At 40.4% G+C, this 144,179-nt stretch overlaps 2 protein-coding genes, 1 long non-coding RNA gene and 1 pseudogene across 4 annotated transcripts; 1 reads left to right on the top strand and 3 right to left on the bottom strand.

The window, feature by feature from the left end:
* Positions 1-10,320: 10,320 nt before the first annotated feature.
* On the bottom strand, positions 10,321-33,609 carry IL22RA2 (interleukin 22 receptor subunit alpha 2). Its single transcript, XM_060616763.2, has 5 exons — positions 33,335-33,609; positions 27,545-27,680; positions 24,770-24,948; positions 12,202-12,371; positions 10,321-11,154 (listed from the first exon to the last, which is right to left on the bottom strand). The coding sequence occupies exons 1-5, from the start codon at positions 33,546-33,548 to the stop codon at positions 11,005-11,007; spliced, it is 849 nt and encodes a 282-aa protein (XP_060472746.1). The 5' UTR covers positions 33,549-33,609; the 3' UTR covers positions 10,321-11,004.
* On the bottom strand, positions 13,584-13,737 carry LOC132668152 (U1 spliceosomal RNA; annotated as a pseudogene).
* Positions 33,610-41,792: 8,183 nt separating the features above from the next.
* On the bottom strand, positions 41,793-63,897 carry IFNGR1 (interferon gamma receptor 1). The gene is made up of 7 exons (XM_078447372.2): positions 63,702-63,897; positions 53,160-53,274; positions 52,294-52,457; positions 50,326-50,495; positions 48,005-48,191; positions 45,107-45,234; positions 41,793-42,929 (listed from the first exon to the last, which is right to left on the bottom strand). Exons 1-7 carry the CDS (start codon positions 63,784-63,786, stop codon positions 42,369-42,371), a joined length of 1,410 nt encoding a protein of 469 aa, XP_078303498.1. The 5' UTR covers positions 63,787-63,897; the 3' UTR covers positions 41,793-42,368.
* Positions 63,898-64,040: 143 nt separating this feature from the next.
* Positions 64,041-81,819, top strand: LOC132667685 (uncharacterized). 2 transcript variants are annotated; one of them, XR_009605301.3, is made up of 3 exons: positions 64,041-69,027; positions 71,096-71,157; positions 71,302-81,819. It is a non-coding gene; the product is annotated as an uncharacterized LOC132667685 (long non-coding RNA). The 2 variants fall into 2 exon arrangements; XR_009605306.3 differs by having other exon boundaries at positions 72,343-81,819.
* The last annotated feature ends 62,360 nt before the right edge of the window (positions 81,820-144,179 follow it).

Genomic DNA, 144,179 nt, shown 5'->3' on the forward strand with positions numbered 1-144,179 from the left:
GCTCTTTGTCATTTGTTATGAGACTTTTTAGAAAGTGGTGAACCTAGGTAAGAATTGGCAAGTTTGTGAACACAGATGGAATAGCCTCCAGAAAAAGGGAGGCTCATAAGGTTTGAAAAGCCAACTCATTCTACATCCCAAACCGGAGGAGATAAACCAATGATCAGAGACTTTCTCAAAGGCCTGTCAAGACTCCTCAAACAAAGAGAAGTCTTTGACAAACAGCACAGAGTGCTGCCTTCCTACCCAAGCTGATTTTTTTTTTTCAGGTGACTTCAAGGTACCTGCCCTTCAAAGGAGGAACAGTGTGTCCGCCTCCAAGGCAGGAACTATGTCAGTCTAAAACCCTGTGTCCAGACAAGAACTTTGCTCTGAAGTCTGAAATCAAGGCCCTGGGAGGGCATACTCTCTCTGAAGGTACTTGGGGAGGATCCTTCCTTGTCCATTCCAGCTTCTGGTGATTTCTGGCAACCCTAGGCAATCCCTGTTTCATGCCTTCGTAACTCCAGACTCTGCTTCCATCTTTACACAGCTGCCTTTCCACTGTGTCCTCGTTTTTTTTTTTTAATTTTTTTTTTAACGTTTATTTTTATTTTTGAGACAGAGAGAGACAGAGCATGAACAGGGGAGGGTCAGAGAGAGGGAGACACAGAATCTGAAACAGGCTCCAGGCTCTGAGCTGTCAGCACAGAGCCCGACGCGGGGCCCGAACTCACGGACCGCGAGATCATGACCTGAGCTGAAGTCAGCCGCTTAACCGACTGAGCCACCCAGGTGCCCCTGTGTCCTCGTTTTTTAAGGCCATCAGTCCTAAAGTTACTTCTGGATGAGTTAGAATGTCTCACAATTATGTCACCTTTTGCAAAGCTGATTTTTAAATGCTGTCTGATCACTCTTACCAATAGGTGGCTGGACTACCTACTATGGTCGTTCTCTGGTCACTGATCACACGCATCCGTGTTACTGAGCTAAATGACCATCCTTCTATGTCAATTCTATTGGATTTGTCTTCCAAAGGTCAGATCTTGGATGCATGCAAAGAATGTTTCAAGATGTTTTACAAATAACCTATGACAAACTGTCGTTCCCTGGAGGTCCTCCAGGCAAAAGATGTATGTATGTATGTATGTTTGTATGTATGTATGAATTTAACTTTATAAAAAGAAGAGGCTAAAAATAATTAGGTTTGGTATGGTCCATATTTTTTTAGTTAGTTCAACACTATTGTAAGAGCTGCATGGGAAAAGCTGTCAAAGGAGAGGCTGAGCCTTTTGTAGATTAATTCTGTCTTGGTACAATATTACTGATAAATGTGTTTCAGAGCATGGATAACTTTACAGGATAGATTAGAAGGTTCTGGAAATTTGTGAATGCCCTGACTGTCCATAGGCCATTTTTACCTTTACCTTCAGGGGAAATACTGATCAAAGGTAGTTATATATTAGTATATATAGTATACTATATATATATGTATATATATACATATATATGTATATATATGTATATATATACATATATATGTATATATATACATATATATGTATATATATGTATATATATACATATATATGTATATGTATGTATATGAATGTATATGAATGTATATGTATGTATATATGTATATGTATGTATATGTATGTATATGTATGTATATATGTATATATATGTATATGTATGTATATGTATATGTATATATATACACATATACACATATACGTATATATGTATATATATACACACATACCTATATATGTATATATGTATATATATGTATATATGTATGTATATATGTATATATATGTATATATATGTATATATGTACATGTATATATGTATATATATACACGTATATATGTATATACATATATATATATGTTAGTGTATATATAAGGTAGTTATGTGTTATACCCTGATAGAAAATTTTAGTTTCCTCCATTCTGTATTGGCAGCAATTATAGCAAATTAACTGCAGCCAGTCTGTCTTCTCATAGCCAAATGGTTTCGATCTTCCTCCCATATTTGCCTGAAGGCTCTACCATAAGCTATAATTCTAGAAACGGACCTTTAATAATAATAATAATAATAAAGACAGTTTCAGAGACTTAGTGGAAAGGACTCTACCAGATACTTCTGCATCTATTGTTACTTCAAAGACTAGACTCAGAATAGCGTAGCTTCTGAGTGGATAGTGCTTAGATGGCCGTCAGATTATACTATGGGTCTGAGTTGGGATTTCTAGAACTCTCTTCAGTCCAGAAACAGATGCACTCAGGAACACAAACTACTCACCCCCAATATCTGATGATGCAAGAATTCACCAAATAAACACAATGAACTTGTGAAAAATATATAAGTGATTTTTTTTGGATTAATGTTAGTATCAGTTGCAGTGTTATATTTTGATAGATCTATGATAGAAATTGCTACTGTTTAAAAAAAAGAAAAAAGGGGGCGCCTGGGTGGCTTGGTCGGTTAAGCGTCCGACTTCGGCTCAGGTCATGATCTCGCGGCCCTTGAGTTCGAGCCCCACGTCGGGCTCTGTGCTGACCGCTCAGAGCCCAGAGCCTGTTTCAGATTCTGTGTCTCCCTCTGTCTCTGCCCCTCCCCTGTTCATGCTCTGTCTCTCTCTGTCTCAAAAATAAATAAACGTTAAAAAAAAAAATTTAATAAAAAAAAATGTTTAAAAAAAAAAAAGAAATTGCTACTTAATCTATCTTGAACCTTTCTATGTCTAATACTACCTAAGTGGAACATTCTTGAAAAGTTCTCATTCTCATTGAGTTCTTGGAATTCAGACATAATTAATGCTAGAGAAACTTTCCCCCTTTAGTGCATAGAGTCAACAATAGCCTTTTTTAACCAGAAATAATTTGATGAATTGATCACACAACCTAACTGATTTTATTGAGAGTTTCAATAAGTTTTTAAAAATAGATATGGCAAACTCACCACTTTGGGACAAAAGTTGTACTTCACTCATAGAACCAATGACTACAAATCTCCCTGGTAAAACGGTCTGGTACCTGCTTTGATTTACAGAGATACAGTCTTATGTAGTAAGGAAGGTCAATCTCTGACAGGCTTGGTGTTTGCTTCTTTGTTTGTTTTTAAGTAGAGTCTACACCCAATGTCCAACGTGTAACTTGAACTCATGATCCTGAGATCAAAAGTCGCGTGTTCTACTGACTGAGCAGCCAGGAGCCCCAGGCTTCATGTTTTAGAAGACTTTGGGGACCTTGAAGAGAGAGGAGATCATCCATATTTATCCATGCATTTATAAATATGCATTTACCTGCATATTTAATTGCAGGTAAAAGTTGGTGGAGATGAATTTCTGGGTTTAGTTTTTTGATCTTGGAATAGAAGAACAATTAAAAAACATTTTTGGGGGCACCTGGGTGGCTCAGTCGGTTAAGCGTCCGACTTCGGCTCAGGTCATGATCTCGCAGTTCGTGGGTTTGGGCCCCGCGTCGGGCTCTGTGCTGACAGCTCAGAACCTGGAGCCTGTTTCAGATTCTGTGTCTCCCTCTCTCTCTCTGACCCTCCCCCGTTCATGCTCTGTCTCTCTCTGTCTCAAAAATAAATAAACGTTAAAAAAAAAATAAATAAAAAGTTTAAAAAAATTTAAAAAAAATTAAAAAAAAAAAACATTTTTGGAGGGACACCTGGGTAACTCAGTTGGTTAAGTATCTGATTCTTGGTTTCAGCTCAGGTCATGATCTCACAACTCGAGTTTAAGTCCTGCATCAGGACTGTGCTGGTAGTGTAGAGCCTGCTTGGGATTCTCTCTCTCCCTCTCTCTCTGCCCCTCCCCAACTCATGTTCTCTCTCTGTCACCCTCTCTCTCAAAAATAAATAAATTAATTAAAATTTATAAATAAATAAATAAATAAATAAATAAATAAATAAAAACATTTCTAGAAAGATGGAGACTATTGAAAATACAATTTCTACAAAATTTTGAGAAAAGTTAATCGTCTGGTCTTAGTAAATGCTTAAATGGGTCCAGCTGGAGATTTGCTGATTATACCACAAGTTGGCTTCTATATATTAAATAATGGTTCTTGTTGCATCTATGTAAGTGCATCAGGCTGAAATACCTGATTATTGATGATAACAACGAAGGAACCACTAATAAAATATATCTATAACTTATAAAGGGAAAGGGATGACAGCAATCCTTTCGTTGTAAAACAGGCTTATCTTTGACCCACTAATTACTATTTATTAGGACATTTTACAACTTCAGATGGATGTTAACTTTTAGAAAATCAAATGGCATGTAAATTATTGTCTCTATAGCAATGCAAATGCTTTTTCTTCCTATAGAGACGTATATGATTTTCAGAAGATAACCCTAAAGGTTATAGTTTCACTGACCTGTAGGACATCAACTAGGTTTGTCTCTAAATTAACATTCTTTCTTCAATGACTGTAAATACTTCTCTCTCTCCTGTAGTCCTTTGAATAAGCCTTACCATTCTTCTGGTACTCTCATTCATGAGTTAAATCTTTATTATACACTCACTTAAAGACACACACACACATACACACCACTGAAATATAACTAAATACCCACCAATATAGCTAAAATTTAAAATATTAACAATACCAAATATTTACAAGGATATAGAACAACTCAAATTCTCTTGTATTGCTGGTGTGAATATAAATTAAAATAACTACTTTGAAAAAATGGGTTTGTTAGTACTAAAGCTAAACATACTTAAACCTAATGACCTACTCCTGGGTAGATATCCAATAGAAATCCATGAGTATGGATACCAAAAATATATGTAAGAAAATTTGTAAAAACCTGATTTGTGACTGCCCCAAACTGGAAGCAACCCAATGTCCATGAATGGAATAGATAAATTGTGTTTTAAATATACAATGGAGCCTACGCATTGATTTCAAAAGATGCACAGTTGATATAAGCTACAACATAGATGGACTTAACAGACCTAACATTAAATGAAAGCAGACAGATGCAGAATACTACACACTGTATGATTTTATTTACATGAAGTTCAAAAACAGTAAAAGCTTGTCTCTGAGATAGAAATCAGGATGTGGTTACCCCTTGGGAATAGTAAATAGGAGGGCTATGCAAAGAAGCCTTCAGCACGTTGGAAATATTCTATATCTTGACCTGAAATACATACAGAATACATATGTAAAAAAGCATCGACCTATATTCTTAATTCTTGCATCCGTTTTGGGATATAAGTTATAGCTTAATTTTAACAGAAAGAAATAAATGCATTTTGGATAACTCACAGGCTCTCTGGGGGGTGGGAGTGGGGCAGGGGAGAGAATCTGATTTGGAACCTGCAGGGTGGGAACAATGTGCCAGTGTGTTGTAGACTGGCCCATTAAAGACTCCTGTGCTGTGGCGGGTGTAGCCAGTGCAACTTACACCTTAAAGTTCAAACACTAGCCATCGGAGGCTGCCACCGAAATCAAAGCCGCAGCTGTCTCTGTGCCATTCTCTCACCACTCTGGCTAGAATGGATTTTGCACAAGACTGCTCATGTGCAACCTGTCTTGGGACAGCCCGGGGCAGGGCTATCAGATTGGCCGAGCCTCCGTACTTGCCCCTTAGTTGAAGGGAAGGATGGAGAGAAAGTACCTGTTACTATTTCATAAACTGGAGGGATTCCTCAAACATAAGATGGTGGTTCCAATATGAAGCATCCTGAAAGAATAACAAATGTCGGCACAGGGGGGGTAATTCAATTAGTCAACAAGTACTTAAAGTGTGTTTATGTTGTACTAGCCATTATGCTAGTGAAGGAAATCCTTAGGCTGCTTTCCTATGAGACTATTTCTCCTCGCTTATTTGCAGGAAAGGAAAGGAATTTGCGTCCATTTAGTGTTAAGGTGATGAGAGATAAGGCTCAGATCTTGGCAGTAGGCCTTTTCCTTCCAGAGCAGTGTGAGTTCACTTTTCTTTTTATAGGTTTTTGAAAAGCAAGAGTAATGATCTCGACTACCTTTTCCTTGAAAGAATGGAACACTACTTTTAATAGTGAACTTGAACCAATGAAACACTATATACATTAATGGCAATGGGTCCCAACCTGTAGACATCTTGGCAAACTGCCAGCAGCTTGCCTCCACAGCCCCATTCTTGCCACTGTGGCAAAAACTATTGATGGCCTAGGATCTGTGCCCTGGAGTGAAGTACAACATCCAAATATAAGAACAGAAATACACTTATAGGCTGGTGTTCTGTTAAGGAGTTGACAAACAATGTTTCTGGAAACATTCCTCTTTGCTAAAGTTATTTTAAGAAAACAAGAAATAACAGATTAACTTAAAAATTTTTTTTTGATGTTTATTTATTTTTGAAGAAGAGAGAGACAGAGCGCAAGGGGGGAGGGGCAGAGAGAGAGGGAGACACAGAATCCGAAGCAGGCACCAGGCTCTGAGCTGTCAGCACAGAGCCCGATGTGGGGCTCGAACCCGTAAACCACGAGATCATGACCTGAGCCGAAGTCGGAGGCTTAACCGACTGAGCCACCCAGGCACCCCCCAGATTAACTTTAAGCAATGAAAAATATTGTTCTCTATGCAAATATGGAAGCTAGAGGTGAAGTCAGGTATTGGCTAGAATTTAGACAAAGTTTACAAACTCCTGTTCTCAAATCAGTAGAGATGACACCCTAGGAGCCTATAATGGCAACTTCTGTGTGTGTGTGTGTGTGTGTGTGTGTGTGTGTGTGTGAGGAAGAGAGAGAACAAGAGAGCTGTAAGCATTTGAAACAAGTACTGAAGACATAGTCAGTGTGGTACATGAAATGGAGTCATTAGCACTGTACTGAGCATATACTAGGACATCAATGAATATTTGTGACCTAAACGTGGAGCATTCTAAAAGGACTTTTTGGCCTGGAAGATTATATTAATAGAGCAAGTGGGAGATACTGGCCCTTTGGTTACAGTATTCACATAGCTATGTGATTTCTAAAGAATATCACATGGGACCTTGATTTGCTGTTATAAAAATGGGTAGAAATGAAATTGCACATGTATTTAGTGCCAAGGTAGCTGAAAAATGAACCAAGTGATATCACTAAGTTGAGAATTTGCTGAACACAAGACAGTGGCTGACTCTGTCTCTAAAAAAGCCTTGAGCAGGACAACACATGCACTTGTAGGGTTTTCCTGAGTTCAAATTGCATTAATTTTATCATCTGTAGAAAGGTACGCTCTCTAGCAATGTTCCTCTCGGTATTTAAAAGTTATAGGGGACATGGACAAAGTTTACTTTTGTTAATATAGCACACAAGTCATGCCATACGCACTTGTTACTTTATTCTATTAGTGCAGGATCTCTGGGTTGAAAGTGACAGAAGTTTAGTGAAAGTTAAAGTAAGGGGGAAAGGCAAATTATTTGCTTGCTCCAAGCCAGAGTTCAGCAGGTTGACTAATACTTAGTGCCACCAGATTTACTCACATACCATCAGAAATCTCTTTCTCCACCTCTGCTCTGCTTTTTTTACATTCACTGTATTCACGAATGGGCTTTCTCTATCTGGTGGGAAAGTTGGCCTGTGTGGCAGCTCCATATTTAGCTGATCCTTACCGTTCACCATCCCAGAGGAGACAGCAGGCTTCTCTATCCCACTCTCGATATTTGAAAAGAACTCTGATTGACCCATCTAAGATAAATCCCACCAGGGGAAGATACCGTGCACGTGTGCGGGAGACCCCTTTGATAAGGTGACAAACAGGGGCAACGGAAGAAGAACAGAGCTATGGGGGCTGTCTTGCGGCAATCTTGGGGTCAGTGGATGAAATGAGGGGTGACTGCAAAGACGGACCAGCTATGCAGTGTCCACCTTAGCTGCTGTATGCCTCTTCTCACCATCACCCACCTTCCTAGACCTCTCACAGGATCATCAGCCTTGGGTACTGTATGATTTCAAGGGCAGGGAAAATTCTTGATATTAGTCTGCAGAGCAACTTGGAAATGGAATTTACCAACAAGTGAAGTTTGCCAATCGCTGTATAGACCTAAGAGATCTTTCCAGTGATTACATACCTTCCAACTGAAAGTAGAGACAGTATGTTCCAGCTGCACAGTATGTCTGGAATTAGTTTTACTCAAGGCCAAGTATAATGCTCCAGATTAATTTTTTATAGATAAAAAGCCCCAACCCAAGTATCTGGCAGAACTGGCTCGTGGTTGCTTTCTGTCACCAATGGGGGGGGGGGGCTCAGAAAGGAGGAAGGCTTAGACAGGGGAATTGGGGCATTCCATGGGAATGCCCGATGGACCAGTCCCTGCCCACATCAGGCCCAGGAGGTAAGAGAGGCTAGCTATCACTGAAGTGGCGAAAGGGACTGAGGTCTTGGCTTTAAAAAATTTGACACTTTGGGGGCATTGGGGTCAAGCTCCCTCCCCCTGGATCACCCTCATTCTGTAGAGATCAATTTTGGTTGTTCAGTCTGGGCAACACCAAGCACTGAGTTTTGTAGTCAGTTCTGTTACTGTTTAGAGACAGAGGCCCACTTTCCTTTCAGGGGCATGTGGTCCCAACCAGCACGATAAAATAGACAAAAGAAAATCCACTGAAACAATGAAAAAATATTCTCTTCTCTTCTCCAAGTTCACTTATGTCCCTGGGTAAATGGCAGATAAGTAAAGGGAATCACAGAGTCTGGTGTGAGAATTTCCGTGGTTACAATTCTAAAAGACTTGTCTAGACTTCATTCTAAATCAGCTCTTTAAGTCATAAGGTTGTTTTGTTGCTGTCGTTGTTGTTGATTTTGGTTCTGGGTTTTTGATTTATTTGTTTTTTGCCTTGAAAACATTGGGTCTTCTGTTACAAAATAAATTTCTGAATTTTTTCTTGAAAATCAAGATACCATACAAATTATAGAGACTAGCCTTAGAAGCAACTTGGAGATGGAATTTTCCAACTAGTGACAGTTTGCCAATACCCGTATAGACTTAGATCTTTCCAGTGGATACATACCTTCCAACCATGCATGACAAATAGGTGCTATATTGGTGCTGCTCTGAGAGCAGATGGCTACCCACCAGCTGCCCAGCTGTCCCATTAGATCTTCTGGCCCCCACTGCTCTCTTGTCCTAAAGACCAATACTTGCCCTTCCATATACTGACTGACATTACAGAAAAAAAAAAAAAGTCCTGAAGTTCAACAGAGCAAAACTGACATTTTAAAAAAGGTATTTTAACTAGAAAACTAAAGGGATATCTGTATGTACCAAATCCCAGAGGAAGTTCTAGAGGGTCTGATAAAAAGCGCTTAAGCTACGGAGTAGATAGATGTGGTCTCTTGACCTTATCAAATCACAACCTCTCAGAGGTTCGCCTATAAGGTGAGTGACCATCTATTTCATGATAATCATGACTGCCTTGTGGGCAAGTGTGAGGGCTAAAGATACAGTGTGGACTGCAAATGTGGACAGACTGAAGCCTGGACCTGCTGAGGGATGTGCCTGGAGAAATGACCATCCCTTCATCCAGTTTTATGGTTAGTTCTTGGTATTGGGCTGAGATTGTCTCTAGATCTGTGCTCAAACTCATTTTTTTCTGACCATATGGGAGAGCAATGAAACTAATTCCCTAGCTCCTATTCTGTCTCTTATTCTCTCCCTCCATGCAATTCTGGCAATTTTTAATCCACCTATTATTGTGTGCAATTGTATATAACCCGAAGCAATTACTGTATTGTTATCACGTTTAGGAGCAGTTTTCATCAGGAACTGTACAAATATTCTATGATATGTATCTCTTCACAAGAAAGACAGCCTTAAACACACGTACAAGACTGAACCCAAAGTGGAGAAGGCAGCTTTTTGTTGCCTAACCTGAGCGTTAGGCCAGACCTTTGCTCAGGGGGCAGTGGAGCTTCTGGGAGGTCACTGGTGGGTTTTCTTTGGCCCTACAATCTCCACTCACACCAGTCCCTCTTCCAAATAAACCTACCACCCACTGTATGATTTCAGCTTCAAGCCAACTTCTCTACCTGGTCCCCAACCACCCTCCATACCCCCCCACTCAAACTGTCATTCATAACATCCTTGTGCAGAGAGAAGGCGATGGTGCCACCAGCAAGGACCCTTTGCCAGGAGGGTTGAGTGGTAACTGTGGTATAAATTGGAGTCAAAATTTCTTTTCACTTTGTTGCTGAAAGGTATTTACTTGATTTTGAGAATAAGGATGAATAATTTTAGGGTAATATTAAGAAACAAAACAAAACAAACACAGAAAAGAAACCTTTAATGTGAGTATGTATTAAATGAGGGAAATTGTATTGCATAGGATTCCTTTGGTATTTAGATGTTGTTGTCAATATTAATCTAGATACTAATCCAGAGATCATGAGAAGTCTTTTTTTCAAATGCTATTTGTATTTACATGGAATAGAAGTTGAAAGAAAATATTGGCTCATTAAGTGGAAATACTTTATAACAGAAAATGAATGTATGAAAAAGTACATTCATATAAAATAGGAAATGCATGGAAAATATTCATTCATGTAAAAGTTCCATTTATGTAAAAATTGGCATATCTATGTCAAGTGAACTGTCTCAATAGCGAGTGAAAAAGGATTGCTTCAAGATTGCTTTTGTCTGTAGCACTCTCTTAAAAAAAATTAATCCAACTCTCTTTTGTTAAATGTCTACTATTACCTTGTCTCTTAAATGTTTATTCAGCTGTCTTAGAACAATGCAGGCTGTGGTTGGGATGTTACATTCAGAGACAAAGTTCCGCATTCCGAGAGGACTTTATTCTTTGCCTCCTCTTTAAATTCTAATGTTTTGAGCCATGTTGCTTAAATTAGTTTACCAGTAAAATGTAAAGGAAGAAAGAATGGGTAAACAAAGAGTTCCCCAAGGTGTAATTAATGGTGAACACCGCCTCAAGAAAATATAAGCACAACTTTCAGTGAGATCCTTCAAACATGAGCCATCCCGCTCTCAGAGAGTTTTGATTTCCATATTGTGGAGCACTCCAGAACCCTTCAAGGAAGTTCCACACATTTCTCTTCACTTCTCCGACTTCTTTTGTCCAGCATGGGCTGGTACGTTTCAGCCACTACACAGTAAGCAGTGTGAGGTGCCAGAACTCCAATTTCAACAACTCTGTGAGCTCCTTCATATACCTTTTGTTCCTGTACATAAGGGGAAAAGTGAGATGACAAATGGCTTTCAGTTAGTCACTGATTTGCTCTATTATTAAGAAGTTGTCCATGGTCTCGGTAGTGGTTGGATTATAGGGTTTCTTCCCAGACACATCCTCTTTCTCCAGAGTCCTAGTTCAGAGCCTGATAAAGGGACAGGTCATGGCTGTGTACATGCGACATAAGGGCTGTTGACTGGCTGACTCAATGGCCAGAATCCCTTTTCCAAGAATTTATGCTGTGCAGTGAGGAAAATGGAGGAGACTTGGAGACCACTGTAGACATGCAACATGTGGCCAGAGACACGGATTGGGGTCCTTTAAGACTCTCTTCTCTATCCGTCCTTCCCTGTCCCTTCAAAGCCCAGCAGCACTTTATTTCCTGTTTCTTCCTGTCCCTAAGATTACTTGTTTATTGGGAGTTTTATTAAGCTCCTCCCTTCCCCCTCCCCTTTTCTATTTGAACCAGTTTGAGTGAGTTTCTGTTCCTTACAACCATAGGAACCTTGTCTTAGATGGACACCAAAAAGGAACATTCAATTAACTATCAAACAAGATAAAGGCACAGATGGTGGATTAAAATACTATAACAAAATTGGCCTAAATATATAATGCTGTGATCCAAAAGCCACTTAAAGAGTGTGTAAAATCCATAAAAATTAGTATTTGTGGTCATCAAAGGGAATTAAATATTGTTAACACCAATCTTTATATATGCACCAATCTTTAGATAGTCACTTTAATTTCTCCAGATTAACTAGGCAGGATGAAGTGGAGACCAGCTGAGCAAAGGCACAAACACACACACACACACACACACACACACACACACACACACACACACACATCTGATGGTGATGCCAGTCACAAATTGCTTATCAATGAGGGTGGAAGTGAGAAGGAATTGAAAAAAAAAAAAAAAAAGGTAAAGAAAAGTAAAAGGAATTGAGTGGCAAAAGAATGGACATACTTTAGAGCTAAAATGTTACTTAAATGAACAAAAGAAAAATACCAAACTTACCTATTCACCTGAACTTACCTTTCCTATTGAATTGTTAATTATAAAGACTCGATATACTAGCTCATAGTAATTTTCTATTGATACATTTTTTCCTTTTTGGTCTCTATATGGTAAACCTGGAGCATGAAGAATCACCAACAAAGATCCATTGACTTGAGTTATATTCATGACTGGAGGATCAATTTTTGCTGGAGAAAGAATGGGAAAATTTGACAAATCATTAAAATAATGTAATATTTCACATGGACACATTATACATAATAACAAGTCACTACTAAGTTCAGAGATCTGGCAAAAATCATTATGAAGAGATACTCTGACACCTAAAATATGAATGTCTGAGAATTCTCTTTAAAGATAATTTTTTATTTGCAAAGACTGGTACCTCCTGATTCAGCTTTAAGAGGACATTTATCAATCATTTCCCCAACTCATAGTGATTGTTTTGTAAAATGAGGTGTAAAAAGTTATTTGGGTGGAGATTTCAAATATTTTGTAGGTTCTTAAAGATGCGTAATTTCAAAGCAGCGTTAAAACCATTTGAAGACTTGTTGTTACAAAATTAATTCAACAGGGTTATGTTATGTACTATGGAAGAGCATGGGAAGGATCCAGAGAGAGAATTTTCGGTCCTTGCATTTTGATATGATTAACCAGATCATTATGAACTAGGAAAGAAAATTGGATAAATTAACACTTTAATTTTCTTCAGATTAACTAATGGCAATTCTAGGAAGAATTAATTCTATGATGGATTTGTTGTTGTCTTCCTTTTTGGTATTCGTTACATATTTTCAGTTTGTAAATTCATATCTTCTATAATTCTTGAAAATCAACCATTCTTGATAGATAAGAATGATGATAGCTAGACAGCTAGACAGACAGACAAGTGCATAAAGAGCTATATATGCTTTTCTTCTGGAATTTCAGTTCAACACCTGTTAGAATTTCTTACTTGATTCTCTATATATCTTAACTTTGGCTTTTCCATCTGTTTTCCTCAGCAGAGTATTCTGAATGGCTTTTTCAGACCTGTCTTTCCAATCTACCAATTTACTATTTGGCCATGTCTGAAGTGTATCAATGATTTTTTTTTTCATTTTGATGAGCTCTGGGTCTTTTTCAATCTATCTGGTCCTAAAAAATAATATTTTGCCTTTGATTATGCTTTTATTTTCTCTGTTATATCTTTAAACTTATTTATTTTGCTATATGCTTCCACGATTATAAGTACTTGAAGTGCTAGTAAGGTAGATGACTGTTTCTTCCAAACTTGCTTATATTGATCTACTCCCTTGTGTTTTTGTTGTTGAGCACATGTTTAAAGTTGATACTTTCTTTTTTTGCTGCTTTGGTTTGGATTTTTTTAATCTAATTTAACTTAATTTTTTTTTTAAATCGGGGGACAGTGCGAAATTCCCCACGAACAGAAATTGTGCAGCTGAGTTCCCCTGCTTGAGGAAATTGCAGGTGTCAGAAAGACCTGAGTGCTTTGGATGACCTGTGCCTTGAGAGAACCATGTGATCATGGTATCTCCTCTGCCATGTAAGTATGAATTTTTAAATTAAAAAAAAAATTAATGTCTATTTATTTATTTATTTTGAGAGAGAGAGAGAGAGAGAGAGAGAGCACAGCAGGGGAGGGGCAGACACACACACACACACACACACACACACACACACACACACAGAATCCGAAGCAGGCTCCAGGCTCTGAGCTGTCAGCACAGAGCCCGATGTGGGGCTCGAACCCACAAACCATGAGATCATGACCTGAGCCAAAGTTGGACACTCAACCAACTAAGCCACCCAGACATCCCTGAATTTTTAAATTTTAAATAAACTTTCATTAGCCTATAAGATAGATACTGACAAATAAGTAAATCATATGGCTCAACAAATCTTTACAAATAAACACTCCTGAATAGCCATCATCCAGATTAAGAAACATTACTAGCACCCTAGAAACCTCCTTCATGTTTTCTCCAATTACTTAACCCCAGAAGATAACTACAATTGTACTGATTTCTATGACCGCATATATCAGTTTTTGAAATCATGCAATATACACTTTTTTGTGACTGGTTTCTTTCTCTCTCTCTCTCTCTCTATATCTAGATCTAGGTCTATAGAGAGATATAGATATAGATAGATATAGGTATATAGATATATAGTTATATAGATATATAGATATAGTAATAGGTATGCATATAGATATAGGTAGATACAGACACAGATACTTAAATTACGGGCTGAATTGTGTCCCCTGCAAATTCATAGGATGAAGTCCTAAGCCCCCTGTACCTCGGAATATGACCCTGTTTGGAGACAGGGACTTGGAAGCGGTTAATTAAAGTACAATGAAGCCATATTGACTTCATGGGTGGTATTGGTGGGCTTTACTCCAATATGACTGGTGTCCTTACAGGAAGACACGGACATGCGTGAGCACAGAGGGATGACCATGTGAGGACACAGAGAGAAAGCCAAGCCAAGGAAGAGAGGCCTTAGAAGAAACCAAACCTGCTGATACTTTGGTCTTGGACTTCTGGCTGAAGAACTGTGGGAAAACAAATTTTTGTTGTGTCAGCCAGGGAATCTACGGTATTCCGTGACAGCCCTACCAAACTAACGTATATATTATGTAGTATATATATATATATATATATATATATATATATATATATATATTAATCAATATTGTTGCATGTATCAAGAGTTCATTCTTTTGATTGCTATGTAGTATTTTTTTTAAAATGTTGATTCATTTCTGAGTGAGAGAGCATGAACAGGGGAGAGGCAGAGAGAGAGGAAGACAGAGGATCCGAAGCAGGCTCTGTGCTGACAGCAGCAAGCTACTGTGGGGCTCAAACTCACGAACCGCGAGATCATGACCTGAGCTGAAGTCGGACAGTCAACTGACTGAGCCACCCAGGGGCCCCTATGTAGTATTTAATTATATGTATATCACAATTTATCTATTCACAGGCTTAGGTTGTTTTATGTAGGTTTAGCTTTTATAGATATTTCCATGCTTCAGGAGACCCACCAATTTATATTCCCTTTAGTGGCATATGAAAGTTCCCATTGTTTACATTCTAACATTTGGCATTATTATTTTTAAAAAAATTAATTTGGGCTATTCTGGGAAGTGTGTTTCATTGTGTTCCTTGTGTTTTTAAGTTGCATTTCCCTGACGACTAATGGAGTTTCACGTGTTTATTGGCCATTTGGATGTCCTCTTCTGAGAACAGCTGTTCCAGTCTTTTGCCCATTTTTTTAAATTGGTTTCCTCGTCTTCTTCTAATTAATTCGTAAGAGTTCTTTGTACATTCTGAGCACAGTTCTTTGTCAAATATAGCACTGTGAATATCTTCTCTCTGAGATTTGTGTTTTCATTATTTTAATGGTACGTTTTGATAAACAGAAGTTCTTAATTTTCGTGTAGTTCAATTTATCAGTTATTTCCTTCATCAGTAGCACTTTTTGGGGATCTGGCTATGCCAAAGCCATGAAAATATTCTCCCATGTTATCTTACAGAATAGGAGGCAGCAAATATTCTCTGTAAAGGGCCAGATAATAAATACCTCAGGCTTTCGGGCCGCATGTGTCTGTTGTAACTGCTCAACTTCGCCATGGCTTGCAGTGCAAAAACAGTCACAGGCAAAATGTAAATGAATGGGTGTGACTATGTTACAATAAAACTTTATTTACAAAATTAGAAGCAGGCAATTTGGCTCACAAGCTGTAGTTGCTAAGTTTTATTGTTTTCGTCCAGCCAGACTCGGTTTTGTAAATGGGTGACGTAGGGGAACAAGACTTATTATTTTTCCAACTGATCTAATCTCGTTTAGACCATAGTGATGCCACTGAACTAAACTATGAACATAAATCAAATGATCGTATATGTGGGTTGTGTTGCTTCTCAGCACTGTATTTGGTTTTGTGTCTGCAGGGTATCCCTGTGGCACCATCAACCTGGTACAATCTCAAGATGGTGTTTTCTGAAACTCAAAAGTTCGATATATTCGAATCTCAAGACTTTATGAATTTAGGAAACACCTGACTGCTGACAGAGTGGAGACTAAAACACACACCCTCCTTTGTTTCCTCTCTTTCTCAGAAGGGCTCTCCCTAGTCTGTTCTTTTATCTATAGGAGCTCTTTGAGGGTCTAAGATTTTATGAGGGTACTAGTTGTAACTCCCCACCTTGTGTAGACCTACAGCCTTGTCTCCTGCCCCAGGGGTGGGGGCTGTTACCACTTAGGGCCTAGTTCCCAAGTCTGGGAAAATGCCCTCAAGGACAGCAAGCCTTCCCTTTGTTTACCCTCTGGTTTCCCTTCTGGTTCCAGTTACTTTGCTTTGGAGGCCCAGGAGATTTCCTTTATTTTCTTTTATGTTCTTCTGTAGAGTTAAAAAAAAAAGGTTATGTTTTATCCAGACTTTCTAAGCATTTTAGAAAAGGACAGTTTCTACCATCACAAACCCCCACCCTATCCCATTTACTCTGAAACCAAAAGTTGTTAATTCACTTTTCAATTGTTGGAAATTTTGCCTAATTGTTTTGAAGGTGAAGGATTTCCCCCTTTTTTACACTTTAATTTTGTGAAGTGGTTGATATTTAATCCTGTTTGTGATTTCCTTGCTCCAAATTTGAGTGATAAGTTACCGTAGACCCCTTGTCTGTCTCTTGCAAGGTGAGAAGAGTTACTGCTTTTTGTAGGCTAGTTTAATGTATGTTTAATGTTCTCCTGGATAAAAAACATATTTCTAACATTCTTGTCACATATCTAACACCAAGAAAAAAAAAACCCCCCAAAAAAAAAAAATCCAGTCCTCTTTTTAAAATGTGACTCAGAGTTTAGACTTACTTCAATTGGTAGACATTAGTTAAAGATGAATACTGGCAAGGTTAAATACTACTGTGTATTTTCTTTCTCACTAATGTATTTATACATAAACTGATAATCCTTGCCCCTTCTGGCCCAAGCTGTTATTATGAAGAATTTTCTTTTAATCATATGCATGCAGAACCTGTCCTTTGAATGTATGCGTTCATTATCTTAAATTTTTATTGTTTAATGTGATATTTAACCTTAAATACAGGTGAAGTATATATTTCCAGTGTTGGCCTAGAATTCCAGTGAGCCCGGCTGCAGATATCACAGGAGCTCCTACTGTGTGGTCCATGATGCTGAGCTTTGTAACTGAGTGACCATTCTTGACCCATGCACTGAATTGTGATTTTGTTGCAATGGACAATTTAAGATTACTTTATCTCCCAAGACCAATTCATTCGACTGCTCTCTCCTTGAAGCATTAGCTTCCCGGAGCATTCACAAATATAATGGACTCACTGGTTTCCTCCTACCTTGTACTCAGGCATCCTTTAGATACCTGGACTTATTCAACACTCCTCAATACTTTCTGCCTAGACAATCCTATCAAGGCCCATTGTACTACATGCAAATGACTCACAAGTTTGTGTCTAATAGAGTCCTGGATCTGTATAGCTATTTCCCTTAGATATCTGAAAAGCATGTTAAACTCAACATATTCAAAACTGACTTATGGTCTCCATTATTCTCCATCCCATCAAACTGGTCTTTTCCCATCGAGTGGCATCCAAAAATATCTCAGTGATTCATCCGGTTATGCAAGCCAGAAGCTTGGAAGTCATCTTTGACATGTACCTTCTTCCTTACTTCTTTACGCAACCCATCTCCAGGCCCTGCCAATTTTTCCTACCGAATGTCCCTTCAATGATAAATTTTCTATAGTCCTTTCCATTATTCTAATTTAAGCCAAATCCTGTCTCTTACAGGCCAGTACAGGAACTCACTAACTCACTTCCCTGTATCCAGTCTCTTCCTTTTCTGATCTGTACTTCCCAAATACGGCCAAATTGATCTTTCCAATACACAAATCTGATCACATCATCCCCTGATTAAAATCACTTTACATCTTTCTGGAGGATGCTATAACTTCTTTATAGAAAATTCTCATTCCTGGTCTATCTCTCCAGTCCCATCTTATTTCACAGCCCCTCTGCCTGCCGCTCATCACCATGCAGCTGTCTTTCAGTCTCTTGTACCTGTCATGCTTCCTCCTGCTAGAGGGCCTTTGCCAATGCTATTCCCTTTGCCTGGACTTGTCCACCTTTTCTTATCTAGTTAACTTCTATTCATCTTTAGATACCAGCTCAAGTGTCATTTCCCCAGACATGCTTTTCCTGACATCCCTGATCATGTCCCTCCTTGACTAGGCTCTCATAGCACCGTGGGTCTGTTTTGTGCCACCTGTCATTGGTATCATTTTATGTTTATTTGTATTATTATTTTATTAAAGTCTGTCTTCCCCGTTGAACAGGAATCTCTATGAAGAAAGAAACTTCTTTGTGTCTTCTGTGCTTGCTATTTTCTCCCCAGGACCTAGTACAATGCCCAGAACATAGGAAGTGCTTTATAAATACTTGCTGAATGCATGCATAAAGTCATTCAGCCATTACTGAATGATTTTTAAGTCATTCCATTAGAAACTCAGATCTATTCCAAAACTCCACAACTATTTTCAATTCAAGAAAATATGGCTTTAGATAAGACTAAAATCATATTGAGCCTCAAATGCTGCTTTAACTTAAGTTTTTTTTTAATGTTGCATTGTCCCTAGATAGATACCAGGAGTCAGAACCCCTTAACCTAAAGCAACACCCTGTTGTTCAGAAATGGATCTCACATTAAGTCAGTGCATCCAGTTGATTCATTAGGCCTGTATCATAGACTCTAGGAACATGCTGTTCTATTATCCCTAACAACATGCTTTTAAAAACATTTTTTTCAGAAAGCCTCAGGACCTGTGGCAAGAGAGGCAAACAAAGCTGGAGGTAAGGAAACAGGCAAGTGAGCAGGGCTCTTGCTGTCTCTTCAACAAGAGTAGCTCCAGTTTTGACTATGTGATGCACTGCTTTCTTACTCTTCTTCTTAAGTGGTCTTGGAAGAAGGTTTTTGTTGTTTTTTAGAGGTTTGTTCCTTCCTGGGGCAGTCATACAGAAAGAACACAAAACCTCCTTAATGCAACACTATCTCAATTTAGATAGAATTGAGTCAAAACTTCAGCTCATCTCAGCCAACATCTTTGGCTAATCTTACCAACTAGCCTAACGGATCACACTCAAGAAAGCTTTGTTTGAGAAATAAATTTGAAGTTGACCCCATCTGTAGGTTTGAATATAGTAATAAAACTACTCTGAAAATTCCCCTCAGTGCTGTGTATCAGCCTAGGTGTGCAGTCTCCTTTCCTCCACCAGAGAATTGCTGAATTGAATTGGGCTTCACTCTCAAGTTATTCCAAGAAATACTGTACTGGAGGCCATGGGTAGTTTACCCAATTGCCATTCTATTCTCTTACCGGTTGAAGATTTGCAAAACTAAAGATGTCTTTTTCTAAATCCAATTCCATCTAGCATTCTGGACATGATCTAATTAGTTTGGATTTAATTGGACATTACACTAGTTAGGTCATTAGGGTGAGATTTGGAAGCAAAGATTCTACCAGTTTTATGATAAATCTTTCATCCTTTCCCAGAGGGTAATTGTGAATTGAAGAAAGGTAAGTATGTATAGACTCTGGCCAGTAATGGGACCCTGGTTCTCAGTTGATGATAATTTCTGGGGACTCAGAATACCTCTTATAGTGCATTCTTATAGAGGTCAGGCAATGAAAGTAAATTTAATAAGATGTACACCACAACTGACAGAATTCATTTCCATTCTGGTTCCCTGATCTGTGGCATGGAAGTTATGATGGGATGAAAGGCCAAGTGGAAGCCAATGGAATTTCTCTTTTGAACAAAATTTGTCCATCAAAAACACCTTGAAAAATGCCGGGGCAGTGAAATGTGTCACTTCCCCCACTTAAGTCATTTATTTGAATTGTACCCTCCTCTCCCCAAACCATGGATCTTAAATAATTAAAGGGATAATTGTACATGTACTCAGGTGATGACCACGGTGTAATTGCTATTCAGTTACAGTGTCTCTGTTCTGGAGCCAATCAATAGAGCTGTTGTTTGGGGAATTTTTTCCTCCTTTTGTCCAATAATTAGAAAGCATCAGAACAATTTCTTTTCACTTGGCTTTCATTGTCATCTGGATCTTTATCACATACAGTCTGCAGAGTCTTTGATATTTTTACCACGGGATATCATGACACTGATTGAACTTGGTATGCCTAGAGTTCTAGGCACTATAGATGCTTGAGTAAGAAACATGTTGGAGCTATATTTCCTCTGGGGTTTGTTGAGACATTTCCTCTCAAGTGAAAGACAAGCTATTTCACTTTGCATCCCCTACTGCTAAGAAAGGTCCACTGGGTTTGTTGGGCCTCTATGCATTTTGTAGGAAACACATACCGTATTTAGATGTGCTACCCATTTGCAAAGTAACCCATAAGATTTTCAGCTTTGAGAAGGACCCAGACTAAATGACAGACTTCTCAACTAGTTCATGTTGCAAACAAGCTACTCTACCACTTGTCTTTTATGATCCAGAAAATCCAACAATCTTCAAAGTATCTGTGACAGATCAGGATGCTATTTAGAGACTGTGGCAATTCTAAGTCCCTGGATGTTTTGGAACAAAGTCATACCCACTTTAGGAAACAACTATGTTTCTTTTGAAAAAAGCTCCAGATTTCCTTGTTCCTGAACCCTGATAGAAAATGAATGCTTGAATCAAGGGATATCAAGGAGCCATGTGGTCTGAGTTTCCTATCATAAACTGGATGTCCTCTGATACAGAAACTCATAAAATGCACAAAAACATGCCAACACTAAGTGGAAACAGATTATAGGAGTCTAGCCTCTAGCAGGTCTTAACATCAAATTAATTCACAAAAGTAGGTGGTTTATCCTCTCAGCACAACTATACATACTGTCTTATCACTTCTTCCTCCTTTATAGTTATGGCATCTTGAGGAGTCCCCTATGACTGGTTAAGAAGAAAAAAAAGAAGCCTGTTTCCCAGAAGGTTCTGTATGACATGATGGCACTGGCCAGAAGTGGACTGCTACAACATTATATACACTCAGTTGGTGGCAGGAGGTCTGGGTAAGAGGTATATGGAGGGACCCTGAAGCAAGTATTTCTGTGTCCATGTGAATGCAAAGCAAAATACACCTACCAAAAGGAAGCTTTCAAAACTAGGTGGATATGAAATTGCAAGGGACCCAGAATAGCCAAAACAATCTTGAAAAAAGAAGAACAAAGTAGGAGGGCTCACACTTTTCAATCGCAAAGTTTGTTCCCAAGCAACAGTAATTAAGGCAGTGTGGTACTGGCACAAGGATAGATGTATAGATCATTGGGATCAAAGTGAGAACTTAAAAATAAACCCACAGGTCTATGATTAACTTTTTTTCACCAAGAGCACCAAGATCATTTGGAGGGAAAAGAATAGTCTTTTCAACAAATGACACTAGAACAACTGGATAGCCATTTATAAAAGAAGGAAGGTGGACCTTTACCTCACACCATATATAAAAATGAACTCGATGGAAAAAGATCAAAATGTAAGAGCTAAATCTATAAAACTCTTTTAAAAACTTCAGATAAACCTCCACAGCCTTAGATTTGGCAAGAGATTGGTAGATATTGCACCAAGAGCACAAGCAACAGGGAAAAAATAGATTGACCTCATAAAAATTAAAAAAATTTGTGTTTCAAATCACTCCACCAAGAAAGTGGAAAGACAAACCATAGAATGGGAGAAAATATTTGAAAATCATATATCTGACTAAGGACTAGTATCCATAATATATTAAGAGCTCTTACAACTCAATAATAAAAAGACAAATAATCTAATTTAACAATGAGCAAAGGAGCTAAATAGCTAATTCTCCAAGAGACGTTTGCAAACAGCCAATATGCATGCACATGAAGAGATACTCAACACCATTAATCATCAGGGCAATGCAAATCAAAACCACATGAGATACGACTTCATACCCACTAAGACAGCTATAATCAAAAGGTTAGGTAAGTGTTGCTAAGGACGTGAAGAAATCATAACCCTCATACACCGCTGATGGGAATGTAAAATGGTGAAGCTGCTTTGGAAAACAGTCTGGCAGTTCCTCAAAGGATTAAACCAAAGTCACTATGAGATCTAGGGATTCTACTCCTACGTATATACCTACAAGAAATAAAATCATTTGTTTACACACAAACTTGTATACGAGTGTTCATAGAAACACTATCATAGCCAAAATGGAAAAACAATTCAGATGTCTATCAGCTGAGCAAACTGTGACATATTCATATACTAGAACATTATTCAGCCACAAAAAGAAGTGAAGTGCTGATACACGCTACAACACGAATGAACCTTAAAAACATTATGCTGGGTGAAAGTGGCCTGCCACGAAAGACCACATATTATATGATTCCACTCACATGAATTGTCCAGAACTGAGAATTCTATAGATATAGAAAGTAGATTAGTCATTGCCTTGGGCTAAGGGACTGGAGAAATGAGAGAATAGGATGGCGATAGCCGAAGAGTGGGGCATTTCTTTCTGAGGTGATGAAAATGTTCTAAAATGGACTATAGGTGATGGTTGTAATGTCTGTGAATATACTAAAAACCGCTGAATTGTACACATGATATAGGGAACGTAAGGGGTGCCAATTATATCTCAATAAAGTTGTTTTAAAAACTCCAGGTGGAGGCAGTGAAAACTTATTTCCCCAGTGTCTCATACTTGCTCCATAGGCTCATGAGCAAAATAGTTGTGTGAAAGGAACGGAGACTTTATATGGATTCAAAAATATGGACTTCCCTTTTCAAAGCTGGATTGACACCACTGAATAGAAGAGGACCAGTGCTGAACCCCTAGTATAGTTCACTTTATATAGTAGATATGTATATATATATATATATATATATATATATATATATATATATATATATATATTTTATCCCTTCCAACAAGGAGGGGAAAAGAGACAGGGGAATAGACACTTTTCTGATTATAGATTTGTCTTCTCTGCATCAACGCTTTTATCAGCAGCCCCCCTGACCACCCACCATGAATGTAATGGATGCCTTATTCATGAGCATAGTACCTGACGAGACGTTGTTTATGACGGAAGAACTAAGTCAATGTGGAAGAGGTGAAGTTACTCTCATACCCACAGGAGTATTTGACCTTCTGATATATCCCATCACTTAGAAACCCCTGGTTGTATGGGAAGGTGAAGTGGCTAATTGAAAACTCAGTTTGAGAGCACCTTGTGAAGTTGAACATGAACTGGTATATGCTCTAATCTTGTGACCAATATACGGTGCTATTTCTTCCGTAGACAGCACTCACCAGTCTAAGATATAAGAAGTGGAAATGGGAGGGGCAATTCTTGCTGTTAAACATGATGAGCAACTCATGAAATGGCTTGTTTCCAAGCCATTCTAATCACACTTGATTAGAACAACAATGGTTTCAAAAAATTGGAAATTGAGACCGCCTCCTGACTGTTTGGAGCTCTTTATGCCATTTAAGCACCACGGAGAAAATGAGATCCTGTGTTGTCTAGGGCAATTGGTTCTGACTCTCCAGGGGAAGCAGAGTTGCTATATACACAACAGGGTCAGGTAGAAGTCTGCTTAGTGTCCCCCTGGGATGCCTCTTAGAACTCCTACTTTCAGTGATAAAAATTAATGTAAAATTATGTTCAACTAATATGGTAAAGATTAAAAAGACTTAAACTCCTCAAGAGTGAAGAGCTGAGGTGCTACCTGGAAAGAAAGCAAATGCTGAGTTAATAATGAGAGAAGTTATAAATATTAACTACAGCTACATGACTAGTCGCAGTTTTAAGGACTGTTGTAGATATCCATATTTTCTTTCTTGTTTTGTTATGCATGTTTTTGTACATGTAAATTAAGCGCTTTCCTTTGACTCTTTCCCTTTTGTTCACTATTTTATATAAGGTCGGTTGGTCGTGGTTTCTTATAACCTATATTTTAGATTATATTATTCTAGGACTATGAGAAAAAGAGTATATGTCATTGAGGAATGGATACAAGAACAAGCTTTTGGTCTTCCCTTTGGGGAGATGACTAAAAGTCTTAATTTCGTCAACAGAGAATCCTTCTGAAGAGTATTTTCAAGAACTTATTCCCCATGCTCAGAAAAGGACTAGACTTCTTTCTTAGTGCCTAAAACTTTTTTGTCCTAGCAGGTAACAATTGGGTAGCAGGCTAGACTGTGAGCTCTGCAGTCAGATGCCATAGAATGTGAATCCTGACTTGGGTTGTACAGGCCATGAGACCTGGCCACCTACTGGAGCCTCTGTGCCTTGGTTTTGTGGGCTATAAAATAAAGATAGTAAAAGCCATCTTTGGGGGTTGTTCTGAGAATTAGATCAAATGAGATGATGGTGTAGACCTCAGTAAAAGTCATCTTCTAGGGTTGTTCTGAGAAATAGGTCAAATGAGATGATGGTGTAGACCTCAGCAAAGCACAGGGCCTGCTCTATGGGGCTCCTTGGGGTCAGGAAGAGCAAATGTAAAGGAACTCCATGGAACTCACTTTCCCACCAGGGAGTGAAGCGCTGCGTCATGGTCCAGCCTGAGCGGATCCCAGCTGAGATGGTCCTCACCCTTCCATAGTAAGGTTCCTGTATATCTGATGTTTCATTGGTAAGGTCACAAAAGGATTCGAGAATACCCCAACAGTCCTCTTTATTTTTCCATTGTCTCTGTCCATACCTGTAGAAGGAAAAGACAAAGATCTGAGGTTGTTTTTTTTTTTTCTTCCCATTGAAGGAGTCATCCATTTTTTTCAGTCTATGAATGTTTTAAATGGGTTGAGATTTGTCCTCCAACATCAGCACCCCTGTGAAAGCTTATGGCTACTCTCATCAAGCATCTTTTACAAATATTTTATTCTTATTAATCCAAGTGTTATCTTGCTGAAAGAAAAACTCCACACAGACACCTTCTGTATCCCTAGCAAAGGGGTTTCGGGGTTTTTAATACTTAGTGAAGTTATTCTTCTAGTATATGAACGAACTTCCACTTTTGAGTACTAGCTTCCCACATCCTTAATGCTTCTGAGGTTTCAACTCTGTGGTTTTCTTCACTTCTCATCAGCCTGCTGTTGAGTAACGTGGCCGATTCTGAGAAATCTCTACCACTTTTTATCTCAGGTGTTGCTTACCCAACACATCTGGTCACTATTTTTGTTGAAAATGGGGCAGGGGTTAATAGGAAATCCTGTAATTAGGAACTAGGTGTGAAGGAGGGGAGCCCATGATAGAAAGGTCTGAGTCAAAGAAACGGGTTGACTCAGCCCAAGACTATGGGACAATGTAACAGCAACAGGGAAGATTAAAGCTTCCCTTCCTTTTCTGTCACAAATCAGAAAAGACACAGGAAGACGATGGTGGAAACAGAGTGGAAATTAGAAGCTGGGTGAAAGTCTTCCCAAAACGTTTGCTTTGAAGACTTGAAATCTAGCTTTCTGGCCATATAATGAGGAATACTTCTGGCCTCTATACTCTGTAAACTATATAATGGCAACAGTGGCATTTTATCAAAGGACACCATTAGAGCAAAACCAGTGACATAAATTGAATACAGTTTGATGTCTTTTAATTGTTATTTATTGTTGAGACATTGTCTTTGCTAGCTACATTTAGTTGTTGTGGTTGGCTTCTCTTCTAACGTGGTAGCTCATTTTTTGTCCTATCCCAAATGGGACGTATATTAACAGTAGACCCACATGGATGGAATAGTACCATGTGCTTTCACCAAGTGAAAGATCTCAAAAATATAAATCTGCATTGTGCTCTTGAAAATACGATATAGAGAGGAATGGATCCAGGCATTCTGAATCTCATACAAGTTTGGGAGTATTCATTAAGAAAAAAAAAATTACAAATATAAAATTCTCCCATGGGATCTTAAAGTTTAATCTTCATTAGTTTCATGGTAAAACAACTTTTAATCCAATTTTAACACTGGACCATAAACAGGCCCTATTTATACCGCCTAAGGGGGAAGTATACAAAAAATCCCTATATTCTATATGCTGGAGTATCTCCTACTATGCACAAATCTGTTTTTAGCATGGAACAGTTTTTATTGGAAAGATGCATACATTTTACAGCTGCTACACAAAATATGTTGAGAAAAGCAGCAGTATTTAGAGACTGAGAAACTTCTGGAAATAGTTCTTACGAGGTTAGCAAGAGGTTAATTAATGGGAAGATCTGACCTCAAGCCTACCCCCATGCTCGAGAGACATGGAATAAAAATTATGGAATAAAAAGTGCGATGTTGGTCCACAGCTACATCTGATGTTCTGAATTTCTAAGAAAAAACTCATGGGAGCGAAAGTGCAATATCTCCTGTCTCAGTATCTCTCATCCAGCATCTTAAACTGTGAAAGAGAAGGAGGAGGCTCGGAAAACCCCAACAAGTGTATGAGTGGGAAAACCCGCCATTTGCAAATCAGGAGCTTGTGTGTCCAAGGCCTGGATCCAGGGAAGGAATTGATTGTATCTGATGTTTTTTTTTTTGTTTTAATTTTTTTTAAACCTTATTTATTTTTGAGAGAGAGAGAGAGAGAGAGAGAGACAGCATGTGAGCAGGGGAGGAGCAGAGAGAGAGAGGGAGACACAGAATCCGAAGCAGGCTCCAGGCTCCGAGCTGTCAGCACAGAGCCCGACATGGGGCTGGAACTCGCGATCTGCGAGATCATGACCTGAGCCAAAGCCAACCGACCTGAGCCACCCAGGTACCCCTATTGTATCTGAGTTTTGATAACGATCCACCAGAAACATCCTGAAGAGCCCAGAGAGGAGCATGCAGCAGCACACTCTGGTTTGTGTTCGTGCTTACAGGAGCCATTCGTTTCTGAAAAGAATTTTCTAGATTTTCAAAAATGGCTTTTCAATTACAAAATATATTGTGTACACTCATGTCCATGTGTCCCACAGCTTGTTCACCAATTATCAATAGCATCAAGTTAGTTGAGTGCCTACTATGGGCTAAACAATGTGCGTCCAACATTCACTAGATAAATATGTACCGAGAGGCCACTATGTGCCGGGCTCCATCGTGAAGCCAAAGGCTCGGCCTGTAAGATCTCGGCGCTGGGTCTCCGAGGGATGAAGCGTCTCCCCAACAGACTCACATCATCATGCATTTTGTGTCCCCAAGGAGACGCGGCCCTCCTGTCCCCACCTCTGCTTCTCAACCTCTCTGAAACTGAGAAAAAGATCCTAACGCTCCACTGCATTCTCGAACATGAAATTCTAGTGACCATCTCCATCAGCTGGAGGAAACGCTGATTACTTACATTTTATACTGTACGAAATAGATACTGCTGTTGCTGGTACAAGCCCTCCCAGGCTGCCAGTGCAAAATGTTGTGGAAATTTCGAGACTGAAAATGTACTCGCTGAGGCATCAGGGATTCATGGGCTGACTGGGTTTCTGAAATAAAAAGAGAAGGAAAAACATTGAACACGGATGCAGGCACGATTGTTATTAGCACTACTTTTCAGTGTAATACCGGCCTCAGGATCTCCTAAAATAGTTGCTCTAAGTGCACATGGTGGAGGTGAAACCTAGAAGCCGACATTTTGGATCTTGAATGTGACGATTTTTATGCACACTAAAGTTTCAGAAAAACTGTGTTCCTGACTACACAAACGTAAGGGATATCCTCCCTCCCACCCCATTCCCAAGCTCCAGAGGAAGTAAATGGCGGCGAAGAAAATATTGTCCTCAGTTCCTTCCATGATGGCAAAGGAATATAATGACCAAGATGAAAAGCGCCACTCCAAGGCCACTCCCCCACCTTCCTTATTATTGTATTGTATTGTATTGTATTGTATTGTATTGTATTGTATTGTATTTATTTTTTAAATATCATTTATTGCCAAATTGGCTACCATACAATGTGTAAAGTGTGCTCTTGGTTTTTGGGGTAGATTCCCATGGTTCATCACTTACATACAACACCTAGTGCTCATCCCAACAAGTGCCCTCCTCAATGCCCATCACCCATTTTCCCCTCTCCCCCACACTCCCATCCACCCTCAGTTTGTTCTCTGTATTTAAGAGTCTCTTATGGTTTGCCTCCCTCTCTCTCCATTTGTAACTATTTTTTCCCCTTCCCTTCTCCCATGGGAACCAAACCTTCCCCCTTCTGTTAAGTTTCTCAAGATCCACATATGAGTGAAAACATATGGTACCTGTCTTTGTCTGACTGACTTATTTCACTTAGCAGAATACTCTTCAGTTCCATCCATGCTGCTGCAAATGGCATGATTTCATTCTTTCTCATTGCCAAGTAGTATTCCATTGTATACATAAACCACATCTTCTTTATCCATTCATCAGTTGATGGACATTTGGGCTCTTTCCATAATTTGGCTATTGTTGAAAGTGCTGCTAGAAACATTGGGATACATGTGCCCCTATGAATCAGCACTCCTGCATCCTTGGGATAAATTCCCAGAAGTGCTATTGCTGGGTTGTAAGATAGTTCTATTTTCAATTTTTTGAGGAACCTCCACACTGTTTTCCAGAGCAGGTGCACCAGTTTGCATTCCCACCAGCAGTGCAAGGGGTTCCCGTTTCTCCACATCCTTTCCAGCATCTGTTTTTTCCAGAGTTGTTAATTTTAGCCACTCTGACCCGTGTGAGATAGTATCTCAGTGTGGTTTGATTTGTATTTCCCTGATGAGGAGTGATGTTGAGCATCTTTTCATGTGTCTGTTGGTCATCTGGATGTCTTCTTTGGAAAAGTGTCTAATCGTGTCTTCTGCCCATTTCTTCACTGGATTATTCGTTTTTCAGGTGTTGAGTTTGGTAAGTTCTTTATAGATTTTGGATACTAACACTTTATCCGATACGTCATTTGCAGATACCTTTTCTCATTCTGTCGGTTGCCTTTTAGTTTTGCTGATTATTTCCTTCACCGTGCAGAAACTTTTTATCTTGATGAGATCCCAAAATCTCATTTTTGCCTTTAATTCCCTTGACTTCTGAGATATGTCGAGCAAAAAATTACTGTGGCTGAGGTCAAAGAGGTTGTTGCCTGCTTTCTCCTCTAGGGTTTTGATAGTTTCCTGTTTCACATTTAGGCTTTTCATCCATTTTGAGTTTATTTTTGTGTATGGTGTAAGAAAGTGGCCCAGTTTCATTCTTCTGCATGTTGCTGTCCAGTTCTCCCAGCACCATTTGCTAAAAAGACTGTGTTTTTTTTGCCCACTGAATACTCTTTCCTGCTTTGTCAAAGATTAATTGTCCATACATTTGTGGGTACAATTCTGAGTTCTCTATTCTATTCCATTGGTCTACGTGTCTGTTTTTGTGCCAATACCATACTGTCTTGATGATTACAGCTTTGTAGTAGAGGTTAAAGTCTGGGATTCTGATGCCTCCTGTTTTGGTTTTCTTTTTCAATATTACTTTGGCTATTTGGGGTCTTTTGTGGTTCCATACAAATCTTCTAGCTTTGAGAAGAATGCCGGTGCAATTTTGATTGGGATTGCATTGAATATGTAGATTGCTTTGGGTAGTATTGACATTTTAACAATATTTATTCTCCCAATCCACGAGCATGGAATGTGTTTCCATTTCTTTGTGTCTTCTTCAATTTCCTTCACAAATTTTCTATAGTTTTCAGCATACAGATCTTTTACATCTTTGGTTAGGCTTATTCCTAGGTATTTTATGATTCTTGGTGCAATTGTAAATGGGATCGATTTCTTGATTTCTCTTTCTGTTGCTTCATTATTGGTGTATAGAAATGCAATTGATTTCTGTACATGGATTTTGTACCCTGTGACTTTGCTGAATTCATGTATCAGTTCCAACAACCTTTTGGTGGAGTCTTTCGGGTTTTCCATGTAGAGTATCATGTTGTCTGCGAAAAGTGAAAGTTTGACTTCTTCTTTGTCAACTTTGATGCTTTTTATTTCCTTTTGTTGCCTGATTGCTGATGCTAGAACTTCCAACACTATGTTAAACAACAGTGGTGAGACTGGACATCCCTGTCGTGTTCCTGATCTTAAGGGGAAAGCTCTCAGTTTTTCCCCATTGAGGATGATATCAGCTGTGGGCTTTTCATCTATGGCTTTTACGCTGTTTAAGTGTGTTCCTTTTATCCTGACTTTCTTGAGGGTTTTTTTAAGGAATCACCCACCTTCCTGGGAGCCGTTATGTTATGGCTACACTGAGACAAAATCTGGCCTGGGACCATTTTTGACCCTAGGAACTCAGCCCAGAACTCGGTTTCCCCTTCCTCAGGTTCTTTCTCAGTCTCTGGGTCTTGCCTCATTGGCCTCTAACCTCTACCAGGTGACCTGGCTTTATTTCAGATAGATGAGCCTTTGCCGCCCCAGTCCTAAATGGCTGCACTTATCAGTTTGCATCTTGGCTCCAAGAACCCAAGCATAATTGCTGAGATGAACCTGTCCATGCTATCAAGGGAGACTGCCCAAGACCCTGTTGTGTTCTGAAAAGAGTCTTGGCAATAATTGTGGCAGGAGAGGGGATAATTGTGTATTGGCATGGCTTGTGCTTTCCTCCACAACTGATTGAATGAGTGACCCAATCTCACCTGCATTCAGTCCTATGGAAGCAAGGGATCTTGACAAAATTTTGTTCTAGAGTCTGCAGGAAACTAGAATATGTCACTAAAATATGCCTCTTTGACATAAAAAATATTGTGAGCTGAAGGCAATTAAGAAGCAGCAAACACAGGAAAACTCTCTCCCTTGTCTGCCTAAAGGCAAGATACAAATTCTCTTTTTACTGGAGATGGACTTATCAGCCCAGAACGGCACCACGGGAGTCTGCAAACAAACCTTCTTCCATTAATTTCCTCCCATATATTTCCCTTACCACAGTCTGCCACCCTTGGAAGCCTACAACTGCTTTCCTGTGTCCTGTCATGTCCCTGCAAAGGTATTGTTCTTCGTCAAAGATGCTAGATAAGTTGAAATGCTATTGAGTTACTCTTTGCTTATGTTCCTCCCTCATGATGGGCGCTGCACGTGTTAATAAACAATTTGTTTTTCTCTTGTTAATCTGTCTTTTCATTAAGGAGTCCCAGCTCAAAGCCTAAGATGGGCAGACTTGAAGTTTTGCCTCCCAACAAGTGCAAATTTCCTGATCAGGGATAGGAAGTCCAGCAGAAGGAGAGGACGTCGGGAAATATATCCTGCTCTTTTCCCTGGGTCCATCTTCCACCCCTCACCCCTCCAGGGCGGCCTCCTGACTCCTGCTTCCCCCTGCTTTGTGTGGTCCCGCCCGAGGGTCCCTGCACTGGCCCTTGCTCTCCCCGCATGCGTCATTTCTTTACCTCCTTCAAGTGTTTGCTTAAAAATCACTGAGATGTCAGAACATACTTCTGAGCCCTGAGCCCTTGATCTCAGCTCTGAACATTTAAGATTTGTTACAGTCTAATAAAGGAGGCTATTTCCTTACGTATTTGTTTTTACCAACCAAATACTGCTATTTGGTTTGTTTGCTTTTATTTTTCTTTTTTGGAACTCCTCCAGTGCATCAAATGCTGGTGTGTTCATGGTAAGAGTCTACGGCCAGCGTTGATTTTTCTCATGGGCATCACTACCGGATCAATCCTGTATAGCACATAAGCATTCCAGAAGTCTCAGGACACGATGCACACAATTTCCTAGAGGCTGCGCCTAGGGCTGATCTGCCACCCCGAGGAGTGTCGGCTCAATGCCCTTTATGTCCTCCGTCTCTGGATTTCTTTTCTCACTTTTATACCACCACCTCCGCCACCACCAACAATAATAGCAAATCTCAGTGCCGGGCACCGAGCGCTTGTACCTGCATTAACTCACGTAACCTGCCCAGCTCTTCTCTGAGAGAGGTACTCTTGCGGTCTGCCTCTTCCAGACAAAATCGGTGAGGCTGATTTTTGTACCCAAGCATCTGGCTGCAGGGCCTGCCTGTCACCCACCACAGACACCAAAAGCAGAGCCTCCCTCAGGAGAGAGAAGTTAATGGTGGGGGAAGAAAAAAACACTGCACTGAGAGCCTGAGGATATTCTTTCTCCTCCTCTTTCCCTCCTCCTCCTTCTGGCTGGCATTCACTGATCACTGGACATGTATGAACATCAAACGTTTATCAGGCACCGTGCTGGAAGCTTTATGTCTCATTTCGTATTCACAACCACCTAATAAGGTAGGCATTTTTAATACATGTTACAGATGGGGAAGCTGAGGCTTAAAGACTTTGTGGATCTTGCCCAAAGTTACAGGCCTGGTAACATGTAGAGCCAGAATCATTTTGGTAGTGCTTGAATTCCTGCCATATTTGGCTAAACCAGCCCTTGCTATTGCCGCAGACCAAAGGTACACTGTACTCAAATCCACACCTTTCTGAAAGAAGACGGATTGAATTGTTTTTATGTTACCAGCCACTGAGTATAGTCTTAGAACAGTTACTTGAACCATTTACACTGAGAGGTACCTGTTAATTGGGGGGGGGGGGGGGCGGTTTAATGGCCTTGATCAGAGGCGTCTTGGGGTAAGATGTTCTCTGCTCTTGAAAAGTCCTCTCTGAAAACCAACAGCAAATTCTTACACGTAGCTTATGGTCTCTATTCTGTGCCAGGCACTGTTCTAAGCACTCAGTATATATTAACTGATTTATTCCTCCCAGTGACTTACAACCCCCTTTCTACAGATGAGGAAGTTGAGGCACAAGGGGGCCAAGTCAATTGCCCCAGGTTTTCTAGATGGTAAACGACAGAGCTGGGATCCAGACTCCGGCAGTCTGGCTTAAGGGGCTGCTCATAATCATCATGCCATAGTGTCCCTTGAAGGCAAAGGAAGTGCTAAGGAGACAGAGAGGTGGGTGTCCCTATATCCTGGGTGAAGTTTCTTGAATGCCTCCTCTTTGGTAGCTACTTATTAAGGCCGCATGGCGTTAGTCAGGCTGCAGACAGAAGTTGACCCCCTGTCTGTTCTGATCATTTCACGACAGAAGAAAGTTGACATTTTTACAAAGCCCAGAGAAGCACCAGTGCCGTTTCTAACAGTCCCTTGAGCAGACTCGGAAGACAAAGCCGTGAACAATTAAAAAGAAATGAAGCACTTACCCACTACACCAGTCAGGAGGAAACTGATGAGGAAGCCTAGAAAGCAATGTTTAGGCGTCATGGTTGCAATGTGACCGGTCAGACAACCAGTGCTGCCCTCAATGAGAGCACAGCTCTGGACAGAAGAGGAAACTGTAGAATCCTCATGCCGGACATCCCCTCGTGGGTTTAAGCGGTTCCTTGAAGGAACTACAATTTCATTTTTTAAATACATTATATTATGTATTATTTTAGGGTTCTTATAAAAGAATAAAAAACCACCAAAAGATATGTGCGCTAAGTCACTTCAGTGTGGCAGCTTGTTTTCGTTGGGACTGGGACTTAGTTAGCTTTGAAAAGCCAGAACACTGAGGATTGGCGGAATGGAGGGCAGGGTGGGGCAGAAATTGTGCAAGGCACTCAAAGGTGAGGGAATAAAACAAGTCGTGAGCCTTCAGGGAATCTAGCCTCGGGAGGCAGAGAAGCTGCCTGCCAGTCACCAGGACTTGGCTGACAGTGATTCCCGAGAATTGTACATGGCAGGTGTAGCTATCTGGGCTCCTGGCAGTGGTTCGAGCTGGTAGGGTCTCTGGGAGATTGTTCCTTTTTCTCTCTTCTTGGAAGCTCTCTGACTAGCCTCCCTGGTACCTCATACCCTCCATACCCTCTGGCTCTCCACAGGGCTCCCTGCCCTACTGGTCAGTCTTCCCAGTCCATGATGGCCTTGGGCCCCACTCAACTCATGCTCTTTCTTTTCCATGCCCACCCTCCATTTCCAGCAAGCTGATAAAGATTTCGAGCTGTCAGACTAAATGTACCCTTAAAAGGTTGAGTGTGGAGAACAATCGTTCTGAGCTGCAGTCTTTTTCCATATCTTCTTTGAAATCTGATCGAACTAGGTCATCTGTTCTTTGCCTATGATTCATTACACTCATTTTTCTCGCCTTTTTAACCACATGTTTTTAGAGGCACCGGAATTATACTGAAAGCCCATGAAGAAAATCTTTTTTTTTTTTTTAATTAGGATTTTTAGGTCAAAAGAGGAAATATCTTCTTAGTCTCTTTTAAGTTCTTGGAAGAACAGCCTCTTGAGTGACTACTAGGGAGGGTTGCTAAGCAGTTCTCATTCATTCAATAAATTGAACAAAGATTTGCTGCCTTATCACGTGCCAGGAATTATTCTCAGCAGCAAGGGTGTAGCAGCAATTCAGATAGGCATTACCCCTGCCTTCCAAATCCTACTCAAAGGGGAGTAGACGTAGCTGCCAGCAGTGTGGAGGGGTTTGTGAAGATATGCCAGATTTCCCAGCACCTCCGTGCTATGTCCCACTTCTGAAGCAGACCCCTTATCTCCTCCATGTGGAATTTCCATTGCTCGTAAGCAAACCGAGGCTTTCAAAGAAGAAACATGCAACCAACCTCAGGCCCCCTTTGCACCGTCTTGCTGCTCCTTGTCACAACTCCAGGGGTCTCAGCAGTACCTACTTACTCACCCACGTTACCCAGCAAGCTCTAGACTTCGCATTAACCTTGGTTTTTAAGTAGGGGGGCGGGGCGAAAACCTGTGTTTGCACTACTGATGTTCAATACCTTCAACACCAATTAGCTCTTGTTTGGAAACAACCCAATCGTTCCAAATTCTAGCTAAGAAAACAAGAAACTATTTTAATTCAAGGTTTAATGAGTGCAGCAGAGAATAAAATTGGGGTTTGTACTGGTTTACTGACTTTGTAGAACAAATAAGGGGCAATTAGAGGGGAAGGGGGGGAAGCACAGAATATACTAAGAACAGAATTCTCTCAAAGATGTGTGAACGTTTGTGCTATGTTAAATTACAGAAACTAAACCAGTCCTGTCACCATTCAATGAGCTCCCTAGTTGTGTGATATCATAATCTGCATAGATGAGAAGATAAAATTAAATTGTAAATCCCACCTATTTGGAAGCAGAAGAATTTATACAGAATTCTTTCTTCTTTTAAAAAAATTTTTTTTAACATTTATTTATTTTTGAGAGACAGAGAGGGACAGAGCGCAAGCCGGGAAGGGGGAAAGAGAGAGGGAGACACAGAATCTGAAGCTGTCTCCAGGCTCTGAGCTGTCAGCACAAGAGCCCGATGTGGGGCTTAACTTTTGAACCATGAGATCATGACCTGAGGCAAAGTCAGATGCTTTACCAAGTGAACCACCCAGGTGCCCCAGTACAGAATTATTTCAAACGAAATGACATTTGCTTTGGGAAGTAAGAAAATTACAGATAATAGGAGATCCCTGCTCTACTTTGCTTCTAGCATGAAATACTGACTTCCAACGCATCCCCCACCTTCCCGCCTCCAGCCTATCAGAAGAATCTACCTTGACAGTGACAGTGGGTGCTTCCATCATGCTGGGTCTGGAGAGAATTTGCCTAAGCCCCTGCCTTGGACAGACCTGATTCTTTTCTTTTCTCCTTGTGGCTTTCAGCAGACCAACAATTCACCTAACTGGGAAATCATTATTAATTATTTTTAATGTGATATGGGATTTTGGTTATTAGAAATACATATTGAAGTATTACAGATAACATGATACAATGCCTGGAATTCACTTCAAAATAATCAGGGGGTCAGGAAGAGGGTCACCAATCAACCCCCAGCTGAAAATTATTGACACTAGATATCGGGTACACGGAGATTCATTATACTTTCTACTTTTATATATAGTTGCAGTTTTTCATAGCAAAAGGAAAAAGGTTTTAAAAGTTAATCTATAAGATGCCATCTTTATAAAACTTCGTTTGATAATCTGAATGCCATTTTAGTGTTGATAACAAGAATGAATAACTACGGGGACTGTGTTACATTCTTGCCATGCGTTATTCTAGTTAATCCTTACGACAAGCCCAGAAGGTCAGTATTATTATCCTGACATTACAGATGAAGAAAATGAGACATAAGCGCAAAGAACCTGACTAGCTCTATAGCATATAGTGACAGAGCAAGGGGTGAAATCGGGTCTGGCTGACCGAAGGGACCTATTATAAAATCACTATGCGTTGTTCTTCACTTATAATATTTATTCCATAAAGGGATAGAATGCTGTCAGTGAAAATTTGGACATGCAGCCCTTTGTTTATTCACTCAAATGAATGTTTACTGAGCCCATGCTGTATCCCAGGCACTGTGTGAGGTATGCAGTAATGACAAATGGGCTGAGCCAGTCCTGATGGGCCAGCATCATTTTCTTCAGCCAGGTCTTGGTAGTGAAGGGCCACATGTTCCTTATTCTCCTTCAGAAAAGTGTTTAGGGGCCCCTGGGTGGGTCAGTTGTTCAAGCATCTGACTTTGGCTCAGGTCATGATCTTGCAGTTCGTGAGTGTGAGCCCTGTGAGTTCGAGCCCTGCGTAGGGCTCTGTGCTGATGGCTCAGAGCCTGGAGCCTGCTTTGTATTCTGTGTCTCCCTCTCTCTCTGCCCCTCCCCCACTTGTGCTCTGTCTCTCTCTCACTCAGAAATAAACATTAAAAAATTAAAAGAAAAAAAAGAAAAAAAAAAGAAAAGTGTTGAAAAACTGGTGTCCTGGACTGCCTCAGTGGGGTATATCCAAGGGGTCAGATGGACTGGGTTTCTGCCCCAGGTTCTTTCCCTCTTTCTATGATTTGGTAAGCAGAAAGGCCTCTTTTTAAAGTTAATAAAGAATAGTAACTTGAAATCCACTCTTCTCCTCAGACCCACAGAGAACCATATATTTGTAGTACCAATAACTGGGAGCTATTTGTTCTTTCTCATGCTGGGCCCTCAATAACTCTGAATAATGCCCATGACCTTTAAGCAGTTCTGCATTCTGGAAATAATTGGCATGAATTTCAAAATAGCTTATGGACTTAAATTCAGGGGAAAAAAAAAGGAACTCTATTGTTGAAATACATGCAGTAAACACAATGACCAATCTGATCAAGTTCAACTTTGATTAATTTTTTGGACCATGAACACTAATACATTATTTAAAATTTCCATTCGTAAGACTTAGGGCTTCCTTATGGTAACTTTTCCTACTCTTCACTCCTGTTGCTCTGAATAAAAGACGCTACTGATTTTGTTCTTGACCAAGGTCTTTTACTGACCCTGAAAATCCTACTGGATATAACGTGTCATTATACCCATACACTAGCATGTGCTTGGACTTTGTTTCAACTCTGGAAAGATTTTCATGGTGGACCCAGATTCCAGCCAGTTGGCACCCCTCTGCTGCAGCCACTTGGGTCCCTGCCACCACCGTCTCTTGCCTGGGTTGTGGTCACAGCCTCCTGTCCATTCTCCCCACCTCTGCCCCTGTCCTCTGCAACAGGAGTGTTTCTCTAAAACACGAAACTTTGTTCAAAACCTTCTAATGTCTTCTCATCTCTGTCAGAAGACAAGTCAAAAATCTTATAGTCACCTACCAGACTCTAGGTAATCTGGCCCTGTTATCTCTAAATACATCTCCCTTGTCTCACCTCCTAACCCACAGTGCTCCAGCCCTGTGACCTTTTTGCTGACCTTTGTTTTTATATCAGTACAAGTATTTACACTAGGAATTTACTCTGAAATGTATGCCGCAGGCTCCCTCTTTTGCTCTGAAGTGGGATATATTCTTTGTGTTCTTTTTCTTAACAATTCTGCAATATAGATTGTTTTAATTTTAATGATTTCCAGAGAAAAAGAAGATGCTGACTTATGCAATCACGTGCAATTTGGAAATCCCCCCTTTTTTAAAAAGTTTATTTATTTATTTTGAGGGAGGGAGAGAGAGAGAGCGAGAGAGAGAAAGCGCCCAAGCTGGGGGAGGGGCAGAAACAGAGCAGGACAGAGATCCAAAGCAGGCTCTGTGCTGACAGCAGACAGCTTGATGCAGTGCTCGAACTCATGGACCATGTGATCATGACCTGAGCTGAGGTTGGATGCTTAACTGACTGAGCCACCCAGGGACCCCCAGAAATCCCCTCTTATTGCTTTGCTTTCTGGAAGTTGAACGGCAGAAAGCTGGATTAGTATTCATTATTATTCATGAGCAAAGATAAAATATGGCCACACAACTGCTTAGGTGTAATATCCATTCAACAAGATGTAGACTGAGCATCTAAACAAAATTTAAAAACCCTAATGAACCTCAGACTAACTAAAATACCTTTTGAATTTCAAAATAATGACTTTGTCTTATTTTACTGTAGTGTTGTGAGTAACCACCATAAGCAACTTATTAGAGTGTATTTCCAGCTTCACCTAAGGCTATTTCTGGAGATGGCCTCTGGGTTATCAAAGTTAAAGCATGACTTATATTCAAAGACAGCTGGAAGGCGTAATGTGTCTTTTTTTTTTTTTTTTTTTTTTTTTTTTTTACCGGAAGCTAGAGGCATCAGACCACAGTGGGAAAAGCTGCACTTTGAAGTTGAGTAAAGCTTGAGTTCGAATCCCTCCAAATAGATCTATCTCAGCTTCATCCACTTGTGATGAGTTTCCCATCCTGGTACGCAAAGCCCCGGAGGATGTCATTTCTTGTCCCTCCCCAAATGCCCAGACAAATCCTGAGCACAGTCTCAATTCACTTAATTTCTGGGGTCTCTGAATTCTTTTCCTGAACCCATTTAAACATCCTACATTCAAAAGGTACAAACCTTGAGTTTTAAGGTAAATAAGTCCTGGGGACTTAATGTGCAGCATAGTGACCAGAGTTAGTGATGCTGTATTGTATATGTGAAAGTTGCTAAGAGAGTAGATCTTAAAAGTTTTCACAAGAAAAAATTTGTAACTATGTGTGGTGATGGATGTTCCCTAGACTTACTGTGGTGATTATTACACAATATGTACCAACAGCAAATCATTCTGTTGTATACCTGAAACTGATAGGTCAATTACATTTCAGTTTTTAAAAAACCCGTATTCCCCAAAGGAGGGCTCCACCTTAATATTGCGGAGGGTGCCCTAGCTTCTCCCCACCTCGTTTCCTTCCCTCAGCCACACACGACTCCAGCAGAGGTTCCTGGGCAAGGCTGCAGGGTCCAGGCTCCCGGGCCCCAGCCTCAGAGGGGCACTTTGCCTAGGCTCTGTGGCACCCCTGCACCCCACTGCCCTAGCTCCAAAGGGTCCCAGTCCTGCCATCCCCCCATGTTTTAGGTGCATTCTGATTTCCTACTATATTGTATTCCCAAGATATACCTCTTTGGTTTCTAGTTCATCCAAAACCAACTTTGCTGTGCCCCGGTTTCCTCACTTGGAAAAAATTGTGTAATACCTGCCCCACCAGCTAGTGGGGAGGGCTAAGAGAAATTGGCCAAACAGCTGCCTGTAGCAGAGGCAGGGTAAACATTAGTCCTCCCTGCAGGCTTGGTGAGTGGGGGACGGCTGCCACAATGTTCCCTGAACATTCAAGCAGGAGTCAAGCAGGAATCCTGCTGTGGAGAGCAGGGAGAGGAAGTCAGACTGGCTGCATGTGAGCCCTACCCGAGAACAATGGAGTTGACGGGAACAAACAGCTCTATAGGTGGCATAACACAGGCAGAATCATTACACTTAAATGTCACTTCCTCAAGAGGCTGGATCTCAGCTAGGTCCCCTTGTCATGCTGTGGTTGCACCGTGTGCTTTTCCTTCATTTTATTTGTCCGTTTGTTTGCGAGGAAGAATTTGAAGATTTAATTATGGTTTCCTTCCCGCACTTTGGCATCTGATCTTTATTGGGTGCTTGCGTACAGCCCTTGCGAGTACCGCGCGAACGGCTCTCTGAGCTGATTTCGTGACTATATTGTGCACCTGCACCTAGTAAAGCAGGGCAAAGAGAAGCCAAGGGACTTGCTCTAAATCACTTGGTGAGTGGCAAAGTCGGGGTTCTAACTCAAGGGTCTGACTTGGGAGCCTTTGCTCTTCATTAACCACTACCCCAACACGTATTTGAGCCTGGGGGCTACCGGTGCGTGCTTGGCTCTCGGTGGGTGAAAACACATCGACCGAAAGAAGACGTTTCTTAGACCACATCCTCATTTGAAATTGATCCTTCTCCGAGATTTGAATTTAGAGCACCCTTCTCCAGCGCTCGTTTCTAACTCAGGGTGGGCATCAGGGCCTCCTGTTGCTCAGGTCCCACACTTCAGCCCTGCCCATTGTGTGTAACATGCCGTTCTTGGCTTCTCGCCAGCAGGTAGGGTTCCCTCTCTTTCCTGGAGCTTCTGGTCTGGTAATCCCGTGCTCATTCCCCTTATTTTGAAAAGATGGCTTTGCTTGGGGTAGCTATGTGACAAGATACAGGTTCTTCTTCCTCTCTGAGCCTGTTTCTTCACTCATGAAACATGGGTAATATGGGATCTTAGTAATGACATAGCGCATGTGAAACACTCAGCATCGTGCCTGGCACGCAGTAAGGACTCAGTAAATGTCAGTTGTTGTTTGCTCCTCGGCTCCAAACGTCATGTGACAAGAGGCAGAGGCTGGTATGATACAGCTAAGATTTAAGGCAAGCTGAGGTTTGCCAGTAATCATGAGAGCTAGGAAGAGGCAAAGCAGGATCTTCCCCTAGAGCTTTCTGAAATAATCTCACCCTGCCTCTGAATAGTGAGAGTATAGACTTCATTTATACTTTGTTTGAGAGAGCACGAGCAGGGGGAAGGACAGAGAGGGAGAGAATCCCAAGCAAATTCCATGCTCAACAGAGCCCGACGTGGGGCTCGATCCCACAACCCTGGGATGATGGCCTGAGCTGAAATCAAGAGTCAGACGCTTAACTGACTAAGCCACCCAGGCACCCCTTCATCTGTACTTTTAAGTGAAGAGAAATAGTTCTACATGGTTTGTTAATTTACTCAGAGAGGTGTATTTAAAAATTTTTGGGGGGGGGGTAATTCCCAGGAACTCCTTGTGTAATATAGAAATCAACTCTTGGTTTGCCTCTTGCTGGGACTCTCTCTTCATACTACATGCTTTTCAGGGCTCCCACCCACCCCAATGGCTTTGACCACCATCGTTATGCTAGAGACCCCTCAATCTTAATACTCTACAAAAAAAATCTGCCTTTTTGTTTCTTCCCCAAAGAGCTTGGGACAGTGTTCTGTACATTGGATGCTAAATACTGAAATACAGACGTAGGGGGCGTCTGGGTGGTTCACTTGGTTAAGCGTCCGACTTCGGCTCCAGGTCATGATCTCGCAGTTGGTGAGTTCGAGCCCCATGTCGGGCTCTGTGCTGACAGCTCAGGGCCTGGAGCCCTGCTTCAGATTCTGTGTCTCCCTCTCTCTGTCCCTCCTCCACTTGCACTTTGTGTCTCAAAAATAAACACTAAAAAAAAAAATTAAAAAAAAAAAAGAAGTACAGACATAAAAGGACCATTCTTAAAGATTAGATTATTTTAGGACTGCTTTGAAGATTAGATATGAATAATTACGAAACAATTCTATAGCCTTACTACGTGGAAACAAGCAAATGGATAAAAAAAAATCAGGTTAACTGCCTGAGTGCTTGAATAAATGAGTACAAAAATGAATTTTAAACATACTTTATTTACAAATATCTAAATACAACGTTCCATACAAAATATATACATGTGTGTATTTACATATTCTTTATGAAGTCTATTGACTGGAATTAGATTTTGAATTCACGTTTGGAAAACTTTCACGATTTCTTCTCAAAGTGAGCATTTAAAAATACTATGGACACAGACTTGCAAAAACAAATAACATGCTAAGGCACAGAAAAGGAAAACAAAACAAAACGAAACCAGTTTACAACTGGAAGCGATTAGAAAGGACCTGAGGCATCTCACCCACTGTCGTGGGAAGCAGGATTCTTAGCGTGTTCGCTGATAATGCAAGCTGGATGGAAAAGTTCCTATGTGACAACGGCTTGTTTCTTTACAGCTTCTGCAGTTTTCGGGCCAAATCTGACAGTGCCACAGAGGCTCTTTGCCCTTTATGTAAACCAAGATACTACTGTATTTGGTGAATGTCGACAAAGAAACGGCTTCTCAAATCATGATCTCTTCATGAAATCGAGGCAGAAAAACCGTCTGGGGAAAAAGGTAGATCCTTCCGGGATGGCGCATCTTCTCTGATCTCAGGAAAACTCTTTGGAATCTGCTGTAAGTCTGTAACCAATCAAGGATTCCTTACCGCCTTCATCCACCAGCAGATCCACTAATACGTGCGGCTTGTCATAACCAAAGGAGGTGGTCGTGTTTCTCAGCATCACGGGCTCCTGTTCCTCGGTCTTTATTTCAGGCTTACTACTTGGGGGAAATTCTGAGTCCGAGAAGCTCTGCGATTCCACAGTGCCACTCTCGGAACCATTTCTGGAGTGATAGGAGTTTAAAGTGACAACACAGGTTTCAGACTGGTTACTATTTGAACGGACAGAATTCTCTCTCATTACCGGGGTCTGAGGGCTATCAGGAGCCATGTCAGAAATAGTCCCTTCAGGGGTCACCACTTGTAGTTCTTCGTGGTGTCCCATTTTTTCCAGACTGTCTTCAGCGGGCAGATCTGAAATCGTCGCTGGAGACAACTGCTCTTCCCAGACCATCTTCTCATTTTCTGAGACAATTGGTTGGTAGGTGATGGGTGATACACATTTCGATTCAGATTTTGTCTCCGAAGAGGCATTTTTCACCACAGAGAGCTAAGGGAAGAAAAATAAATGATGAAACATAATGAATTATTAAACTTAAGTGCACATCCTTAAAAAGAAATGCTCTAAGAATAATGGTCAATGAAATATACCACCAAATGGTATATTTATGGTAATAATATAATGGCATCTGGTGGTTGCCTTTTCTTGCTTTTTAATAAAATATACTATATTAAGATTAAGAAGTTTTTAGAATTTTTAAAAAGTCATCCGCCATCCAACTAGTCCATGTTGCTTTTTCTATGTGTCTTCACATGTATGCACATTACATCTATAGCCGGAGAATACCTACTTATAGAATATTCTCACCATTCGCCTTCATAATTACAATTTTTATTATAATCTTCACTGCCTCCTGATTTCTCTATCCTGATTAACGCAATTTCTCTAATCGTAGATATTGAAGTGTTTCCTATTTTTATGATTTATGGAACGTGCTGAAGTGAATATTTTTACACATCTTTTTATTTATGAAGTGGCTTTATAAGAATAAATTCTTGGGGCGCCTGGGTGGCTCAGTCAGTTCAGTGTCCGACTCTTGATTTTTTGGCTCAAGTCATGATCTCGTGGTTCATGGGAATGAGCCCCACGTTGGGCTCTGCACTGACAGCAAGGAGCCTGCTTGGGATTCTCTCCCTCAGTCTCTCTCTCTCTGCCTTTTAAACATTAAAAAAAATAATAATAATTTCTTAAAGGTAGAATTACTAAGTCAAAGGCTGTGGCACGTTTATGACACTCCTACACCCTCTACCCATTATATGTTTACCTTCCCACCAGCGCTGGATTACTTTTCCCACTTTACACCAGTTTACTACTAGTGGAAGTACTGAATATTCAGGTTTATTTTTCCTTCTCTAGTGCGTGTAAAGTTGTGGACTGCAAGGTTGCGTTCTACTTAACTACTTACTTAGTATGGACAAATACTAGAATTCACACGTGAATTCTCTCCTGTTGAGAGAAAGGTGTTTTCAATACAAATTGAAAAGTCTCGGGGCGCCTGGGTGGCGCAGTCGGTTAAGCGTCCGACTTCAGCCAGGTCACGATCTCGCGGTCTGTGAGTTCGAGCCCCGCGTCGGGCTCTGGGCTGATGGCTCGGAGCCTGGAGCCTGTTTCCGATTCTGTGTCTCCCTCTCTCTCTGCCCCTCCCCCGTTCATGCTCTGTCTCTCTCTGTCCCAAAAATAAATAAAAAACGTTGAAAAAAAAAAAATTTAAAAAAAAAAAAAAAAACAACAAAAAAAAAACAAATTGAAAAGTCTCCTTTGCGTATCATGGATATTGTTCCTGTTATATTTCATCCAAGTAGCTACGATCCTGTTACCTGTAAATGGGCTTTTCATTGCATAAAGGCTTTTATTTATTTTTGGAATGTTTATTTATTTTTGAGAGAAATAAATCATGTTTATTTTTGAATGTTTGTTTATTTATTTCCCACGAGGAGGGGAGGGGCAGAGAGCGAGAGGGAGACAGAGAATCCCAAGCAGGCTCCACACTGTCCGCACGGAGCCCGACACAGGGCTCAGACCCACGAACCGTGAAATCATGACCTGAACCAAAGTTGGGACGTTCAACCAACTGCACCCAGGGCATCCAGGCGTCCACACAAAGGCTTTTAAATACTAGACATTAAAATGTGAAACTTCCAGTCTCATGTGTGACCGCCTTTTCTTCTACAGTCCAACCATAACAATAGTGTTTCTGTATTTTGAGATTTTCAAACGCCATGCTTTCTTGATGTTGGGCTTTGGCACATACTGTCCCTCAGTACCTGCATAAACTCCTGTCTTTCCATCAAGATTGCTCAAGCCTCACCACCTCTAGAAAGGCCACAACTAACCAGCACCCTCCAAAGGTGGATGAAGTCCTTGCTGGCCTGTGTGGAAAGCTCTGTGTTTGAACACTGTTCACTCACTGATACTTATCTTTTTCTCCCACTATTCTTGAAGCTCCTTAACAGACTTATCCAATCGTGTTCTTGTTTTGTGCATATACGAAAGCACACGATGTGTAGTAAAAATTATGGCATTTTGGATGGGTGGTAGATTGAGTGATTGACGATAGGTGATACGCTGCTGAACATCATTCTACTTAAAAAATTAAACAACTATCAAAAAGGTCCAAGTTAACGTGTTAGTATATACAATTAAAGAAAAATATTTAAATATTTTACCAGGGACTTTGGTAACATGATGGTTCTTCTCTTAAAGGGATTAATCTTCTTAGTGTAACAACATACAAATACCACGACGAGAACTACAAAAAGGAAGAGAACGGCAACAACTGGAACCCAAACAGAATCTAAAAAAAAAAGGGAAAAATCACAAATTAGAATTAAGATGGAATGCTGCTGTATCTGTGAAATAGTTATAAAGCCTTAGTGTTTTGCCCGTCAGGTGATTAATATGGTCCGGACTGCAAAGAGCACTTGCCGTAGAAGTCAGGTGAGGTGACCAAAGACTCAGGAGCCTGTCCTAGAGACCAAGGTGATTCTTTCCAGCTCTGCAATTCTCCACTTTCTGCAACCATACCTTCATGATGCAAAGTGGCTAGAACAGATTTTTCGTAACAGTTTTCTTGCTTTTTTATTTTTTAATCTCTTTTCACGTTTACTTTTTTTGGAGAGAGACGGACAGACAGACAGACACAGAGAGTGAGCAGGGGGAGGGCAGAAAGACAGGGAGACACAGAATTTGAAACAGACTCCAGGCTCTTGAAACAGACTCCAGGCTCTGAGCTGTCAGCACAGAGCCCGACGTGGGGCTTGAACCCACAAACTGAGAGATCATGACCTGAGCCGAAGTCGGACGCTTAACCGACTGAGCCACCCAGGCGCCCCTCATAACAGTTTTCTTCATGCCCTGAATATAGGGTGTTTCCAGAGTTACAGTTTTCTCTCCATTAACAAGGCAAAAGAAACATACAGTGGGAAAGATTTGTTTCAGAGCACATTTATAATCACTGCTGTGTATTCTGCTCTAATGCTGCTTTTTATTTTCAAAGCACAATCTTCCGCGTTCTAGCTGCACAGTCCTCTCTTTCAAATGAACAGTCCTCTACAGATCACGGTGGTGTTTGACCTCTCTACCGGCATCTTATTACCTTTGATTTCGATTTCAAAGTTACCTTTTTGGAACAGCGACTCTGGAAATTGCTACTAAGGGAATGCTTGTATAACACATTTTATAGGATGTGGAAAAAACGAAGTTATTACGGCAGTAAAGATCAGATAATGACATAACTAACATCAGTGCTGTGTTTAGAAGCACAGTCCAGGCAGGCAGGGAAACTGAGCCACAGTGGTGCCACCATGTGGCCACCGTGCCACCCCAGTTTATAAACCACATTTTTAAAAACTAAATCTAAGGCGGGGCGCCTGGGTGGCTCAGTCGGTTGGGCGTCCGACTTCGGCTCAGGTCATGATCTCACAGTCCGTGAGTTCCAGCCCCGCGTCGGGCTCTGTGCTGACAGCTCAGAGCCTGGAGCCTGTTTCAGATTCTGTGTCTCCCTCTCTCTCTGACCCTCCCCCGTTCATGCTCTGTCTCTCTCTGTCTCAAAAATAAATAAACATTAAAAAAAAAAATTAAAAAAAAAAAACAACTAAATCTAAGGCATCTGCATTATTTAGAATTTTGTGTGTTAGTCAGAACTTTATTTTTCAAAACAACACAATCCAAGAGAGTGTAAAATGCACTGCATTGCTTTAAGTCACCTATTTGAAACCCTTGTCCTAATGATCTAAAAGTTATCAATATTAGGGGCGCCTGGGTGGCTCAGTCGGTTGAGCGTCCGACTTCGGCTCAGGTCATGATCTCGCGGCTCAGGTCATGATCTCGCGGTCCGTGAGTTCGAGCCCCACGTCAGGCTCTGGGCTGATGGCTCAGAGCCTGGAGCCTGCTTCCGATTCTGTGTCTCCCTCTCTCTCTGCCCCTCCCCCGTTCATGCTCTGTCTCTCTCTGTCTCAAAAATAAATGTTAAAAAATAAATAAATAAATAAATAAAAGTTATCAATATTAAATTTTAGGCCTTTGGTCTAGTTCTTCAGCCTAGATTCCCATTCTTCAAAAAGGTACTTGTAACAGAAAATTTTTGTTCCCAGGAGATATGTTCTAAAAACAGGCTGACAATCATATATACACAAAGACAGTTATCAAAGCATGATCTATCATAGAAAAAATCTGTAAGTAATCTAAAAGTCCAAAATTGGGGAACATTAAATAGAATACACGTTCTACATGATGAAACAGTCTAAAGGTATTAGAAAACAGAATTAATAAAGTATGTGAAATAAAATGGAAAAATACTTATAATAAATACTTAAAGCAGTACACAAAATTATATACACTATACAATATGATCACAGCTCTGTAGAAAAAGAGAACAGGATGAGAAAAAAAAAACACCAAACTGTAACTGAATATTTGGATTGATAGAACTATCGATAATTTTGTTTTCTTCTCGCTTTTTAGATTTTATAAATTACCCATAATTAACATTTACATTTCATAACTGCAAAGAACGGCCCTAATTTCAGCTAAGGTAGGTGCCCCTTGAGAATGTTAGTCCTAAAGTTCTATTATATGTACCCCCTCACACAAAGAAAGTATGATGAAATAAACTTATTTTTAAATAAACTTATCAATATTTATTTTTGGATATTAATTTCTAGTATTTATCCAGTTCACATCACATAAGCCAATGAATATTTTTGCTATTCAGTTTTTAAACTTGCCACCCCCACAAAGAACACTGTAATGGGTACATAACACCTTGCCATGTGGAAATAGTTAAGCTGACTTCTGTCGCTACGTGTAATCCTGAAGTGCAGGCAGTTTTAGGTGTTGTATTTCTTTCTTTCCTAGGTCAAAAGGTCATCATGTGGCTTTCTTTAATCGGCCGTTTTATATCTTTTAATGCCTGAGAAATGAGCTTATTTGTACTTTTGAACTTCTCTGAGGAATGGAACCATTGCATATTTTTAAACGAACAGAGATTTATTGAAACTGCCTCTTTTCAACACCTAGCTCGCTCATCACTCCCTGTATTTAGGACAAAACCAGCAGAAACTTGCCTTCCATGTGTTTGCCATCCAAAGTGGTAACACAGAGTTCTTTGGACTGTTCAGTTGTAACAAGCCATGTTTCTGAGAATCCTTTTGTCCAAGCACAGTACTCAGAATCCAACGAGGACACTGGGACAGTTAGAGAGCACTGAGTCTCATTGCAATTATCTTCCTCTACATCCGTTTTATATGAGGTCTGCATGGGAACAAACGACAGTGAAAATGTGTGGCTTCTTTTATTCTGCAAAAACAAACAAAATCACCTACATTTACCTGATCAAACCCCTGAAGAGAATATATGGGATGAAAGTTGAACCATGTCTGAAAATAGCGTTGTGGATATCAAATAGTAAGTCAATTTTGTTGTTTCAATACAGCATTATGAAATGTCTCCAGTAAAATGTTCTTTTTAGGGATCATAAATTTTAAAACTCAAATAGCAAGAATGTTCACTGGTCATCGTTAAACCAGCAAATGTTCATTAGTCCCATTCCAGTAGTGCTAGAAACAGGTGGGGAGAGCTATAAACCCATCTGTAGGAAGAATAAGAAAGGTATTTCGCAAAGACTGTAGCAGCTCTTGGCCGTGGTACACAGAAGGGACCGAGGCAGTCTCTGGCAGTTTACCATTCATTCCGCCAAAGTGTGCGCATCACCTGTGCCAGGTAGGGCCTGAAGACACGAAGGTAGGACAGCAGTACCTGACCTCAAACAATTTCCGCCAGAGCCGAAAGAAATGTGAGTGATGAGTAGAGCAAGGGGGACCGTTAATGGAACTGGGAATATCCAAACACAGAGGAGCAAACAGTCTTCCGTGCCAGAAAAGACTTCAAAGGGGAGATGAAATGCCAGCTGAACACTGGAAAATGAGTAGAAATTTGCCAAAGGTGAGTGGGCGGAGAAGGGCATTCCGTAAAGAGCACGGCACCTGCAGGGAACTAAGAACACAACAGCAGTTCGCCAAAGCACAAATACAATTTGGGTGAGAAGGGACGGGGAGACAGAAAGCTGGAAAGGACGCAAGAGGCCAAATCACGAGGGTCTCACAGGCCACGCCACGAGAGGGAATTCAGGCCTTAACTGTGTAGCTGGTGGGGATTTGCTAAAGGGTTTCAGGCGGTGAAGTACTATGGTTAGATGTGCACGTCAAGAGGACAATTCTGCTAAGCATCTAGAGTCAAGTTTTAAAAATCTAAGTCAGATGTCACTCCTCCCGCTGAAATCTTCCCAGAGGCACAACACCTCAGTCAGAATAAAAGTCAAATCCTTCCAGTGCCCCACCGGATGTGGCCCCCCCAGTGACCTCTGACCTCATCCGCTCCCGGGCTCTGCTGAGTCCTGCTGCTCTTCACGTGCCCAGTGTGCTTTTGCCAGATTCTCTGCCTGAAACATTCTTCCCAGACGTGCCCGTGGAACTCACCTCCTAACCTTCCCCAGCACTGGCCGCAGTAACACCTTCCCTGCTCCAACCACCCTACCGAAGACCACAAGCGCCCCCAACGCTGCTGCCCATCTCCCCCCTCCCTGCTTTGTTTCCCTGCTTCGCGCATCACCAGAGGTTTGTCTAGAACACGCAGAGCATGTGCTTGACAAACACTATTAAATAAAGCAGCGGCAGTGCCGTGGAGAATGGATGGACTAGCACAATTCCAGTCCAGGCGTGGGCTGCACACCGGTGCCAGAATGCAAGTACATCCCCACCGCAGTACTGCCACTTTTTGTTTCCAAAACAATGATTTCCGATCACAGCTTCATGTTACGTTACATCACTACCAATGCGGAGGGAAAGATTAAAATGATCCTCACTTTGCCAGGGCAGAAATAAACAGGTTTAAGATCCTCAAACAGGACCATGCTGTTAAATGAGGCAAAGACACCAGTGCTAGTGATGAACTCCAAGCCAGTTCCCTCCACCAGCACTCGTTTAGGTCGTGTTTCTTTTCTTTTCTTTTTTTTTTTTTTAACATTTATTTATTTATTTTTGAGAGAGAGAGAGACAGAGCACAAGAGGGGGATGGGCAGAGGGAGAAGGAAACACAGAATCCGAAGCAGGTTCCAGGCTCCGAGCTGTCAGCACAGAGCCTGATGCGGGGCTTGAACTCACAAACTGTGAGATCATGACCTGAGCCGAAGTCAGATGCTCAACCGACTGAGCCACGCAGGCGACCCTAGGTCGTGTTTCTTAACAAAACCTATGGTAAGGTCTATGATCTGTAAGTCTTGTCTGAATGTTCATAAGCATTCTACTATTGTTACACCACATGTGGAAACAACTTCGCGTGAGCAACAGAAAACCTGCCATTTTGGAAAAGATGAAATAGAAACACATACCTCATTTCCATTTATTCTCAGATGCACCTCGTACTTGAATGAGTAACAATTTTCTTCACCATATATGGCTACTGGCTCCCTTCCACTTATAATAGCTAAAGGGTGAAATACGTCAATAATGACGTGTTTTTCCATGTTTCTGATGCCCAGTTCAGGTGGTCCAATTTTCCCTGTGGTTGGGGGAGGGGGGGCAGGGACAAAAAAAAAAAATGCAGAATTAGTATTCCCCTGGAACTTTATAGTACATTGCATAAAACTGCCAAAATCAATCAACCTAGTCTTTCTGTTGTTGTTCTAAAGCAGGATCATGTTTAAACCATTCCACAAAGATCTAGATGATATTCTGTATGTTCTTAATAAAGGGGCGCCTGGGTGGCTCAGTCAGTTAAGCATCTGATCTTGGCTCAGGTCATGGTATCTCACAGTCTGTGGGTTCAAGCCCCATGTCAGGCTCTGTGCTGACAGCTCAGAGCCTGGAGCCTGCTTCGAATTCTGTGTCTCCCTCTCTCTCTGCCCCTCCCCTGCTTGTTCTCTCTCTCTAAAATAAATAAACACTTTTAAAAAATAATTTAAAAAAATGAATGTTCTTAATAAATGTTTAATTAATCTCAAGCAGGAAGTATTCTTATCTAACCTAAACTTCTCTTTAGCAGTTTAAATTCTAGTCCTAAAGGAAAACAAACAGTTGGGTCATGAGCTCTGGTCCTGAGTTCTGGTAAAAAAACAAAACAAAACAAAAAAACCTTACTATAATAGAAGCTCTGTTATTTTTCCTTTTCCTTTGGTTCTGGTAGATTAAAAAGGAAACCTGTTCTCTAAAAAATGTTTCAGAAAAGGCATTTTAGTTACCTTTGAACACTCACTGAAACTCTTTGTACCTCCAACACCTATAGATGTCTGGCATGAGGCTCTTATAAAAGTTTGCTAAATAGATTCAATTTTTATAGTGAAAATCAAAACCAGATATTTATTCACTTGACAAATATTTATTATGTGTCCCTGATGCTCGAGACTTTGCTGGTGAGCCATTTACCTATTCTTCACATATTTATTGCACACTTACCATGTACCAGGCAGGTTTATTTTTATCTTCAGGGCCTGGCATATTTTCTAGCACATAGTGTGCCCTTGATAAATCTGTGTGGGAAAAATCTGATATACAGATGGGCACAGTTCACAGATGACAAAGGCATGGACTCGAGGGAATAAAATTATTTCAAGGGCAAGTGGAGGAAGGGCCAATGGAAGAGACTGGGTAGGCACAGCTGAAGCGTAGGAGCAGAATCAAGGCCATAGTGGAAGGAAAGACACGTGGCAACTGAAGAAGGGAGAGAAGTTGAATGGCAAGGCACAAGGGCCTAGAAGACTAGGGAGGAGTCACATGATTAATCACTTCTTTACCCACAAGTGAGGGTAGTAGAGCTACAGGTAGGATTTCAATCAGAAAAGAGGAATTGGTGCTGAAGATTCTGGAGCTTAAAGTCATAACTCAGATCAGGTATGCCATGGGGATGTGATGCTGGCAGGAGAAAGGGCTGACAATCACTGGGGTTGAGGAGACTGCAGAAATCTAAAATTTCTTAATGTATTAAGTTGGTATATAAAATTCCCAAGGGCCTTGGGGACTGGGCACACAGAGGAAGAACGAGAGCAGGTGCCCCTGGCCTCGGTAAGTGTAACCGAGCAAGGAGCGTTGGAGGAGGGGAGCGGGGGAGGCCGGTGCAGAGCCCAGCAGGGTAGCACCGATCCGTGTTTACAGGGAGTAGAAATGCAATGGTTTAGACGGGGCAAAGTGATGGGCACCTCTCAGCCCTATTTTGTGGAGCTCAGGGAAAGAGGAAGATACAAACTCCCTAAATTCTTCCAAAGGTTTCCTGGGCATTGCGATAATTTTTAACAAGTGCTAATAAAAGCAAATACATACAGAAGATGTGTGTCAGTATTTTCAAATTTCAAAATTCTACTCACCTTGTTTACACAAAATAAATTCTTTGGACTCTGCATAGGCTGATTCTTTTTGTCCAAGTCTAGCTTTAATTCTGGCCCAGAGAGAAAGTGATGGATCGGTAATTGCGGAAAAGATATTACAAGAATGATGAGAGGTATTGCAGGCATCAACCCAGATTGCCTCCCTAAAATGAAGACGAGTAAAGAAACAAGGGTAACGTTTGTTAATCTGTACACTTCAATCATCTCTGTCTGTGCTTTGCTTTTCACTCACAGCATGGAGCTGGTAGCTGGTCGAAAGAGCTAAGTAAGAACAGGACGGAGAAGCCAGACAAAGGAGGAAGCCCTTACTCTGGTTAGAAGTCCTATAAACTCTTTTACAATAAAGAGGCTCAATTCAAAATACAACACCTGAACAAAGTACATTCCATATGTAATTGTAAAAAATCTGGTCTTTAAACAATTCTAGATTCTATTAACATCGATAATCATTACTTGATTGCAGAACCTAACACATTACAAAGACTCTTAACAGGAACTCCTAAAATTGTTCTGAAATTCTCATCTTTCTGCTAAACAACACATTCACTATGGCAAGTAAGATGACCTCACTTTTAATATGAATTCTAAGCTTTATTTGTCATGCCTTAAAAAAATTCTGAAAGTTGCTGAGACTCCTCTACTTGAATCTGACAGGAAGAAGAACTAAAAGGCAGGAAGTCTTGTGAAAATAACTAATTTGCGTCCTTAGAGCTTCTGGAAGTCTACAAGCAGTTTAGGAAGTTCTGCCACATGGGAAAGGAAGATGATGGGGCAAAACACAGTCATGGAAAGTACAAAGACCTAGGCAAAGTAGAATAAAAAGGATGAAAAGAGTTAATACTTACCCATAGTTCTTTACCTGTACGATAAAAACAGGGGTCTGTGACATGGTCGGGTAGTCCCAAGATAGGACAGTATTAAAGTTATAGGCCTTAATTTCAATATTCGTTGGTTTTGGCACTGTAAGAGATTCAAAAAGTAAAATGGGCAATTGTAAGAAACTAACATTAACATTAGAAAACCTCACAAAGAGCCATGGTAGCCGAATACGTATTTTGAAGAAAGGCAGAATTTGCCAGAACAGACTATACAATTATTTAATTGAGATGTAGAAAAATTAATTTTATTGGAAAATGTATAGAGTTCTGATTCACTTTAAATTACTGAAACAACCCTGGGATACACGGGAAATACAAGTATCGTAAAGGCCATAAATTCCTCTCATGTTTCGGGAGTTTTTATGACCAGATGCACTACCTGTTGTAATAATAATCCTGAATTCGTTTAATTACTAGCATTTCCTGTATTTGATACCACAGATTGCCTTCAACGTCTAGAGAGCTGGCTACCCCAAGCGATGGCCAATTTCAGTCTAAAATACCATCCGGGCTCTCAACTCTCTACTCGGTATCGTTACACACGTTCAGCACCTCGTCTCTAGCCCAGGAATAGCAGCCTAATAACGGCCTGAAGGAGCCATCCACCACTTGAGTTTCACTACCATTTTGCTCTCTGGGGTGTGCAGGGCTTTTCACAAAACACGCCCAATATTTCTTCTCCCTTTTGCTCTTTTAAACCATTTTAGAAAGGGTTTGCTAACATGGGAGTCCCATGAGAGAACAGGCAGAAGTCACTTTAACATCTTGTTACTATTTATGAAAAGCAGCCACGTATTCCCCTGCTCAGTGTAGACGGCTGTTGTCTACCACCCCTTGGAAAACAAACATACACATACATCTCCTCCCTTCCTCCTTTTCTTTCTCCTTTCTTCTCTCCCACCCTTCCCTTCTTTATGAGCGAACATGAAGATACAGAGTTGGTGATACGACTTCAATTTTAAGATTATTCAATCCAACCTATCGGAAAACCATTAAACATAATATAATTACAATTAAAATAAATGAATAGCAATGTGGTCAGTGCAGTGGCTTACAAACATAAGTCATCATCAGCCTCAAAAATTCTAAGAGAGGGGAGCCTGGGTGGCCCAGTCAGTTAAGCGTCCAACTCCTGATAACAGCTCAGGTCTTGATCTCAGGGTCATGAGTTCAAGCCCTACACTGGGCTCTGTGTTGAGCATGGAGCCTACTTAAAAAAAAAAAAAAAAAAAAAAAAATCTGAGAGCTAAAGTGTTGTTTTTTTTTTTTTTTTAAAGGTACTCCAGCTGATAATGATGATTACTTAGGGTTGTATAACGTGGATGGGCTCCAATAAGAAAAATACTCCCTGGGCTGGACATTAGGAAGTGTGGGTTCTTTCTTCGCTATACTGCTAGTCATTTCAGATTTCCTGATCTGTCACGTGAGGTGTTAATTTCACATATATAAGGTATTTCCTTACTATTAAAGGAAACACCTCCTAGATTTTTTCCCAAAGCAAAAATTCCAATATTCAAATCCAAGCTGGTGCATTGCTTTAATTTTCAATTATTTCACACTTGTATTATCTTTTTTTAAAATCTTTATTTATTTTTCAGAGAGAGACAGAGTGTGAGCAGGGGATGAGCAGAGAGAGAGAGGGAGACACAGAATCCAAAGCAGGCTCCAGGCCCTGAGCTGGCAGCACAGAGCCCGACGCGGGGCTTGAACCCACGAACTGCAAGATCATGACCTGAGCCAAAGTCAGATGCCCAACCGACCAAGCCACCCAGGCGCCCCTCACACTTGTATTACCTTTTTAAAGCAGAACACGGATCAAGAATTATTTAGGTAAATAATACAGACTTATGGACAATTAAATTCTAAGGTCTTTCCTCCCCCCCCTTTTCTGGCTATATTCTTCCTTGATATCAGTGGTTTTCAACGAGATGATTTTTTTTGTCCCCGAAGGGACATTTGGCACTGTCTGGAGACATTTTTGGTTCTCACTACTGGATGTAGTGGTAGGGTACTCGTAATTTTTTTTTATTATTTAGGAGGAAAAACTAATTTAAAAACAGAATATTTTTGATACTCCAATATATTTTTCATGGCTTCTCCCGCAATGAATAGCTTTGATTACTGCCAAAATGTCTAACTTCCATATTACTTATTAAACAGTGTGACAATCTGTGCCAAAAGGTCGAGATTATGAAGCTGGGAGGATGTCTCACAGATTCAGATACTACATACTTATCCTGCGTATGCGCTTTCTGCAGCCTGTGATCAGACACCTGCAAGTTTTCCATTTGCTCTTCCTGAAATACAGCTGACAGCTGTTGGTACCTATCATCTTTGGTTCTCTAAGCAATTTCCTTGCAGATGAGCCAGAAAGCACTGGCCTTGCCAGATTTAGCCCTGGTTCTTCTCTTTTGCTTTTTGGTAGAGCAACCATGACCCTACTTAGCAGGGGGTACCGAAGCTTTCTTTTTCTAGGTTTTTAGAAATGTTTTTATATGCTTGCACCTTAATTCATGAAACGACCTAGTCTCAAACAGTGTATAATCTGTGGTTGAGAAGGAAATACAAGGCACTCCCCGCCCCAGGTTCAGTTCAACATTAATATCAAATAATATCCACACATATACACCTAATTTTCAACCTAAGATAGGTACTGGATGCTAAGAAAACTCATAATGAATCTGAAATTCTCTCAGAAGCCATTGCTTAATTTCCGCCTCTTTTGCCTCTCCAGAGGCTGAGAATTTTCAAACCACCAGGTTCTGGTTCTTATATAACAGTCATTCTCCTGACTACTCTCTCTAGTCCTGCATTTTACTCTAAGAAGCAAGAAGAAACCATGTGGCACCTTCAGCACTTCTCGGAGACCTCCACGCCAGGTTGTGCCGGGCACCAGGCACATTTCCTATTCTACAGACTCCCTGTTCCTGAAAGCCCACAGCGTGGCTAAGCTTTCTGCCTCTGGTAACTAGGACCTGACTTCCTCCAGTTTCCAGTAAAAGTGAGTTCTTCACTGCCTTTTGAATCTCTTTTAAAAAAAAAAAAAAAAAAAAAAAAAAAAAAAAATATATATATATATATATATATATATATATATATGCCCAATAGGAATGACTTTTAAATTGTATAGACTCCAACTGAGATTCCTGTATTTGAGAAACATGCATATAGAAGCCAACCTATATAAGAGTATTAAGTAAAGTGCATTTATATTTAAGAAGTTACTGAATCATAATTATAAAACCACACAGAACAGTGGATGTGTATATCAGATTAGTTTTTAATGTGAATCAAATGGGGTTTCCCATAATTTAAGCAGAAGCTTGCCCTAGTTAGACTAGAATAAGGGCTTAAGTCACAGCTTTCAAAGTAATCAAGACAGGCAGGTAGTGGAAGGAGGAGGGTCCAATGGATTGTAACAGACAGGCATTACCATTATAGTAAAGGAGAAACTCGGAAGTAACCTGTGGTTTTAATGCTACCAGAAGAGAAACTGTGTGGTTATTACACATCTGCCTTTGTCATTATTTGCCAAACTCGTACAGTAAACAGCCATGAGTAGGTTTCTCGTTGTTTCAGAATTTTGTGACCTAAAGTTTAAACTGTTATACATTCAAATTAAAATAATGAAGGCTTACAGCAAATTTCTATTCATAAGAAATTTACCTTCTATCAATAAAAATGTGTGGAGAAACAGCATGAGGATTATCTATAGAGTTTAGGGAAAGATCCTTCTAGAGTATCTAATGAAATTGAACAATGTTACGGATTTCTCCCTCTCTGGAAAATGCCCAACTAGCTTTCTGGGACTCCGGTTGTTTTTGGAAATGGATTCAGTTATTTGATACATTGTGTCTACAAACGACCCAGAATGAACTTCAGCTGTTTTAAAATCTGCTTCCCAGGATGCCTCTTAGGGGATTTAACAAAACTAAACAGAGGAAAGAAGAATCAGTTCTTTATCACGCTGGGGGGGGGGGGGGGGGGGAAGGGAGAGTTCTGGTTATAATCAACTGTTTCCTCTTGATAAACTGGGAGACAGGATATGGAAAAAGAGCAAGAGGAGGACAGAAAAACTGACGGAGATCAGCAGGTGAGGGAGCAGCACCACAAAACAGGGCAATGGGGATGTCACCGAAGACCAAAAGCCAGAACGGCTCTGTTCTGATTGCTGGGGACAGCAGCAGAGGGGAAGCAGGGAACTACAGACATCTCCAGGTCTCTTCTGCGTGGATGCTAACCGGAGTACAGGCTGCACCTGCCCCCCCCCCCCCCCCCATTCCATAAACACCAACAGCATCTGCACCGTGACTGAAAAAGCGACAGCCACAGGAGCTCTTCACCAATGTGAACACAGCAGCAAAGACTATAAAAGACGGGCACATCTAAGGCAGAACAGAGCTCTGCAGTCTGAAGACATCCGTTTGACAATCTGCCTGCCAACCTCCCTACGGGAAGGACACGCTGAGAAGCATAAAGAAAGATACAGGGGTCAGGAATTAAATTGTTTTGGGGGATTCTACGCCATCTGACACTACAGGTCAAACACAAATGCTCCAGATGAAAGCATCCAGACCCTTCTGTGAATGAACAACTGTCAGAGAAAAGTTCTAACACTTTCCCCAAATGAAAGATGCAGGGCCACCTGCATGTTTTTACATGCAGGGGTCTTATACGCATGTAAGATGTTTTTACAAAGGGTTCTTCTTTCATTGCAAACTGAAAAATGACATGAGAAATTCAGGGGAAAAAAGTGAAAAATACCAAATCAAGACTTATGCATTTCTTTTCCAGAATATATTATGATGACCTCCTGAAAGCTTGTATAGAGCTGACAAAATAGCTATTTTCTTTTTCTTTTTAAATTTTTTCCTTTTTTTTGAGAGAGAGAGTACACACAAGCAGGGGAAAGGGGCAGAGGGAGAGACAGAATCTTAAGCAGGCTCCATGCCGAGCATGGAACCCGATGCGGGGCTCAATCCCATGACCCCAGGATCAGAACCTGAGTAGAAATCAAGACTCGGACCCTCAACCAATGAAGCCGCCCAGGCACCCCAAAATGGCTATTTTCTTAATGCCTTCCAAATTTTTCTCTTAGCAAATAACAGCATCCTCTAGATTTTTTTTTTTTTAAATTTTCTTTTAATGCTTATTTATTTCCGGGAGAGAGAGAGAGAGAGGGAGCGAGCATGAGTGGGGGAGGGGCAGCGAGAGAGGGAGACACAGAATCCAAAGCAGGCTTCAGGCTGTGAGCTGTCAGCACAGAGCCCGATGCGGGGCTCGAACCCATGAGCTGTGAGATCAGGACCTGGGCCGAAGTCGGACACCTAACCGACTGAGCCACCCAGCTGCCCAAGCAGCATCCTCTAGATTTAAAAATAAAGACATTTTAAGAATTCTTGCACATGTTTCTTGCACATGTTTCAAGTGTTCATAAAAGTTTTGTACATGAAAATACATTTTTTTAATTCAAACATTTCAGTCTTTTCGGGCTTTGAATCATCCATCACTTTGTGAAACAAATACAAAAACAGTCTGTTTTCTGCTTCTGTTGCTTTCTTATACCTTCGGAAAAAAAGTGTCAGAGCTAAGAGTTCAAATAATAAAATAATTATTGTCCATAATAAAATTATTACTCTCTACAAAATAGTTCCTCAGCTGGATCAATACGATCAATACTCTTAATATCTCTGCAGTCTGCTCGTCTTCCTGTGTGTCTTCCGGATCTGGTTTTATCATTCACTCTTTCTTAAGCTGTGGAACCCAGAATACGACAGACATGAATGAAATACTATTCTTCCTCTTCTTCTTAAACAGATGGACATATCAACTAGTGGCTTGTGCTGAATTTATAATTACCCCAAATCCCCCCAGATCTTTTACTCAAACCACCACCCAGTTAGTGCTTATCCAATAAACATCTGCTCAGCCACTTTCTGACCTGAAATGCAGGATTTTACACAGGCTCCCATTTATTCAGTTTCATCTAGAACAAGTGAGCGGCTGAGCCTATTTTAAATTTCTCATAGTTGAAATGGATAAGTTTGATTTCTTTATTTTTTAAATTTAATTATATATATATATAAATATATATATATATATTTATATATATATATATATATTTTTTTTTTTTTTTTTTTTTTAGGTAGGCTTTACACCCAGTCCAGAGCCCAACACAGGGCTTGAACCCATGACCCTGAGATCAAAACCTGAGCTGAGATCAAGAGTCGGATGTGCTCCACTTTATTATGCATTGTCTTAGTTAACCCACACAAACCATTGTACAAGGGAGTTGAGATTATTACACGTATTTTTACCAATGAAAGAACAAAGGCTTAGAGAAGCTACTTAAAGGCAAGACAGTCTGTAAAGTTTTGCTGGTTTTAGTTAAGAAAAGCTACTGAAGCATCATTTTTGTCATAGTTGAATAAAATAAGAAAATGACCTCCATATATGAACTGGAATTGGAGATGATTATTTGCTGATGACTTCACAAGCATCTAATTCAAGTAGTTTTACCTGATTTATCATACTACCGCAATTATATGACGGCCACTGTGAAATCTGAACCATGTATGAAAGGAAATGATTTCTTTGGAATGGACACGACTGAATGGGTATTTACCATTCTGATTACTATGTGTTGGGATAACCCAAAATAAAGGGACTCCCATAGTAAGAAAACTGTAAGGAAACGGATTCCTTCCTGTCGAGAATTCATTTAATTCTGGTTCAATTCTCCTTCTGTTTCTCTGTCCACTTAAAATGGAACCATTGAAGCATTGGTCTAGTTCCTATAATAACAAGGTGCTGCTACATTGTATTAGATAGCTTGAGGTTTTCCTAGATATAGAACCAAACTGTGGACCTTTCAAAGTCCATACGGATCATGTTTCAGAATAAGCTGAAAAAGAAAACTATTAGCCTGTTCAATAAATATAATTAGAATGCACTGTCGTAAGTATTCTGAATTTCTGAAATAAGTAAAAATAGGATCCAAAGAAAATCAGGAAAAATTCAAGCACACCCAGAACATTATCCTCAAGTCAGAAAAGAGGCTTTCTCTACTTTATCAGTGGAGAAGGTAAGTTAAGAGCCCCATATCTGTGCGGAAGTACAGTGTGCTCTTTAGGTAATACCCAGAGTGGAAGAGAAAACTCTAAGAAGGGAGACACTGATTCACTTCAAAATATATATACTACTTTTATAGGTAAAACCGTATGAAAAGCAAAACACCACTGATTATTAGACAGCACACATGGGTTCATTCTCCCCATCCATTCCCTAAGAAATATTAACAAAAGCCCATAACTGTAACACAATACATTCCCAACCACTTAGATTTTGCAGAGACTGGCTATATTCTCTTGCCTGCCTCCCTGTTCCTGCCAGATTCCCTCATCTGAGATGAACTACTAAATATACCAGTGAAACTCAATGCTATAAGATACACACTGAGTGTGTATTAAGTGTCAGGCACTGGTGAGCCAAGGAAGCTGGCCAAGAGCCAGAAGTAGGTTGTCCTAATGGGTTTTCCTCCTAATCTCTGGAGACTTTACATTTTATTTTATTTTTTTTTATTTTTTATTTTTTTTGAGACTTTACATTTAAACTAACTTTAAAAGCCTAGGGAACACAGCACAAACTAGAGAAATACACCGTAAAAATCTAGGCAAATGTATTGAAAATGCACTGAAAAAAGGAGGGTTGGGGGGGTCACTAGCTCTTGTGTTTACAAAAGGCTGGGGTACAGAAGGCCATAGGAGTAGATGTTCCTATGGGAGCAGACAGGCGACACTCCCAGGGCTGGCTTCAAGGATATGCAAATTGTGTAATCACAAGGGGGCCCACATTGTTCTAGGTGTTGGAATACACAAAATGGAGGTTACTCGGTTTCTGCTTTTGAGGATCATGATTATACAGCTAACAGCAAGTGCTAGGCACGGTTAACTTCTCATCCCATCCCGTTTTCACGACAACCATATGATGTGGGTGCGATTGGCATCTCCATTTATGGAAGAGAAATCAAGGCACAAAGAGGCCTGCCCCACTTGTAGAGAGGTCACTGGTGCTCAGTAGGGAGTTTGGCAGCTGGGCTCCAGAGTCCAAGTTCTTAATTAACCACTCTGCAAACTGCCATTGCCTAGGGCAGCTTCGTTGTCTGCAAGGACAGTTGCCATATATTGTGGTAAGAGCCTGGACTTTCACACAAGCTACTGGAAAGCAAGATAGCCTGGCTCGGGAGGGGCCATACTCAGACAGGCGTGGCACATAGTTTAATGCTCCACCTACATCAGGAACCCTAGATACCCTCTTCCTCTCTTCCCACACCCAAACACCGACTCCTGCTGACTCTGACTTTTAAATGTTTTTCAAACTGTCATCTCTTCTCCATTGAAACTGCCCTTTTCATCAATTCCTCCCGACTTAAGCAGTGGCATAACTGGCCTCCCTCTTTTGGGTCTACCCCCAAACTACTGTGTAAGATGAACGGTCTTTCTAAATGGCTTCACTGATCCTGCATAAAATCATTTGTCTTCTTAAAATCCAGTGACTGCCCACCAACTTGAGCAAGGTATAGTGAGTGAGCATATTATTCTGTTGGCTCAGCACCAGTACTCCCTTCAGGAACATTATTTCTCTTCTGGGAACTCCCCTACCACCAGCCTCTGTAACATGGTCCTTCCCATGCCAGCTGGTGGCTGACCCAACCAAGTTGGGCAAATCAGAGCCTTCCCCTGGGATTCTGTCAGAACGGTGGAGGCTGCAAGATGTCAAAACCCAAAAGCTGTCAACATCCATGATTCCTGCCAAGTAGGAAAAGGTATCCACATCCAGAGTCAATAATAAGCAAAAGAGTGTCTTGGCACTTTTGACTGACTGGTTCAGCTCTCTGAGGCCCAGATGGCATCTACGCCTTTCTAACTGTTGCTTGGATTCTCTAAGCCAATAAATTCTTCTTTTTGCCTAGGTTAGCCAATGCTATGTTGCTGTCTCTTACACGTGACAATGCACTTCATTAACTGGTTCCTACCTCTCTCCCTATCTTAACTTCCCTTGTATCCTCACACACCTATTCTACAGTGATAACCCTTAGTACTCCACTAATTCAACATGCTGTTTCACACTTCTCCCTCTGCACACACAAGTCTCTCTCTACCTCCAGCTCCAGCTTCAACTCTGGGGTGATGTTTCTCTGGGAAGTCCTCCCTGAATCCCCTCGTCAGAGTCAGGTACCTCTATCTTGCTTTCCAGTAACTTGTGTGAAAGTCCAGGCTCTTACCACAATATATGGCAACTGTCCTTGTAGACAAGGAAGCTGCCCTAGGTAATGGCAGTTTGCAGAGTGGTTAAAAACTTGGGACTCTGGAGCCCAGCTGCCAAGCTCCCTACTGAGTACCAGTGACCTCTCTACAAGTGGGGCAGGCCTCTTTGTGCCTTGATTTCTCTTCCATAAATGGAGATGCCAATAGCACCTACTTCATATGGTTGTTGTGAAAACGGGATGGGATGAGAAGTTAACAGTGTGTACCCAGCACTTACTGTTGGCTATCTAATCATGATCCTCGAAAATAGAAACCGAGTAACTCCCATTTTTGTATTGACAACATCTGGAACAATACCTGTCCCAAGGAATGACTAATTGCTTGTTTGTGTGACTCTTATAGAGCAGTCCAAAGGACAGCTGGATACGAATACAGCACACCTAACAGGAGCTCACAGAGGAAGTCATAATACAGAGGTTCGGACCCAAAGTTGGCCAACGGTGCAGGAGGGTGGGTCTCTTTGACCCCTTCCAGGCAGCTGCTAACTGTGGGCACTGAACAGACACTCAAGACTGATGGGTTTCTGATATTTTAGGTTTAACCCTGTTGCAGGAAAGATTCGCTGATTTCACTGGAGTTCCTAATCACCATTACACCGAGCTTTGGAAAGCATATTCCCAGCACTTATTTCCGGAGAAATCTCAGCGAGCAGGAGGAAAAAAAAAAAATGCTCGGAGGAACTAAGCTAAGTGAAGAGACGCATAGCCTGACAAATCGGCTCCTGAATTCACGCACTACACGACTTGCAGACTTAGATGTAAGATGGCCAGTCACTGCCACTTAATGATTCTCAGTTGGAGAGAGAACAATTCTCTCTTAAGGATTTTGGGTCCACCCTAAGAATATTTAAGTCATGGGCGCTGGCCACCGTCTACAAAATGCTGATCGGGAAACTCACTTATTTGAAAATGACTTAAAAGAACTGGAGGACCGAGAGGCGAGTTTTGTCATTTCGGCAACAACGGAAGAGGAGAGAAAAAGGGAACTTAAGTCCGCGGACGGCGCAGACCTGCGTGGCCTTCCCGGCGGTCGCGAAGACGTTCCGGGGCGACCGGGAACACGGTGCGAGGTCTGAGGCTAAGTAGGACGCGGCCGCGCGGGGCGTGCTTCCAGATTCCTTAGTCCGGTCCCCTCCGCCCCCTCCCCCGCCCCACCGGCCGCCGCCCTGCCGAGAGCTACATACCCGAAGACAGCTCCAGATCCGCGGCGTTAATCTCAGCCCTACTCCCGACCTGGAAGACGAGGACGAGCAGAAGGAGGAGAGCCATGCTGCCCCGGGATGCCTCGAGGTGCGGCCCTGAGAATAGGGCGTCCAGCCTGCAAGCCGACCCCCGCGTCACTTCCGGACCAGAGGACCAACACTCCAAGGGGAGGCTAGACCCGCAAGCAGTGGAGGAGACAGAGTGGAGAGGCGGGGCCAGAGCACGAAGGAGGGGCCCCGGGGGGCGGGGAGACCAGGAGTGGGCCAGGCAGCGGGATAGGGCGGGAAGGCGGGACTGGGGCGGGGAAACTGGGCCTTGGGAAGGGAGGCGGAGCCAGGGAGGGGATGCCAGGCGTGGACTGGGCAGCGGGATAGAGCGGGGAAGCCGGGCGTGGGCGGGGCAGTGGGGGCTAGGGCGGGGAGTAGGAGGCAGGGTGGGGAAGCGGGAGGCGGGGAAAAGAGAGGGCGGGGGGCGGGGCCAGGATGCGGCCTGGGGGGCTGAGGACCAGGACCTGAGCGGGAAGGCAGGACCCCTAGTGCCGAACCGGGCGTTGGCTGGTAGGCAAGCCTAGGACCGGAAGGCAGGAAGAGGCCGGTTCCAAGGACGCTCGGCCTTAAGGGCATGGAAGTCTGTGGTCCTGACAACGGCCCACAGGTTTGTGAGGAACTTGAGTCCAAAGGTTACGTTCTTTCGATTCGGCACCACCTTCCGCGATTATTCTTCCTGTTTTTGCAGTGTTCTGGGGTTGCAGAGCTTTTCCTGAGGCCACAACCCAGCCACAATCCTAACCTTACCCTGTTAGACTTCACCATCAAGGCGTCTGGAAGCCTGAGAGTTTAGAACGCGAAGAGCCTTAAAGGCCTTCTCTAATCCCTGCATTTCTATTCGAGGAAGCTAAAGCTTCAGTGGTGAAATGGTTTGTGTAGACAGCCGTTATCGAATTGACTTGGCCGAGACTACTTTATCTTTGGAGGAAAAACAACTTGTGTTATCTTTTCAGCAATTAAATATCACATAGCGATTTCTTAAGCAACCTCTCATCGTGTGATCCGCCCTCTTTCCTCCCTGACCACATCACCTATTACTGGGCATTTCTCCTATATTGATGTTTATTTTCTCCTCTTAGAATGTAAGCTCCGTCTGCCTGAAGTCTGGCACTTGGTTGGTATTTGTTGAGTGAAAGAATGCCTGATTATGCTAGCATTAAGCAATATTTTAGAGAGAAAAAAAAGATGCTCTACAAACGAGAGAGGAATTATTAACAGGATCATTTTATTTACATTAATAAATGCCTTAGCTCTGAGACTTCTGAAACTTCAATGAACATATGAACCACTTGTGGATCTTGTTAAAATGCAGGTTGATTTAACTGGTCTGATTCAGCTGGGTCTGGAGATTTCTGCATTTGTAACAGAATACACAGAGAATGCCCGGGACCTCTGACTCTGAGACCATACTTTGAATAGGAATGCTTCAGCTCCATCTAGACCAAGTTTGGGGGAATATTTTGCTTGGTATTTATGATGCCCGCTGTCTTAGTCTGTTTGGGCTGCTTTAACAAAAAACCACAGACTGAATAGCTTATAAGCAACAGAATTTTACTTCTCACATTATGGAGGCTTGACGTCAAAGATCAAAGTGCCAGCATTATCAGGCACTCTTCTGGGTTAGAGACTTCTAGTTGTGCCCTCCCATGTTGGGAGAGGGAGAGAACTCTCTGGAGCCTCATTTATAAGGGTGCTAATCCCATTCATGATGTTTCCATCGTGACTTAGGCACCTCCCAAAGGCCACATCTCCTAATACCATCCCCTTTGGGAGTTAGAATTTCCACATCTGAATTTTGGCGGGGGCGGGGTGGGGGGCGCAGACATTCAAACATTAGCACTACTATATGAAAGGCACCTAGTCATTGCAAGCATGCAAGGATGAATAAGAACTGATCTTTGCTGTGTAGGGGTTTATGGAGTAGGACAAAACATAATCCAGTTCAGTAACTATTTTTTAGTAGCCATCACTGGTTGGGCTATCCATGAAATGGACCCAGCAGGGGAGATTGGCATGCAAAACACGCTGTTGTGTGCTCTTGGGATCAACCTCTGTGAAAGGGAGAGGGAGGAAACAGGATTGAGCAGAGGGAGAGATTGATCTGTGATGTCATCCTAACAAAGGCTTCAAGGGACCTCTGGGAGCTGGGATGGCCTTTGAGAGGGAAGGATCATGAGTTGATATGAGTGGCTAGGCCTTCACTCCCAACATTGATTGGTCGTTGGATACACACCACCCCTGGAAGGAGACGTGATTTGAGCTTGTCCATTTCTTTAACTGAGGCATTATCCAAAGAGGGCTGACAGTTAAAGGGTTTTGCCAGCACTACTCCCAGCAGCAAGGAGGGATGGGGCTAAGTCTTCTGTTCCTAAAGGGGGATATGATCAGAGCTTCAAAGTCAGCATCCACCATAGTACCTATCCTTCTGAGGCACCTTGCTAGCCGCTTGGAGACTAAAGACGTTTATTAATTCACTAAATATTATTGAGTGCCATTATGTCTATGCAACCCTGTTATGCACCAGGGTACAGACCTGAATAAGACCGATATGCCCCCCGCCCATGGTGCTTACAGTCTATGAGCGATTAAACAAGCATTGATCAAACTATCACATAACTAAGTACTAAAATTGTGGTCATCCTTATCAAGGAGACCAGTGGATTTACAGGTGAGTAAACAGAAACTTAGTTTAGACTAAGTTTGAAGGAAATTCTCTCTTAAGGAAGTTATAATCATGACCTGCAAGATAAGAGGGAATTCATTTGGACAAAACTGGGGCATGGGGACTCACAGGCTAGTATGAGAGGTAAGAGGATGATCAGTAAAATATATTTTAAAACCCAGTATATAAATCTTACATAGCCACACAGAAAGCAAATGAGCAGTGCCAGTTTCCTTGGTAAAAATCTTGTGCCTATCCAAGTATATCCTTGAACATCCAAGTATATGTTGGTCCCCACTATGTCCTCTGGTGAGTTTTTAAAGCCAAAAAACAAAACAAAAGAAAACAAACCCAATGTAGGGTAAGGGGTGAATAAGTCCAAAGCCAAGTGTGAACTGAAGTGGCACTCAGAAGCTAAGGCTGCATTTTATAGGTCAAAACAGGAAATTAATAGCCCAAATAAAATAATTTAAGATGCTAGAACTATGATGTAATGAGAACAGAGAGTGAGTGTGCAGCACAAGCTATGCACTTTGGGCTCCTGGCAGGCATTGTGTATTTCCTTCCTTTTTCCTCTAGAGCAGAAAGGTCTGCCAGTTTCCCTTTAAAGGCCACAAACTTTCCAATTATTCTATGAACTATTCTATTCTATTTCCAATTCTAATTATTCTAGGAACTATGGCTAACACTTCCCCACCCTCTCGTACTTTACCATTGCCTCTATCCTGCCCCTTACCTACGTTTTCACCACGGCACTTATTACCATCCGTATGTGTGTAAATATATATATCTCCAGATATATAAGTACTGAAATGGTGGTAATCATTACCAAAGAGAGCAACGAGGTTATTAGAGCATAGATTCTCTCTCTCTTCCACTAGAAAGTAAGCTCCTTATTTTCTTCACTGCTATACCTTGAGAAGCACCTATCACTATACAAATATTTATCGAATAAATATATGAATGACAAAGCAAGCTTGTGAATAGATGTGGGATTAGAACAGATACAGTTAAATGTATGGTTGATTAAGCTATAATTGGGTCACTGATGAGAATTTAGACCATTTGTTCTTGCCCAGAACACAGCCCCCTTCCAAGGAAGGCTGTCATGCTACATCTAATCCTATCATATCAACCCCTGACTCAAAGGCAATTGTCCATAGACTGCAAAGTCTTTTAGTAGATAGCTTGTCCTGAAGCATTGTCTAAGAGACGCCATATGTAAGATGGTGACTGTGGCAGAAATTGTTCACTAGCTGAGTGCTAATAACGTTTCTCAGGATCCTTCTACCTTTCTGTCTTCTCACAGAGGCTATAAAACTCAATACTCACCTTCCCAACCTTCATGGCAGCTACGTGTAGTCACGTGACACGGTTCTGGTCAATAAGACGTAAGCAGAAGCCTGTGTGTGTGCATGTGAGCATGTGGTGGATGCGAAAGGGGAACTTGCTAGCCTTGACCCTTCTCCAGTCTTCCTGCCTGAACTGTAGACTCATGATACAGTAGTCCTGCAACCGCGAAGCAACATGATTGAGGATAAAAAAGCCAACAGCTAAAAATGGAAGAATAAAAAGAAAGCCTGAGGAGTCAATGTTAGCATCAAGCGGCTGGACCAATGTCTGCAACCACCAACCTCTGGACTCTTGTTTTAGGAAAAAAATAACAAAACCCTATTGATTTAAGGTACTTCCAGTTTGGTTTTCTGTTAGTTGACCTGAAATTTTTTTCGCACTCCTTGTTAGGACACCCTAAATAAATTCTCATTCAGAGAGCTGGAATGTAAATCACAAGAATGGATGGGGTTAAGTGGGAAAGAAAAAAAAAAAAAAGAGAGAGCGAGAGAGAAGCAACTGGGACACCTGGGTGGCTCAGCGGGTTAAGCGTCTGACTCTTGGTCTCGGCTCAGGTCATGATCTCATGGTTGGTGAGGTCAAGCCCTGAGTCAGGCTCTTTGCCAACAGCGTGGAGACTGCTTAGGATTCTCTCTCTCTCCCAGTCTCCCTGTCCCTCCCTGTTCCCCGCATGCTCCCTCTCTCTCTCTCTCAAAATAAATAAATAAATTTTTTTTAAAAAAAAGGAAAGAAAGAAAGAAAAGGAAAAAAAAAGAAAAAGAAAGCAGCCAACTCAAGGACAGAAAGTAGAACTTTAAACAATTTTTTAAAAATGCTTATTTTTGAGAGACAGAGTGCAAGCAGGGAGGGACAGAGAGAGAGAGCGAGACACGGAATCCAAAGCAGGCTCCAGGCTCTGAGCTGTCAGCACAGAGCCCGACGCGGGGCTCAAACTCACGAACTGTGAGATCATGACCTGAGCTGAAGTCAGCCACTTGACTGAGCCACCCAGGCGCCGCAGGAAGTAGAACTTCAGCATACGAAGCAAAGGTGATCTGTCATTGAGGGGGAACAGGAGGCCCCAGTGTTGGGGCTGTAACAGTCTCCAGAAGCTTGCTGGCCCTGCTGTGTACCCTGACCAGTGCTCCTTCCCTGTGGCCCCTGACCAGTGCTCCTTCCCTGTGGCCCCTGAGGACCGGCGCACTGGTGACTGTTTCCTCTTCTGACTTTCTGGCACATCTTCATCCAAATCCCTGGTCACTAAAGGTAACCTGAGTGTCTCTGTCCGTGGCAACTAAAAAAAGCTCACTTAACCTAATTTCTAGCCATTGTGGTCAGTCTCTTAAAGAACAGCTACCATATTCTTTCAGAAACCGTTTCTCAATGTCAGACAAAACACCGAGCTGCTGGATGACTACTGCTGAAAAAAACCCAAGCGACGTAAAGAAGCTGCAGTTTGTCCCCAGGGCCTCTGACTTCCTCTTTCAGTGCTTCTGCCTCTCTGAGTGCTTCCTCTCACCACACGAATGTCCAGTGCCCTCTTGCTGCTTTTTACTCTTTTATTTTTTTTATTTTTTGAGACAGAGAGGGCTCAAGTGAACGAGGGGCAGAGACAGAGAGAGAGAAAGAGAGAGAAGTGGGGCTCATCCGAAGCGGGGCGCGTGTTTCACCCAAAGCAGGGCTCAAGGTCACCTGCTGTGGGACTTGAACTCCCGAACTATGAGATCATGACCTGAGCCAAAGTCAGATGCTTAACGACTCCCCATCTTGCTGCTTTTTAGATACCAAGAGTTCTCCTACATTGAGAGTACCTAGAACTGCCCTGGCTCACGAGGCTTCAGCTTAAGGCTTCTCTGTACCTTGATCTTTAACCAACATTTAGGTAAACTGTTTTATAATATGCAGGCACATGCTCTTAGCTGGCTTTGAGTAAAGATGGATAAACAGCTTATAGACATCAGCATTTGGTAACTATTCTAGCGTTGGTACCCTTAGGTATTTTAGCATTATAACATTCCCTAACTAGCAAAACAATGGATTTGCAAGACTGTTGTCTTTTTCTTGAGTCAACATATCATCAGATGTTTTTTAAGAGAGACTGTACAGTGCAATGTGCCCAGTGTGAAGTGTCTTGACACGGGGCTACCTGGCTTCAATGCATCCGTCACCGTTAATTAGCCATGTGACCATGGGCAAGTTGCTTCACCTCTCTGTGCCTCAGTGTTGTTACCTGTAAAGTGGAAATAGAATAGAGTGTACCACACAGAATTATTGTGAAGGTTAAACGAGATCATTATGAACAGTGCTTAGCCCCATGCCTGACAGGTAAGTAGATAAACATTAGCTGTGTATTATTATATGCCAGATACCCTCTGCCATAGGGATGTAAAGAAGAATAAGGTATAATTACTTCTTGGAAGGGACTTACTCTATGAGACAGAGGATTGTAAACAAAAATCGTGTTACAGATTTGTCTTGTCATAAAAGTTCCTGTTAGCGGTGTGGGAACACAGCAGGGATGTTCTGTTCAAAGAGCAATCCGGAAATTCCTTCCGAGAGGAGGGGACCTTTGAACTAAACCTTGAATCCAGTTTCTAGTCTCACCTGGGGGTCCTAGCCACCACCGACTAGTGGTGAAGAAAATAAAATAGAAAACTTTATCAACGTGTGGGGGCCAAAATGGGCCGCTTTGGCATGAAAATTATTTTTGAGTTAAAAAGCAATGAAACGCCTCGGGCGCCCGGGTGGCTCAGTTGGTTACGTGTCTTGATATGAGCTCAGGTCACGATCTCACTGTTCATGAGATGGACCCCCACGTCGGACTCTGTGCTGACAGCGTGGAGCCTGAGCCTGCGGGAGATTCTCTCCTCTCTCTGACCCAACCCCACCCTGCTCTCTCTCAAAATAAATATTAACCAAAACAATATGAAAAGCCAGGAGATTCGGGAACCGCTCTTTGCTTCCCCACAAGTGCCTACTCGAAGTGAGATGGACCTGCTCCAGGAAGACAGTTCTCCCCGTAGATAATGATGTCATGACATGAGCTAGATTGGCAGACAGGAAGGAACCTCGCAAGGCCTGTTTGATCAAACTCCTCTGTGGCCCAGTTGCTTCTGAGAAGCTGAGCAAACATCTGTTTCCCAACATTTGCTCTTTATCATCTTCCCGTGAATTGAATTCTTTCCCTTTGAAGACCCCTACCCACTTCTCCTTAGTTCAGAATGACATCCATACCTCATCCTGCCTGACTGTCTTTGGAATGTCTATGTCTGTGTGGATTCCTCATATGCCTTAAATTAAAATTAATTTTCTCCTGTTAATCTTCTCATGTCAGCTTGATTCTTAGTCTGGCTGGAAGGACCTTGAAGGGGACAAGAAATTCTTTCTTCCCAACAGGTATGTACTTTTCCTATCAACTAAAATAAAATGACTGTGTCTTTCATTGATTGCAGTGAACAGTTCAACGTACATTTCAATGGTTGCAAATAATAAATCTGTTAGCATCATCAGCTTGCATTTCCCCTGTTTTTGCCTTTATAGGTCCTGTACCTACAGACCCCCAAATTCTGCACCTCCCCTATACCCCATTCCTTACTCATTCACATCAGGTGTAAGTACATCAGCAGGTTGGTAGAAGATCATAACACGAATTTGCTTTTTTCTAAATTGAGATAGAGTTGATATATGCTGTCTATCAATTATATCAGTTACAGGTTAATCAACTTTATGTTACAGGTATACAGCATAATGATTCCATATTTGTATATATTGTGAAATAATCACCACAATAAATCTAGCTAGTATCTGTCAGCATACCGAGTCACAGGTTTTTTTCCTTGTAAGAACCTTGAAGATTTACCCTCTCAGCAACTTTTGAATACAGTATTATTAACTATAGTCACTGTGCTGTATATTACATCCCCATGACATTTATTTTATAGCTGGAAGTTTGTACTTTGACTCCCTCCACTCATTTCACTCCTTCTGCCCACCCACCCCCTGCGACTACCAATCTGTTTTCTGCATCTACAAAGAAGCTTGTTTATTAAAATTAAAATATAATGAAGCCAACACTAACCCTTAGGCTACAAGTGGGAGGAACAGTTTAATCATGACCTAACTGGAGACAATAGAATAGTTTTAAAAAATTGCATCAATCTGAGAGGAACAGTAATGATGGAAACAGAAAAAACTGCAGAGTCCTGAGAGGCAAAATGGTTCAGTGTGTCCCCAGCAGAGCCCCAGAGAGAATGTCCATTCCTGGTTATGCTCACATTCAGCCCCTTTGCCAGAGAATACAGGGGTGGGAAAGCAGACTGCCTGGGTTCAAACTCCAGTCCCGTGTAGTAGCCCCGTGATCCTGGGGAAGTTATTATACCTCTGTGTGCCTCACTTTCCTCCTCAGGGAAATGTGGATAATAGTGATACTCACCTCAACAAGGGCAGATGTGAGAGTTGAGCGAATACATGAGAGGGTAGCACAGGGCCTGGTCCTGAGAGGGCACATGAGAAATTACGGTCCACCTTTCTTTTCCCGGCATCAACTAGTTACCGTTTCCTCCTCTTTTCTCTGGCCCGCAGTCCCAGGGCACCCAGGCGTTGGCGTGTGATGCAGGCAGAACTAGGCCTTCCTGTGGCCATTTTGGGGGTACTTGGCACTGAGCAGGCTGAGAAAGGAGGTAAGGACTGGCCCAAAACGGAATTCCCAGAAGCAGGCCTGGGAGAGTAAGAGATCTGACGACCTAGCCACGCCTCTGGGAAGCAAAAAGGCAAATTAGGAAAATCCGCTTCAGGAAGAGGACAGTTGGTGTCCAGCACAGTTTTTGTACACGTTCTAGGCACAGCGCCTCAGGAAAACTGGAAATCAGAGGAGACATTCAGGAGGTGAATGGGCCCCATGTCTGACTGAGCGAGGATGAAGACAAAGCCCTTGTTGGCAGGGCTCAACCTCACGGGAAACAAGATTTCGAACTTCTCTCTTATTAGTGCCTCAAAATTTTCGGCAACTCCCTAGTTTCATTACAAAATGGCGACCGTAATGATGACTGTATTAAATTTATTTTTATATTTCTTTTAGGGAAAGGGATGAAAATTCAGAAAGAATAATCTGTTGATGGTAAAAATTGTTCTCATCTTCTCTGTGGAAGAATTGCGGGGGTTTTAAATCAGAGCCCAGAAGTTTAAACAGCTACTAGCAATGAATTTCCTTTTTAGAAAGTGTTACATTGTAATCATTACGTCATTATCACTTCAAAAGGTTTGTTCTTTCAACTTTGTGGTTTAAAATGTGTGTGTTAATTTGTCAGCAGTGAAAAGGAGCTGGGGAGTTCGCTGAACTGTAATTGTGGTTTTTAGCGAGAATACTCGGGAGAATCCTCGCATTGCTTGAGTCCGAATGAACGTCAGCAGACTCTTCTCTTTTCAATGTATGAGCCTGAAACACAAAAGAGACTGGGCATATGATCCATTTTTAAGTGATGAAGATTTGGATTTAAAAAATCTGTAAACCCAGTCCCTTTTTCAGGTTAGGGAACAAGAAGGAGAAAAAGGCCAGAAGACGTTTTAAGAGTCTAGACTTGCCAATAGCTACCTGTGGCTACCGAGCACTTTTAATGTGCTCGGATTCAGGCACGAATTCTGGATACGGACGACTCAGTACAAAAGGAAAAAGTAAAACATATCATTAATATTTTAAACGTACAGATCACACGCTGAATGATCATGCCTGGAATATAGCGAGTTAAAAAAGGGTTCTCAAAATTAACTATACCTGTTTCTTGGGGCACCTGGGTGGCTCGGTCGGTTAAATGTCCGACTCTTATTTAGGTTCAGGTCATGATCTCACTAGTGAGTTCCTGAATTCGAGCCCTTTGTTGGACTCCACACTGACAATGCAGAGCCCGCTTGGGATTCTCTCTTTCTCCCTCTCTCTCTGCCCCTCCCCCATTCTCTCTCTCTCTCTCAAAATAAATAAATAAACTTAAAAAAATTTACACCTGTTTACTTACACCTTTTCATACTTATTTAAGTATGAAAATTTAAAATCACACACACACACACACACACACACACACACACACACACGGCTCACACTAAAATCTACCTGACTAGCAGCACCTGGGTGATTCAGTTGGTTAAGCGTCTGACTCTTGGTTTGGGCTCAGGTCACGATCTAAGGGTCGGTCCCTGAGATTGAGCCCTGCATCCAGCTCTGTGCTGACATTGCAGATCCTGCTTGGGGTTCTCTCTCTCTCTCCCATTCCCTCTGCCCCTCCTCTCTCTCTCTCTCTCTCTCTCTCTCTCTCTCTCTCTTTCTCTCTCTCTCAAAATAAATAAAAATAAAACTTAAAAAAAAGAAAAAGAAAAAATCTACCAGACTAAACACGAAAGTCCTTTATTTCTGTCATTTTCTTTGCATATGTGTGGACACCACGCTGGTCTCAGGCTCTTCTGCTTGGATCCTGCTATCTGCAACTCTTTCCTCACTTCCTCACTTTCTGCTTGCTGCTGAGATCTTCCTCAGTCAGCATTTCCCTGCTAGAGACTGACAATGACTCCATCCTGCTAAGTGTAAGGTTTCAGGTCTTCTGCCTGGTCATCCTTTGCATTACCAATAAGCTTTGAAATTAACTCTTGTTGTAGTCCAAACAATAGAATTTGTTGGAAAGGATACCAGGGCATTTCAGGAGGTCCAAAGACTGGGCCTTGGGAAAGGAGGCAGGGATAAGGAGAGCACCATGGGCTAATTCAGGAGAGTTATTTCATTGCTGTCCTGTTCCCACGCTCGTGGTTAAAAAGGCTACCGGTTGGCCTCTGATTTTTACCTATGAGGCTGTTTCAGCTACTGGTAGAATGACACTTGTCACATTCTGATTCTAAAGTGGAGATGTCCAGCTCGGGGGCCCTGGTCTAATACTGTATCTAATATTCCTTTAATTTTTCACATTGCAGTTGGCCTGAGCATACAGGCTGTCTCAATACTCACTGACTGATATCACAGTAGTAACAGGAAATTGTTGTTTGCTTTACCTTTTAGAAAACACTTGTAAATAGCCGTTATATTCCTGAATTCTCACAACTGCAAGCTGTTTATTATCATTCTGTAGACATACCAACAGAAGTGCAGATCAACGAACTGACTTTCCCGAGGTCCCAAGCCAGGTGATTTGGTTGGCTCATCCTGAAGGCTGGGCTCTTGGCCACATGTCTGGGACCCTTTCCACCCTTGCATGCTTCTTGCTACTCTCTTTCCTCAGGAAAACCCCCTTGGCTCTGACCTTGCAGAAAGCGTGTCAGAAGTTGTCAGACATCATCTGCTTTTTATCAAAGGTACTTTGGATGTGGGAGGAGGAAAGTGGTGAGCTGTACTAAATAGATGAGTCATTGTCTCAAGATTGAGGAAGCCAAGATTTGTATCTTGGGGACTTTTCAGGAGGATGGTGAGTTTCTTGACATTAAAAACAAACAAGTGAAGGAAAAGAGGAAAACAGACTTCAGGTTTTTATTTTCCCTTTTTCCTTTTGATGCACATTCTTCTTATTACATTTCTCACCTGCACATTTCTTACTGATCTTAACAATTTCTGTTAAAAATGCCCGGTGTTGTTGTAATTTACTTACTTTCTATAGCATTATAGAAATTGACATTAATTGACAACCTCTGGAGAGGTGTTTGTACATATGCTTTACAAAGCAGTCTTTCTTTCTTTTTCTTTCTTTCTTTCTTTCTTTCTTTCTTTCTTTTAATTTGAGAGAGAGAGAGAGAGAGAGAGAGAGAGAGAGGAAGCATGCACCTGCTGGGGAGAGAAGCAGTGGGAGAGAGAGAGAGAGAGAGAGAGAGAGAGAGAGAGAGAGAGAGAATGTTAAGCAGCCTCCACGTTCAGCCTGATTTCACGACCCTGGGATTATGACCTGAGCCGCAATCAAGAGTCAGATGCTCAACCGACTGAGCCACTCAGGTGCCCCACAAGGCAGTCTTTCAACTCTTTTCCTACTAACATTCAGGTCTGCGCTTAATTGAACAAGCCTCGCTGAGGTTTATCACATTTTTCTTCCTTTTCTGCTTGGCTGTTCTGATTCTTCTCAAATACTCCACCCATTTGCAAGAAAGCATTCTGGTCGGTGTCCTTATCCTGGCCAGGAAGGAAAGAACAATGAATCTTCTCAGCAGGAGACACTTGTGGATGAGTCACAGTCATAGCGTAACTTTTTTCTGCGCATGTATTCTCCTTAAACATTCTCTTGCCAGCCTTTAAAAGTTTTGGGGGATATTTAGTATTATCTGTGAGAATCTGGAGAACTAGTTAGTATTAAGGTCTTGTTGGATAGAAGCTCGATAGGAGCAGTAGATAGAGGCAGCGTCTCAACTCCTTGAAGGGAACAACAGAGATAAGCTGGAAGCAAGGAGAGTGATAAATAGATTACACATTACAAGCCAGAGGACACAACATCCTGACCCTGTGGCTTCTAAGACCTTCAGCCTGACAGACCTAGAGTCACTCTCTAGAGACCTAGAGAGTGCATATACACTCTCCTCTTCCACCTCTGCCCCAGGGTTACACCTAGACTCATTATATACATTGGCATTGCAGGCACAGTCACCCCTCCCCCCACATTGAGGAAGGCTGCCGTGATGGTTCTGGTACAAACGTTCTAGAGTCAAAAACTCCCCCTCCCAACCTGTGGCAGGAGTCTCCCAAATGGTTGGAAGCAGCCTCTGTTAGAGACCACCCCACTGTCCCATCTCCTTACAGCCCAGAGAGACCCAATAATATCCAATCCCAAAACACCTGTTCCACCTGGAACCTACTTGTTCTCCCACCATGAGAGTGCACTTTCGTTTTAATAAACTGCTTTGTGCTACTTTCCTTCTGCCTGGGTTTATTCAAGTGCAGATCCCCACGTAAGTCTCGTGGGAAATACAAGGGCCAAGACCTCCATTCACACAGTGCAGACCTCACCCCTGACATTCTGAACCGTTATTTTACTTGGTTGCTTGCTGTAGTGGGATGAATTAAGTTCCGTATTGGGAAACCAGAGTAATTGGACGATGAATGTTATGTTCGAGTATAGTTTTATGAAGGTTTCTAGGCTCTTTAAAATATCCAATTTTGCCTCCTTCTGGAAGAGAACTATAATATTTTTACTTCAAAAAACTTTTAGGGGCATCTGGGTGGTTCAGTGGGTTGAGCATCTGACTCTGGATTTCAGCCCAGGTCATGACCCCATGGTTCATGAGATTGAGCCCCGAATCGGGCTCTGTGCTGACAACAATGGAGCATGCTTGGGATTCTCTCTTGTCCTCTCTCTCTGCCCTCCCCTGCTCGCTCTCTATCTCTCTCTCAAAATAAATAAAAATAAACTTAAAATATTTTAATGAATTGTACACAAAGAAAAGCATACATAAGAAAATATTATTCATTTTCAAAACCTGAGTATACTAAGTAACCACCACCCAGAAGAAACAGAACATTATAGCACCCTAGAATTCTTCCTATTGCTCCCTGCCTGAAAGAGAAAGGAAAAAAAAAAAGGTTTAGAAATGAGCTTAGAAACGGTAGCTTCCAAGATATGCAAGGCTGTATCATTATAGAGTAAGTCTTTGGTTAAAAATGGTGTTCACTTCCCCTGATTCACTTATCTTTCAGATGTTTTAGGTATCTTGGAATTTCTAAATGCTCAATCTTGGAATCACTTGTTATTATCAGCCTTAATCTTAAAATGTCAGCTACAGATTGTCACTGTAAAGTCTAGCCACCTCTGTTCCTTGGCAGTTACTAAGTCTCCTATGCCAAACCCCTTCATGAAGTCTCTGGGTCTCAATTTTCCCTCTCTTTAGCCAAGACGAACCACTGTCCCGACTTGGGACGCCAGAGATGAGTTGCCTGTGTTTGTACTTCACATGAATGGAATTGGATTGTATGTACTCTTTTGTGTCTAGGTTCTTTCACTAACCATCAATCATTTTATAAGCCCACTTCGGATCCTCTGTCCCTCTCTGTCTCCCTGCCCCTCACCGTGCATGCTCACTCTCTCTCTCAAAAATGAATAAGCATTTAAGAAAAAAAAGTTTTTTGATTTTTTTTCAGTACATTCTCATGTAGAAAGCCTAAAATGTACAAAGATGCATAAAGAACCAAAAAAATAATATGCATAATCTCACCATCTATAGAGAACTACTATTAATTAAGACTTTCAGGTATTTTTTCCAATCCTCTTTGTATGAATTTTTTTTTAAAGATTATTTATTTTGAGACAGAGAAAGTGTGCAAGTGGGGGAGGGGCAGAGAGAAAAGGGGACAGAGGGTCTGAAGTGGGTTCTGCACTGACAGCAGAGAGCCCGATGTGAGGCTCAAATCCCTGAAGTCAGATGCCTAACCTGAGCCACCCAGGCACCTGTATGAAATGTTTTACAAATTTACATAGCGAGGATGAGCTGAGTAGTCAACTTTGAATTTTTCCTTCTTTGGGCTTAATATTGTATTTTAACATTTTCTTTTTCATTAAATATTCTTCATAAATATCATTTTTTTTGGAGCAGCAGGCAAAAGTCTATTGGAGTATAAGATTAGAAAGGAAGAATAGTAGGAAAGCTCTCATTGCAGAGAGGGGACATTCGGAAGTGAATGCCCCATGAATATCATATTTAAAAACTGGATATTCTCATTTCATAAATGAACCATCACGTACTTACTCATTCTTCTGAGGGAATCTTTACATTTTTAATTGCCAAACAGTTAGTTTTTTAATACATAAATCTTTTCCTGCACTTCTGATTACAGGGAGGTATCTAGATGTAATGTTACCTGCCAAACCATCTGAATGCCTTAGGTGTGCTCGATAATTATTTCCCAAAATATTTCAGGAGTATTATACCAGTTTATATTCCTAGTAGCAACGTATGAAAGCGTCTCTGCTGTGTATCCTTATTAGCATTGCTTCTTGTGTCACCAAGAAAGGTTTCTGGGGGCACATGGGGGGCTTGCTCAGCTAAGCGTCCAACTCTGGGTTTTGGCTCAGGTCATGATCTCACGGTTTGTGAGTTTGAGCCCTGCGTTGGGTTCTGTGCTGATAGCGCAGAGTCTGCTTGGGATTCTCTCTCCCTCTCTCTGTGTCCCTCCCCTACTCACGCTCTCTCTCTCTCTCTCACACGCTCTTTCTCTCAGAGTAAATATATAAACTTTAAATTAATAAACTTTAAATATATAAACTTTAAAAAAAATAAAAAAGAGGGGCACCTGGGTGTGTCAGTCGATTGAGCAACCAACTCTTGATTTTGGCTCCGGTCATGATCTCAGTTTGTGAGTTCTAGCCCCATGTCAGGCTGTGTGCTGACAGTGTGGCACCTGCTTGGGATTCTCTCTCTCTCTGCTTCTCTCTGTCCCTCCCCTACTCACGCTCTCTCTCCCTCTCTCAAAATAAATAAAGTTAAAAAGTTTAAGAAAAAACATTTAAAAAAAGAAAAAAAGGAAAGGTTTCTGGTTTAATGGGAAAAAAAGTTGAATCCGATCAACCTTCAAGTGAGGTTGAATATTGTCTCACATGTGTTCTTGCCATCTGTATTTTTTCCATTGCAAAATCAATTCATTTCCTTTGTCCCGTTGCATGATTTGTTAACCGTGATTTATCTGTTTGTATTATTTCTCACTACTTCATCTCAGAAAGGAGGGGGTTTCTGTCTCCACTTAGAGACTGGGGGGAAGGGTTTGGCCTAGGAGACAATGAGTAACTCCCCAGGGACAGAGGTGGCTAAACTTCAAAGTGACAATCTTTGAAGTGGTTGTCAGTGGTTGACATTGAAAGACTAAGACTGGTAATAACAAGTGATTCTAAGATTGGGCATTGAAAAATTCCAAGATATCCGAGAGAAGTGATATCCTTCCTTCCCTCCTCCCTCTCTCCCTCCCTCCCTCCTTCTTTCCCTCTCTCCCTCTCTCTTCCTTCCTTTTTCCCTTCCTTCCTATATATACTTATTATGTGCAAATTACTGTTCTGGCTGCTAGGGATAAAGCAAATAAAACAAAGTACATGCCCCCATGGAACGTTCTTTCTAAAATGAGGTTGATTGAAGTATCATTTACATGCTGTAAAATCTGCCATTTTCAGGAGTACAGTTCTATGATTTTGACGAACCTATAAAATTATGTAACTGCCACGACAATCCAGGTATAGTATATTTTCCATCACCAAAATCAAAAGCCCCTTTATACTCATACCCTCTATCCACCCCTAGCCCTTCATAAGCACTGATCTGGTTTTTGTCTCTATAATTTAGCCTCTTCCTGAATGCCATATAAATGCAATCATTTACTATGTAGCATTTTGTGTCTGGCTTTTTTTCACGTAGCATAATGCTTTTGAGATTCATCCATGTTGTTGCATCCATCAGGCATTTGTTCTTTTTATTCCTGAGTAGGATTCCATTTCATGGATGCACAAGACATTTATCTGTTCACCGTTTGATGGTCATTTATGTTGTTTCTAGTTTGGGTTTATTATGGCTAAAGCTGCTGGAAACATTCACTGACAGGTTATTTTGTGTGCACGCAGGTTTTAGTTTCTTTTGGGTAAGTACCTAAGAATGGGAGCATGAGGACATACAGCATTTGTTTAACTTTATAAGAAACTGCCAAACTAGTTTTCAAGTTGGCCAAACTCTTTTGCATTCCCACTAGTGGTAAATGAGAGTTCCTTTCTTTGTTTGTTTAATTTTACTGTAACCATTCTAATAGGTGTGTGAGCTTATATTTTATTGGAAAGCACCAATCTTTTGCCCAGTTCATCAGTGTGGTATTTCTCAATCTCCCATATTTCTTCTTAGATTGGAAGAGATGGAATCAGTCCATCGGGTTATGACAAATAGAGGACCCCAATCATTCTGATTGATGGTTCTCATTGTGGATTCTCTTCTGTGAAATTTAGGCAGAACTTTGCTGTTCACAAACACTTAGGGTTGGGTATGCTATGTTTTAGGAGGGCATACTCATGCACTGAGCTGGGGAAGTAGGTGAGAAAAGCCTCTTAGTATGTTTCTGCTGATAACCAAAGGGCCTAGGGAATCCCTGAGAAAAGCTTTGTTCTAGGGTGACTAATCAGGATGCATTGCTGGTGAGGAGACTAGAAACCAGGAGACAGTTTAGGAGGGTGCGTGGGAATCCAGTCCTGAGCGAACAGAGATCAGAACTAGGTTGTAGTATTGGTAAAGGCTGAATATGACTAAAACCAAACCAAACCACAACAACAAAAAACGCACAAAAAAATGATTAGGGATGGATATGATAAAAGGATAATCCAAATTAGTAGCTGAATATTGGTGTGAGGGCAAATAAATGAATTGGAGTGCTTGGAGTTTTACATTTAAGTGATAAGGGGAAGGATCCCAATAGCAAAGTGGAATAGCATTTCACAAAGTCTCCGTCTTGCTAAATCCAATGGTCAGGCAGTTCTCCAGATGCATTTTACTGACTTCTCAGCAAAATAGACATGCGCCAATGGACACATCAGATGCTTTTTTTGTTCTTTTCTTAACCTTAGGATACTCCTCCCTCTTAAATCTTCTGTAACATTGCCTGCTCCTTTGCTTCTCCTTTGTTGGTTCCTCCTCATCCCCTCCACTTCTCAAGTTTTGTGTCCTTAGCCTGAACCTTTTCCTTGGCCTTGACTTGCATATTTACTTACTGAATACCTCTGCTCTGGTGTTTAGTAGGTACCTCAAACTTAGCATATCCACTGCCAGTCTCCTGGTCTTCATAATCCCATACCCATGTCTCCTACACTTGTCCTCTTTTATTCCAAATGCTCAGGCCCCAAATCATGAGATCAGTCTTGACTTCTCTTCCTCTCAGATCTACGTCATACTCATTAGTATATGTTTTTGGCTTTCCCTTCAAAATATGCTCATACCCTGACCATTTCTATCTGCTTCTATTGCTACCATCATGGGCTGAGTCACCAACTCTAGAAGCTTTATTTTTCTCACCTGTAGAAAGGGTATAATAATTACTAATGATGATGATAATAATAATAATAATAATATCTTTTTCATAGAATTGCATGAAGAATAAATGAGATAACCCCTGTAGTATAGTATAGCATCTTGTACCTAGTAAATTAAAGTTATTTATTATTTCTATCACTGATAGAAAGAGGTATTCCTTATCAAAAAAAGCTATGTAAAGTTACATTTCAAAAAGATTTTCCCTATTCCATAGTCCCAAAGTTGGATCTATTATTTTTTAGTTGCTCCTTTTAAGGATGTGACTGTTTATTCTGTAATTGTGGTTTGTTTAAGGGGAAGTTGCACAACGTACTTTATTTGTGCTGACCATTTAAGAAATTTCTAAGTTGTTACGAGGAGTCAAACATTATATCTGAATAACCTAAAGTATGGCTTAAAAACAGGAATTTCTGGGCGTTGAGAAGAGTTAGCATGTTTCTGAATTGTTGAGCTGTTCTTTTTGTTTAGAATAGAATAAGAAATTCTTTGGGTTGGCACCCCATTCCTCTGATTTCAGACACTAGAACACGCAATATTTCTTGTCTCCCTTGCCTCTAAATTGAGGCCTCTAATCCTTGCACTGCATGATCCTTTATTAAAAATTAGAGAATTATTTTGTTATCTTTTATTTGATAGAAAGACCTATATAGGGAGAACTTTTTTTTTAATTAGCTATTGTTATCAAGAAAGAGAGACTATAAATGCTCTTATTCAAACTTCCTTAACCATTTCATTTCAGAAGATATGAGGTGTAGAGTTTGGAAAGATGTCCAACATAAATTTTCTGTTAGCTACTAAAAAAGTCTTCATTGACTTATTCTAGGATATAGAGTATGTTTCTCGTCATGATTTAAAAAAAAAAAAAGATGGGACACCTGGGTGGCTCTGTCGGTTGAGCATCCAACTTCGGCTCAGGTAATGATCTCACCATTCTGAGTTCGAGCCCCACACCAGGCTCTGTGCTGACAGCTCAGGGCCTGGAGCCTGCTTCAGATTCTGTGTCTCCCTCTCTGTCTCTACCCCTCTCCCACTCATGCTCTGTCTCTCACAAAAATAAATAAACATTAGGAAAGAAAAATTTTTTTAAATGTTCACTACCCCAACCTTTTTCTTGGTAATCCTTGTGAAAATTGACTGCCTTTAGATGAGGCTGATCAGAATGCGGGACACAAACTAGATACTAACAGTGATGCTAAGTGGCAATGAAAAGAGCTCCACATGTCCCTGGAAATGAGAGAGTGGGACTGTCTTAAAGTCTTAAAGTCTTAAAAAGCCTGGTATGCACGGTCAAATATTTGAGGGAACACATCACAGAACTATGTTGATTTCTTGGAAGTTCTTTTGACATGTGGACTTTCTTGAGTGGCTGTGATAATTGCTATCACTATGTGTTGGCTAAAATTTACCAGCTCGGTGTTGGGAATGTATATTGAGAGGAAGCTATGCCAGAACCCACTGTGGTTTGGTTTAAGGTCCAAACAGTCACCATATTCGAGCTATGATTCAGATAAGAGCTCTGCCTTTTTCTTGTTATACGTGTCTAAGGAAATCATAAAGCTTTAAGCATGAGCACAGCTATTTAATTTCTATGATCGAAAAACATAATTAGAAGAAAAATCAAAGAAATATGAATAATTAAATAAAATTAACATTTTCTTCCCTGTTTCATAAATACTGGTTTTTCATTCATTCTTCATGGAAAAAAAAAACTTTTGAAATTTCTTTCTAAATCCCAAGACTTTATGCCCCCAACTCTCACATGTTATGCAATTTCGGGCTTTGAGAATTCTACCCAATCCTTGAGGCAAAATCCCTAACATTTTTCTTACAACGTTCTGACTGCTGAAGATTAAAATTCTTGCCTGTTTTTTCAGCCCTCCCTCAAAGCTGACTTCTAAGGTAATTCTCAGAGGTTCTCATTCCCTCTTATGGAAACTTCTGTTTCTCTTTGTTCCATAGGGAAGTAAAAGAGAGATTGTATCTGCCTATGAAAAGCTTTAAAGTTGCCTGGATAAAATCTTATTGATAATGTCTAATCAGGAAATACTTTCTCTTTTCTCTTAACCTCAGCCTCTGCTTTATTATTTTCCTAATGTACATTGAATAGTCTCTCCAGCCACATCTCTCAGAGGTTAAATTTGAAAACATAGTTAAATTTAAGCACGACTTTTTATAAACAGCAATATTTGAAAACATATATAAGGGATATCACCATATTGGCCCATTTTATCACATAAAGGCAGATGCAGTATTCCACATTTTGCTTGAGTATTTATTATCTTACTCCCTTCCAGTTTTGTCTGTTTTTGTTAACTTCCATATTCTCACCACCTAGAGTAGTACCTGATACCTAAAACACAATACAAAATAATTGAGTGAGTGAATTAATATCTTTTCCTTCCTTTGTACCTTCTAAAGATATTAATGGCCATACCATATTGTATTACATTTAAAAGATGGGTTTTAACGAGAGGTAAGACGTTCCAAATAAGAGACCTATATACTTTAACTATTGCTAACAAAAAGACACAATTATGTGATAGATGCATCTTATGTTCTGAGAATTCCACACAGGAAAACTTAAGAAGGTATATTTATTTTATATGTCATACAAATATAACGTTTAGTCAAAAAAAAATAAATTTGTACAAGAGTTAGAAATTCTGGGCTCTAGGACCAGCTCTCTCCTTAATTATGTCTCATACCGTGAGCAAATTTACTTTTACTTTTCTGGACTTAGACCCATTAACAGTGTCCGCCAGACTATTAAATATCTCCATTATCTTCACTTTGTCATGTTCTTATTGAACCCTGGTGAATGCATCTATGTGTCTCCCCATGCACCACATTATATTGAAGAGATCTACTTATGCATGTTCTTCCCACGAGATTTAAGAAACTTGGACTCTACCCTATAAAAATAATAGCTACTACTTTTTAGTACTTTTAAGTGTCCTATCCTACTAATTGAATGTTTTTTAAATGTTTATTTATTTTTGAGAGAGAGCGTGAGTGGGGCAGAGGCAGAGAGAGGGGGAACAGAGGATCTGAAGAAGGTTCCTTGCCAACAGCAGTGAGCCCGATGTGGAGCTCAAATCCATGAACCGTGTGATCATGACCTGAGCTGAAGTTGGATGCTCAACCCATTGAGCCACCCCGGCGCCCCTGCCTAATTGAATATTTTTAAGAGAGCCATTAAATAGGTATATCTAACTCCATTTTATAGAAGAAAAGTGTTTAAAACTTTGAGAACTTAATCAACATGCCCCAGATCTGTAAACATCTGGGATTCCAACCTCTACTTTGACACCAAGGTCTCTGTTCTTCCTTACCTTACACTAGACCCTACTGCCTCTGTAAAAGACGCTGAATACCTACCAAGTGCCAAATACTAATATATTGACTGTAATCCTGAAAACAACCTTGCACAGTAGATAATGATTATCCTCAGCCTACATCATATAGATCAGATAACTGATGCTTAGAGTTGAGAAGTAGTCTCCTCAACCATGCAACTAGTAAATTCTGAGAAGTCTAATACTTCTTTCTGCAAATTATCATATTTGATATTTATATTTTTCTTCATCCTCTACCCACTCATGTTCCGTTTGCTTTTAGCCAGCACTTTAGCTGGTTGGAATTCTTTGTATGGTTGAATGATTTTATTTGGTTGAGTTTTTTGTTTTTTGTTTTTTTTTTTTACCATTGTTCCTAAAGGGTCTGAGCCCTTAGTGGTTCTACCTCTATTGAGCTATTTTGGTCTTTCACAAAATTTGTCACTGAATAGGAAAATCCTGACAGTTGTTCCGTGCCCCCAAATAATTTGCTGGGGTTGAGTTGAGTTGATGTGCTCCAGGAAGGAGACCACATTTGTAAAAATACCTTAACTTAGAGTCATCCCATATGTGATCACATTTATGGTAATTAATTGTCATTCTCTAGGACCCATGTATCTCTGTTACAAGCCAGGCAAGTGAATCAAGTGGGAATATCACAGTAGTCACATTCCAACCCCAACATTTTCCAAGTGTTTCATGGTGGGTGATCTCTGTAATTTCCTTAAGGGCATGTTATTGTTTTCAGTTGCTATTTTGGAAGGAAGAGGCAGAGGGGTTCCCACTTAGTTTAGTCTTTTCTACCATAATATACCTTATTCCATGGTCATTGAGTTGATTACAAAGTTTGGTCAAAAGTTGGTCAAAGAGTTGATTACAACTCTTTCAACTATGTACTCATGAACTGGAGAAGCAGTCACAGTTTCACAGACAAATTCAGGCCAAGACTTCATTTTCATCTCCCTCTTTGACCTCTTCCATAGACGGTCCAGAGAAGGATTCTGGTTCCACGGTGATTGGGATCTGCTCAGATCCAATCTAATAATGGACTCCATTTTCGCACTGAAGGAACTCTGTCCCTATAACTGGCTCAGATCTGGGACCCGGATGTGAGACCATGATTCTTAATTGTAGCAGCTCAAGTTAGGCTCACTAGTCCCAAAGTTTGTTTTTGTTTTTGTTTTTTAAACACATAAATATAAATGTAGTTACATATATCCTGCAGATGATATCTTGCTGATTGCGTATAGGTCAGTTTCTGAAATTTATTTAAATAGTATTGTGCTAGTGATCTTTATTCCTTACATTTAAAACTCAATATTCCATTTCCCTTCTCACTGTAGCATGACATTCATAACAGAAGCATCCCAGATTTTACTCATCTGTTCCCTCAGTATTGGGCATCTGTGATGCTTTTAATTTTCTGCTCTGCAGAGCTGCTTCTGTGTGCAGGCCCCGTGTCTGTGGATCTGTGTGGGGGCTCCTCTAGGGCTACGGCCAGGAGTAGGATTGCCTGTCCAGGGGCCTGCTGAGTACTGCCGTGTGCTCTCCTGGATGGCTATAACACTGCATTTCCACCTGTGAGGCATAATCATTCCCGTTTTCCTCTGTTTTTACTAAAACTTAACATTTTCTGATTACCTGAAAGCTTGATCTTCTTTAGTTTACATGTCTGCAAGGAATAGTAGGGTTGGGCATCTATATACTTGTTAGCCTCGTATGTCCCCTTCTGTAAATTACATCATATCCTTTGTTCTTATTTTGTTTCTTGTCTTTTGCTGATCTGCACAGATTTCTTCTCTGTCCTAGACATAACTCCCTTTTAGACTTTAGACATCACAAATGTTTTCTCCTTTTCTATCACCAATGACTTTATCTTGCCTGTGGTACTCTTTGATGGAAAGAAAAATCCTTAATTTTGACATAAGTTTATCAATTTTTTATTTTACCTTATGACTTATAGTATGTGGGTCTCATTTGAAATGTTTCTTCTGAATTTATTGTTATTTTAGGGCGCCTGGGTGGCTCAGTTGGTTAAACATCTGGCTCTTGACTTTGGCTCAGGTCTTGATCTCATGGTATGTGGGTTTGAGTCTCATATTGGGCTTTAGTGCTGGCAGTGCAGATCCTGCTTGGGATTCTCTCCCTCTCCCTCTCTCTCTGCCCTTCCCCTGCTTGTGTGTTCTCTCTCTCTCTCTCAAAATAAATAAATAAATTTTAAAAAATAAAATATTTCTTCTGACTTTGAGTCTGCAAAAATATTCTCATATATATATATATATTTAGGTTTTATTTATTTTGAGAGAGGGAGAAAGAGAGTGAACAGGGTAGGGACAGAGAGGGAAGAAGAGAGAGAATCCCAAGCAGTCTCCGCACCATCAGCAGGGAGCCCAACACGGAGCTCGCTCGATCCCACAAAATGTGAGCTCATGACCTGAGCCGAAATTAAAAGTTGGACACTCAACTGACTGAGCGACCTTGGAGTCCCTTTCCTATATTTTTTCTGTTCCCTTTATAGTTTCCCTTCATATTCAATTCTTTAAAACATCTAGAGCTAACCTTAGGTATGATGTACAATAGGAATCTATTTTTCTTCTTATAAAAAGCCAATTTTACCAAAATTATCTACTAAACAATCCGTGATTTCCCTTATGATTATATTTAAATATATACGAAGGTCTGTTCCTGAACTTTGTTCTGTTGCTGTACTATTTTTAAAATGTTATTATCATGGCTTTGTAATATGCTCATTATCTCTCAGGGAGAAGCCCCTTACTTTGCTCTACTTTTTCAAAACTATTTCAAGATATGCACCATCTTTTATTCTTTTATATATGTCTTGAAACCATTTTGTTTGTGTTCTTCAAAAATATCCAGCTGGACCTTTGCTTGGAGTTGCATTAGATCAATTTGAGGAGAAATGACATCTCGATAATGTTAAATTGTCTTATCTGTGATCTCCTTTATAGAATTCTATTTTTTTTCCAAATAAAACTTCCTTTGCTATTTTTATTGCTCTGTTATTTTCAATTATATTTCTCTTGGGTAATGGCTCATGCTGAGGGATGCAAATTGACCTCATTGCTGGCAAGCTCACTAAACCTTGTTCTTCCCTAGAATCCATTTGCTGATTATCTTTTAAAATTTTTTTGAGAGAGAAAGAGTGTGCACGTATGAGCACAAGTGGGGCAGGGGCAAAGGTAGAGGGAGAGAGAGAATCTTAAGCAGGCTCCTTGCCCAGCTCGATCTCACAAACCATGATCATGACCTGAGCCAAAATCGAGAGTCAGACAGTTAACCACCTGAGCCACCCAGGCGCCCCCATTTATTGACTCTGTAGGTTTTTGAATATTTTTATGATATCACTTGCAAGTAATGACAGTTTCACCATCCTCCTTCTAGTCCTTAAACTTGTGTTCCTTATCTTGGGATGTTTGCCGAGGCCTTTGATACTAGGTCCAATAGAAGCTGTGATAGAGGGTGTTGCTCCTGACCTCAAACATGAAAGCACCCAAAATTTCTCCACTAAGTAGGATATATGTTAAAGGTTTTTGCTAGATAATCTTTTTTTTTCACTTAAGGAAATTCTCTATCTTCTCAGTTTTCTGAGATTTCTTAAAAAATAGTAGGTAGGTACGGAATGTTTAAAATTCATCTGTTTCACCTCTGCTGCGTAACCTTCCCTCACACTCATCCAGCGTATCTTACCCATCCATTCCACCAGTAACGGATACCTGTGCTCCCTCTAGCTCCGTGACTCCAGAAACGGTTCTCCGTGGTTCAGCCTTGTGCAGCCTTAGCTATTCCCTCTGGGGGAAGATAGAGATAAGATATGGCAAGAGCAAACTGGAAGATGTAGATTGTTTACATAATCTACATGTTCTAATTTGTGGATGATGGGTTCATGGGCATTCATTATATTTTTAAAAATGTATATATGAAGACATATACATGTTTTTAAAAATCGAAGGGGGTCGTGTATAAAGTGATGACCAATATATCGTGATTAATCCACTTAAATATAGCTGAGGTCTTAAAAGAAAACAACAAAGACTGCCCCTTCCCTGGACAAATAAATCTCTAACAATCCTTGACTAAAATGTTAGGTAAAACCAATGTGGTGAGACATAGTAGGATGTAAGGAGTAGAACCCGAAGAAGGTTAAGAATGCCTTGTTCAAGGGAAACAAATAGATCTTGACAAAATAGTTGAATGCGGAAAAATAAACAGAAACACAAATATGCACCTTAGAATATAAGGGGTGCTCCCTGGATAGACAAAAAATGTACACATTTCAGAACAAGGAAGTTTGAATTACCAAGGAAAAAGCATAAAAGGGGGAAAAAAGGAAATAAAAAGTATGGCCAATAGGAAGTGTGAAATACAACACAGAAATACAATAATACAATAATTACAATACACTTAAAAGAGTCAAACTGATGGATCAAAACTGACACATTTTCTGGTAAGAAGGATACAGAAAGGTTGAAAGGAGTAAATGGAAAGAAATACACCAGGAAAACATGAACTTAAAGGAAGCTGAGGTAACCATCTTGGGTTAAGGCAGAATTTAAGACAACAAACATCCTGAGGGCCGGAGACATTACTATGGGAAAAAGAAACCTTAGATCAAGAAGATGTGACAGTCATACATGCACCAATCAATTTAATGTCAAGATATATAAGGGAACAATAGATCAATTTGGGAGAAGAGCTTAGAGCTTACCGTCTTATTATTTGCCCAGGAAGCTAACATACTGCCCTTAGCTGGTTGGCATACCTGGGGGAAGGGACAAAGGCTCAGCCCTTAGCTTTTGCCCTTCTAAGTGCATTATTTTTATTTTTATTTTTTAAAATGTTTATTTATTTTTGAGAGAGTGCAAGTGGGGGAGGGGCAGAGAGAGAGGGAGACACAGAATCCAAAGCAGGCTCCAGGTTCTGAGCTGTCTGCACAGAGCCAGACATGGGGCTTGAGCCAATGGTCTGCCAGATCATGACCTGAGCTGAAGTTGAACCTCAAACTGACCGAGCCCCCCAGGAACCCCTCCCCTTCCAAGCACATTTAAAGAGAGAGAGCCCACACACCCACTTTCCTCAGCCTGGGGAGTTCTTGTGTGAGGTTTCATTTATTGTGTCCCCAGCTCCCATTACCCCATATTTTGGGGGACTTCCCTGAGCCTCAGACCAGCACTGCCCTTTTCCCAGAGCTGCCTCCTCTGGGCTGTCATCTCCTTTCCTCCAAGAATGTTGGGGCAGGGCTGAAAGATAAATGATCTGGAGGCAGCTGGTCTGCCTGTGCCTGCTGCCATTTATCTCACACTGGCTGCCCTGATGTGACACCACAGCTCCTGACAATTGCTGTGGACGCTGACTAGTAATGATCCAGCCAAGGGTCGAGGGGCAGAGAACAGGGGCCACAGGGAAGGTCTCAGCAGCCTGTCCCCTGCTCTGTGGCCCTTGGTCTCTTCTGCTCCAAAGCTAGGATCCTTCCTCTTCTGTATTGCCTGAGATTTTCCCAAGTCTTTTCTGTTCTCATCTCATCTCTCTTTTCACTAGGGCCCTTCTGGGCTCGGTCTGGAGTGGAGTGATGGCATTCAACATTAGTTCATCATCTTCTGAGGAACTAGAATTCCTGAGACATCTTTAATTCCTTACAGATAGTACGCAACTGCTTAAGATATGTTTGCAGCAATATTGACCTGCACTGTTTCACCTAACTCCCAAGTTCATTATGAGGACCAAGTATGTTTCAAAAATATTTAAAAAATGGGGGCGCCTGGGTGGCTCAGTGGGTTAAGTGTCCAACTTTGGCTCAGGTCATGATCTCACGGTTCATGGGTTCCAGCCTCCATCAAGTTCTGTGCTGACCGCTTACTCAGAACCCAGAGCCTGCTTCAAATTCTGTGTCTCCTTCTCTCTCTGCCCCTCCTCCGCTCATGCTCTGTCTCATTCTGTCTCTCAAAAATAAATGTATGTAAATGTAAATATATATATATTTACATACATATAATGTATGTATTATATATTATATATACACATTATACATTATATATATTGTATATAATACACTGTACTTAAATTAGTATGATTTAGCACATAATAACTACTTTGTAAATAACCCCTAAATATTAATTTAGATGAGTAATATGAGTAAGTTGCATGCCACTATTACAGAACTATTTCCTAACACCATAGCTGTTGTGCTTTGTTTAGAGAAAAGAAACCTCATATCAAATTCAGGTGAATTTTGACCAAATCCTTTAGCACACTTGGTTGTAGTTTGGGATTTGTTATTTTAAAAACATTTTAACTTCTGGGGCGCCTGGGTGGCTCAGTCGGTTGATCATCTGACTTCAGCTCAGGTCATGATCTCACAGTTTGTGGGTTCGAGCCCCACGTCGGGCTCTGTGCTGACAGCTGGGAGCCTGGAGCCTGCTTCGAATTCTCTATCTCCCTCTCTCTCTGCCCCTCCCCCCGCTTGTGCTCTGTCTCTCTCTGTGTCTCAAAAATAAATAAAAATGTTTTAAAAAAAAGACATTTTAACTTCTCAGTTTGGACCAAAATACACGGATTGTTTTTGAGTGAGCTTTGTAATATTGAATGCAGAAGTTTTGATCATGAGGCAAAAACTCGCTCACCCTGTTTTAAAGAAAATTCACATGACCTTCTTGGTTATATTCTAGGAAGAAAAAGGAGAAGTGCTCTCTGGGGGTGAATTTTCTTTACCCTTGTTTTCCACCTCCTTGAGAGAGTGGACCAAGTCTTCATTTATTTGGTACACAAACCATACTCCATAACTTCCAAATAAGGAGTAAGATTTGCCCTGTACACATCTGCTACCTTAAATCTGTGGATCTATTCTCAGTTAACAACAGAGAATGTCTGTATCCTATGATTTCACCAGAAAGCTCAGTTTTGAGTTGAGCTAGTTAACTCATGCAAAAAAATGTCATTCAGGTACCTGATACGTGAAAACATACCAGTTTAAGGAAAATATTGACCATTTATCCTTTGTAAGGTTTCAGTTCTAGCCTTTTATCCAGTTAGATCACTAGAAATTAAATATCCGGTCTGAATTAATGTAATTCTGTGTAAAGTTGCCTTTACTAATATAACTTAATATTGCTGTCTTTGGCATTCTTGACTGTTGATATGAGAAATGGTCCTAGGGAGTTCAGATTTCTGCACCCTTTTAGAAGTCTCTGTTGAAAGAGATTAATAATCTAGCAAGAGCTACCATTCAAAGAGCACGCTGCATGTTCTAGGTGCGTGCTTTACTGGATTTAATTCTCACTATAAACTTGCTGAGTGGATATTATAATTCTCCCTGTGTAGTTGAGGAAACAAGGCCAATTTAAGCAATTTGCCCATAGCTATTAAGTGCTTGACACAAGATTCAAACCCAGGCCTGTTTGATCTTGAAGTCTATGTCCTTAATCTTTGTTTTGCAATGTTATTATGCTTCTTAGTCTCCCTAAGGCAAAGGTTCCAGGAATCAGCTATTCTTGTAAATTGGCTAGAGGTGATCTGCAGAAGGGACGAACAACACTCTAGAGCCAGGAGTTTACATGAGGTGACAAGGTACAACTGGGATGCTCTGTGACACATGTAAGCTTGCCTGGTAATTCCAAGAATCCTTTTGCCAGGAAGCCAGAAAAAGACTGGCTGGGGACTCAACTATTCCTGACTGGGAAGTTCAAGGGAAACTTGATTTCGTGTCCCATGTTTGGGACATTTAGGTGACGTGCATGTGCAACAGTTAACCTTTGATTTCAGAGCTCTCAATGAACCACAGGTCAAGAACTCCCAGTGTAAGCCTTGTTATTTCCCAGTTTTTATGACTTTAAGGAAATCTCGAATCAAATGAAACACTCAAAGGGGTGCCTGGGTGGCACAGTCGGTTAAGCGTCCCACTTCGTCTCAGGTCATGATCTCACCGTTCATGGGTTTGAGGCCTGAGTCAGGCTCTGTGCTGACAGCTCAGAGTCTGGAGCCTGCTTCAGATTCTGTGTCTCCCTCTCTCTCTGCCCCTCCCTTGCTTGTCTCTGACTCTCTCTAAAAACTAAATAAGCATTAAAAAAGAAAGGAAGAAAGAAAGAAAGAAAGAAAGAAAGAAAGAAAGAAAGACTAAATTCTGACATGCCCTCAAATAATCTTATGTGCTTCCCACTCTTTAAGTTGGTAGGTAAGTTTCAGACTGTCTCCTGTAGTACTTGGAGTTCTCCACACCCTTGCAAAGGGTGCCCTGATGCTAGGAGAGAAAATGGAAGGAATGAAACTGTGGCTGCACATCCTCACAACTCAACTGGGGCAGCTCTGGAGACACAGACACAAGGTACGTGAGCTCAACTCCACTGTCCAGTGATTTGATTTTTCTAACAAAATAAAGTTTTTATCAGTATCCTCATCGGTGAAAAAGGTACTAATAATCCTACCTTGTGGGTTGCCAGTAATGATTAAATGACTTAATATGTGCACAGCACTTATAACACTCCCTGACAAAGAATAAGCATTCAGTAATGGTTGGCTATAACTATTGCTTAATCATGCTTTTGTACATAATTTTGTAATAATCAGAGAGCTAAAACTAAAAAAAAAAAAAAAAAAAATCACCATCTCTGTGATGGCTGAAATTTTTCATGTTTAAGCTTTTTCTGTGTATTTAATTTTTATTTATATATTATATGTCATTTTCACAGTAAATGGCATCTAATTTTTTCCCTATCTGCTACTTTTGAGCCAATACATTGCCTTCCCTGAAAATGACAAGAGTTATTCCTGACTCTTCCCAGTAAGAAACTTGGAAATTGCCTTTATTTCTTGGGTAGATGATCTGATAACTGAGATAGTGACAACTTAAAATATTTTACTGTCTTCTCTGCAAATGAGGAAAAATAGCAGTCAAGGAGCTAGCTAACAGCAAAGGGAAAATAATGCCTATTACTAGTCATTTCAACGTTTCTTACTTTCCTTGCTCTTCATTTCTACTTTTAAGACATCTTTAAAATAATCCTTGGTTGGGAAACAACAACAACAACATTATTTTTGTTGTATTTTCCCCCTACTTTTAAGTTCTAAAATATATCATGTACACAACTTGGTATAAATATTGATTTAAAAGGAGGATGAAATAAGCTTTATTGAATGGGTATCTTCAATTTGCCCTTCACCTTGACCTTGCTTCACTCTGTCCCACATGCTCTGTGCTTTAGCTGACTTGCATGACCTCCACCTATAGTCTCTATTGCCTTCCAAGTTCCAGTTGGTTTTGGCCAATGGACATTGCATTAACTTATTTTTCTACACACTGCTTCTACCTTCTAAGTAGTCCCATTAGTAACTTCCCCTCAAATTAACTTGAGTGTGTCGTCTATTTCCTTTAAGGCCAACCAGCTCTTGTGTTCACCATTTCCTTGCCTTTTAAAGATGCAGTTTTGTCATGTATATAGGCTAAAATATATTGTTTAGGGGTGCCTAGATGGCTCAGTGGTTAAGCTTCCAACTCTTGGTTTTGGCTCAGGTCATGATCTCATGCTTTGTGGGTTTGTGGGTCTGAGCCCCACATCCACTGACGGTGCAAAGCCTGCTTGGGATTCTCTCTCCCTCTTTCTCTGCCCCTCCTCCACTTGTGCTGTCTCCATCTCTCTCAAAATAAATAAATAAACTTAAATATATATATATATATATATATATATATATATATATATATAGTTTAGTTTTGTCTTTTTAACTTATGTAAATGTATTGATTTAAGGTCTCCCTCTACCATGTTCCATTTTTGCTCTTTGCTAATTTGGAAATCATAAATTTGTTAAAGAACAAAATTCAACAGAGTAAATTTAAAGGTCTAATTGGCTTTATTCAAAAATTTATGGATCAGGCAGCGTACTTGTCTAGGAACTAGAAAGGAATTCCAAGGAGCGGTGCAAATTGGAAGGACTTTATAGGCAAAAGTGGGGTGAAACAAGAAAGTTATTAGCGAAAAAGAAAAGCAAAGATTATTTCAGGCAAGGTCACTTTCCTGGGGGAAAAGCAGGGGATCTTATCATGCAGGTTATCTTATTAGTGCTCATAGGAAATTCAAGGTTCATTGGTTTAATATTCCACATTTGAAAGAGGCTGAAAGTACAATTAGGTTAGGCGTTATGTCTTGGTGGGACTTAACATAAGTGACTCCAGTTAAGGCCATTTTCTTTTTTATACATCCTATTTTTATGTGTTTGGTAGCTATTCTATAAATTTTAACATTCATATTTAATTTCACAAAGTTAGTTAACTAGTCAATTAGTTGACTAGTCAACTTAGACCTTTACCTTCCTTTTAAACACCAGTATCTTAGAATGCTTGGCCCCTGATTACTGTTTTCCCAATTTCAATGCTATTTTTATCCAGTATTTTGGTTCTGTCTTATTTTTATACTTGGAGAAAGTATACATTGTTGATTTTATTATTTTATGTAATAAATAAGTCTCTAGATTTAGCCATATGTTATTTTCCTCACTCACCATTCCATCATGCATCTGAGATCTTTCCTCTGGAATTGTTAGAGTAAGCAGCTAGTTAGTTTCTAACAGAATACCTGGAGGCCAAGGACAAGGAAGTCATGGCCAGCTATTGGGAAAGTCAGAAACCCGTCCTGGCAGCATTCCACATGAAGCCACTTTGAATCAGACAAGCCCAAGATGGTAGGTGCCATGACAGGAAATCCCTGATCAAATGAAAAAGAAAAGGCACAAAACCCTGCTTCCAAGAAATCCCTACCCCAAGTACTGAACATTCCACCCCCTAGTTACCTTCTGTCAATAAAACATAGCAACCCATGCCCCAGAATGCACAGCTTTCTCTCTTGAACTCACCAGCTCTTACATCTCAAGAGTATACTTTCACTTTCACTTTAATCTCTCACTTGTTTTTCTTTTTTTAAAGTTTATTTATTATTTATTTTGAGAGAGTGAGAGAACGAGCAGGGGAGGGGCAGAGAGACAGGGAGAGAGAATCCCAGGCAGGTTCCTCACTATCAGTGCAGAGCCCCATGCAGGCCTTGAACTCATGAAACATGAGATCATGACCTGAGCTGAAGTTGGACACTTAACTGACTGAGCCACCCAGGCACCCCTGAAATCTCTCACTTGTATACTGTGTCATGTTTTTCTCAAGTAAAGACCAATAACCTTTGGCAATGTGTTTGGAACCAGCTAAGTTGAGGCCTCAGGTCCTAAGGTCTTTCCATTTCACCTAGAAACAGGGTCATTTTCCTTCTGAAAGAACATACTTCAGAAATTCTTTTTTTTTTTTTTAATATTTATTTATTTTTGAGAGAGAGAGGGCATGAGCAGTGAGGGGGAGAGAGAGAGGGAGACTCCAAGTAGGCTCCACACTGCCAGCACTGAGCCCATTGTGGGGCTTAAACTCATGAACCGTGAGATCATGACCTGAGCTGAAATCAAGAGTCAGACACTCAACTGACTGAACCATCCAGGTGCCCCCATACTTCAGAAATTCTTTAGTGAAGTTCTATTATTAGTAAAGTCGATCTGTGCTTGTCTATGTAATTTTTTAACCCTTGTTCTTGAAAGATAGTTTAATTGGGTATAAAATTTTTTATTATTATTAAGATATAGGTAAATACCTTTTTGTTCACTACTTTTGGATATTTTTGGTGTTCTTTTGTTTCAATATTTTTTTTAGTTTTTTTTTTAAGTTTTTATTTATCTATTTGGGAAAGAGAGATGGAGAGAGAGAGAAAGAGAGTGGAGAAGTTGCAGAGAGAGAGGGAGAGAGAGAGAATCTAAAGCAGGCTCTGCACTGTCAGTGTAGAGCTGGACACTGGACCAGAACCCATGAACTGTGAGATCATGAACTGAGCTGAAGTTGGAAGCTTAACTGACTAAACCACCCAGGCACCCCTCAGTACATTTTCTACAGATATAGATTTCTTTTTATTTATCCTGCTGAAAGTTCCTTAAACTCACTCAATCCAAGAATTGTTCTTCTCTATCAGTTCCAAAGATTTCTTAGCCAATATCTCTTCTTTTTTTCTCAACTATTGACTCATTCTGCAAAACTGATTCAATATACTTTATATTTTCTCATCTATGACCTGAAACTTTCAACCTCTCTCTCGTAATTTCCATTCCATCATTTTCTGGCTGTGTTCAGGTAGTCTTTTTTAGCTGTGTCTAATCCACTGTTCAGTCCATCCATTGAGTTTCTAACTTCAAATATTACCTTTAAAATTTTACATTTTCTATTTGGTTATTTTCAAATTTGCTTGCTCATTTTTCATAACTTTGTATTTCTTCATCTTATTTTTAATTCCTTCTATTATTTCCTTATAACATAGTGAACATACTTATTTGCTCTCCTGTATTCAATAATGCCATTATTAACAGACATTTTGTGTCCTATTCCTGCTGACTCTTGCATACAGTAGCTTGGTTTCTTGATGGCCTGGGGTCATTGATGTGGGAGACAAAGGCAAACAAAAAAATTAAATTTCCTTACTGCCTACAGCACATTGACAAGTTTTTGAAACAGGCAGAGTGACATTACTGTAGGAACTCAGCTGCCTCAATGTTGACATTGTGCTAAGGGCAAAAGTCAATCTTAGCCCTACATTCCAGGATCCTTTAAGTCTACTGTAATGTGCAAAAATTCCTTTTGAAACTTCCTTTATCTCTATCCCCCAAATAGGTTAGCAATCATCCTCCAAGCATATGACCCACTGATATACATCTGAAGCTGTCTCATGACTAAGGTTTTATTAGACAATAATAAATGACGTTTTCCTAATAGCAGCGAGCTCCTTCAAAGTCCTGGAAAGCTTGTTTCCAAAATTCCTTAGAGACTTACACTATCCCGTCCCCCTTCCCAACTTTAAGGTATATAATCAGTCACCCACCACAACCCCAGTGCAACTCTTTCTTCTCACTGGTCCTGTCTTTGTGCTTAAATAAAACCACCTTTTTGCACCCAAGGTGGCTCAAGAACCCTTTCTTGGCTGTTGGCTCTGAACCCCAACATTTCCACATCAGTCAGGACTGTTGAATCATGCCCACTGGAAAGTTTTTTGTGGAAATTCCTTGATGTCTTGATTTAAAGTGCAGTCTCTGAGAGCATATTTATCCTTAGCTCTGCCAAGAACCTTAGTATTCTACCAACCTAGAGATTTTTAACTAAATTTTCTGCTTGGGTTACTGGAAATATTTGAATTTTAATTCTCAAACTCATGTAAGTATCAGGGTAGGAATTTTCCAAAGAGACTTTTCCCTCTTTATTTTCCCTTCCCTTCTCTTCCTCTTTCCTTTCTCATTTCTTCTTTTCTCCTTACATCCTCTTTCTTTTCCTATATCTTTAAGCTTTCTATCCCTCCCTCCCTCCCTTCCTTCCATCTTTCCTTCCTCCCTTCCTTCCTTCCTTCCTTCCTTCTTCCTTCCTCCTTCCTTCCTTCTCCTTCCTGCTCCACAGCTACAAGTGGCAATTAGCCCTAGCATCTAGCTCTGCCGAATGGTTTTTCCCCCCAGTTAGCCTCCCTTTATGCTTTATGCTGGGGGCTTCAATCTGATTAATTTGAACCCCAGACTATATGCCCTGGGCCACCAGGATTAGCAATATACTCTCAGCATAAATACCACCTTAACTCCATTGTTTGGGGGCTGTAAGGACTGTGTTACTGTCCCACAAGTCCAACTGATGTGGGAAACAAAGGTGGAAGGAAATGGCAGATAAAATTAAATTTCCTTGTAACCTTCAGCCCATTGATAAATACTGGAGGCAGGTAGAGTATAACATTTCTCCAGGAACCCCTACTATTTTGATGTTAATGTTTTGCTAGAGGGAACAACAACCTTAGTTTGACAATAGCAAGGCCTCTAGGACCCTGTGAGTCTTCTTCAGCATGTGAAAATACCTTTGGAAATTTCCTCTAGCCTTTACCCGCCACCCTCCCCCACCCCAAATCCTAAGTATATAATCAGTCTCTCCTCAAGGTCTGAGGTAGCTCTTTCTGCCCAAGGCTCCTGTCCCTGTGTTTTAATAAAATCACCTTTTTGCACCAAAGATGTCTCAAGAATTCTTTCTTGGCCACCAGCTCTGGACCTCCACCACTCCAAAACCCCATCACAACCATTCATTTAAAAAAAATGTTTTTAGGGGCGACTGGGTGGCTCAGTTGTTTAAGCATCTGACTCTTGGTTTTGGCTCAGGTTGTGATCTCATGGTTCATGGGTTCAAGCCCTGAGTCAGGCTCTGAGCTGGCGGTGTGGAGCCTGCTTGGGAATCTCTCTTTCCTTCTCTCTGCCCCTCCCCCACTCGCCCTGTCTCTGTCTCTCTCAAATAAGTAAAATAAAACTTAGAAAAATATACAGTTAAAATAAATGAATAAATGTTTTTAGTGTAATTTTAATATAACTGTTTTGCACTGGGAATTTTTTTCTCTTCTATATAGGGAAGGGGAGCAGAATATACTACCCCCAAATATGCCTCTTTGGCATAAGGATTATCCTAGTATCTTAAGATAATTTCTAAGAAAAAGCAGAGACAGGAAAAAAAAAAAAAAGAAACAGGAAAAACTCTAAAAACACAAGTTTCCTTTTTGTAAGAGAAATTTGCGTTTATAAGGGAAATCTCCATTTGTAAGTGTGTCTTCCTCTATGCACTAGGAAGAGGATAGATGATTACAGCTCTACAAAATCACCAATGAGAAAACAGGGACTTAAATCTGCATAAAAACCTGTATCTTTGTTTATTGAACTTTTCTTGATAACCTCCCATTACCTGTTCCCAGCTCACCTCCCTCCAATCTTCTTTTGTCTCTATCTGGAGATGGTATTTAAGGTGATGATGGCTTGTGATGTTGGGGGGAGTTACTTAGTTTTTTTCCTGTATACATGTTATTAAACTTCTGTTTGTTTTTCTCCTATTAATCTGTCTTTTATTACTGGAGTGTTTTAGTCAAGAACCTAGGAAGGTAGAGGGAAAATTATTTTTCCTCTTCTATAAAAGGTAATGTGCTATTTGGCCAAAAATGGAGGTGGAATAAATATTATGATATTTCAAAAACTTTAGTAAAAACAATGAACTAAAGAAATGAAAAATTTTGGTTTAAATATTTTGATTTAAAAATTTAAAATAACTTTAACCCTTGTTTTGTAATGAACAAAGACTATGTCTTCAAAAACCCAATTTACCTATCTTAGAAGACATAGACTTGTAATGTCAATTATTCAGAAAAGAGGGAGGGTTTATACTTTCATGGAATTTCAGGGCCAGGTCCTGTGGATAAAACATTGGGGAAAATTATTTCTCTTATGCAATTTTTCTAAAACTGCACTGAATTAATAGCAAAACTCTCCGAAGTGAGCATTCTCACAGCCTGTCATGTTGATGGGTTTACTTCCCACATTTTTGTTTCCTTAATCTTAATGACAATGCCTCTTAGGATGGAAGCTGGAACAAACAAAAAATATTAAATTGCAGATGTAAATTCCCTATTGGTAGTAATTCTTTTCTCTTTTTGCCCCTTATTTGATGAAAAAAAAGGCCTCCCAAGTCTTCAATTTCAATGGTCTTTTCGGCTAAAGGCCAAATGCGTACTTAATACAATTTCCTACCTAACTGGGTGTGTCTAAGTTAATGACACTAATGAATAATACCACCCTATATCTTTGGATGAAAAATTATTACTGTCTTTGGAAAAACTCTAAAACAAAGTTTCATTTTTCTTGAGACTCTTGTGTATTATTTTATAATTTCCTTTAAAAAGAGGACATAGGACCTATAACAGTATTAAAATAGTGGATCTTAGTTGTACTAGCAACTTTTGTGAGTCAGTTGCTATATATGTGTGTGTGTGTGTGTGTGCGTGTGTGTATTTTATAACTCTACAGGGTAGATATTATTATATTCATAAAATGTGGATTAGAAAGGTTAAGTCATTTGCCCAATGTAACACAGCTATTCAGTAGTACACTTGGGGTGTGAACAATGTCATAATGTGTTCTATTTCTTATTATAATGTGCCAGTGCCCCTTTGAGCCTTAAATACCTAAACCCACATAAATGTATAAGACTTAGAGCAGGAAGCAGCAGTCTATTGTCTAATCTTAGCAGACACAGCGTGCAGTCTTAAGAAATCAAGACCCAATGGGGTGCCTGGGTGGCTCAGTCGGGTAAGTGTCTGACTTCAGCTCAGGTCATGATCTCACAGTTGGTGAGTTTGAGCCTAGCATCGGGCTCTGTGCTGACAGCTCAGAGCCTGGACCCTGCTTTGGATTCTGTCTGTCTGTCTGTCTCTCTCTCTCTCTCTCTCTCTCTCTGCCCCTCCCCCACTCTGATTCTCTCTGTCTCAAAAATAAATAAGCATTAAAAAAAAAAAAAAAAAGAAATCAAGACCCAGAGAAGTGAAGTGAGTAACCAAGGTCACACAGCAGTTAGAACCTAGATCTTTTGATTTGTTAAAAAAAAAAAACAAAAAACCTCACAAAATTCAACTGAGTAAAATTTAAAAATCTAATTGGCTTCATTGAATGATTCATGAATTAGGCAGCAACCTATCCAGCAAGTAAAAAGGAGCTCTAGGGTGCCACAGAAAGAGAAAGGTTTTTAAAGGCAGGACAAAGAACTCCTAAACAAACAAGCAAAAAGGATTATTTTCTGGCAAGTCCCTTTAGGGGACAACAGAGTCTTATTAGGTAGATTACCTCACTGGTGCTGACCAGGAAATTCTAGACTGACCAGTTAAGATTGCATTCCATTCTTGAAATAGCAATTTAAGTTAGGTATTTAGCCCTGGTTTGGTGATGTGGGTTTGGCACAGATGACTCCATTTTGGAACTGTTTCTTTTTAGCAGGTTCTTGGGACATTGATTGTTTCTTGATTTCTATCTGCAATATAAATTCATGAATTGTGGATGAGAAATTTTGAAATAAATGTTTTAAAGAATCCAAACTTTCTATGCTATTTTAACGTAGGGATATTTGCCATCTAATAGGTGATACCAAGGTTGCGAAAGAGTGGGGAAGTGGTGATGGAAAGTACAGAGGAACAAGGCCTGACCTTCTTCCCTATGGGCCAGCCTGCTCTAGGAGAGGAAGTCAGTCATGTTTCCTTCCTGTTCCATCTCGCTCAGGGCTTTGCATGCTGTTCCTTTTGTCTGGTATGCTTCCTTACGGCCCTCACTTCGTTAACCCCCGTTCTTCCTTCAGACCTCAGCTTAAAGAATAACTCGCTCAGGGACATCTTCCCAAATCTCTCTGGCTGGGAAATGCCCCTTTTAGGCACTCATAGCACCACACCTTGACTTTTCATTACAAATCACACTCTAATTGTATTTGCATCTGTGATGTTTTGATTAATGTCTGTGCTGCCAGTGACCTGGAAGTTCCATGAAGGTGCGGTTCGTGCATATTTGGCCTGCAGTTGTATTCCTGCTGTCTATGCAATGCCCCACATAGAGGAGGCACTTTAACATCTATTTGTTGAGTGAATGAATAAATGAACTCAACAAATACTTATTGAGCAACTACTAGGTGCTTTGTGAAAGGCACTATGGAAAGCTAAAAAAATCTATGAAAAAGATCCTCTGCCTTAAATAGTTTATTGTATAGTAAGAAAAAACAGAAATGTGATACCCAGCTGGAAGTTACACATACAGTTTTGGGAGTTCAGACCCTGTTTAGGGGAGAAATCGCTTCCAGGTGGCAGGAGTAGAAAAAATTTAGGGATGAAGCTTTTGAGTTAAGGATGAAAGATGTATTTCAAAAACTACCTTTGGAAACTCAACTGTCAGTTATCTAAGACAGCATTTGCATTAGATGCAAGGTCAGGTTTTTTTCTTTCAATTGAGATATAATTGACATAGAACATTATATTAGTTTCAAGTGTACACGATGGTGATTTGATATTTGTATATATTGCAAGAGGATCACCACAATAAGTCTAGGTAACATTCATCATCACACATAGTTAACTTTTTTTCCTGTGATGAGAACTTTTAAGATCTACTCTCTTGGGGCACCTGCATGGTCAGTCAGTTAAGTGCCCAACTTCGGCTCAGGTCATGATCTCACGGTTTGTGAGTTAGAGCCCCGCATCAGGCTCTGTGCTGACAGCTCAGAGCCTGGAGCCTGCTTCAGATTCGGCGTCTCCTCTCTGTGTCCCTCTCCAGCTCACACTCTGTCTCTCTCTCTCAAAAATAAATAAACATTAAAAAGAATCCAGCAAAATGTGTAAAAAAAATCTACTCTTTTAACAACATTCAAATATACAATAAAATATTAACTATAGTAACCATTTTGTACATTATATCCCCAGGACTTGTTTTCTTTTGTTTTTATCTTGTCATTTTTCTGTATTTGTCTTTTCATTGTGATTTAACTGCACAGTGAATGAGCAATCTCTAGGAAAGAACAATATCAAGTGAGCAGGTAGAATTCTTACTCTAGATAGTCTAATATAATTTTAATTTTGGATTTTTTAATTGAATTAGGAGGGTATCAGACTTGGAGGGATGTCTCTGTTCTTCTCTTGCATCTCTAACTGTTCATTCTTAGAATCTTTTGTAAGCTCGTCTTCTTCCTCTTCATTATTTTATTCTTTTAAAAATTTTTTTAAATGTTTATTTATTTTTGAGACAGAGAAAGACCGTGAATGGGGGAGGGTCAGAGAGAGGAAGACGCAGAATCTGAAGCAGGCTTCAGGCTCTGAGCTGTCAGCACAGAGCCTGACGGGGGGCTCAAACTCACAGAGTGTGAGATCATGACCTGAGCCGAAGTCAGATGCTTAACTGACTGAGCCACCCAGGCGCCCCATTATTTTATTCTTTACTTACTGTTATGGCCCATTACAATTTTCATTTTCCATGCTCTTTCGAGGTCTTATTTACTTCCAATGTTTAATTACTTGATTTGAAATCTGCATTTTGGATGAATTTTTTTTTTTTTAGAGAGAGAGCATGAGTGTGGGAGAGGGGCACAGGGTGAGAGGGAATCTTAAGCAGACTCCACGCTCGGTGCAGAGCCCAACGTGGGGCTCGATTCCATGACCCTGGGATCCTGACCTGAGCCCAAATCAAGAGTCAGACCCTTAACCAACTGAGCCACCCAGGCACCCCTTGGATGAATTTTAAAAACAAAGAATATATATCTTTAAAATAGAATAATAATGATGACGACGACGATGATGATGACAATTATAATAGACAATGTTGTCTAACATTGAAGTGAATACACTTCTAGACTTGAATTCCAGCTCTATCATTTGCAAGCATTGTGACTTGGGTAGGTTAGGTGATTTAAACTCTCTAAACATTAGATTTCTTAGCTGTGAAATGTGATAGCATCATGCACATTGCATGACTGTTATGAAGATGACACTCAACAGTGGACATAAAGGCTTCCTCATAGTTTCTGGTACTTAGGAAGTAATAACTGGTAGAAGTTATTATACAGCATAGAGCGTGAGTGACGCCTTTTTGTTGGTACCTCCCCAGTCAACAGCTCTAATTCAGGGCTCTCTGCTGAACTTCCAGCACAGATATCTGACTGCCAGTGCTATGCTCTGCTAGGATGCCCAGACATGAATCTATCTGTGGCCCAACCTGTCTACAATCAAGCTCTTCTTATCTCAGTGGCATCCCCCATGCTCGTCATTCAGACGGAAAACCTTTCCATTACTCTCCCTAAGCAAACTGATAACCAAGTTCTGGAGCTTTTACCCATCTAGCCATGCCTCGCTAACGTCTTGGGCATATGACTTCTTCCCTCCATCTCTTATAAATTCTGACATCATTCACATAGTTTCCTCATAATACGACCCAGCATTCTGTCGGGTGCATGGCCGTCAGCTTGTCTTTTCTAGGGTACAGATCTAATTGCGTTGCTTCCTTGCTTAAAACGATCTGGGGGGGCTGGGGGAAGACAGGACCCCTCACCTTCCTTCTAAAAACATTCTTCTCACTTCCTTCTCTCCCTGCATTCACACTGTGATCCTGCAGAGTAGAATGGCTGCAGTTTCCTGAATCAGCCACGCCTGCAATCATGGCTCAGGCTAATATCTGGCCCCAATGCCACCCTCCTCCCTTATGTTCCCAGAGCCACCCCACCCTGCCTTCTTTGCCTGGCAGATACTTCCTTATCCTTCAAGATATGGTTTAATCACCACCTCCTTTCGTAAACCTCTCCCCGGGGGTACGTATGACATGGTGATCAGCATGCCCTCAACACTTCAAGACTTCGGCCAATACTTTACGGCCTTGTCCTCACTGCTAGCCTCTGACCAGGTTTTTCATTCCTGTGTCCAAGGGAATGCTTCCTGGAATAAGCATATTTGTTGGATAAGTGCTTTTTCAAAAACAAAATACAAACACTGAAAACTATTCAATTCATACCGAAACTAATTGCGAAATAGATAGTAAATATTTATAGTTTCTCTGAATAGAAGGTTCTCCATTGCTTGTGTAGATATAATGCAACTTCTTCTGTTTACTTGGTATAAAATAAAATTTCCACTGTGCGTGTGCAGTGTCTTTTATATGTCATTGTGTAAATATTTGTTGTATTGATGTAATGGCCTAGACACTTGTGGGCTTTTAAAAAGTATATTTGGTGAAGTATCGGTGAAAAAGATTAAGAGATACAAACTTCCAGTTATAAAATAGATAAGCCACAGGGATTAAAGAAATATTTTGTCATTTTCTACACTCTCAAAGAGGATAAGGTCTGGACTAAATGGTATCACCACTGGGCCTGGCTACAGAATCTATCTTCCTGCCTGTGCTAAATTACTAACTCCGAGTTCCCATTAAAACCCTCCCACACCTGACTATACTCCTCAGATAAAAGCCAGAATCTGGGACACATCCTCTCTGCTGCCTTGGGGTCAGTGATGATGTCCTTACTCTGGTGCAGTGGGCCCTTCTCTTTCCATTGGGCTCCAGGGCCCTGGGGCTGGGAAGTCACCCCAGGTAAACATATTTTCTTTCTGTACTAACCCCCTTCCCTGTCCAGCTCCACTGTATTCATTTTCTTTTGGTGTTCTAACAAATTACTACAAACACCGTGGCTTAAAACAGCACAGATTTTGTAGTTCTGGAGGTCAGAAGTCTAAAGTGGGTTTCAATGGGTTAAAAGCAAGGGGTAGAGGCAGGCTCTGCTCCTTTTGGAAGGCTCCAGGGGAGAATTAGTTCCCTTGCCTTTCCAGCGGCTGACAGCCACACACAGTCCTTAGTGTATGGCCTTCTTCTGCCTTTTCAAAGGCACCAACCACAGGGTTGGTGGATAAATTCATGATTTCTGATTGAATTACTCTGATCTTCCTCCCTCTTCTACTTTTAAGGAATACATCACGATTACATTGACCCACCTGAATAATCCATTTTAACCTCCTTATCTGGAGGTTCTTAACTTTATCAGCATCTGCAAAACCCCTCTTGCGTGTAACATATTCACCGATTCTGACATCAGGATGTGGACAACTTTTCTCGGGGAGGGGCACTATGCTGGCCTACCACAACTACCATTTTTCACCCAGATGTATACAGCAATCTGATTATTCTCCATCTTTTATCAACTCATTCATTATATTGATTGCTTTGGTTGCAAAGACGAGTTAAAATATTGCTGCTTACAGCCTGATATAAAATATATACAGCCAAGCAAATAATTACGAAACCACGTGAAAGTGTCGTGTTAAAAGAATTTCTGGGTCCAAAGAGATCAATGAGGAAACAGTGTCAAACTGTCCCTGAATGAGACAGGAAATTGTACAGGTAGGGGAAGGTTCCATAGGGGAGGCTTCCCCAGACAGAATCTTAAAGAAAATGCGTGGAATTGACCAAATAGACAAGAAAGAAGAGAAATTGTTAGGTAGAGAGGGCAGCATGTACAGAAGTTCTAGACTGTGAGAAAACGTGCAGAGTTTGGGGAACTGAAATTTGTTTGGTATCCAAAGAGTAGCAGTGTCCAATCCAACTTTCTGCGATGGTGGAGATGTTCCATATCTGCAATGTCCATCATGGCTGCCACTGGCCACGTGTGGTTCTTGAGTACTCCAGATGTGGCTAATTGACAACGGGACTAAATTTTTAATGTGATTTAATTTTACTTAACCTGAATTCAAAGAGTTCCATGTGACCAGTGATTACCAACATCATCAGCACAGCTGCAGAGCGTGGGGTTATTTCTGAGGGAATCATGGGAAGAGATGGGGCTAGGAGTGGGGGTAAGATTCCTAGAGGTGTTTTTTTGCCATGCAAGAAATTATAAATTTATCCTTTAGAGGTGAATTTTTCAAATTGTGCTCTGTGGAGGCCAGTGGTTCCATGAAGATAACTCAGAGCTACTGCCAATGCTGGTTGTAGAGGTGGGGTAGATCCAGGGAGGCAGAGTGGGTACGTGGAAGCCTGCTCCCATCAACCCATCGTAGGAGTCTCCTTCAGCTGAGCGGCTTCGGTTTTAACAGTTAAATATATTGGGATCTTGGATGCAGTTTGGGGGGATGAATGCTTTAGGGGATGGTGAGAAATGGGGTGACAGATTTACATTTCTTCACAGGCTCAGCTGGATTGTGGACAGCACCCTGTTGCAAGAGGGAAGAGGCAGAAACGACTTTGAAGACATGTTGTGGACATTTCAGAGGGACTGGCATTATTCAAATCAGCAATACACAGAGGCATGTTTTCCAAGTGGCCTGTGGACCTTGCACACAGAAATTGAACTGAGACCGAGCGTGGGGTTAGGAGTTTGCATTTTCAACAATTCATCAGCTGATTTCTTACGCACCTTGGGGGTGGAAACGCACATATCTAGAGATGCTTTGCCCGGACTTCCTGCCCTTAGAACTCAGATAGGGTAGTGATTCCAGATAGAAACTCAGATCCGGGTAGAGATTTTGAGACTCAAGTACGAGAATAATTTCAGGTACCTGGCAACCCTCACCCTGTTAGGCAATCCTGTATTCACTGGTGAAGCATCAGCAGGGCCCGTTCTGGACCCAGGGGAGCAGAAGAACAGGTTGGCACCCATAGTACAATGTGGAGAAGGGACAGTGCTCTTGAGGGTGTGAGTGGAACTGTTTTTCAAGTAAGCACATGTGAAATACATGAGGAAGATGAACTTTACAGGGAACCAGAAATCCTGCGTGAGCTGGAGGGGACGATTGCCAAGGAAGTATGTATCATTACTGTTGATGTGAACTCATCTGCATGTCTAACTGGGGAGGCCTGGATGAAATCAGGTTACAAGCATAGATGAGGAAGCTGAGGGTCACAGACTACAGGTCTGTTTTTTCTTTTTTTTGTTGTTTTTTGGTTTTTGTTTTTTTTCGGGGTTTTTTTGTGTTTTTTTGTTTGTTTGTTTGTTTTTTGTTGTTTTTTTTTTTTGGTATTGTCCAAGGTAACAGAGCTGCTTGGTGGAATTCTAAGCCAGATCTGTTTAACTTCAAATCCTGAAGTTTTGCTATTATACTTCCATGTGATGATGAGATTCAGAGTTCTTCTGATAGCTTTGAAAATAATTGGAAAGTAGGACATTCCCTAATTTTGAGCTCATTGTTTTGTTTCTTCTTGGCAAAGCTTCCACTGATGCAAGTCAGAAGCTTCTACAGCCAAGTTCCAAGCAGTGTTTTCAAACGAGATGAGTAAGAGGCTTATTCATTACTGATGTAGAATTGAGTACAGATACACTTTGCTTACATTACTTTTATTCGTTTTTCTCACAATACACTTGGGAATCATTTGTTAATGGAATTCTTACGTAAAAGAGAGACAAAAAAGAATACAGACCGACGTCAAATTGTTTTATTTCCCAAACTCTTCAGAAATGTAGATGTTCAAATACAGAGCCACAATTATAGGTTTGCAATGTAGCCTGGGCAATCTTAAGATACAGGAGAACCTTGTGTTTCAAATGCCGAGAAGCACAGACTTTTCAGTTCTATGAAAATAATTGACCACTTCCCTGAAAAAGTTTTAAGATTTCTCTAGAGACAAGGTGAATCATAATGAGTTGCCTGAACGCACTTTAGTTTTGAATAAGCATATAACTCAAGACAGAGTGGTGGTTTTACTAATGTGAAAAAAGAAGAAGTTGTCAAGAATTAGATTTGTCAAAAAATCATCAGGAAAAAAAAGACCTAATGAGTACAAGCTGTCTCTTGGTGGTTATGGAAGTGCTCTGAAATCAGACCTTCTGGAATTTGATGGTTACATAACACTGAATCTACGAAAACCATGGAGTTTTACATTTTAATGGGATGAATCTTATGTCATGTGAGTTGTATTTCAGTAAAGCTATTGTTAAATAAAATAATAATAAGAGGACATAAGATTCAGTCACAGCACACACATGGACACACACATGGACACACAAACACACACACCTCCTGGACCTAAAAGTTTTTTTTAAATTTTATATATATATATATATATATATATATTTTTTTTTTTTTTTTTTTTTTTTTTTTTTTTGAGAGAGAGAGGGAGGGAGAGCACACACGAGCGGAGGAGGGACAGACAGAAAGGGAGAGAGAGAATCTTAAGCAGGGTCTTCATGGGGCTCCATCTCATGACCTTCAGATCATGACCTTAGCCGAAATCAAGAGACTGATGCAATTCGTTTAATTTCTGAATCCCTTTAATTGAAATTCCTGTAACTTGTTACTTCTCCAGATCCCTAGGCCGGATGATAATGAACTTGGGCTGAGCTAGGAATTCTCTGGACACACTCCAGATGCAATTCCTAAGCTGGGCAGGGAGCCCTAGAAACTCTGTATTGTCTTTTGATCGACGAATTGGCCCAAGGAATTATTACTACTTCAGAAATACAGGCTTTCTGCTAGACCGAATCTTTCAAAACATAATTTTAATAGGGGAAATTAATCACAGGTGCTGGAAGCATTGTAAAAGTTACCAAGGCCTGCAGGAGATAATACCATAGCACACATATATTTGGCAGGCAGTATCTGAGCACCTGTTATTTGCCAGAAGGTATTAGGCACTGGAAAAAAAAGGCTGGGGCAGGCTGGGGTCCTGCCCTAAAGAAGCCTACAGGCTAGGGAAAGAAACAAACCCATTTAAGATTATATTTTGGTGCTGTAGCGACAGAATGCAAACAAACTAAAGACAGGGAGGAGGGCAGGAAAGGCTCTTTTGAGGAGCTTCTAAGGAGTCAGGATTGGGGGTGTTAAAAAGAAACAGGCCCAAAATGGAGTCACTTTCGCTAAACCCACTTTACCAAACTGAGGCTTAATACCTAACCTAAGTGCAATTTCAACCTTCCTCAGAAATATAGTCTTTTAACTGGTTAGTCTGGAATTTTCTGGTCAGTACCAGTGAGGTAATCCACCACATAGACCCTTTTGCCTGAAATAATCCTTTTTGGGGGTTTGTTTATGACTTTTTTGTTGTGCCTTTAAAAGGGTTCTCCTCCTTCCTCCTCTTCCTTCCTCTTCCTCTTTCCTCCTCCTCCTCCCCCTCCTCCTCCTTCTCCTCCTCCTTCTTATAGCCTTTTGGAGCTCCTTCCTACTTGCTGGATGGGATGCTGCCTGGTAGATGAATTGTTCCATAAAGCCAACCAGATCTTCACAATTTACTTGGTTGGAATTTTGTTATGCAGCAGAAGAGAGTGTAGCTGACACACATGGGCATCTGGGATGAGCATTCGGGGAGAAAAAAGGTCCTGTGGGCAGGGAGAGCGAATGTCTGAGAAACTGCACAAAATATTGTTCTTTTCTCTAATGCTGTGTTTAAGTTTCTTTGAGGAAGGAACTGCTTTAAGAGACAAAGTATCTGAGCTGAAGGAAGTTGTCTGACTCAGTGTGATTTCCTCCTCAAGAAGTAGCATCTCCGAGGACTGCTACAATATGTATAGAGGGGGACCCGCAGTGGTCTCCATTTTCACTTCTTCTCTCGTCCCTTTTCACATTCGAATAAATTAAAAAAAACTAAAGTTCTTCACCATAGGAGCAGCAATGTATTTTTTTTTTAACTCCACACAATTTTTTTTAATTTCCTCTAAAAAAAACTCTTTTATTTCAAACATACACAGAAAGCAGTGCAATGGAACAACATGTTCCTGCCAAAATGGAATATGTATAGTCTATATATTCTGTATTAGTATTTGTTTGCTGCTTCTTCAATTGAATTAAACAAATACTGCTATATTTATTTTCATGTCTCTTCACAGTTCCTGGAATATTTCTGACAAGTTTACTTTCTCTTTGCCTCAGTTTTCATCGCTGAAAAATTACACAGTTAGACTAAAGACGATCTTTACGTTGTTTTTCAGCTTTAACATTGTCCTAAGGAAAAATTGAGAGCCATCTTCTACCTTGTAATAACGGCTTTAATCCACCAGGTGTCGACGCAACACAGCAACGTACTTTGGGTCACTTCAGCTTCTGAGATCCTGGACCTCAAATCAGGAGAATAATAGTAAGAGTAATTGTTATTTATGTTATTTATTTTGTTAAAAGTTCGATGCAAAATATTCTTGTTTTAAAAAGCACGATAAATACACCTGTTCTCCTTCAAAGACTCTAACTGTAATAGAGTTAATGTTTTTCAGCTGTGTCATCTTCCCATTGTTCAAGTTAAAAAGTTTAGTTCCACTTCTGAAATCAACAGTTGCAGACTATGTCCTATTCCATAAGCAAGAGGCATAAACAACTGAAAGTAAATCATTCGGTCACAAAATAACATTTAAAATTGGGTCTAGGAGGCAATAATGTTCAATATAACCTGAGACAATGGTCTTACCAAATAGTATAAGGTTTAGAGTTAAATTATATATTAAGTGTGAAATTACTTATTCAATTAGTAATTTAGTAATCTGATCCATGGCAGATTGTTAAATCCCTTATGATAAGTTAATATTTATTCAGCGGATGAAAATAAACATCTTATTTCCCACCCCTCGAACAAAGGGAGGATAATAAAAAAGTTTTTTTAAATATAGAATGATGCCATGTTTAATTCAAAATGTTGGAAAGTGTGGTTTATCGTTTTCTTTTTCTTTTTTTTTGATTACAACTTTAAGGGCAGCAGGGTGAGAAAGTCACTGGTGTTATAGTTGTTTCGTTTTTAAAAATTCTGCCTTTTGCTCGTGTGCCATTATAAGTAATACGCTCAACATGTTTGAATTCCAGGCAAATGCGTGCACATGCTCTTGCATGCCCAAGACATGTAGTTTTTCCTAAGCAGAAACTGTGAAAACTACAAAAACCACAGCTTTAGAAAGAATAATACTAGTCATTCCTCATTTCCCTAAACCAGCAATGATCAGGGTTGCAACAGAAGGTCAGGCAAATAAATGGAGGCAACTGTGGATAAATAAAAGGTTCATTTTGCATTAATTATCTGAACTAGTTGAGTTTATGTTACAATCTCAACTGTAAATTGCTGATAAGAAAGTCTTTAATTTAGAATGACTTATTTCCAGATTATGTTCAGAATAGCAATCTATATTCACTGAGAGTGATTTCTATCTGCTTCAACAATGCTAAATCTGTGTTTTACATTCTTTTCTTGGTAAAATCATTATTAAAATGGGCACCAGTTTAACAAAATGTCATATTCTACTGTACAACTACTGAGATATTGATGATCTCCAGCCCTAATGCAGGAAGGGGAGATACACATGGTTTAGTGATTTCCTTCCCTAGGAAATTCCTCCTTCCTGGAATGGTTTACAAAGGCTTCTCTGTAGTTTTGAATGGTTGTCTTTTCAGGAGAAAGTAATCCCAGAGGCCAGCCTGGAGAGAGTGGTGGGAAAGCAAAGTCCTATGATGGCAGGGCAGAGTCGCCTTCCAGGTCCACTGTTGGCATCGCCTCGCAGAAGCTATTCTTGAAGGGAGAAAGAGGGCCTAAAAAGAAGCTAGTTTAAAATGAAAATTACAGTGAAGCCCAGGGCAAAGTCTGTGTGAAAATGACAGTGGTGTTTGTATTTATTTATATGGTACTTGTTTGCAAAGAGTTTGAACTACCAAAAGATGAAGAGAAAGAAACAGAGAGTACAAATGGTGGCTTCCAGAGGCTGTGGGGTGGGATAACTGGGGAGATGGTGGTCAAAGGGTACAAACTTGCTGTTAGAAGATGAATAAATCTGCAGATCTAATGCAGAGCATTGTGATTATAGCCAATATGTATGTACTTCAAAGTTGCTAACAGGTTGCATCTCAGATGTTCTCTCCCAAAAAGGAAATTGGTAACTGTCATATCGTTGAGGTGTTAGCTAAGCTAGGGTGATGATCACATTGCAATAAATAAGTGTATCAAATCAAGCACCTACAGTGTTATACATCTATTACATCCCATTTTTCAAAGATGAGCTAAACAATGAACAGTGGTAAGTCGGTAGAGAATTAAACCAGTGTTAAGTTTTATGAAAACTCATTTAATACAAGGGGGAAAAGCAATGGCCATCCTCAGCTACCACATTACCTTGCAACAGAAAAGTAATGTAAACACTGGAGTGAATGCTATTTAATGTAACTTTTTATTGTGATATTGTGATATATATGAATATGTATCTATAATAACAACATATCTCTGTCTACATCTGTTTATCTTCTAGTCTAGCTATATCACCATAATTGTTACCTGAATAATGTCAATGTATAAGGTTGTCTGTCATATCTTTAAAAATTTTTAAGAACGTGGGGCGCCTGGGTGACTCAGTCGGTTAGCATCCAACTTCAGCTCAGGTCATGATCTCACAGTCTGTGAGTTCAAGCCCCACGTCGGGCTCTGTGCTGACAGCTCAGAGCCTGGAGCCTGCTTTCAGATTCTGTCTCTCCCTCTCTCTCTGCCCCTCCCCTGCTCATGCTCTGTCTCTCTCTGTCTCAAAAATAAATAAAAACATTAAAAAAAACTTTTTAAAGAACTTTTATAACTGTAAAAGGAGTATAGTTCACTGTAAGATGTTTGGAAAATATAAAGAAGAAAATAAAAATTATACTTAAGCTTACCAATGTTTTGGTTTATTCCCATTTGTAATGTTTATTTTTCTTAGTAATTATACAAATATAAATATGAGCCCTAAATTTTCATTTAACATTGTGTCATGAAAAGTTTTCAAGTTAATAAATATGCCTTGAATGCATCACTATAATGGATGTGTAATATTCTATGAAATTCATGAATTATAAATCTAATTTATTTTACTGTTTACCTACAGTTGGACATTTTGACTATTGTAATTTTCACTATTATTAATAACACTGCAAATAACATCTTTGCAAATACATCTGTGAACCTATCTCTGTTTATTTCCCTAGAAGGAGAATTATTAATTTAAGGACTATAAATGTTTTTGAGATAATTGTCAGTTTGCTTTCTTAAAATTGATATTAATTTATACCTTCACAAATAATGCATGAATACCTTTTTAGTGAGGATAAAGAATTAACATATAAAGTACATTTTGCCAATTGTACAGATTATACATAGTGTCTTATGACTCTATTGCATGTTTGTCTAGCAATGAGTTTGGTAATTTTAAAATACATTTGTTGTAATTAATGTCTTCTCAATCAAGAATTATCTATTCTTTTTCTTTTTTATTAGAGTAACAGTGATTTTTAGAGCCTTTTATTATGTATTAAGGATAGCTACCTCTTGTCAAAATTATTTTTACCAAACTAAGTATTTACTTTTATAATTTGTTTATAGTTTTGGGCTTGTTTTTTTTTTTTTTTGTAATGTACAGAAGTTTTAATTTTATTCCATCATTTTTCCTTTGTGATCTCTTTCATTGCTTTTATCTCAGAAAAATCCTTTTTTACCCTCAGACCAGTTAAAAATACACACCTGTTGCCACATAGTACTTTAGAGTTTCATTGTTTACACTAAGATCTTTAATAAATCTGCTGGTATGGTGTAAGGTAAATGCTTATTCTTTAATATGTAATTTTCCAAAAGTCTCTTCTAAATAAATAATCTATCTCTTTTGCATTAGTTTATGATGCCTCTTCACATTACACGTATTTATTATATATTAGGATTTTTCCAAACCGTTTTGCTCTATTAATCTGTCTTAATTCTTACATAATACCACACCACTTACATGGAAATATTATAAAACTCCTAAACATATTGCTCTATTTTTGTTTTGGTTCAAGTATTATTAGGCCATTCTTGCTTATTAATTTTTCAAGAATCATTTTGAAAACTGTCATCCCTTTCAGATAAAATCTCATTGCCATGTTATTTTCATTTGGTTCATTAATATATAAGAATTAATTTAGGAGGAATTACAGTCATGCATTATTCTATCCATAAATATGAAGTGTTTCTAACATTTTCAGCTTACCTTTTATTATCGCTCTATAAAAGTTTATAGTTTTCTGTAAATAGGTCCTGCTTATATCTTGTAGGGTTATTTCTAGGCATTGTATGTCATTCCATGGCTATTGATATCTGTATGTTTATTTTATATCCATTCACGTCACTGAACTCAAAGGGTTGCCGTTTGATTTTTTTAGATGATCTGAATATGTAATCATATTATATGCAAAGAATGATAATCTACGTAGATTACTAAAGCCTGTTAAGGTGCACTTTGACAATATAAACAAAGCATGATTTAAATTTCTTCAGTAAAAAATTAGTATTCACAGGTTTTTCAATTTATATTTTAGAGTAAAATAAGAGTTAACAAAACAATTGTATTCTTATATAATACTTTTTCCTTGAATATCATTAAAGTGGATTAAGAAACCTGGAATTTTTAAAGAGCAAAATGCAGTTAATATATATTTTTGATATCATAATACCCAAAGCACTATAAATGGTATTTTAAATGTTTTATTCAACACAATAAGACTAAAATTACAAATGAAATAAATTGTGATTTTATTCAGCATTATCATGATCTTCTACAAATAAAATATAAATCAATTCTGCATGTACTTAGGAATATCTTTGTTAACTAGCTAATTTTTTAAAGTAAGAAACAATTATTCTTCGTATAAAATCTTTGACAACATAATCTATGTATCTTACTTGGGGAGAAAGGTTTTTAACCCTAAACCTTCAACCTTGCCCATGGCATAGATACTACTGATATGTTTTGAGCTAAAATAAGAAAAAAAAGCACACTGTGAAATAAAATAAATAATCGTTGTTTTCTCTAGTGAAGTTATGTTTATTTTAGAAGTATGTGGGAAAAATCTATGTTGATAAATTTATAATCAAAATAAAACATACTTCAAGGTGACATTTGTAATAAATTTCCCTTTTAAAAAATAGTAATTTGACATATTTAATCACAGATCATTTACTAGATTGACTTTAATTTTCTTTTTAATGTATAGTCATACTTAACAAGACATTTGTATTATTGTGCAAAATTGATATTTTCTATCAAAAATGATAAAATACTGTCACATTTAATTAATGTTATCCTAAGGGCAGGAAGCAAAAATAGTACAAAAACAGGGAGGGGGACAAAACGTAAGAGACTCTTAAATATGAAGAACAAACAGAGGGTTACTGGAGGGGTTGTGGGAGGGGGGATGGGCTAAATGGGTAAGGGTCATTAAGGAACCTATTCCTGAAATCACTGTTGCACTACATGCTAACTAACTTAGATGTAAATTTAAAAAAGTAAATTAACAAAATATATTATCCTAAGGGCAGATTTACTAGAATACATTTACTGAAAATAAAGTTACCAGGCACTCAAAGAAAACTCTGAATGAACAACATTCAGAAAGATTCTTAAATAAATCCCTGTAAAAGGGTATATATCAGTAAATCGTTTTACATTATTTCTTGATGAACGATGTAAGATTAAGATCTCTAATAAAATGGTAAAATAAAAAAAAATCTAGATATATTTATATGAGAAAACATTTTATTTGATCCATGAATATAATTTCAGAATTAAGATTTCTACATACTTCAATCATTCAAAAATGATAGAGTCTGATTCTTATCCTTCTGATTATTTAAAGTGTCAGAAAAATGTATTGTTGTTTACTTAGAATAGAATTTGTAAGCATTTATATATTTATGCATTCTGTGGCACAAAATACGTTTTACATTTCTGATACGGTTTCTACTTTCCATTTATTTATTTATTTATTTATTTTTTTGTCATTGGGATTTTGGACACTGAGATCACCATTACTTTACTAGGATTAAAAATAAAATAATAAAAAACACAACACTGCATTTGTCATCTACTCAGTGAAACAAAGCTATGTGCTTTAAGACACAGGACCAATTAATTTGAGTTCAGTTTAAGGATACTTCATAAAACTGTAAATCTCATAGATAAAATGATAGCTGTGCTACATTTCACACTAAATCATTGTGGTGATTATTGTTAACATAAAATGGGTAATTTTCAGTGACTTTCATTTTCGATAGTACCTATAGATTAACACATAGATTTTACATATAACTTGTTACATAGAATAATAGTGACACATGTTGAGATATAGTGAGATAAAATTTACCTTAAAATATAAATACCTAGTACAAAGAAATACTCTAATTATATTATATAAGTAAATAGCCAGAGTTCTTGTGTTAATTAAAATACATTTGAGAGGTAAAACCAAACATAAAACTCCTTTGATTACATTAAATTCATACCATGGATTTCAAACTCATGCCATAGAATTTAAAGTCGTACTACATACCACTCAAATGCATGCCAACTATATTTAAAATTTATTTTAAAAATAAATAATCAAAATAAAATGTATTTTTAAAAGGTTTAAATTGCTCCCAAAAAAGTTTATAGCTAATTATATTCATAATGGGCTGTAAATAGAATAACATAAGTAAGTTATTTTTAAGTCAACATGCTCTTAATTTAATCTATGACTCGAGAGCTTTAAAAAAAATTCTTTAAAATTTTATTTTTTGTATCCCACTTTAACTCATTTTATAAGGTTTTGTTCGCCTATTTTTGTTTGTGTTTTTGTTCGTCTCTTTGTAAGCAGTTTTTATTCAAGTGGTTATTAGAAGTGTAGTGAGCGCCACTTAACAGCTTCATTTATGACAATATATGAAATTTAATAAATTAAATAAAAACCATCAGATGCAGAGTAGTGCTATAGAAAGAGCTCTACCCTTCCAAACAGATCTGCGTTCTAGAACTGGCTGAGAGACCTTAGGTAAGTCACTTAATCTGAATCTAAGTATATTTTCAAATATATTCATATATTTTTTCATACATGTATGATGACAGGCAACTATTAAGATAGCATCTATCTACAGTTTTACAAATTTTAGATTTATTGACTTTTTGCCCTCGAAGGAAATCATAGCATTTAGCTAATAGCGTCATTTCTTCTTTTACTGGGAATTTTGAAATAAATGGCCAATTCAGGAGCATGTCTTTCAGCTGCAGGTGTGTATTTGCTCTTAGAAGAAATTTGAAGGATTTTATAGTTGGCAGGCATGACACCAGCTCAGTTTATCAAACCATTCTGGAACAGATTCTGGAGTCCTGGGCTTCTCCACGGTTGGGGAGATTTTCTGGGTGTTTGTGAGTTACTGTGAAAGACAGGTTGGGAGAGGAGGGTCCATAGTGCTGGGTTGACCTGGGGACTAATTTGCTTGGTCAGTGTCCATAGGAACAAGGATTTTGATTAACAAGATGTTATGCAATCTTTGTGGGAAAAACAAAACTAATTTCATCTGGAATGCTGATCTGAGCCTGTTGGTGGTGTTAAGTGGGTAGCAACCTAAAAAAGCAGGTATACAAGGCTTGAATATCTGTTTGGCTTGAAAGACGTGTTTGTATTGCAACTTTGCATCATTTGATACCTTTCTGACTGGGCTTGTCTCAGAAAGAGCCAAGAGTTGGATCCATTAAATTGATTTTTCTATCTGTAGTCTTCCAAAAGTAACAGCCTGTCAGTAGAATAGATAATGTTTCCCCATAAAAATCAGCCACGAATTTTAAACAAATCAACCCTAAGCTTCCCTACACCCCTAAAAGTCCATTGTGAATATTGTCTTTCACTGCTTCTGTGATGCACACTGTTCCCTTGGGGAAAATTCTGCATTGGCACTCTTACAGAACTTTTATACCATTTTTGTTTCAATGAGGAGGCATCAACTTTTGGAAATTATTATACTATATAACATCTTTCTTTCTTGAAAAAAAAAAACAAAAACCATTGTATTGTTAATTTAGAGAACGCCTGAATAGATTTTAGCTATTTTCCCTGCTGTGACTTTCGTCCCAAGTACAAATCGTATCTTATGTAGTGTTTATTTCACAAGGATCGTGGGCTCCAGCTTTCCAGAACGTGTTTTAGAAAGCAGCTAAATAGAGTTCTTGTATCGACTTAAAATGTGTGTTCAGGACATGCAAATGAATTGTAGTCCAATTAACCACTGAAAAACACAGCCCTAAATATCCTGTTAATGAACTGCAGTCAAGCACTAAAAAGACATTCCATCATGATGGGATTATAAAGATCCTGCCCTTAATTATGAGTTGTAAAAGCCACTTTCAGGTAGAAATAAAGAGGGTAACAGTTGTTCAATTAGAGGTGAACATTCATCTAGGAGGGGGAAAAAAGCCTTTCTGTGATAAGACCCAGAAATCTTGTTTTTCTGCTAATGCGATTTCATACATTTTTGTTGCACGGTGAGCTGAGCAGCATTCCTGGTCTGTTGCCTCGGATGGGAATTGTTCAGTGCCATGTTACACATAGCTGTGCCCCGAGTCCTCATGCTGAGCGGGGAACTGATCCCATGGTTGTAGTGACAGTTGCTGCAGAAAGCAGGGGCGTGCTGATTCATTCCCAGCCTCCTTCCCATCTCTGCCTCCAGCCTAGCATCCTTTTCAGGTTTATTCATGAGCTCATCACTGGGGTAGAAAAAACTTTATTTGCATTATAACATTACATTTAAAAGCTATAAATTACTCAGAGCTATAAATACTGCCCCCTGGTCACCACTACCTCTCATAAAATCTGTGTGTTTGTGCATGCGCACGCTTGAGTGTGTTCTTTGGATTTTCTCCCTACGTACTTACAACTCTATTGGATCCTTAACGTTCTGAAACCTGGCAGTTACAGGAGTGAGAATTTTGCTCGGCTTTCTTTAAATGGAGAGTAAAGAATGCGGGCATTTTTGAAACCAGCTGTGATTCCGCGTGAAGCCTGGTACCCGGCTCACCGGTTGGAGTCATTCCACAGTGAAAGTGTCATTGCAGTATAATGTATCTGGAAAGTTAAAAAACGGAAGGTCGTTTCTGTTCTGTGCTGTCCGACAGAGACGTAGGCGACTGAACCGATGAATAATTTTTCACCAGCCTTGCTTCCCTGGAATATTTGTTAAGAAGTGCTCACCACCCAGCCCAGACTTTGAATCATCGAAATAGTAATTTCCGTTGGTCAAATATTTTCAGAAACTGAAGAGCTGATAATCTGAGAAGGGCCAAAACTTTTTCTCAGGTCTAATGCAAGAATAATTGTGACTGCGTAGCTTCCTCTCGCCGTAAAGGAGAAAATCCTTTCGTTTCTCACTCACACGTATACAAACTCCAACTTGCAGAGAATCCTTGTGTCCTCCGCATGCCGTGGCTCGTGGCTCGGGCACTGGGGCTGTTGTGATGCATGAACCAGGGGTTGGCTGTTAGGTTATTGGATCTTTGGAGCAGCCTGAGCGAGGCATGGAATGGGGGTGACCCAGGATCAGGTTGGCTCAAATCGCTTTCTCTAAGGTAAAGCACACATTGTGCACATTAGTAATTATAAAGCGGGTATGAGCTACACCTTCAGGAGGACTGTAGGCCAGTCTTCTCTATTAAAAACAACATAATCACATTCTTTGTCTCGTGTTGTCCATTTGTTCTGGAAAAATCTCTCTCAAACCCAGTTGGAACCCTTCTTGCCTCATTTTTTTTTTTCTTTAGTTAAAAAAATGTTTTTTTTTTTTTTTTTGAGAAAGAGAAAGTATAAGTGTGAGCCCAAGCGTGGGAGGGGCAGAGGGAGAGAGAGGGAGGGAATCTTAAGCGGGCTCCATTTTCGGTGTCAAGCTCCATCCGGGGCTCAATCTTATGACCCTGGGATCATGACCTGAGCTGAAATCAAGAGTTGGAGGCTTAACCCACTGAGCCACCCAGGTGTCCCTTGCTTCACTTTATTTATTTTTTATTATTTTTTCTTTTTTTCTCTCTCTTTTTTTTAAGGTTATTTATTTATTTTGAGAGAGAGAGAGAGAGAGAGAGAGAAAGCACAAATGGGGGAGGGGCAGAGAGAGAGGAGAGAGAATTCCAAGCAGCTTCCTCAGTATCAGTGCAGAGTCCAACTAGGGACTCAAACTCAGATCCGTGAGATGGTGACCCGAGTCGAAGCCCGACACTCAACTGACTGAGCCACCCGGGCACCTCCTTACCCCCCGCATGCCTTGCCTCATTTTAAACCCATTTCTTCCTGCCCGGTCCCAAGGGAAAATCCATCAGATCGCTCATATTATGTCCCTCCAAAACCCAAAAGTTTGTGATACAGTGCTTCTCAGTTTATGTTTGTAGGTATCAATCTCAGTCTTCATGAAGCATGTAGGAACCTTATCTATAACTGAAACAGATTTCATTGAAAATGCTTCATTCCTTTGGGTAGCAGAAAGTAAATTCAGCCAATTTAGGGTGTCCCTAACTTCCTTTAGTGTTGTGCCACATCTTGATTTTCTTCAGGGCACAAAGAAACCGCCCCCCTCCCCCACCCCCCGCCAATTCCCTCAGCATTCTGGAAGCAGGAAGCCCTCTCCTGGCTTTCCACGCCCACACTTACGCCATGCTGGGCCTGGGTGACATGCAGTGGCTTTAGGACAGCTCTCTAGACTCACTGCATAGGTCTTCCTTCTCCTGCACTTTTCTGGTTACAGGAATCCTAGGGCCTGATGCTCTCCCCCCACCCCCCCCCCACCCCCCCCACCCCCCCCCCCCCCGGCTGCCACGGACGGAAGGCACAATCCTCCTGGTCTAAGAATTTCCAAACCTAACTGAGCGTGGAGCACTGGGGGTTCATCAGTCAGACTCCCTGGTGTCACTTCCTTGCCTCAACTCAGGAATCCTCCTAGAGTCTCTTCAGGACCTGACTTTGTGAGGCTCAAAAGCCAAACATAGGCTGTGTCATCCGTTCCAGAAAGCTGTAAGAAAGGTGGGCATCTTTAAACTAATTGAAAGGAGAAGAACTGGGAATAAAACAAAGTGCAAGGAAACCATTATTACCCTGTGACTTTTTGACAGACAAAATAAAACCAGTGCCCTTTGGAAGGCTGCTTGTCAAAAAACGTCATCGTTTGATTGCTTTTAGTGCCCTCTCTTCGGCGTTCAGAAGAAAGCAGGGGAGGTGAGGTGGGGAGGCAGGTGGTGGGGAGGGGATACACGCGGAGAAGAGAAATGGGCTGTAAAATGTACAGAGAGGGCACCTCCTGGGAGCAGCTATATTCCTCAGGTGGGGTGTGCTGAAGGTGAGGTCCACACTGGACCTGAGCCTCTGATGAGCCTTCTGTGCTGCACCGAGGACTTGCCCCAAGTTGTCCTGAAGCCCGAGGAGGCCACTGATGGATTTAATCAGAAGGAGACGTGATGAGATTTGGGGTTGGAAATTCCAGTTTGGTCAATATGCACGATAGGAAGTGGGGGGCAAAATGGGAAAGGGTTAGGAATCCTCCTTGACAAATCAGCTGATCTAAGACTGTAACTGTTGCAATGAAGGTGAGGGGGCAATTTGAGAGAAGGGGGAAGTGTACTGAGCGATAGAGGAGGAGTGAAGGATACCTTTCCTGGAGTTTCCTGGTCAAGTGGAGCATGAGATCACAGGCCTGGTCCTTGGGCAAAGAGTTGGGAGTTCCTAGAGACACATAACCCAGCACCCAGCAATGGAATCTCGCACCAGGAAATGTTAGAGGGGGTTTTATTCCCTGCTTTCCTCCCTCTTTGTACACATTGCCCTTCCTCCAGGGTGTGTGATGTCCATTGTCTCGGGGGAAGAATGATACAGCTGAAATAAGGCTTTGGAGCTCTGAAAGCTCTTGACTTGCAAAAGTTTAAGCCTAGAGTGTCCCAGGACATCATGTTTATTCACAAACATTAGATTTAGATTCATGAGAGATGGCCAAAATAGCCTTCTGGCATGGAGGCAGTTAAGAACATTTGGGCTGGGGGGAGAAAGAGTGTAGGAAGGGGACTAATGGACTTTGGGTGTGTCCAGAAAAAGCTGGGCTCTCTGACTTCTCAGATACCACCATCTCTGCCCTGTCTTGCCCCAGACTGAGTCTTCCAGGTGGGATGGGTACAGGACTGTGGCCCTGGAGAGACAGGAGCAGTTCCAAAGAGCACAGCACACTTGTGGCTTGCTTTCAGGGCAGAGCCCAGATTGGGGGCAGGGCGGGGGAGCCATGTAGATTTTCCCTGTATTCAACATGTGTGGAGTGGGAAAATGCATGAGTAGACAGGTAGGATAGCATTTAGAATTTCTCCACATCTTGTCTGGTATAGGGAGAGACCGCATGTTCCCAGTGCTCCCCAGACTGGTCACTCCCTTCTGCACATTTTTCTTTTCTTTTCTTCATTTTTCAAACGTTTATTCATTTTTGAGAGACAGACACAGACAGGGTGTGAGTGGGGGAGGGGCAGAGAGACAGGGAGGCACAGAATCCGAAGCAGGCTCCAGGTTCCGAACTGTCAGCACAGAGCCCAACGCGGGGCTCGAACTCACGAGCCGTGAGATCATGACCTGAGCCGAAGCTGGACACTTAACCGACTGAGCCACCCAGGTGCTCCTGCACATCTTTGTTTTCTTATAGAAAGTTGGGACGGGGGAGGCAGAGACTCGGAGGCTGAAATAACCAAGGCTGCCTAGAACTGACACCAACTGAAATTAAGTTGAGTCGTAGGGGATGAAGAAAATTACATTTCTTGAACGCTTGATTTTGTTACACAGCGACAAAAACCAGGCATAGAATTCCTTAGAGATGGTAAGAAACCAAGTAACTGGAGACAGCGGACTAGAACAACCAGATTAACAGGAAGGAAGGTGGTGGAGGCCAGTTAGATTCTCTGCTGTAGCACAAGAACTCCAGCCATGTATTGAGCAATGAGGCAGTTCAAACGACTTCTACGTCCAGGTTGGGTGATCAGGGAGGATGATGGCAGCCCTCCCTACTGTGGAAAAGTACAAGAGGCAGGTGTACAGGGGAGTGTGAGTCAACTCTGAACATGTTGAATTGGGAGAGTTCAAGAGAGGCTGGCTGACAGTATATGGAGGTCAGGATAGGTGGTATAGTAGGGATACAGTGTTGAGTCTTCGAGATGGGAGCCATGATGAGCAGAAGAAAATCTTGGGAAAGTGCAGAGACTGATAGGAGGATTAAGATCGGGACCTGGAGGCCACCAGAGGATTTGCTGAAAGAAGAGGAGCCTGCCAAAAAGATTGAAAACCAGCATCACAGTTTGACTGTAATGGGAAAGAGGGAGCCATATTGATCGCTGAAGAAGGATGGCCTGAAATATGGGAAGAGACTCAAAGACACAGTCTTTGCAGGTTGAGGAACAAGAGCGCATGCTGGGTTGGTGGGGGGGGGGGGGCAGGTAGGGGTGTTGAAGGAGATACAGGGAGGGAGGTCTCCAAGGGGCTGGGGTTTATGGTCCTGGGAGAAGATTGGCCTCATCTGGCACAGGAGCACCTCCTCTCCTGAAGCTGGAATGGGGGGATGGTAGAAATGGAGACCTGCAGAAAAGCTTCAGGGGGAAATGCTGACACATTCTGACTGGATATTCTCTTATCGTCTCTGCAAAGTACTTGTAAGTGGGACAGGAAGCTGAAAGTCCCTTGAGAATCGTCGGAAGCCACAGCCGAATCTCCAAGTACCTCAATTTTGATATTTCCTGTAGCTACAGATGCTGTCTGGGTGTGAGCACTGAGAAGCCAGATCCCAAATTTGATCAGGCTTGAAGCTTTGCTGGCCGTATAGGTCTAGTGGAAAGAATGGCATTGGGGGAGGAAAACTGAGGCTCTTGGCAAGCTTGTGATTTTCTAGCTCAGCTAAAAATTGCCTTAGATTTTTTTTTTTTACTGTTTCCAAAGGGTATGTAGAGCCTGTGGATGTCTTACCACACAATCCTGACTCAAAGAAACCAGCGATGATCGTGGCATCCATTTTTCCTGTTTTGGGGAGGAACATCCTTACTGTCTTGAACTCAAAAATGGAAGGCCTAAAACAAGGTCTATATGTAAACATTAAAAAAAAATTATTTTAGGGAGAGAGAGAGAGACTAAGTGGAAGAGAGAGGGAAGAGAGAGAGGGGGAGAGAGAGAGGATCTTAAGCAGGTTCCACAATCATCTCAGAGCCCAACGTGTGGCTCAATCCCAAGACCCTGAGATCATGACCTTAGCCAAAATCAAGAGACGGACGCTTAACTGACTAAGCCACCCAGGAGTCCCTATATGTAAACATTTTTATTAGGAAAGAGAAAACACTAATTCAACCTTAATACTGGTCTGTTGGAACTGTGTTCTGACTTCTTTTCACCTTTCAATAGGGGTATCTACTGCAAGTAGTTTTGTGGAGAACTAGCATAGAACAACATGAAGCCACAAGAGCGTGCACTGGCCATCACAAAGGGATGGAAGGAAAGAGACTGTGCCACCAATGTCAGTGTGGGGCAGGAGTGTCAGCCAGGAGGAATGTTCACCTGTAAATAGCTCTGGTTTGTAGCAGATAATCCTGAACAGAAAAAACAAGTCAAGGGGAGCCAGAGTGGCTCAGTGAGTTAAGCGTCTGACTCGATTTTGGCTCAGGTCATGATCTCATGGTTGGTAACATCAAGCCCTTGGTGGACCCTGTTGACAGCATGAAGCCTGCTTGGGAGTCTCTCCCTTCCTCTCTTGCTGCCCCTCCCCGTCTCATGCTGTTTTCTCTCTCTCTCTCTCTCTCTCTCTCTTTCTCTCTCTCTCTCTCTCTCTCAAAAAGAAATAAATAAACATTTAAAAACCCACGGGTTAAAGAGGCGTTAGATTGAAAGAAGGAAGAGATTATTCTTTTAATTTTTAAAATTTGTCAAAGGTCTCGGCTGCATCATAATATACTTTTCCATTTGCATGGACACCTTATAATCTAAATTAGTGGAAAACTTACTGTGATCTTTCTATGTAGGTTCAGACTATGTTTGGGTACTTCTCTTTCCACTTATTTGTCAGTCATCTACCTATCTATCTATCTATCTATCTCTCATCTATCTATCTCATTTAGTCAGGATTCAGGCCACAATTTCAAAAACAATTATCAAAAAAAAAAAAAAAGCAAAAGAGAGGACACAATCGATGAAAAGAAATAAATACATAGATGGCACCTAGCATCAGAAATTTGGTATTTGCTGCTGCCAGAAACTTAACATAGCTCTGAGTTTTCTAGAAGTCACATACATACATTTCTTATTGTCTAATCGGAAGCATTTACAATATTCTGCAGGGTAACATGTCCCTAATCCTAATTTCAGAAAGGAGTGCATTAGTCTGTGTCTTTATCAGTGGTTATTAAGTAAGATAATATATTTTCCCTCTCTAAGACAGAAGCTTTGTGTAAACTCTCAGTCTCAAGCCATTAAGTGTATTTCTCAGAATGCCAACGTAAAATGATATTTTGTACATTGGTTTCCAAAAAGCTAGTTTTAGAAGTAAGAATAGAGCACGCTACCGTCATGGGGGATCTAGAATAGTGTTCACTGGTAGCACTTAACGCTCACGTTGCCCTTACGTATTTTACATATTTGTCTTATGTGTTTTACATATTTTATCTCATGTAATAATCACATCAACCTTATAGTGAAAGTAGTGTTAATATCAGCTTCATTTCCTGTTGAGGAAAACAAGATTCTTGATTCCTCCAAACGATCAGGCAAGTCTGTTTCCATTCCCCACCCCTTCTCCCCCAGCCTCCCATACACAAGAGGAAAACTCTCTCGGGAAGATTAATGAGGGCGTGGATTCTATCTGACTCTGTCAACACTCCAAAGAGAGTCTGGTGTGAACAGGTACTTGATGAAAGTGGGCTGAATGAACAGGTGGGTAGTTGGACGAACAGGTTTGATTTCATTCCACAGCGATGCCCACAGTGATTTTGATCCCTATACACACGTGAATGTACAGAGAGATTAGATTTATTTACACTTCACCTTCTCAGTACATCCGGCAGCTCTGTCCTCGGAATTATGCTTTTGAACACTATGATGGTTTGTGAGAAGTCTCAGTGCCCACACGGTTAATTGGTGGAGACTCTTGGGAGTGAAATAAGGGATGATGAAAGTGAAATAACATTCCATTTCTGGTTCATAAGGGATGACTAGGAAGAAAACTTACAAGAAGTATAGGATGTCTTGAAATAATGGTGTATGAGAATCTGCCATAGAATACTAAGATGATGCAACTCTATTTTTTGTGCAGATGAACTTGTGCAGGAGAATTCCTATCAGAGTAGGTTAGTGTTAGAAGCAGATGTCATCTACAAGTTTTTTAAGAGTTATACTTAAAAAATACTTGTATGAAATTTAAATTATAATAATCTTACCATATAGTTTATACCTTTACGGTATTTTTAAAATTATACTTTGTGCTATTTCGCTACCGCCTCAGTAACTTTTCTCTCATGAGCTTTGGATCTGACCCACTGTGTTTTGCTTTCTACGGTCTGTTTTTGTAATATAACCCTTGAGGTAGGCAAGACTCACTAAAGGTATTGTCTCCTCTCTGGAAAAGTGAAAACAAACAAACAAAGGAAAAAAGTTGATATTACCAGAATTATTAGAAAAAAAGAAATCTGCATCTCCAAATGGAGTTCTAAGAACATTTCTGGATGAATCTGGATTACGTCTACCTGCCCCCTGATGACTGCTAATCCTGATGTGGGTGGTGGCAGTCAGCCCGGTTTAACTCTCATATGCCCGGAGACTAAATGAAGTGACCAAAAAGAAAATAGAGTATAAACAGCTATACCCATAAATGAAAATGTCTAATTGAATGCCAGAAAGAAAACAACATTGTCATTCTTTCAGAAAAAATTGATGACCTACTGTGTACCAAGCATTGCTCAGAAATGTGCTAAATAGATAAAATCCTGCCCTGATGGGGTTTTCAGGTTGATGGGCTCTTTTTGGCTACCCAATTATTACTAGAACTCCAAAGGAGGAATAAGAGTGAGGGAGAAATCCAGCGCGTCTGACTCTGCCATTGTGGACAACAGCCACAGGCTGATCCCAGATCGGCTGGCTACCCAGGCAAAGTCAGCTCCCTTATTACGCACAAGAGCCCATTTTTGAGGCCAGAGGATGAGATTAATTTCTTGCCATTACCTCTCCCCTCCCATTCCCGACAAAAATAAACGGGGAGCAGTGCCTCTCTCCTGAGAACCTTCTCAGGGGCTGAGTTGCTGGGTAGTTGTAGCAGGAGGCACTTGAGAGGAGGTGTCAGAAGATTTGGGCTCTAGTAGATTGTATTGTTAACTAACCATTTACTGATGTGTGAAGTGAGGGGTTTAACTTACATAATCACTAAGGTCTGTCAGTCTCAGCTATTTATAGTTGTGCAGCTCACTGGAAGCAGGAAGAAAGGGGATCCCTGATTTGTGTGCACATATTTTTGATCCAAACTCAAATCTTTGCGTAATGGTTACCGACAGAATAATAGAGCCTGGGAAGTCCTATTTATAATAGAATGCCCGATATTCATATATATATAAGAATATATATATAAGCATAAGCTGAAATACCTCAGCTAAAGTTTTATTATTAGAACTGAAACCTTATGGTATAACAGGTCAAAGTAATCTTTTAGTCTAAAACCAATCCAATGGCCAATTTGTCTTCCATGTAAGAACTACATCTTCTTTGCCTGCTGACACTCTATTTGTCTTCGACTGTATCTGAAATATTAACCTTCCTATGAAGTTCCTAGCATCCTCAGTCAGAAAGAATTTTTACTTTTCTCTTCTCTCACTACTTATCCCTCTCTTCAATTACTTGGCAGTCTCTGACTGGTATTAGTTGTGCGTGTGTGCGTGTGTGTGTGTGTGTGTGTGTGTGTGTGTTTGCACACGAGTGTCTCCAGCAAACAGGTTGTGAGTTTTTTGAGAGTAGGACTTGGACCTTCCTCATCTTCGTGTTCAAACAACTGATGCAACACCTTGCATGAAATAATTGCCCAAAAAAGCGTTTGTTGGATTGCATTTCTTCACCCTCTGGCACATTATGCCAACTGTTCTGGCTCATGCAAACTCTCTACTTCCTCAATTCTAGGAAACTAACAGAGCTTCAAAACCACAGTGTGTAGAAAGAAGATAAGATAAAAACACACAGATTGCCCGAGTGTTGAAAAAGACATATTACAGATGGAATTGCCATTGGCAAAACACCAACAAATATAAAAGTGTAGTAGAATTGATTAATTCTTTCCAGTAATAAACAACATTAATTAACCTTCCCAGTTAGCCATGGACCCATTACTCCCGTCCCAGCCAGGGTAGAGCCTTGAGGACTCCTCTGCTCACAGGGTAGGACTATTCAACCTGGATGGCCCAGATAGGGCTTTCCAAAAGGTATTTGATACACCCTGAAACTACCCAGCTTACAGGAGAGAAAAGTCGGGCTCTACTTGTGAGAGTTCCAGTTTTCCTATCTTCCTTATTTGTGTTTATTTATATTTGGGGGGGGGGTGGGAAATGGTAGGAAATTGATTTTATCACCAAAGGTCTCGCATAGTCTCCTTTGCTTAGTAAAGAGAGGAGGACCCCAAGGAAAGGCTCCAGGCAGCCAAGCCAGAATATGCTCTTGGTGTTGAATTCACCATTTATCTTTCTAGCACGAGGACTCATTTCTTTTTTTTTTTTTTTTTTTTAAATTTTTTTTTTTTCAACGTTTTTTTATTTATTTTTGGGACAGAGAGAGACAGAGCATGAACGGGGGAGGGTCAGAGAGAGAGGGAGACACAGAATCGGAAACAGGCTCCAGGCTCCGAGCCATCAGCCCAGAGCCTGACGCGGGGCTCGAACTCACGGACCGCGAGATCGTGACCTGGCTGAAGTCGGACGCTTAACCGACTGCGCCACCCAGGCGCCCCGAGGACTCATTTCTTAGTAAATGGCTCTTTGGTATAAATTCTCAGGTTGTTATGATCCACTTTGGCAGGTTTTTTTTTTTTTTCAGTAGGATGGTGGGGAAAGGGTGGTTGGTGCAAAATGAAGAGAAGAGAAGTAAAAACATAATATTTATCTTCAAAGTTGGTTGCAGTTCCAGAAAAAGATTGACATGTCCACACTGGTAAGGGAAGTGGGTTTTGTGGGCAGAGTGTGGAATTTAAGCAATTTTTTACTTTGACATTTACAACATTCTAAATCCTTTTCCCTTCAGGTATTTGCTCCATCAGTCTTTGCTAATGGACTCCCCCAAAGCAGGTTAACAACCACACATATGACAAAGGTACAGCCTTTCAAGAATTTATAAGCATGTTGTGGAGAAAAAAATTGACTCCACGAAACAGAAATCATTTAAAATGGTCTTTGTGTAAAAAGTTTATTTATTTATTTTGAGAGACAGGAAGAGCACAGGCAGGGGAGGGGCAGAGATAGAGGGAAAGAGAGAATCCCGAGTAGGTTCTGCACTGTCAGCACAGAGCTTGATGCGGGGCTTGATCGCTCGAACCATGAAATCATGACCTGAGCTGAAGTCAAGAGTCAGATGCTTAACCGACTGAGCCACCCCCATGCCCCTAAAAGAGTTAAGTGCTATCTTATAGGATAGTATTACTAAGTGTAATAGAATTTCACGTGTAAAGAATAATTTGATGTTGACCTGAGTAATTAAAACGTCACAGAGGAGCTAGACCTGGAGGTAGACTTTGAAGAAAGTTAAGGTTTACAGAGGGGAGAGAATTACAAGAGATAATTCACCTACTAGCATCGCGATTATATGGCACAAAGTCTTTTCTGCTGTAATGTGATCACTGGTTCTTAAGAAACCTTGTGTATTCCTAAATGTTTTATAAAATATTGGTTTCAGTGGGGGTGGTGGGTGAGGGGTGGTTAGAAACTACAGAGTTTCCGAAGCTCATGAAAAAGTTATTTTTTGGGGTGCCCGGGTGGTTCAGTTGGTTAAGTGTCTGACTCTTGATTGTGGCTCAGGTCATGATGTCACAGTTCGTGAATTTGAGCCCCGAGTCAGGCTCTGCACTGACAGTGTGGAGCCTGCTTGGGATTCTCTCTCTCTCCCCGCTAATCGCTCTCTCTCGAGGTAAATAAATACAATTTTTTTAAAAAGTAATTTTTCCTGCAGAAAATTCAACCATAAGTTTTATATATGTATGTTTTGCTATAAAGCTAAAACAATAAAGTGGTTAATCAAAACTCAGAAAACAATAATCAAATAAGGAAGAATAACAATAGCACTTTAAGACCAGAACAAAATCAATAAATTAAAAACTGTTCATTTATAATCTGCTTTTTGGTAAAATAATAAATCAAAAACATTTTTTTTTTTTTTTTTTAAAGCACAGGGGTGCCTGGGTGGCTCAGTAGGTTAAGCATCCAACTGCTGATTTTGACTCAGGTCATGATCTTGCAATTTAAAAAAAAAAAAACTTTTTTTAACGTTTATTTATTTTTGAGACAGAGAGAGACAGAGCATGAATGGGGGAGGGTCAGAGAGAGGGAGACACAGAATCTGAAACAGGTTCCAGGCTCTGAGCTGTCAGCACAGAGCCCGACGCGGGGGCTCGAACTCACGGACCTCGAAATCATGACCGGAGTCGAAGTCGGATGCTCAACCGCTCAACCCACTGAGCCACCCAGGTGTCCCAAAGATCTTGTTTTAAATAGGAGTACATACTGACTAAGCACGTGGGCTCTGAAGCCAGTCTTCCTGGGTTGAATTCTCTCTGCCACATTCTAGTTTTGAGCTTTGTCACTTGAAAACTAAATAAAATAATGGCACTTATTCATAGAGGAGTGTAATGAAGATTAAATGCACTCAACTTCGTTAGGTGTTGTTAAAGAAACAAAGTTTAAATGATCTTAACTACCTTCATTCAATGATTCATGAATCAGGCAACATCCCATCCAGCAGATACAAAGGAGCTTCTGAAGAGCTATACAAAACGGAAGAATTTCACAGGCAGACAGGCTGGAATAGGAAGTTGTAGGAGGCAATAAAGCAGATTGGGTATCACAAGGTTATTTTTCTTTCACGGATGGCCCGGCTAATCAGGCAGATTTCCTAACAAATGCTGATCAGATGATTCCTGATCCACTAGTTTAAGACTCCATTTCTGGGAAGGCTAAAACTCTGATTAAGTCTCAGTTTGGTGACGTGGAGCTTAGCGTAAGTGACTCCATTTTGGGCCTGTTGATTTCTTTTTAACAGTGTTCAGTATAGGATCTTCAGCACGAGAGGAGGCACCTGGCTGGCTCAGTCGGTGGAGTGTGCGGCGTTTGATCACGGGGTTGGGAGTTCACGCCCCATGGTGGATGTGGAGATTACTTAAAAGTAAAATCTTAAAAAAAAAAAAAAAAAAAGAGAACCACTTTATGATATGATTGTTGGCTTTACCGAAAACTTTGGAGGAACAGAATAAACAGGTAACTTCGGATCTTATCTAAGGTAGAAGCCCCAAAAAGCACACTTGTGAAGAGAAGTTTTGTTTTCTAAGTTGTGCTCAGGGCACACACTTTACCGATCCGCATGGAGGGAAATTAAATTTGTCTAGGCAGGCTTTCGTGGGTCTTGCTCAAAGCTTCAGAAGATGTGATGGGACGACTTAGACATTAAGCCTTTGATTAACTCACCTTATTTTGAATAGATTTAGGAAAATTGAATGTATTCAACACCCTTGCCGGTGAACTTGTAACCCTTATATAACCAACCAAACTCTCCAAAAAGAAGTACATTTTTAAATTCTAATTTGTCAAAGGTAGCTCTTTTTCAATTTTCCTTGCTTTCTAAGAGACAAGGATAGAAGCTCTGATCGGAGTATCTCTTTTATCAGGAGAACGAAGTGTTGAGTTACTCCCGTTGATTCCACTAAGGAGACTGAAAAGTTAAGCCTGTCGCTCAGCCTCCTTTGTCAGCAGCCAGGCTCCGGCCTTGGGAACTGACTGGAGGCAGTTTGCAAATGTATGTGCTTGGCGGTAGCCTGCCGCGACCTTTGTTCGTGAGCCGCAGGTGGCCTGATAGAGAAGCCGGCGTGTGTCATCCCTGACTACTCTAGTTTCCAAGCGAGAACATGATGGGTAACTTTTCAGACAATATCCGATGTGAACATTCAGAATTTCACCTATTTTTACTCCAGGTACAAATAACTCACTGTGCTTGCTTTCCTACCAACCTACTGCTTAAACAGCCAAGCGGAAACCCAGATTCCTTTTTTTTGGTTGAGGTATAGTTGGCATACAATATGATATTAGTTTCAGGTGTAAAACATAATGATACATTTATATACACTAGGGAGTGATCATCTAGCTAACATCTGTCACCATAGAAAGTTGTTACCATATTACTGACTATTCTCTATGCTATATATTACATCCTTGTGACATTTATAACTGGAAGTTTGTACCCTTGAATCCCCTTTCCCTATTTGGCCTATACCCCCATCGCCTTCCCCTCTGGCAATCTCCTGATTGTTCTCTGTATCTATGAGTCTGTTCCTGTTTTGTTTTTTAGATTCCACATATAAGTGAAATCATAACAGTATTTGACTTTCTCCATCTTATTTATTCGACTTAGCGTAATACCTTCTAGGTGCATCCATGTTGTTGCCAATGGCAAGATTTCATTCTTTTTTATGGCTGAGCAATATTCCAGTGTGTGTGTGTGTGTGTGTGTGTGTGTGTGTACCCCACATCTTCTTTATCCATTTATCTATTAATAGACACTTAGGTTGCTTCCATATCTTGGCTATTGTAAATAATGCTGTAATGAACGTACGGGTGCGTATATCTTTTTGAATTAGTGTTTTCCTTTTTTTCAGGTAAATCCTCAGAAGTGGAATTGCTGGGTCATATGGTAATATTGTTTTTAATTTTTTGAGGACCCTCCAAACTGTGTTCCATTGTGGCTGCACCAGTTTGCCTTCCCACCAACAGTGCATGAGGGCTCCCTTTTCACCACATCCTCACCAATGCTTGTTATTTCCTGTCTTTTTGAGTCTAGCCATTCTGACAGGTGTGGGGTATTATGTCATTGTGGTTTTGATTTGATGGATAGTGATGCTGAGCACGTTTTCGTGTGTCGATTGGCCTTACGTATGTCTTTGGAGAAGTATCTGTCGGGGTCCACTGCCCAATTTTTAATCAGTTTTTTTTTTTTTGATATGGAGTCGTGTGAATTCTCTATATATTTTGGAGATTAACCCTTTAACAGTTATATCACTTGCAACTATCCTCTCCCATTCGATAGGTTGGTTGCCTTTTCATTTTTTGTGGTTTCCTTTGCTGAAAACAGATGTCTGAACGGTTTTGAAGTCCGAGTTTCTGCAGAGTGTGGACAAGAGTTTCTAATCCTCTTTTGTGTCGTCTTCCACTTCCTGACCCTTTACGATCTAACTTTCATTTCTCTTTGCTAGCTTTTTCCAAACCCTTTGGAAAGTGATCAGATCAACGCTATTACTTTTACTCTTATCCTAATGACTAGAAGTTATAGACTTTTTCTGCCAAATTGTTTTCTATGTGTGTTTTCCCTTTGTCTGAGAGCTTAGAAAGTATACTCGCGGAAAAAGTGATAAACCTACCACCTGTCAGTGGATTCCGTTTCATGCTATGGGATGCCATCTTTAACAACAGATGATCCCCAGAAAAGTCATTTGAGGGGGCTCATTCAGTCTCTACTTTGTTTTTGACTCAGCTGTGAGTGAAATTCTTTTCTTTTCCAACCCCCACTGAGATAGACATTATCAGGGTTCACCAATCCCTGACTATTTTCTAATTGGGGGCATATTGAAATGTACTTTCCCACTTGCTTGAGTTTAGGTTTGGTCTTGTAATTCACTCAGGCCAATGAAATATATTCGAATGAAAGTAATGTGTGTAGAAAGTGTTGCAAGGAGGGGCGCCTGGGTGGCTCAGTCGGTTAAGCGTCTGACCTCAGCTCAGGTCATGTTGTCACGGTTCCTAAGATTGAGTCCCTCATCATGCTTTACACTGACAGTGCAGAGCCTGCTTGGGATTCTCTCTCTCTCTCTCTCTCTCTCTCTCTCTCTCTCCTTCTCTGCCCCTACCCCACTTGTGTGCCCTCCCCCCCACCTCATAAATAAATAAATAAATAAATAAATAAACTTAAGAAAAACTAAAAAAAATATATATGCAAGTGTTGGGAGGAGAACTTTTTCTCTGTTACTTTAGGTTCTGAAGGTTGGGCACCTGCAAATTAACTGACAACAGACCAGGAGAAAAGACAACGTTTATTCACACCCGCATCAGTACACAGGCAGTAATCCTTACTCTGGCATTGACTAGTCAGAGGCAAATGTTTATATACCAACCTAAAAAAAAGTATGTGTGAGGGAAAGGTTAGGGTTTCAGTGGGAAAGTATGAAAGACACTACTGGGGTTTTTAATGCCACTGGGGAGCTGAATTCACACTTTGGAGTGCTAAAGGTCAGTTTTCTTCCAAATAGAAAACTCCCTCGGGGAAGGGTTGATGGCAGCTGTATTTTGGGGAGTATCCACTCAAGGGTAGGCAATGTTTCTGTCATATTAAGATGCTGTATGTTGTCAAATGCTTTTCCTGCATCTATTGACAGGATCATATGGTTCTTATCCTTTCTTTTATTAATGTGATGTATCACACAGATTGGTTTGCAAATACTGAGCCAGCCCTGCAGCCCAGGAGTGAATCCCACTTGATCATGGTGAATAATGCTATTAATATGCTGTTGAACTCGATTTGCTAGTTTATCTTGGTGAGAATTTTTGCATCCATGTTCATCAGGGACGCCGGCCTGTAGTTCCTCCTTTTTTCTGGGGTCTCTGTCTGGTTTGGGAATCAAGGTAATGCTGGCTTCGTAGAATGAGTCTGGAAGCTTTCCTTCCGTTTCTGTTTTTTGGAACAGGTTGAGAAGGATAGGTATTAACTCTGCTTTAAATGTCTGGTAGAATTTCCCTCAGAAGCCATCTGGCCCAGGGCTCTTATTTGTTAGGAGATGTTCGATAGCCGATTCAATTTTTTGGCTGGTTATGGGTCCGTTCAAATTTTCTATTTCTTCCCGTTTGAGTTTTGGTAATGTGGGGGTGTCTAGGAATTCGTCCATTTCTTCTGGGTTGTCCAGTTTGTTGGCATATCATTTTTCATAGTATTCTCTGATAATTGTTTCTATTTCTGTGGTGTTGGTTGTCATCTGTCCTTTTTCATTCGTGATCTTATCTATTTCGGTCCTCTCTCTTTTCTTTTTGAGAAGTCTGGCTAGGGTTTTATCAATTTTGTTTATTTTTTCAAAAAACCAGCTCAGATTCATTGATCTCTTCTGTTTTTCGGGAGGCAATGTTTCTTTCTGTGGCCGCTGATTGTTCAGATGGGTTCAGTTACAAGTAATTTTAGTCCCTTCAAAAGCACTTAATTGCCAGTACAAGACTCTCCGTGCTCTCTGCCTTGCAGACTGTAGAAGCACATGTTGACATGCAGGTGCACAGCTGAGCCATCCTGAGGGCACAGGAACCTTGGGAAATATCAAGGCTGCAACAGACTCTTTGTGGGCAATGAATAAACAAATAAACCTGGGTTAGTTTAAGCCACTAAGACGTGCCGTCTGCAATTTCTTTGAACACACCTACCAATGAAATGTTAGTTCTTAAAGTTTCCAGTGGGTAAAGTTAGTCTTATAATTCAATTCGATACTTTTCAGATTTTCAGAAAAACTATATGGGTAATGCTGTTCTTGATCATAGGTCTTTCTCAGGCTAAAATATGCAAAATTTAAAAGAAATGTGAGAGGGGCACCTGGGTGGCTCAGTCAGTTGAGCCTCCAACTTCAGCTCAGGGCATGATCTCACAGTTTGTGGGTTCAAGCCCCACGTTGGGCTTTGAGCTGACAGCAGAGAGCCTGCTTGGGATTCTCTCTCTCCCTCTCTCTCTCTCTGCCCTTCCCTGCTTGCGCGTGCGCTCTCTCTCTCTCTCTCTCAAAAATAAACATTAAAAAGTTTTTAAATAAAAAAATAAATAAAAGAACTGTGGCTATGTAAATAATATAACTCATTTTCTTCAGAGACAGGTACCTATATGTGTGTAAGTTTGTTCTTAAATTGCAAATTTAAAAATTGACTTATGAATGTGTGATTACAACAAATCCTTACTCTACAGGTAACTTTTGTTCACTATTACGTGAACTAGAAACTAACATTCAATACATTTTTACTGAGTATCATTTTTATATGAGTGCAAAATACATTCTGGCCATTTTTTAGTTCAAAAGGTTGTTCTCTATGAACTCTTGAGCAGAAATCCTCTTTGTTAGCGATGAGGGCATAAAGAACACTGCCTTGATAGTATAAGTAATTATTTTATGATTCCTAATTATAGGGATTTTTGGTCTTGCTCTCCCTGTATCTCAGATTACCTGTAGCTTTGTCGTTAGCTGGTCGATTAAGAGTCAGCATGTTCTGATTTATTTTTAGAATTTGAGGAACTCTGTGATCAAAAACCTTTTTTTCCTTTGATTTAATTTTTTTGTTTTGCAACCTAACTTCCTCTTTGGCTCTCGTATGGCATGGTCTATTTTCTAACACTGGCTTCTTTCCCTTTTGCATTGTATAGTTAGTGTCTGACTTTGCAGGACTATTTACCCAGTAAATGTTGTTCACTGATTGGTAACCTACGATTTCAGTTATTCTGGCATAAATTTAGAACTACCATATATCTAGACCCTCTACAACAGCCTGGCATGAAAATGCTAAATGCCACCCTTTAAAAAAATTACATAAAAATTACAGACACACACACACACACACACACACACACATCACATTTTATAAGTAAAATTTCATTTAATAATGTTACATTATATTTAAAGAACCAGTTATTAGGATTCAAATAGCTTTGAAGCAGCTCAATTCTCAAACCCCATAATTATGGTATTACATATGATGTTTTATGCTGGGTTAAGTCTAAAGTCATATGTGGATGTTGCTTACCCTCATATAGCAATTTGGGCCAAGTGTAGCAATTTGGGCCAAACAATAAAAGTTTAATTCTGTTGGCACACGAAACAGGGGTTAAGGCACTAGATATTTGGAATTTATACCACAGGAAATAAAAGGTCACAGGAAGTTACATTTATCAACCAGTTTTTGCACACTTTAATTATGTAAAAAAAATTTTTAACCACTTTTATTTCCTTATTAAAAAAAAGAATATATGGGGCGCCTGGGTGGCTCAGTCGGTGAAGCGTCCAACTTCAGCTCAGGTCACGATCTCACGGTCCGTGGGTTCGAGCCCCGCGTCGGGCTCTGGGCTGATGGCTCAGAGCCTGGAGCCTGCTTCTGATTCTGTGTCTCCCTCTCTCTCTGCCCTTCCCCTGTTCATGCTCTGTCTCTCTCTGTCTCAAAAATAAATAAACGTTAAAAAAATTAAAAAAAAAAAAAGAATATATTGTGGTTTAAAAAGAATATATCCTGTCTAGCTCTATCAATGTCAATATCACTATATAAAAGGACATTCTTTACGCACATCTTTCCTATAGCTTCCACAGCACCTGTGAGAACCTAGGCCGATGTTGATTCTTCAATGTTCTGGTACTGGTGGGGTCTGTTTTCTATTCCCAAGTGCGGAGGCGCTTTGAAAAGTCATCTACTCCCATTTCCTTGTTTTACAGATGGCAAAAGAAAGGCTCAGAGAGATAAAACTAACCCAATCAAAGTCGTCAAAAAATAAGAAAGAGTAGTGGAAAATCACACTGGTAGAAAAGATTCCTTCATAATTAATTTGAAAATTCCATGGCTAATCTGGAACTAAATATATCCTGTAAAAGAAAATTCCTTGAATACCATGGATAATGCATTCTAATATCTAACAACCTTCTAGTCAGAAGTGTCATTCTTGAGTGTAATAACCTTTTTTCATGCAAATTAAGATTATTTCCCCTTGTTCGATGCTTAATAGAGATGAATGATAGTCACTTTAATAGTTACAATCACACACGTGCGTATTAAAATATTTTTCAGCAATAACTTATTCTCCAATATTTGTTTGCATGCACTAGAGAATCCAACATCTTTAATTTTCTAGCTTGTCTTTGTTTCCTTTCTCTAATTGCTGAGCCAGAAATCTGAATATCATGATTCACTCCTCTATTTTTGTTTTCACTTTCACCTCCAATTAATTACTAAGGTCTTTTTTGGTTTTACTTCCTAAGTAGCCCTCTACTCTCCTAAGTTCAGTGGCACTGCTCTAATTTAAGCCACAATCATTTTTCACCTGGATTATCACATTTTACCTGATCCATTAGTCAACAATTATTGCAAAAACAAGCAATTCCCAAATCTTACCAAAACAAACATTTATTTCTTGCTCACCCGTGGACTACAGGTTGGATTGTCTTGGATGGGCAAGGCTCCCTGGGCAAGGCTCATCTTTTCATTCTGGGATGCAGGCTGAAGGAGCAGCCTCTATCTGGGACTTAAGAGTCTCACGGTCAAGGGCAGAAGGCAAGGCTCATAGAGCCAAATCACACACAGTTAAACCTTCTGTGCACAGGCGGTATATGTCATATGTCACTAAGATTCTGTTGGCCGTAGTGAGTCTCTTGGCCAAGCTCAAAGTCATTGGGGTTGGGAGGCATACTGTGCCCATAGGTGAATGTGGCAAGGGGAGGGATGGAATAAACGGTTATGAACAAATAATGAACCTACCACGCTTGGTAACCTGAGTTTTGTGTGGTGCTCTCCAGTTCAGCTTCCACGCCGTCTATCTCACAAACAGGATCACACAACACTCAATAACCTTGGGATCATTAAGAGCTGGGGTGAGGAAAGAATTAACAACCTCCTCTCTGCATTTATTGAGAGATAGATAGAATTTTCTAGAAGAAGGGAGGAAAAGGAAAACATTCTTGACACTGAGAGTTCCAGAGGATAATCATCTGAACGTTCTTCTGAATGACTACTTTCTTCTCTTGCTCATAACGTAGAACTATGCAGATGGCTCTTTACTAGAAGGACTCAATTGTAAAGCAATGATTTGTTTTCTTGCCCATCTCTCCCCTGCGCTGGACAACTGTGAACTTATTGATGGCAGCAATCATCCCTCTCTCATCTTTGATTACCCAGCACTTAGCACAGTGCCCTGAACATAGTAGGCGCTCAAAATGCTTGAGGGCTGTGTGCCTAGGTTCGAAAAAGACTACTTTAGATAAAATAAGGTCCTCTCGATCATTCTGCTGGTCTGATACTATTAGACATTGGCTGGCAAACAGACTGTCCTTATCCAAATCCCGTCCCATGCATGTTCCGGAGATACTACTCGTATTAGTTCTTGTTTAATTGTCTTAACTTACTTCCTCTGCTCACTTGTCTTTACTTAATTTTAAAAAATCACTGCGTCTCCAACTCACTTAGGCATTCAAAATGTTAGCATGCTTTCCGAATCTGGCAGTATCTGTGAGCCTAAGAGAACTCATTATTCAATCCTTACGGATACTTAATACGAATACTTAATACCATGTCCAAGCTTGACCTTTTATTTGCACATTAGTTATATGCTTTTGTCCAGCTTTGGAATTTAATCCACATCTTCTCTATTTGTTACAAGATAAAGGCTGAGCCCCGTATTGAGTTTTTCACTCATTCCAGGCCCAGGACACCCCATCGCCCACTATGCGTGTAGCTCCCTTGCCCCTTGTGGGCTAAGCCCACGAGCCTTAGCCAATTATGTCTCTTTGCCATTTTGCAAGCACATTCTGCTCTCCCACACCTCTGGGCTTCGCTTTTGCTGATCTCTTTACTGGGAAGCTCTCCTCCTTTGCCTTTTCTAGGAAAACCCTCTTCACATTTCAAGGCTGTACTCTGTGAAGAGGTCACTAAATCAGCCTCTAGCACTCGATAGTTGTCAAATGGATAAATGAATGAATCAATCAGTGAATGAGTTATTTCCTCGACAGCTGAGATTTATTTCATATGAATTTGCAACTTCTGTCTTCCATAGGGGTTGTAAGGTTATTTTCAAAAGTTTGGATTTGACATTTTGAATTAATTCTACTTGTCCTTTTCATATTTGAACTTGAGATCAGTAATTCTTTAGCTACTCCCTTTCAGTATCATAATGAAAATTTAATAATACGGTTTTTTTGAAGATGGTCTTCATTTTTCTCCATATTTGCCATCCCAGTTTAACCAGTTTATAAGCCCAGTGCTGGCAAAGGCTCTAGTGATGTTTATTTCTGTACACATTTAGTTTCTGCCTTCTGAAAATTCAAAACCTAAAATGGACATCATTCTCCCTGAAAAGTCTTAGTGTGACAGATAGGCCTGTAACAGTGTGAATATCAAGGGAATACAGAATGCATCTTTCCTCTCAAATTACAGATGGGCTGTTATTATTATAAAAAATAAGAGGAAAATACAGAATTGTATATTTTAAGAAGATGTGGTAAGAGGAAGAAATCAGTGAGAGAGGCTGATAACCCCGTAGAAAAAAGAGCACTTTGGGAAATCTCCACTCTAGTAGAGACATCTTACGGCTGAACTCTGGAACCAGCCACTTGGGTCTGAATTTGAGCTCCACTACTTGGCCTGAGCAAGTGACTGAAGCTCCCCCTGCCTCAGTTGCCTAAACTGCAAGATTGGGAGTAATAACAGTGCACATCACAGGGTTATTATCGGGACCAAATGAGTTAATATATGTAAAGGATTTAAAATAGTGCTGGCCATATTTAAGTGCTATGAAAGTGTTATTTCTGCTTTGGAATTTTTCCACTTTAAAAAAAAATGTTTATTTGTGAGAGAGAGTGCGTAGGCAAGCGAGTGGGGGTTGGGCAGAGAGAGAGGGTGATCAAGGATCTGAAGCCAGTTCTGCGATGACAGCAGAGAGCTGGAGGCCTCCTGGAACTCATAGAACTGTGAGATCATGACCTAAGCCAAAGTTGAAGGCTTAACTGACTGAGCCACCCAGGCGCTCCCTTCCACTTTTTTAAAAAGGTGGAATAAAAACTCCTTACTCTCCCACTTCTGGGTTTCCACTGGGAAAAGAGAAAACAGTTATGAGGACTTGAAGTTCTGCATGGTTGCAAGCTAATCAGATTCCATCCATTCTCCCATCCTCCGCTCTCCGTTCTCCCACCCACAACCATTTGAGGATGCTGCCCTCTGCTGGCCAGTTGGAACCGCGCTATATGGCTCAGTCCGTCCTACTCCTGCCAGAGTTTTCTTTGTCTCCACCTTTCTGTAACTTAAAAATTAATCAGAAGTTAATGTATTTTCTTCTGGGTATTACTTAAAACATACTTACTAAATCACAGAAGTATACAGATTTCAAAAATTGGAATGAAAATTAAATATTGTAATTTTTATTTGAATGGTTAGAAACTATTAAAAAATAATGTATGCGATTACAAAATGCATCCCCTGAGTCTTTTTATTGATATGTTTGAAAATGAGATAAACAATAGCCAAGTATCTTGCTTGATCTGAGCATCAAGTAGATATCTCTTTGATATTGACTTAGGTAGGCATTCCTTTCAGAAAAAAATAATTATGAGTGCTAGTACAGGTGTTATATTTCACATTACAATTTAAAACCTTGCATTACATCTTACGATTTTGGCAAAACGTTTTCCAGAATTGAGGAGACAAAAATTGTAGTTACTAAAATTCGAACTTATGCATGTGTACGAGGTCTGTTCATATTATAGGTTTTGTGTTGTTTATTATCAAAGCATCTTTACTCACTGTTTGAATTGCCTAAGCCCTATTTCTTCAAGAATCTCATTTACAGACATTTTTTTTTTCAAATAAAATTATAGGAAATTGTCCTTTGCTAATTCTTTAGAAAAACTTACGTAAGTCTGGAATGCAGTTTGATGAAGTCAGCTCACCTCTGCTGGATGAACTGTTATGTAATTTCCAACACCAAAAAAGGAGCATCAGAAGATCGTTGACTATTTATTTACACATTTGTTATCGTTTCTGCTTGAGAATAAAGAATGAGTTTGAACTCGAAAAGCGGAGCCTGCAGGAAGCCTCATCAGTCTCTCCACACTTCTGCTGTCAATCCTATTGTAGGGGAGACATTATTCAAACCACAGGCTCCAAACTCCCAGGTAACTGGAGCCAGCAGGGAGCTCTGTTTGATATCAAGTATGTTCTTTATCAACGTTTTTGTTGTGATGGGAAGAAGTGAACTCACTTTACTTTTATCTTGCCCTGTTTTAACATAACCCAGTAGGTGAATGCTTTATTGGTGTGCCTTGGCTAAACCCTTTGATACAGACTGACTTTGTGGTCATAAATTTTCCATATACAAAAAAAATTAATGGCTTTTTTTCACCTATCCATACCAACCAGAAAGTATTACGCGTTCATAGGTTTTTATTAAAAGCGTGTTTAAAGTTTTGCTAATAGGAATGGCCACACGGAAAACACAATTTGATTTTTCTTATTCGAATCTGGGAGACAGAAACCCCTTTGCCATCCGACAGAGAACCAGACATAACAATGCGATCCTGAACTTTGGGGTCAACGTTGTAGACTCTACTGAACATTTCGTCTCAGTGCTTTTTTGTATCAGAAAGACTTGGCTAAGATAAGAAAATGAAGTGTCTTTATTTTTTCCTCCTCAAGTGGCTGGTTTTCAAAGAGCAAACTAGCAGTGCTTGTGTTGTAGAGTTCATTAACAAATGTACTTCCAATGCTTGTTTTTGACACATCATTAAACCATATATTAAATCTACTCTGTTCTGTGTAGAATGTTGTTTGTGTAATCTTGTTTGGATTCAGTGTCTGTGATTTCTGGGGTAGAAGCCAAAAGAATAAAACATAGAAGCTTTAAGCGACACACAGATTTCGAGTGATCGTAAACTCATGACTTAATCCTTCCTGTACTGTTTTCTGGGAGGCTTGGTCTATTTTGGATGCTGGGTTTGTTACAGA

The sequence above is a fragment of the Panthera onca genome, chromosome B2, assembly GCF_046562875.1.
Source record: "Panthera onca isolate mPanOnc1 chromosome B2, mPanOnc1 haplotype 2, whole genome shotgun sequence".
Classification (NCBI taxonomy): Eukaryota; Metazoa; Chordata; class Mammalia; order Carnivora; family Felidae; genus Panthera; species Panthera onca.

Coding starts and splice junctions, on each gene's coding strand:
- IL22RA2 (XM_060616763.2), bottom strand. CDS start 33,548: ATGTATTTAAAAAATGAAATTGTAGTTCCTTCAAGGAACCGCTTAAAC. Junction 27,681..33,334: donor CCTCCTGACTGGTGTAGTGG/GTAAGTGCTTCA, acceptor TTTTTATTTCAG/AAACCCAGTCAGCCCATGAA. Junction 12,372..24,769: donor CTTCACTCCCTGGTGGGAAA/GTGAGTTCCATG, acceptor TTCTTTCTCCAG/CAAAAATTGATCCTCCAGTC.
- IFNGR1 (XM_078447372.2), bottom strand. CDS start 63,786: ATGGCTCTCCTCCTTCTGCTCGTCCTCGTCTTCCAGGTCGGGAGTAGG. Junction 53,275..63,701: donor GGATCTGGAGCTGTCTTCGG/GTATGTAGCTCT, acceptor AATCTCTTACAG/TGCCAAAACCAACGAATATT. Junction 52,458..53,159: donor GTACAGGTAAAGAACTATGG/GTAAGTATTAAC, acceptor TCTTCATTTTAG/GGAGGCAATCTGGGTTGATG.